The sequence below is a fragment of the Chelmon rostratus genome, chromosome 23, assembly GCF_017976325.1.
Source record: "Chelmon rostratus isolate fCheRos1 chromosome 23, fCheRos1.pri, whole genome shotgun sequence".
Lineage (NCBI taxonomy): Eukaryota > Metazoa > Chordata > Actinopteri > Chaetodontiformes > Chaetodontidae > Chelmon > Chelmon rostratus.
In genome coordinates, this window is record NC_055680.1 from 11,857,779 (window position 1) to 12,001,957 (window position 144,179).

Genomic DNA, 144,179 nt, shown 5'->3' on the forward strand with positions numbered 1-144,179 from the left:
CTTGCAGTGAGCAGAAATCATAGAGGAGAGACTGGAGTAAATGGAACAAAGCATCAGACTTGGACCGTGGAGATGGAGATTTGCATCCCGAGTCCTGCACATGGTTCAGTTCAGGCGACTAAAACACTTCAGGTGAGAGAAAAATGATGGTTTTGGTTAAATATTGGGAAAATAAGCACATCCTTTCTCGTCCTACAACATCCATTCAACCAAGATCACAATCTGTCCATTTCCAGCTTGAACCCAGAACCCACTGCAGTTTTTAATGGTGGGGGAAACTGGGACTGCCAGGCGAGACCCAAGAGAGCACAGGAAGAACATGCAAACTCCACACAAAAAGGCCCTGCTTCGGCCGTGATGCTAGTTTTGTAATCTTTTTGGGCCTGTGTCTCATGTGCTCTGCGTCTCAAACTAACACTGCAGCCGAAGATGCAGAAATCAAATAAAATCAAATAAAGAACTTGACTGTAAACCCTCACAATGGTTTTGCAGACTCGTCCAGTATCAGCGTTCCAGCTCGTTTTAGGCTTGGGCAACACACTGCGGCCGTCGGTTTCGCCCGGCGTGAGGGAAGCACAGCGTGCACTTGCGTTGCCTGGTAATATGGCAGTCACACTTCACGTACCAGAAGGAGCCCGGCGATTTTCTGAGTTGCAAAATCGACACATGAATTAAACATTTCCCTCCTCTATTTTCACCGCTACCACAGCACTTTGGTATTAACAGCCGCAGTTCTTAAAGTCAATGCAGTCCCACTCAGCCCAATCATGCATACCACTCTCTTCCCATCCGTCCTCCGAATCATTTAGAAAGCACTATGTAGCGAGACACTTGTCATTTATACAGGAGAGCTTTACTCAGTCATATATTCTTTTTGTTTTTCAGCGCTGCTGTGCTTGAAACTCAGTCAGGGCCATGCGCTCGCTCAAACTCGAGCGCAGCTTTGTACCCCTGATAATAACACAGCAGAAGGGGGTTAAAGGTCTTGCTCAAGGGCACACTGGCAGCAGCTGTCGCAGGAGGAGCAGATCCCCCCGCTGTATGAGCAGGCATTTGAACTCGCTGATGGAACCTGACAGCGTAAATCCTGAACGTCCCAGCGGTGACACAGGTGGTTTTATCACACATTTCATCACGCATGCCCCAGTAGCACAGAGATAGAAACGTTAGATCAGAACAGAAATTGAAGCCTGCATAGTAGAACCGCGTGACTAATAAAGAGGACGAGAGCGTGGGCGCTGACATTAGGGTGACATTGTGCACATAAACATCTGTTTTGTTTTGTCAAGACAGGCTGCTCCCTGGGGTCCCCGCTGCTTAGCGTCATTGAATCCCTGCGGATTTATGGTGTGCGTGTATTTGTATGTGCGTCTGTCATTACCATACGTGCAAGGATGAATCTGTATGCATGTTGTGGGCACTTGCGTGTGTGTTTGTGTGTGTGTGTGTGTGTGTGCACGCTTTTGTGCAAATGGTTTATTAACTGTCGCTCCTGCACAACACACACACACATGCTGTCTCCTTGAGGGAGGAAATCAGCCAGCAGAGGGTCCAGAAACACACGGCCTCACCTGGGATGCACAATGTGGCTCCCTACCCCCCTCTGCTCGTCTTATCCCACTGGGTGCTGCATGAGAGGGAGAGACAGGAAGTAAACAAGGTGGCCAAAGGGACCACGGGAATTGAGTGTGTGTGAAATCAGATGTAGGTGCGAGAAGATGCTCGCTATTCAGAATCCAGCCCGTCCTCAACCTTTAAAAGTGGCCGCACAGGTCGTCTGTGTAAGTAGCTTGTTAAGATCGTTGTCCAAGTGGATTTGCATTGTAATTATGGCGGGAGCGACGGAGGAAGTCAGGTGAGGTATTATAAAGAGTGAGAAAGTCCACACATGGAGGAGGCAGGGTGGATGGATGGGTCAAAGAAACACAGGACTTCCGACAAGGAGACCAAAAGTCAGTGTTGACTTATTTCAACTTATACTTAAGTTACGTCAGTTAACTACCAGTAGCGTACTTATTTAAAAAAAAAAAAAAACATAAAACCTAGCAATTTACTTCTGCTGCCTAAATGGGGCAAAATGTCATCAATTTTATCCACGTGATGGCGAATGTCCTGTCGTTGCTGATCTCCAACGTCCATTTTGGGAGCCGCTGGCAAACGACCTGTTCGGTCTTTTAGGTTCAAGGACGTGCTGTAACAGTCAGACCTCTTATATCTGCCGGAAAATGAACTCCCACGTCACGAGAGTCAATTTGAGTTCACAATGCAGAGAACTTGCATGTGCAGCATCACATGTTTAATGCATAGAGCTCCCGCAACCCCAATGCATCAATCAAAAACAACCAGCTGAGCTGCAATCATCACATACTAGCACCCTTTGATGTAGCACATGCAGCTACCAGTATTCTACTCATGCTTTTCTTCTCATGCACAGCTCCTAACCTAAATACATCCAACCAAAAAAAAAAAACACTCTGTTCATAGAGCCATCATATTTATGCAAATGAGTAAATAAACCATGCTTGCGTACATGCTTGACTGATTACATTTTCTTTTCCCCACAACTTCGCACTGTCTTCGCACAATCAGATATGTGGGATAATTATGCATGGACATGCATGGACATCGTGCATACAAGGAACCCCATGTACCATAAAACATCAAAGACAAACTATCGCCCTTGTCAGAATAATGAATGCATAAACAGATATTTTATATACATCACAAGACTATTTTGTTTGTTGGTGTTGACTGTAGCAGGGATGCACTAAGCAAAATGAGCAGCAAGCAAGAGGCCACTCTCCCTGGAGAATTAGCCAACAGAGCTCAGTTTCTTCTCCCGACCCTTATTTGGTGAATTGTATTAGCCTGCATGGATAGCCGAATCCATTGATCTTGGCAGAGGCTGAAATTAGCTAATTAATTTGCGCGGGGGGCCGAGCGGACAGAGCGCTTGATGCAAAAGCCATCCACAAAACAAGTCCCATCCTGAAGTTGCTCCCGTGCCTGTGAAGGCTTCAGGTAGAGGCTTGGCTCTGTACCTTATGTAAATATACCTCCGATGTATTATTCATGAGCAAGTGTCATGGGCAGTGTTACTTTGGTATGCAAATGAGATATGCAAATTGCCTGCAGCGTGTTGGACCAGTGGCTGGTTTAAGACCTCACTGAGGGATCAATAGTTGAATAGTTTAGAGTGAATGCATTTGTTTATGTATGTACACATGTTCATGTCAGATACTGTACATGAGAGCATGAAGTCACTGATGTGGACTGGAGTGGAATAAGAAAAAAAAAAAGAAAAAGTCAGCTCTGTTGATGGAAATGTGTACAGACAGAATAAAAATGATGTTTTGACCAAATGTGTTGTGAAGAATGATTTGGTTCCCAGCTGAGGCCATCATTGAACCATTTCTACTGAAATGTAGTTTTTTTCATTCTTTTTATTTCCTTTTATAACCGTTGATAAACTTGCTGCAATTTTCTTTATATGTATATATATATATGTATATATATATGTATATATATATATATATATATATATATATATATGTGTGTATATATATATATATATATATATATATATATATATACATATATATATATATACATATATATATATATATACACACACCCCACTTGTCCTCAGCCAGAAATGAAATGGGGAGGCCATAGCCCACTAGAACTACTTTCTAGACAAGAAGTAGTCCCTGTCCGGTTCCGACAAAAAACGCTGACTGTGTATTCCATGAATAATCCAGAGTAACAGGGCCACTGTTTCTGGAAAGGGATGTTGCTGTTTCATTATTAAAATGTCATGAACTAAATCCCGTTCACCTCAAATGTACTTGGGTGGAGGCAGAGACCTTGAACACGGATATCTCAAACCCTGGGCAAGTCAATTGAACCTAAATCGAAATGGCACACTTTTAAAAATGTATTAATTTTGATGAATTATAGTTTTTTTTTTTTTTTAGTGAGCCAGTTATTTGGAAACAGCCGGGGATATGTGAGGAAGAAAGACTACCACGTCTTCTTCTTCGGCCGATGTTGCGATTCAACGTTTACACTTGACAAAACAATCCCGCCTCAAGCCCATTTCGTAGCTGTTCTGTATCTTTCGATTGTAGCCGATTATCGTTTTCAGCATCCTTACTTCACCCGTTTGTCGGGGAATGAGATTGGAGATATTCGCATTTCTATTTCTGAGCACTTTTAAAGGCATCTGTTGAGCAAGATCATTTAATAAGGTCGAAATGTCCAGAACACCTCCTAAATGGGCCTCATGGCGAGGTGCTTCTCCTCAGCTGCGATTGATGTGCTTCTTTTGGCTGTGTATATGTGCTACTGGAAGGACATCATGGCGCGTTGTTGATGTTTGACATACAGCTAACTACTGATTAAAAAAGGGCACATAGTGTATGGCTTTCGGGAACAGCACTCCCGCTACACATCTCATTTTCACGATCCTTATGCCTACTTGGTGATTTCCTTTGGTCTAACGGTAATGAGAAGTGCAGCAGAGTGGCAGAGCTAGCGGGGCACAGTGGGATGGAAATGGCTTGGTGTCTATCAAAGTGTCAAAATGGAATATAGCTGTGCTGCACTCTGGCCTTGAGCCACGGGGTGAGTCAGGGATTCAACACACACACACACGCTGACGCACACCTACGCCGCGAGGTCAACACAATCACTGCTGAGTCAAACCGCCATATTCGTGATCGAGTGTCTCTTTGAGAGAGCAGCGCAGAGACGCACACAGACAAGACAACAGAAACAACTTGAGAAAGGGTTAATTATCGGGCTCGGGGCCTCTTAAGGCACACCAGAGTGCACTTGCATGTGTGTGTTTCGGCCCTCACACACAGCTGCTCTCCGTACATTATACATCCATCCACATGGGAAATAATGAGATCACGGAGATCATTCTCTCAGAAAAAGAAATCCGTTGCATTTTCATGGCTGGTGCCCTGTGCATGTTAACAGCATGAGGCGAGGAGCAAAACCAACTCTCCCTCCACGCGCCTCTCTCCCTCCCTCTCCCTTTTTTTTCTCTCCTCCCTCACTCCATCTCTCCTCCCGGCTTTGCTTAGTGCAAAAATTAGAGCATGTGTAGAAAATGCATGAGAAGGCCACGGATGGGGAATAAGGGGCGGCGAGAGGGGGCTAAAAAGAGGAGGGAAAACAAAACAAAAGAAGAAAAAAATGGGAATATGGTCTCACCAGCTTGACAGCAGGGTCAGTCTGGGAGCTTGAATCACTGTCAGACTTTGGGCGAGGCTAAATGTACATTCAGCTGTGGCGCAAGGTGAAGCAGCTCCACAGGAGAACAGGCGCTACCTTACGCGATGGAAGCGTGCGAATCCCAAATATGAATGCGGCGCCGCGGATGTGGAAAAGGGCAAAGATGAGATATGAGTCCCGCTGCCAAAGTGTAAGCAGCGAAACATTACCGCCCAGCCTAGTTTTGCATGATATCACACCCATGATTCATATGTCAGAGATGATCCTCCTCACGATGTCTGCTATAAATGAGAAATTCTTGGCGCTGGCCTTTCCCCAGACTAATGAGCTCAACCAGTTTGTGACTGCTTTGAAAGTGTGAGTGTTGTAAGTATGTGTTATGAATGTCGACGGACTGAAGGGTTTTTTCATGTGCTGATTGTCCATACAAATGAAGAGCAAGTGTTGTTCATCACATGACCGAGCAGAAGAAAAATTGTCCATAGTTAATTTAAACACAAGATACTTGTGCTCAAAAAGAGGATTCATTCTCAGTGAAGAACCTTGGAGCTCTAATCTGCCTCTATACCTGCCAAAGAGCAGTGATTCCTAACACGTCTCTGGGGGTCATCAGGTGGAAACCTCCCTTCAACAGTGTTTTGCCTACTTAGTCCCACTACACCTCCAGGAGGTTAGGCAGTGAACTCCGGCGTCCCAGAGTCACCCCCCCTAGTGCCAGTTCACACTGCTCCTACACAATCCAAACAGCACCGCCACGTTCAACTGACCCAGAGATGCTCCAGGTAGTGGCCAGTACCGATGCTACCATTTAACTATTGCTAATGCTACTGCTAACCGCTAGGAAGAACAGAAGAAGACAATACAGTTCCGATGCTACCATTTAGCTAATGTTATGTGCTAACCGCTACCTGCTAAGAGGAACAGAAGAAGACAATAACGCTAGATTCACCTATACTGTTAATGTTAATTGCTAGCTACCAATACTAACTGCTAAGATACTATCATACTCTCACCGCTTTAGCTATTGTTAGCTGCTACAATGCTACCACAGGCCTAGATGCCACATGTAACTGCCGATTGCCACACTACCATCATCTACCCCTGCCTCTCACCAACTGCACCAAGAAAAAGCGGGGTGGGAATACAAACCCTGGTTCAGGTAGGGGATAGAAAATAAAGAGGTAGAGTCAAAAGATGAAAGTAGGGATTGGATACAGACCCTTGTTCGGGTAGGGGGTGGAAAATTTAGAAGGTGCTGAAGGTGGAGGCCTAAACCACAGACTAGATTTAACAGCCTCTTCTAACATTTCCTTCAAGAAGCAGCAAACCCTACCATTTCCTTCAAAAAGCAAACAGAGCAGGAAAACAAACCCTAACATTTCCTTCAAGAAGCAGACAAAACAGGAAAACAACCAAAAAGATCAAAAAACAAGCCAACTCTGTGTCTTACCACGCAAACTCACCTGAACAGGCCGCATGGTCCCAAAGAGAGACTCTAGCTGGCCACACCCCCACCTTATCTAAACTTCCTGGTTCTCTTCCTATTGGCAGAGCGAGAAGATGGGGCGGGGAAAGCAGAGCAGAGGAGAGGTGTCTTGTTCAGACTTTAACCTCTTCTCTTGCCGGGTTAGGCATGCATGTCCTCTGCCTGCCCCCCCACTGTCCCTATTTCACCCCCCAACTACTATTATTTCTCCTGATCCATATCCACTGACTAGACCTAGCAGCCTCATCTGACATCTGATTGAATCTTCAAGAGACCGGCAGAAGGTACATTACAACGGTATACTTACTATTTTTACTGTAACTTCACTGTTACTTTAGTAAGAACAATCAGTCATTATCATCATTTACCTGCAAGTATATGTTGTCAAGTATAAGTATTTTTGTCGATGCCATAAAACATTTAAGTGGGATTCAGCTACTGCGTCCGAGAAATCTTCATAATTCATCTTACATTGGTTTCCTAAAGATACATAATACCAGTGACTGATTTCAAGATTTTTGGGAGAAGCTCTCAGATTTATGGCTTTAAAAAAGTGAAATCATGGCTCGCTTTCTGTTGAGAACAAGACCTCCAAGCCCACTGCAAGAACTCAGTAGCACAATGGTAAGAGTGAGTCCCCGTTTTGTTTGTATGCTTTGACTTCACTTTTCATCTCATGGTTGGCTTTAACTCTATCATAGCGCCAACAAAGGCGACGAAAGAAGGCTACAGTACTTTTGAGAATACTTCAAAAATGATCTTTGCAGATGTTTTTTGTGGAAGGACAAACATTCAGTTTCATAAAGGCTGTTAGCCCTCAAGGTAATGCACAATACATTTTAGTGAGAAACACTGAATTGGAACCATATGTATCAAAGAAAACTCCACCGTGTACTACTGACATTTTATTATGATTGCTATGGGATTAAATGTGTTGAAGGCTAAGAAGAGTGCAAAGGGTAAATTATATATTAACCTGAATATGCTTTAAATAACTTAACGACAAACACTATAAAACAGACAGCAAAGTCTGTGATTGGTTTGATTGAGATAAGGTCTGCATCTGCACAGCCATCCCTCACCAGAAAAACAGCTGCGTAGGTCGTCTGGGCAAGCAGGTTACTAAATGGGGTGGATGAATAGGTCAAACAGAACCCAGGAGACCGCTGTTCCCGTGTGAAACCGAAAGTCAACATTGACTTTTTACTAACTTACGTACTTAAGCTACATACCGTGCTTCAACGGTTGCGTTTTTAACCGAAATGATCTTTCCATAAAACCTACCGTCATAGTTATTTTTTGCCTAAACCTAAGTGGTTTTTGGTGCCTACACTGAAGCAAAGTGTTAACCACAAGATGACGAAAGTCTAGTTTACCTAAACCAAAGCAACTGGCGACTGTTTCACGGTGAAGGTGGGATACACCTGTCACTTGTTATCTCCATCGGTCTTCATCGGTCATGTCGTTTTGGCAGACATCAGCAGTTGGGCTGAGGACGTGACTGCACACACGACCAAAATGAAAACATTAAATATACGTACTAAAATAAACACATATAATCATGAAGTAATACTGACTGGGTGTATTTGTAGTACTTACAGCATGTTGGCACTTTTTAGCTGTCAATCAATTCAGTGTAACAGTCAGGACTGAAAGACTATTCACCACTGCTCTATTCAGGTTTGACCCTTCAGGTTGGACTCTTTACTTGCTACAGTAATGCGGTAACCTTCAGTTAAGATTCCACATTCTGTTGTTTTCCCTTTTTACCACACCTGGCAGTCACTTTGAGCATATTTATTATCATATCATGCTCAAGAGTTTTTGATAAAGGGCTTTAAACTATGGCTGTTATGCCACAAATGCCCTATCAAAGGTAAAGGTATTTCACTTTTTGTGAAAATTTGCTCCTTTGAGTTACAGTTAAGTATCTGTATGGATGAAAAAGTGTTAAAATCCAAGACTTTTAGGTGGTTTTCGTCTTTGGCTGTGAATTGAGGAATCTGGGCTTTAAGTTTTCTTTTCCACAAGTTCCAGGAGACGGCAAATTTTGAAGTGGGAGCTTGGCTGCAATGAATAAATGTGTTTGTCATTTGTTGAGGCTTACTTTTTCGAACATAAAGTCTGGATGTGAGGTATCAGGGGGCGGGGGGTGTCAGATAGTCAATCAAGCAGTCACCTTTTTCTCAATCCCTTTCCCCCACAGTCTACTGCCATCTATTTGTCATTTCTCTGCCTCCTCCAGCTCTGTCTCCCCTTTTCTTCTCACCCGCTCACTTTCTCTTATGTAAGTAGTTCTCATTAATCATTGCCCGGCTCCGACTACTAAGGCTTGTATGGATTTTTGTCAAATTGCTTCTGCCACATAAATCTAGCACATATAAATTTGTGTGCATTCAGCTCACAACTGATGTGTGATTAATGGGTGTGAACGCATTTGCCTGCTCGACTGCAGAATTTGGCCTCACAACAAGTGGCGCTCACGCCTCGTCTCTGACGGGAGATCACGTGAACGGCTGCGTCGTGGCTGAAGGTCACGGTGGGAAATCTATCATGTGACAGCAGGGGTCGCGGGGAGTCTTCTGGGTAATAACTAGTGACCTGCGCCCACTGGAAAGATATCACTCACGCCTTGTCTCCGGTCCAGATCCTGCCTGCTCTGTGTCCTAGTTTGCAGTTGAAACAAGGTAAAATAACAACACATTTGCTCAAAATACAGTCATAAGCTATATCTGGCTTTTTCACGTCAATTTTTTGTGCCATAGAAATGTGTAATTTTGGTGAAAGCAACTTTCTAAACTGCAAAACAGACCTAAAAAAAAAAGCCAAATCGCAGAATCCACAGCTAAAGTAAGAGGGCTTCATCAAGTAAGAGCCGGCTTGTGAGATAGTCGCAGCTAGCCTTAGCTAACATGTTGCTAAATTCAGTTACTGACTCTCTCCAAGCTATCTGTTAATGAATAATAGATTTTGATAAACGGGACATTTTGGTTACTCAGTTTGTCAGTTCACATAATTAAACAAGGCAGTAGCTAAAACAGTTCATGATGGAGAGGTAAAAAAAAAAACGGCTAACAGCTAAGCAGCTAAACTTAAACACTAAAGCCAGCTAGCTTAGCCATTCTCAGTAGCTGCTAGCTCATTTTTTGAATCGTGAATCTTAATTTGGACATTTAGCTACCTTTAAATCACATACTTGAATGTATTAAATTGTAAATTAATGTATTATATTGTATATAATATATATGTAAATATTAATAGTATTCAGACAGATACTAAACCAAGAACAGACACACAGAGTGCAGTATCTGCAGTTTAAGGCATTTTTTTTTAGTTATAACAGTGATTTTTTGGGGTAAAATCAAGCTAAAAAGACAGCCTTTCTATCTGTTTACCATCCTGAAAACTTCAAACCTTTTATTTATCAGCTTCACTGTCTCTATAGGCAATAATATGTCCACCACAAATATGTCCAATAATCGAAATTACAACAACACAAAGCAACTCCAACGGATTCCCTCGAATGAAAACACTGACTTTAGTGAATTAAGTGTGATCACGGGACGAGGCAGTGGTTGCACTTAGTGTGTGTGTGTGAGTGTGTGTGCGTGTCCATCCCCGCTGTGAAAGCAATGAAATTAACTGTAATGACATTATCCTCGGGGGTGTGATGGCCGGCAAAATAAACGCTGATAGAATTTATGTGATCACAATTAAATCTAAGTTATTGCAGGAGTTTCCTCATGAACTTGTTTATTTGTTCCATCCACAACACATAAAAAAGTTAGCCCTCAATCCCTCACAGCATTCGTAAAATAAATATGAAATAGAAATCAATTTAACAAAGCCCTAACTGCTATTCCTTGGGTGCCGTTTCCCGCGAATGCACTCGAAAAATAAAATTCAAAGACAATAAAAAAGTCATAAATTGTGGATATCAAATAGCTTCCTCTAAGTTTTATGGTTGAATTCCCCTCACTGATGTGATTTTGAGTCGTTATTTTGCACCAGTGAGCATAAATGGGAATGGGATTTATATTGAAGTGGCATACCTCATGTTTGATGTGGAAGAAGTGATCAATGATTTCATTAATTAGCTTTACATATCTGAGCTTGGGGAATAGTGCCTTTGATATTCGTTTTTCTCGCCGTATAGCATACTGAGGCTGTTCACTGCAAAAACTCAGCCCTTAAACACAAGAAAAAAAAGCAATTAAAGTGGGGAAATATTGCTTAAAATAAGCAAAATTATTACATTTCCACTTACCAAGACTTTAAAAACAAATAAAAATATCCAGTCTCAAAAACCCACGATCTTAAAAGTAGTGCAGCTTGAGTAAAAACAAGTACATCTGTCTGTATACAAAGAAATTCTGCAGGCCTGTGCTCATCAGTGTCGATCAAACAGCTTTCCGAATTCTTGATATTCTAGTTTCAAGCATAACTCTGATCCAGCAATACATTTTCAATATGGAGTTATAATATCTTTTTAAGATAATTAAGGTGAAAAAAGCTTGAAACAGGTGAACTTCTATACATAAAAGTACTGAGTAAGAACATATATCAGACAAAAAACAAGCCCATATTGCCTTGATTTAAGAGGCTTCATCTTACTTTTTGCAGTGTTTCCCCTCCCTCTCCCCCTGTGCCTGCACTTTTATCTGCCTGCCTGTCCCACACTATCTTCTCAAGGCTGGTTGAACACGACACCGCTGCAGAATGGACCTCTGGTTCAGGTGAATGCACGATTATTATCGAGGCTTCACCTCTGCCTCTTTTAGGGCTCGTATCCTCGCAGTGAAACCTGTGTGGGAGGTCAGTGCGCGGCCGGACCTTTTCTCATGTGTGGGAGCCTGGCTTGCCGCTTTGCATGGAGATGGTTGATAACAGGGCAATGTCAGCTATGATTGCCGGTGATAGCTGCCAGAGGGTGTTTGTTGCTGCCAATGAAAGAGTATCAGGTGCTTGTGAACCTTGTTGTGCAGCGCTTTGTTACGGTACAATCAGAAAAACACTCACGCCCACACGATGACAACCATTTTAACCTGATGGTAACCTGACCTGGTGAGACTGCGCAATTAGTACCAACAAATGAGTATTTCTAGGAATGAAAGGTACATAAACTGTATTATTGATGCCTCCTACTATCCAGTCATATCGCGGCGCCTACTCATTTTTGCACAATGCCTCTTATTTATGGTTTTCGTACTATTCAGTCAGTGTTTTATTCATTAAAAGAAAAAAACTCACAACAATTCATTTGTATGCATCTCCTAAACATTAATTACATTCAAATTCATTCTAATTTGTCTTAATTTCCCCCTCTCGCAACAGAAAAATTAATACTACCCGCTGATTATTCCATGCCAGGCGATTCAGAATGCTTCAGAGAGGACAAGAAAATGAGCGAGAGCATTTGCATATCAACATGATTCAAACCTAGTATTTCTTAGAAGTGGCATCTTTGAAGACAAACATGCAGGGGGTGGGGGGGTGGTCACACTTTTGAATTTCCTATTGAAATCATGCACAAACCAAACTTCCCAGCCTTGTTGTTTTTTTCCTGTTAATAATGGCGTGGAACAACACCGCCGTGTGTCGTCCTCCAGCGTTCCTGTGACAGTGCAGGGGAAAACTTCCTCCAAATTATTGAACTTTGGAGATGTAATTTTACAGTGCATTGTAGTCTTCTATTAAGACTCCATTAGTGGTTTGAGGGTGTTGGAGAGGCTGCGGCGCGCTGTTAATCAGAGCGTAGGGAAAGGAGTGGAATGGATCTCTAATCACCGAGACTGTAATCACCTCATACATCACCCGCATACGGGCAAGGTAGGAAACGCACACTCAAAAACATATGAATATATGCATATGTGCACATGAGTGCATGCATAAAGCATACATTACATTAATTTGCAACTTAAAGCTGCACTCATTCATATTTTTTTCCATATCTATAGGATCAAATGACCATATGTTACGTGACAGATGCTCGTGGTGGCAAACTCTCACTCAAACCATCCCTCCCCTTCGCTCCACGGACGTTTTAAGTCTCTTTCAGCCTACGTTTTGGTTTTCCTGCCCACAGATTCCAAAAAAAACAGCCAGTGAATACTTAGACTTAAAATCATACAGGTGGGTGGAAACAAGACAAGACTCCAAATGAATGCTAATGTTGTTCCATGCCCCACTATGTGTAAACAGTTGCTAACACATTAGCAAAACTAGCATACAAAGCAAAAATGTCTGATTTTAAGCTTGTTTTGCTGCCTACAGGCGGCACAAACTCAATTAATGCAACTTTAATAGTTGTATAGGGAACATGGATAAGTCTTATATTTGATATTTCATTTCAAAGTGAAACATTACTACACTTTGCTTAGTGCTGCATGAAAGCAGCTGGGATACAGAGTTTACATATGTACAATAATGTAACAAGCAGTTAATGCTGATTTCAGTGAAATGAATGGTAAAAGATGAGCGGTAATTACTACTAGTCACTTTAAAAAGCAGATAATTAGAGTCGCGTTGGTTGCTGGTTTTAAAATAGCACTATTTCAGCAATTAACGACTTTCAATTCACATTTTCTACTCAATAAACAAACACACACGAAATAAACGAAGGCAAAGACAGAGTTAGTTTTACCATGTTATATTTTAATTTCTGCAGAGACAAAAATGACAAGCAATTTATTTACACAAACCTGTACAAAAGCAAATTAAATTATGTAAAATATCTCATAAATAGAAGTGGACTTGCGTTCAATACACTTTGCCATGTTCAGCTAAGCTGCGTGCATAGTGACTCATATTAAACGATGATAAATTTGTTCCTCAATTTCTATATCAACATCCAAGTCGCAGGACAAATAGTAATGGTTAATATTACAAATCTCATTACACACTGTGAAGGCTATATGAATAGGGGAGAGCACGGACTGAACACACACCTCGGGCGGCGGACATTTTAACGGCAGGTGTTGCAGACTTCACGTCTTCTGTCAGCTGTTAAGAAACAAAAAGCCGTCGTCCAGATTTCTTCTCAGTGATTATCGGGAAAGAAAGAAAGAAACTATTGTGTGCTGTAGTCAGTGTAGCTGCCAATGCATTGGCATCCTTTCATTCGTGTCTATCAAGAGTCTTTGTTTTCATTTTATCCGCTCCAGCGATTCAAAGCATCACCTTGCAATATCATAGCAAACAGCGCGCCGCTCTTATTTGTCGGTCAGGGTTTCATCACCTACTGATATGCACATACTGTAAATCCATGTGTGAGTGTTTTGTTGCTCGGCACATCCTGAGGTGTGTGTTCTGTCAGCTACTCTCCCATGCAGCTCCCCCACCCCCCCCGCCGCCACTTCCACTCCTCCTGGTAAACCGTCACATTAGCATTTTTATCTCCAGGCTCCCTCAACTTTCAGCAGTCAAATGTCTCCAAGCATTTTTTTCCCCTCCCCCCACCCCCCTCCTCTATCTTTCTATGCTTCTATATTCAGTCCTAGAGCTTGTTTCATGCACAAAGAAGGTTACTTGACCTCTGATGTCATACATGTACATGAGTGGAACACGACAAAAAAATCCATTATATCATTATTATTACTACCAACAAGCAACTTTTGAATGTACCTGTACTCATTCGGTAATGCACTATGCTAGGAAATGGATATTTCAACAAGATAATTGAACCCGGTGAACAATAGCCATTTGAGTATTAGTCTTACAGGCTCACTGACATTTGACTGGTTGTCCTCCAAGAAGCCTTTGACATCATGGGATTTCATCTAAGATATGCAAATGTAGTTCAGTCCGCTCTTAAATGCCACCCCATCTACTTTTGTAAGCAGGTCAACGTAGTTTTATGCACCATTCCGAACCAACATTTAATCATACCAATTGGTATAAAAAGGCACAATTGCATATTTGCATTCACTCTAGTATTCTTTTTATGTTGTTTTTTTTTTCATTTTTTTTTCTTTTTTCAGAAGCACTCTAAATATACAAAGTGGCAGGAGAAAAAAAAAGAGAGGAAAACACGTTGTACATCGTCATGATCATTTCCACGCTTTTGACTGGTGTCGTGTGAGAAACCGATGCATGGGGCGACAAAGTAGAATACAAGGCGGAGGTAAAAATTTGCAGATCTCACGGTATAAAATGTAAATGTCGATGTAAAAGAAACGTGGAGGATTTTGTGTTTGTGTGTTGATAAAAGAGACGTTGATGATGTTTGATTAAGTATGAAAATTAAAAAAAAAAAAAACAGTATGGTCTTAATCGATGTACTAAGTTGTACTACATGTTTCTTTAGGTATAACAAAAGCAAGCAACAAGGTGGATTTCCATGTTTACAGGGAAAATATTTTTTTGTACATTTTGTTTTACAGTTTTTTTCTTCTTCCTTCTCAGTAAGTGAAGTAAGTTCCCATTAAACGTGCAGTAAAAAGTAAATATTTATGTATACAGTTGATAAGTATAGGAGCACTTTCTTTCGAACAACGAGTAGTACTTACAGACTATAGATTGCCGGAATGCACAAAAAGCAGCTCCGGTCAAACCAAAGGGGTTTTGCTAACATACAAAAAGTTCCATTGCATCTGATATTCTTTTGCTTTATTACAGTCATGAGATTTTGCGCCTCTGCAGCTGCGAAAAACAAACATCACTGTAGACAGGGAGGCACAACATCTCAACATTGTCATGTGTCTGTGTGTAAGTGGTCATTAAGCGTCAGCTCTGAGGATGTAATGGATGCTTGTAAGTGAGACATCACATTCTTATCGTTCGATCTCAATCCTTCATTTAAAAAAAGCGTCCTCATGTTGTGTGTACTTAAAGCAAAGTTCTCCCAGAAAGCTATTTTTGTGTGTAACGGGGGCGGGGGTTGCTTCATCCTGTTCGCGAAGCTTTGGTTTCACTCTGACGCCGTTTTGTCTCAGCCTGGAATCCGAAAAAACAAAACAAAAAAAAAAACAAAACAAAAAAACTTCCTGGTATCTGCCCGTACAGACGTTGCTTTTTGATTGTTCTCCATTGAGCTGATTCTTACATTCGTGCTCAAAGACGCCGTCACCACGTACTATGGAAAGCAACATCTACTGGTGCTAAAAGGACTCTTGGACAGCCGCGTGTGGGTTAATGTCACCTTGAAGGCTTGAGAAGAAGTGAAAAAGAAGTTGATGCTTGTTGGTCACGTGTACATTATGATATTTATTGCTCAATCTATCACACAACAAAAAAAAAAGTAAAAGAAATAACAGTAGAAAGCTGTCCTTGCAGCTGTTTTAGGACCGGCTTGGCCACGTTTACACCCTCCTAAGCCTATTATCGGTGTACATCTACATATACACTAAATATAGCCAAAAACACACACACTATATACTGCATATCTGGCCCATACACACATACAATTTCAACTGCACCGCCATAATTTTAATCTCGGCATGCCACACACTGTGCTTACCCAGGATTTTCAGTCAGTGCGGCAGCGCCGCTTGCCTCAGTTAAAAGAATCAGCTTCTGCGTATGTGTGTGTCCGCGTGTGTGATTGAGAAAGACAGGGCACGTTATCACGACTTTGATATAAACAGTAGCATCGCACTCAGGTGATCGCAATACACACGACCATGTACACGCATGCTTTTTCCGGCCGACGCGGCGATATGTCATGGCTCTAATTTTGCATTTCGTGAGAGGGTATTGGTCTCAGCGTCGCCAATCGGAGACAAAGAACGAGAGACTGAGGAAAGGTCGCAAGACAAAAGGGAATGAGAGCAGTTAGCGGTGTTGCTGTGGTCCAATGTTTATGTACAATGAGTGACTTTTCACCTGTGAAGAGCGTACGCACTGGTAAGTTAGAATCAGCCGTCATGTGTTCATCATAGTGTACCAGTGGTGTTGTAGTCTGAAGCAAGGTGTTGTTGCAGCAAATTCCAATTCTGTCCAAGGATCTCCCTTTCGAGAGACGACTGACACAAGTGCTGTTTTCTGGGCTGAGTATTTAAAGCTTAGTCTTTCCCGTCCTTTACAGGATTTGAATACGGACAAGTTTTGGTCTGCTATTGAGCAGCTTTTTATCACAAACAGTCAAGATGACGGAATCCACGGACAGCTCGGTATGACATTACGTCCATAGTGTTGTTGCAGCCACTGAACATCATGGCCGGAGTGTTGCACTGTTCTGAAATTAAAAAAAGGCATAAGCAGACACACCTTGAAGTCAAAATAGTCCACATGTACAACTTTGTTTCTAGAAAAAACATAAACAGAAAAAGAAACGGTCTCTTTTTGTACATCTTCAGGGAATGGGGCCTTCATGGGGGACTCGGAGGGGGGGGGCGGGGGTAATGCATGCACGTACTGTATATGTAAAATGAGTTGATTATTGTACAGATTGACTGTCAGGCAGCAGATCATGTCCCAAGAGCCCGACTCGCCAGTTGAACAGCCTCATCCCACGTCCCATCGCTGCCCTCAACAGTTTTTCCTCCTCCTCCTTTCTTCCAGGTCATGGCCGGATTTAGCACTTTAAAAATGGTACTATGTTTATATATCCACTTAGATTTTTCATTAAGGAGCTGTCGTAAAAGTCTTTGGAGAAAGTTTAGTCCTATCTTGTGTAGAACAAGGGTGGCTAAAAGCTTCTAGAGCCGTAACGGTGGTGGGTAAGCGACTACGCTTAGTGTTGTAGTGTTAATGCCACATGTTGTGGCACAGCAGCTGCGTCAAAACCCTCCCAGCTCACAGGTACACCTCCCGTCGCGTCAGAGTACCACAGGACGTGGGCTTGTACTCCCCAGTAGGCGCCAGAGGGATCTCCTCGGTGGGGTGGCCCAGCGCCTCCTCCCCGCTTCCCGGCGAGCCGTAGGAAGGCGAGCCGAAGGCCTCGTAGGAGGAGGAGGAGGAGGCCAACTTCTTGTTGAGCAGGTTGCGATTGCGGTCGCCCATCATGTGAGCGGCGGTGGGGTCTCCGTTGGCCATGGCGGCCATGGCGAGGGTCTCTTGGCTGCCGGGCTGCTCTGCGCTGCTGCTGCCGCTGCCGTTGCCGCTCATGAAGGTGGAAAGCTTTGGTTGTTGTGGGGTGGTGGTTGACTTGGATGGCCGCCGCTCAGGCGACGTGCGCACAGGCATCCAGCAGGAGTCCGAGTGGCCGTACTCGTCGCATTCCCTGGTGCACTTGCCAGTCATGGCTACGTCAGGCAAGGGCCGGGCGTCTAGAGGAAGCAGAGGGAGAAAGACAGAAGTAAATGATGCTGTTTGTTTCGCGAAAGTGGGGCATTTTAATGAAAATCTATATTATCTGGCTACGTAAATTTCCTGGCACTAAGTGTTTGGTGCGGTATGTGTCACATGACTCGGCTATCATGAATTCCTTAATTAGATGCGTGAGTCTGTATTTTCTCCCTCGTGACGTCATCACCGCATCTGAATGTTAATGGACAAGGTGAGAAAAAACAACAAAAACTGGTCACAATGGTCGCCAGGCACCTATTGTCCCAGCTGATGCAAGTTCTGAATTTCATCCCCGGTGAACAGAATTAAGCTGGTACGGATAAAATTGCATGTTTTCATGCAGAACCCACACCCCACATGACAGAAACAGAAAACAACAATGAAAAGAAGACTCCACTGGCTACGACAACAGCCTCAAACTAAAAAACAGTGGCGTGAATCAGAGTTGAAATAATGTCATGCTTCAAAACGTGTTTGTGCTGAGAGGGGAAGGGGGGGGGGGGGGGGGGGGGGGGGCAGCGATGGAGGGAGAAGGGGGGAGGTCAGTTTGTGTTTTTCAGTTCGCCTTGATCTAAAATTTAAGACGCACAATTAAGCCTGCTGTGTGTGTGTGTGTGTGTGTGTGTGTGTGTGCGTGTGTGTGTGTGTGAGAGAGAGCATGTTTGTGAGATGGGAGCACCAACAACACCCTATTTTCTTATCTGGTGATTGACAGACGGCAATCACATTCTGATCTAAGTAGCTTAATAGCTTTGTGTGGCTAAATCGCCCTGATATCCTCTTAAATCCACTAATAGGGGTCTTAACCAATTACCTAGCTAGGAGCTGGCCTCAGATTAACTACGTCTATTATTGTGGAAAGCAAATTATGTGCTTACAATGCTACACCAGGACAACAGGTTGGACAGAAACCCGACTGTCAGCGACGACAGTCAGACAGTGCAAGAGTTTATTCCAGTGCAATATGTGAAAGATAATTATCCCAAATACAGCAAACCAAAGCTGAGGAGCTGGCTCGATATAAGACAAGAACTGTAAGGCGGGAAGGGAGGACGGAGTCTACTCCAAAGCCCTGACCAAATGCTTAGACATTACACAGTGCCAGAGTTAATACGAGTGCCAATGTTACAGAGATGCTATGTTAGATGTAATTTATTCATGACCTGATGCGAAGTATGGAAAACCAAAATCAAGCAAAAGCGAGGGTGAGTGCAAACCAAGCCAAGCATGCCTTTGCCCATATTAAATAGAAAAGAAAAACAAGAGTGTGGACCATGGCTTACTTTTAATGCTCTTTTTCTCCTGTAAAAGAAAAAAATAGAACAGAAATCACTCTTTATGTTTTGCACTTATGCAATTATATATTTATATAGACTGTATGAGAACCCTTGAGCAGCATTGAAACTGCAACTCAAAGACACAACAGCACCACAACAGTGTTTATGCAGAGCAGACACATGACTGAGGACACGATGCAGCCGAGACAAGGACAGCAAAGAAAGAGGAGACAGGTAGAACAGAATGACAGTCCTCTGCAGTCCTGAGTGGACTTTTCAAATCAACAAATGAATCGCTTGTTGCACTACGGATGCCTTTCAGAGAGGCATTCGACTTTAGTTTCAGAGTGCCATTCCTGTGCTGCCAGACACCTTATTTCTACCAAATACCTATTAGGATGTCACAAATTAACTTTGCAAAGCGTGGACTGATGACTGCCAGTCAATATATCGCCAGCGCCTCGGGGCGCAACTGCCACTTGATAGAAAAATCAAATAACTTTTTTGTCATTAGCGAGACCAAACAACTGAGCACTTCTGTTTAATGAAATGTAAATGGCCAAATAAATGAGACGAAAGGCCAGAAAATAAATAGAGGGGATGCATCACAAATGGTTGACATGCCGGCTGATGTGGTGAAAGTGATAACAGTGGCTATGGGTGGGAGAAGAGGCCCCCTCCCTCCCTCTCTCTGGCTCGCCTCGTCAAACACAGCCGCCAAAGAGACAAGCGGATCCCAGGTACTGATCGCCCCGCTCATTTGCACCCGCGATCGAGCCATCAGGCCTCCCGCAATGCGCAGCGGCTCTCGCGAGGCCTCGCCGCCCCTGCCCCGGTCGCCCCTGCCCCGGTCGCCCCCCCCCCCCCACCCCCCCCGTCTCTCGCGGGTGAGCGGCCGACCTTCGGCATCACGGGCTGCCGAGGTAGTTAGCCGGCGCTCTTGTGTGTTGTGTGCGCAGAAAGGAGGCTGATTATTTCCTAGCCATGGTCCATTGACTCTGCAGGCTTGCTCAAAATGAAGACGTTTCCCACTGTGTTAATGAATTGGGCTGCTATATCAAAGCAAAAATGCTCAGTTTTTTTTCCCTCTTTCCTCCTCCAAAACTGTCACCTCCCCCTGAGGTTGGGCCATCAATATGAGTACTTTAAAACCACTTAAATCCATCTGTCCTGTAGCTCTGGACAAATAAGTGATCTAGAGTCGGCCTCAGCCTGGACTTGCACTTGAACCTGTTGGCTGAAGGGAATGCTAAATTAATTTTAATATCCCCTCAAAGTCCGTCAGATTATTTCAAACTTTACTATAAATGTAAGTCGGCAGAATGAAAGCATATGCATAACAATGTGGCTGAGAAAAAATAAAATCAATTGTAATTGTTTCAAGTGTTTCTGCGGAGAGGACACGCAACATTGCTTCCAAACATATCCATAGGCCCTTTCAAGACCCAATTCAGAAATCAGGATGTAGAAAATATCTTCAAAGAAAAGCCCCGAGAGCACGAGCAGCAGCGTAGCAGGCTTTTGTTACATATTCACAAACATCCCGCGAGCCCGCGCTATCAGCCGCAGCATAACACAATACAAGTGGGTCACTCTGCTGCGTTGAAAAGCCTCCCCGCGACACTGAGAGCTGAACAAGGAGGCCCTCCGTCACAGGTTACGTCCCCGGGGCTCGGGCCTTGTTCGGGGATCCAGAGCCGGGCGCAGTCTGGGCGCCGCGGGCGGGGCCCTGCTATCTCCGTCGCTGAGAGAGAAGAGCTTTCAGCCTAGCGGGGAGGGGGGCGGTGGCCGCTCTGTTCATAGTGGCCCGCAACGTGAGCCATTAGCCCTCATTTGCGCTTACTCAAAAGAGGCTCCCGGAAGAGCGAGGGAGAGGTGGATCAGGGGAGCGACGGGCAGAACGGAAGAGCGGCCGCTTTCCCCGAGATGTAATTCCATATGGACAAAAGTCGCACGCCGCTGAAGTGATGATTACCCAGCGAGACGCCACTGCCGAGCAGCGCTCTGAGATATTTGTGCCTCACACCGTCTACAGTGAAGACTTCCTTCATTTGTGCGAGGCTGAAAGTGGGCCAGCGGCTGCACTGGTTGAGCTGTGGCTTTTCTTAGCTGGCTTTCTTAGCCACCCTATCAGCTGACTAGCTTACACTGCGGGCTATTTCAAAGAACCTCCACTGCCGGGCTACAGCAGCGATTTGATGCGGCGTCTTTAGCGCCCGCTAAGATGCTGCAGCGGTAGAGAAGGGTGAGACTGTCATCGCTTCTGGGCATATGTACGCTAATGTCTGTTGCGTGGGCATTTCTGGGCAATTACAGATCAGTGTGTTTGTTTGTGTCGTAGTACTGTACACTGTGTTTTCACAGCAGCGTGTCAGCAAAGTCCACTTGCCAGTCCGCGTTCATCTACGTCACCAGCGCTTTCGCTTCTGAGCTGCCTCGTCCCCCGCACCATCACTCCTTTCCTCCCCTTCCTCGCTCTGTATTTCGCTGCGAAACACTGCTACGCAGACTGAAGCGCCACGACCTTTTGCCCTCTTTTTTCCGGCCGGCAGATTCGAGCCAAACAGCTGAGGCACTGGGAGGGAGGGATGGAAAAAAAAGAAAAGAAAGAAAGGCTGGGAGGGATGAGGACAAAACAGAGGTGATGTGCCTGCATGCATTTCTGTGAGACTGTGTGTCTTTGACAGACATTGCGGGCGGCCGGACGGCAGATAGGGGTCAGAGCGGAAAGGGAGGAGGAGGGCGTGAGGGAGAGGATGAAGAAGAGACAGAGGGACGGAGTGAAAGAGAATAAAGGAGAAGGAGAGCGAGTTGAGGAGGGAGAGTGTGTGTGCTGAGTATAGCAGGGTCAGGGCCTGGGAGAAGGGAAACAGCAGATTGAGTGGAGAAGACAGCATGGCTGCCTCTGGGCCGTCACAGGCCAAACACACTGCCAAAGAGAGCAGTGGAGAGGAGAGAGGAGAGCAGGGGAGACAGGAGGAGGGGAGGAAGAATTGAGGACATTAGCAAAGACAGGAGGAGGAGAGAGGAGGGGGAGAGAGGACAGAAGAGGGACACAGGAGAAGAAAGAGTGATGATAAAGGGAACTTTGAGATGCACTGCACTGTAAATAAATCCATGTGCTCCAATGTGCTCTCACACATTAACTTATCAACCCAAAGAGCTTCATTTAGCCTTTACAAGGTTTCAAATTATCCCTCCAACAATGAAGTCCTGTGTGCAGGCACATGCTCACCTCGCCACTAACTCAATAGGCTTCCATCACATTACCTACATTAAGGAAACTAAAAAAAAAACCCACACTTTAACCTCCAAATCGCATTCACACCCGTGCACATGGTTCCAATTTGAAGCCAGAATGTAACATCTTCTGGATCGAGACCTGGGAAAAGACGGTTTTCCAGGCTGGGGGCAGAAAAGGCAGGAGAGGGCGCCGGTGTGAGGAAATGCGCCTCGCAGCCCCTCATCAAAGGCCTCCCCCCATACGGACGGATCTATTTCGCACGGCAGATCACGCGCAGATCAGGCCACGCGGCAGAGGGAGGGAAGATTAAGTATTTATCCTGGAAAACCAGCTGTTGGATGCACTCCTGACAAAACAGGAGAGGAGAAATGAAGGAGACGAATGTGGAGTGATACAAGGAGGCGGCAGCAAAAACAAGGATAGGAATGAAGCTCCAACTACAAACAACACCAAAGCGAGCGAGCGTTATCGCCGCACTTCCTCTGCAGCCGTCTTTCTTGTTTCCCCCCGTTCTACTCGTTCTCGCCTCTAATAGGGCCCCACTTAATTAGGCGAAACTTGCCGACTAATTACGGTGTAAGATCGAGGCTCCCCGTGTTTGGCTGTCTCGCTTCGCAGGGCCCCTGTGGCATCGCCTCGCAGCTGAGAGGTCCTCAGCATCAAAGACAGACAGACGCCGAACTCGCACAACTGTAGGTGGCTGTGGGGAGGGAAGAGGAAGGAAATGAGGAGAAAAAAGGGAAGGAGAAGAAAGAGGGGCCTGAGAGGAGAAACTAAGGTGAAGGGAGGAAGTGTTCCTGAGAGAAAGGATAGCGAGAAAAAGAATAGGTGCTGAATTATTAACGCTGTGACGGCGAGTTCAGACAGAACAATATCCACAGGAAAAAGCGATATTTGTCTTTCTCTCGCTGAGATGTTTGCCAGACAATTAAGGAGGGATGGATGAGAGGAGGCGACGCAGTGGTGCAGGGGAAAATGAGAACAAAAGGGGAGTCCTGGGGAGCAATGACCTTTTAAAACGCAAGTCATGGCGTGCACCGCGAGCCACGGCATTAATTGACGGCATTAACGTCAACGGGGGAGGTTTTTTTTTTCTCCAGCGGCACGGTTAAGTTAAATTCAAACCTCAAATATGTAACCCCGAGATCTTGTCAGCGGGAGGCCGAGGCGTTTTCCGTCCCTCTTAATTACCGTTGTAAACAGGAGATGTGAGAATCGTCCCCGAGCCGACTTGACCCGCGTTTTCAAACGCATTCCTCCCACGTAACCTTTCTCGCTTTAGCGGCGCTGCTCGTAGGGCCAGCCAGAGGAATGCTGTTGAAAGCGGCAGCAGGTGATCTATTCTCCGAGCTCCTTGAAGTATTTACCGCCTGGCAGGGGCAACTAAGGGAATAATCTGGAACCCCCTCGCCACAGCTGCCACGCCTCAAGAGGTGCAGGAGGGGAAAAGAAGAAGAAAAAAAAGAAAGGGAACAGAGAGGTTGAGAGCGTGAGTGAGAGTGAAGATCCAGAGGCCCTGATCGAGTTTTGTAATGAGCTGTCACCTCCTTTTGCCTCGCTTTTTCGAGATGCCCGACCTCTGCATGGAACAAAGACTCGGCATAAAAAAGACTCACGAAGGCCGTCCAGTGCTCGCAGGAGACGTTTTCTCAGGCTACACGTAGCTCGACGGCTTCCCTTTCACTCCTCCCTTCGTTAGCGGCTGCTCGTGCGCTAACTAGCGCTACAATCACACTGCAGGTAGGCATTATGGGTATGATTATGGCCGCGCTTCTCTTCCAGCAGGGTCAATACTCCTTCCGGAATAATGAATGCACTGCGGCCTGCTCCTGAGATAATTAATTGAGGGGAGATTAGCTAGCATAATTTCATTCTGGTGACGATCTCTTAGCCAATTATCAAATGCGGCCTGCGCTCTTCCTTCCCCTCTGCACATGTCCTCGCTCTCCGGGTCTCTACCTCTTTCTGCCTGTTTGAAGACCCATAAATAAAGCGTCATGCTCCCTCATCTATCTCGCATGTGTACGCGTGCTTACATGCGTGCAGGGGCGCGTGCGGGGAGCGAAAGCACGCCGCGCGGCAAGTGGCGGACACGTTTTTCGCCCGTTTTCTCCGTTTGGGGCGGGAGGGGGGCACGCGTACATGGATGTGGGGCTGGGCAGACCGGTGTCCTCAGAGCACATCTGACCCCTGACCTCATCTATAAGTGGAACAACAGCAGGATGAGGCGGAGAGGAGAGAAGCAGCGTGACTCATCCACTCTGCTAATAAGAATGATGCTGCTGGCGTCATGCCACACACACACACACACACACACACACACACACACACAAGACGACTGAAATGAAGCTTGAAACAACGCCTAACTCAAAAAATAACTTCGGAATATGCTCTGAAATCCACAAAATCTGCAAGCAAAGGGCTTTTCTCATCAGCCTTTCATATTACCTTTGAAGCATAACGCTCACAATCACCTTGACTAGCTACAACTCACATCTTTGTACATGCAATTCATTTACGCCTGAAAAAACACCCAATTACAGCACAAAGTACCACAGCTCTTTTTTTTTTTTTTTTTATGTGCTGTTTTCTTCAGCATGGCACTCTGAGCTTATACAAAACACTCTGGAAGACCCCGGAAGGATTAGCATTAGCCGCTCTGCTATGGTGCACACATGCAACACTGCTAGCAACCGATAAAACAATATGGCATTCTCAGCTCATTTTTGCACCACACACACACGCACACACTGTGTGGCTCTAGCAAACGCAACATTAACCATGCAGCGTGTGTGAAGCTTCTGTGTGTGTGTGTGTGTGTGTGTGTGTGTGTTGAGGAGCCACAGACAAGACGAAAACAGTATTACTTGATAAGACAAACACAGGATGAAGGGGTGGCGGGTGTGTAGAAAATGGTAGGGCTTACTGAGCAACTGAGTGTGTGAGCGAGGGGTTAAATCAGTTTAAAAAAATGTGTTTTTTTATTGTTTATTATTCCTCTAAATTCTTTCTCTCTCTCACACACACACCATCCCCCCATCCCTCTCTCTCTCTCTCTCTCCAGTCTTTAGAAAAAGAAGTGTCATTGCTTCTCCTCCACTGTTACTCTTATCGCACACTCCCAGGCGCACTCGCACAATAGCCTGTTTTACACCATTAAATGGTTATTTGTCAAAATACAATTTCGATTAAATCCTCCCTAAAATAAAAAAAAAATGGGGGGGAAAAAAAAGTCAGTGATTTCTGTTTTTTACTGATCGTGCTAATGTGAGAGAACATCTGAATCATGGCTCGGCGCACTGCTGTTTCGAAGATGGTTCGGGGGTTAAAAATACGACAGCGAACGTAGCTTTGGTGCACACAGTTGAAATGAATGGCGGCTGCACAGAGCACAGTCAAAGTTCAGCACATGTTCGGCCCCAAGCGGTGAATGAAATACGATGCTTTGAGTGTTACACCACTCGGCAAAGACGCTCCTGAAACGGGCAGCAGATTTGCGTCAGGATTTCATTATGTGTCTTGAATTTAGCGTGACCTACATATCTCGAATGCTCTTGTGTTCATGCACATTGTGTCAAAATAGACCCAAAAAAAGCAGAAAAGCAACTTTAAATATGATTTAAAGAGGAAAAAAAGATTGCAACAGTCTGTCCTCCCAATGAAAAATGTCCTCTCTCAACATCCAAAACAAAAGTTCCACCTGTGAGAAGCAGTTAGCAGTGGCTGGCTAGCTGGTTAGCTTGTGAGTCAGCCCAAAAAAAAAAAGAAACACCCACTACCTACCATGCTTGTCATCCTGAGTGTAGCAATTAGCTCTCAGCTGCTAGCACAGTCTAGGCCAGAGCGAGCTGAGCATGGTGAGTCACGACCTTAATGGACAGCCAGTGGTAGAAATGTGGTGGGGGTAATTATGCTGACCTCAAGGGGACAGGCTTTCAGTTTTCCGGCATGTGGGCTCATAAACAGGAACACTGAGCTCCACTCCAGGGCGAAAGGGAAAAAAAAAAAAAAAAAGGCAAATTATCCAGGGCCTGTGTTTCCCAGAGGGATTAGTTTTCTGTGTTTCAGCAGGTTCACAAAACATGATGGACTCTTGTGTTCTACCTCAGAACTCTGAGGGGAGCTGTGCTGCTGATTTAGGTCGAGGCTTGATGTTTACTTCGCTAATTCTGCCTTTTCATCAGTTTTGTGGGGGTTGTGAACGTCACACACGTCATCAAGCAAAGAGCTGCTTTCACCCCACTTTAAATGCTTTATTTACATGTCGTCTTGGTCATCTTTCCCATCGTGCCACCGTGGTTTTTGACTCCCAGGCGTCGTCATTAAGATGCCGGGACGTGACGGCGCTGCCAGGCACGGCACCGCAGTGTAGCACCCAGGCAAAGCCAAACAAGGGATCAGACAGGTTTTAGAGACGTTTCCCTTCAGAACAGACAGGACTCCTACCAGGAGGGTTAAAAACAAACTGCATCAAATGGCTGTGCACAGCGCGGCCCCTTGATGAAAGTGTTTAAAGGATGTGCCAGTCAGCAAATAGGTTCTCCAGCACCTCTTTAATGTATCCTCGAGTCTGACCGGGGTGCCTCTGCTGTGAAAAACCTCCCGCGGCGTTCGAGTGTTCAAACACGGAAGGCTTGTGTGACAGCGCGGCGGCCTCACCTTGCGCGGCAGACATCTGCCGAAGGAGGATTGATCGCCTCATTTTGCACGCTAGTCATACGCATGCACAAAAAACATGTCCAGGCAGACACACGAAGTGTCATCATACACCGGGCCCGTTCCTGCGAACGGAGGCTGGGGAACTCGGCGAGAATCGCCGTCTTTGATTTCTCGAGTGCCTTAAACACTATCCGGCCACTCTTGCTCAGGCAGCTCAGAGCGATACAGCCTGATAACGCCAAGGTGTCCTGGATTATAGACTATCTCACAGATAGGCCACAGTTTGTTCCCTCCCGGAGCAGTATATTGGATTTGCTGCTGCAGAGAGGCACTGTGCTGTCACCTTCCTTATTCACTCTCTATCTTTGACTTGAGACTCAACTGGGGGTCACGCCACATCCAGATTTCCTCTGATGATTCTTCCATTATGGGATGCATCGGTCACGGAGAGAAGGGGTGTATGAATCTGGTGGGGAGATCTGTGGGGGGGCCATCTGCGGATGCGTCCTGCAGTTTTCTCTTTGAACTGTGGCATACATTAAACAAGTAACTCAATAAACAAGATGCGAAATTCAGGTGTTACTGCAGCACTGAGACAGACGTGTTGATATAAAAAGAGAAACATGCCAAATTAATAATTATAAGAAATTAAAAACAGGACTAGTGTCGCACTGTCTTGGGCTCTCGAGGTGGGATCAGTAGCAGCAGTTCAGGATCTTATGTTATAAATTAGGGTAACATGATATCATCGAACATAACAGTGTGCACCAGATTATTCGAGATTAGAAGAGTTTATGTATTAATATCAAGACATTATGTGATAAATTTTGCAATAAACAGTGCATACATTTGTATGTATATAAATATATACATATATTTATATATACACACATATAGAGAGAGCAAGATAGATAAATTAATGTGCATGTGTGATATATACATATATATTATTAAAATACCATATGCATGCAGTGTGCATATATACTGTATATGTACTGTATTTATACTGTATATAGACTGCATGTATGCATACATACATGCATATATATGTATTTATACAGTTTGCATATTTTCTGTATATGTGTATACTGTATGTCGACTGTGTGTGTGTGTGTGTGTATATATATATATATAATATTCTGTGCTATTATTATTGTTATTGTATTCTGTCTCATAATGTTTGATATTAGTTATTATTAATATTAGTAGCACCTAGTGTAGATTAGGTACATTTACAGGTACATTTCAGTACATTTACAGTCTCCATCATGTATTTTGAGGATGACAGCACAAATAAGAAGAAATAATAACGCGTGTACATATTTTTCTATGTTCTGTGTGTTTATATGCATGCATGTATCAAGTGCAAGGACATGCAAGCTGCGTGCGCTCCACCCACGCCTTCTCCCCATCCCTAAGAGCTTTTGCATGTTGGGTCAAATTATGCAGCGTGAAGAAGCAAAGAGCCCATCTGAACATTTTCACTATCTTTTACTCCCTGCCCTGCTTCACCGGCAAAGGGGGTGTCAGCGACAGCGGCAAGCCACATCTTAAACATTCATCGGTGCACGATTCTGTTTCCAGCAACAAGCGCCACAGGGAGACAACAAGGCTCTTTTCAGTCATCACTCAAAAGTCGCTTCCTATCCTTGGAGCTCCACATCTCGATGTGAATGCAATCGGAGACTGGAAAGCAAGATTCACATTAACATTCGCATGAATCACATGGACGAGCAAGAAAGGGAGATGGCTGGAAGTGAAACAGGCCCTGGATTGGAGTCACTAACCATGCCACTCTTTCAACCCACAACACACACCCTTCTTAACAGGCCAGTTTAGCAATATAGAACTACAGCACCATGTCTGGAGCCATACACAGTGTATTATTTAAAGCACCAGGGGCCCAATTTGTCACTCTGGTGGGCTCATCACAGGCGAACATCCTTTATGAAATGCACTTTTCACGCTGCCTGTCGGAGGGATCAAAGCAGCAGCAGCCTTGCCCGTTTCTCCCTCTTCAGTTTCCCTGCTCCGATTCCCACTGACAAAATGAGTCAATTTAAACCAAATGGATCCCCTATCAAAATAACGAGAGCGAGCCAGGGAGACGGACAGGGAGAAAGAGATTCATATCGTGGGTGGGTGAGGTTTGGACTGGTGGGCAGTAACTGGGGGATATGGACACTCAGCCTCTCTTCTATTGACGGAAAATGGTTGGATATAGAGCATAAATGCCATCACTGTATTAGAGTTTAAGCCAGTTTTCAGCTAAATGGAGAAGACTGTCAGACTTAGCATGTAAAATGTCAGCGTTTGGTGGAAATAGGTCCGTATCGATGTCATTTTTTAGCATTCAAAGCTTTTTTTTTTTGAGGTTTTTGAATGAAGATTTGAATATCTGTTCATCGTGATCATCATTAAAAAACAAACAAAAATCCTTGGACAAACTCTTCAGTTTGAATAAAAAGATTCATCAGATTAAACGGGTTAGCTGTTTTTCTATTAAATCAACTGTCTTCCGCATAAATACATTCTGCAGTCGTTGGTGTGGAAGTGATGAAGTCTTGATGGAGTGCCAAGCCAGTGCAGATACATAATATGATCTTTCTTTTTGCAAATGTTTTGAAACGCTAAACACCAGGAATATAGCACTAGATAAAAACATGTTGTGATTTTGCAACCGAGCATCTTTTTTCAATACATGTTGACTTTTGGACTTTACATCGCTCTGGAATTATTAGAAACTGGATCACAGGGGTCAGAAACAATCTCACGTAGCCACCACTGGAATCTATCTCTACATACAGCATAATACTTATAATAATATTAGCAGAGCCTGATCTTTATCTGCAACTGTGCAGAAATACCGGGGTTAAACAGGATGAATGGACATGGGGGGGCTGCACAGCATTCAAATGTTGATTTAGAATTTGAACGTCAACATTATGAATGAGGGTTTGAATTATTGGATACAGCCCTTGCCTTTTCAGTAATATCCAGTGGAGGCTTTAGGAAACTACAACGCCAGGACATGCGAGTTCAAGCAAATTCTTAAAGAATTTAAAACATGAAAGCGTACCATGCTTCAACACTCCTGCAGAGCACACACTGACTCGGATGAGGCGGTGTCACAACCCTCCAGCTAGCAGCAACTAAAGTCAGCATGCCTGAGTTTCATCTCAGCCTCAGGAAAAGGCGTACTTGGTGTTTGCTATGTTAGCGAACACGTTTGCAGTGCATCAGCTGTTAGCTCATGTGGCTAACATTAGCTGCATCCTCGTTTTTTTTTTTATATATATATATAAAAAGGTTGATGAGCAGCTTGTTCAGAGGGGAGCTGATCATGGGCTGCATGCGGAGGGCCGCTCCAGCACATACACAGAACCGGCTGTTTCCAAAGCTTTGATTCTCACCAGCACTGAGCTGGAGTTGATCAGCAATTCTTGAGAACTTGCTGATATTTCATGCAAATGCTACCGATTGCACCTTAAAGACACCCTTGAAGGTGCTAAATTAGTACCTGAGGAGTTCAAAAGCCTCGGCACTCTGTACGTTACTTCTGGCTCATGTGATACTCAAATTAATTTGACATCAGATGACACCGAGTACATAGCAGAACTTCACCGTGCCTTTTCTCCTTTGCCTTTGAAGCACAGAAAACATGCTTCATTATTCATCCAGCTTGACAGGCCTATTTTCCCCACCCTTGTAGCCCCTCTCCCACCGCCACCCCCCCACCTCGTTTTTAGCAAAGCTCTCGACCAATTGATTTTTCCTCTTTCCTCTGTCTGCTTTCCCCCCCTCCCTGTCCTTGATTCTCATGCTCCTCGGTTGTGGGAAATATTTATTCACATTGATCGACGACAGAGCTGATGGGTCTTTCATGAGCGTCAGAACTCAAACTGTTTTTTGTCCCACCGATGTCTCCAAATATCAATCACCAGTGGGAGAAGCGCGGGCCGGACTACAGATTAGGGCGATAAAGCCCCGAAGGCCAGACTCATTTTCCTACACGAGAGCAGAGAACAGAAAAAATATACACCAGACACCAACCGTCTGACCCGTGATGGAGTGTTTGTGTATTCTGTGATGCGTCCTGCGAGCTGTCGGTGCTCAGACGCAGTGTTTTAAGAGACAAATAGAACTTCTCTCCGGATGATTGAAATACCTGAAGCGGATCCAGGCGCTGGCTAAGTTCAGGCCGGGGGCGCAGAGTCGTTCGTGGCGCTGTGCACGACGCGCTACGGAGGCCTGCAGGGAGCGCCCTGATGATAATTCCTGCATCTGCGTGGTCTCCATTAAAAATGCAGCGCCGACAGGATATTTTCCGCATCAAATTTTCATAGCATCAAGCCGTCTCGACAGCCCCGTCTTAGGCTCACACTCGCACAGCGGTGAAGTCCTCAGAGCCGACGTGTCTCCCTTCCTCCCTGAATGAATCCAGTATGGTTTATATATGAGGGATGCAGACAGGGTGTTGTGCCATGGTTCACAGTGGTATTCCTTAAGGGCCTTCCACGACTGTGTGTGTGTGTGTGCTATCCCCCTGATGAACACCGTCAACGCTGACTCACACGCGTGGACGCACACGTACACAAACATCACCGTTTGCAGGCTCTCCTGTCTGCACATATATTAAAAAAAACACATGAATTGTGCTCAAGAGAGGCTGAATTTTTGTTATTCACAAAAAAAAAAAGGTGTGGAAGTTGCCCTGGTGCCTCGTTACAGGTTGTCATTCACGCCTAGACAACAGTATGTGTGTCATATGTGACACACACATACATTTATAGTCAGCAGCCCACACGTGTAGTACTGTACAGGCCGTATAGTACAGCTGGCGGCCAAACTAGTAAACACATTATGTTTAATCCTCACAAATATCATGACCCGATCTGACTCAACTGCTCTTTTCACATTTTCATATTCATATTCTGCTGTCGCATCCAAGATAAAAGCGCATCATTCCGGCAAAAATAAAACTCCACAAAGCCCCGTTCCACCATTTGCTGCGTGCAAGGTCATATGCAAATAAGCTTCCCTCGCGGTGAGGGAGACAGAGGCATCACCGTCCGTGTCAGCGTCGTGTAAAAAAAAAAAAAATAGGCAAAAGAGGCTGCGTTTGATAAATACGCCCGGTGCAAAGTCGCACGCTTCTCCCTTGGCCTGAGCAAGCAGTCTGCGAGGGAATGGAGACCTCCGGAGGCTTCGGCGCCGTTCCGGGGACGATGAAGACTTTCGCTCAACGCGTTGGTCGCCTCGCTATCGCGGCCGCGCGGCACGCTCCAGAAACAGGCCAGCGACTCGCCTCGGCCTCCATTAAAACCCTTATCGTGGAGAGAGCTTTCAAGAAAGAAGTTGTAAAAATTATATTAAACTAATAGTTGTGGATTTATCACTTTCTATGCACAGAGCCGGAGAGAGAAAGAGAAGAAGAAGAAAAAAAAAACCTTTTGATGACTCCCAACTTAATCCTAGCAAAGCTGACAGAGTATTTGCTTTCTATCCAGTTCACTGGTTGAAAGATTAGCATTATCTCCGTCCTTTTGATGAAAAGAATACACCAAGAATAGGACAGAACAGTTGAAACCAGGCTATAACATACACAGCGAGTGAGTCACACGAGGGTCTGGCACTATGGAAGGCCATGCCGCGTTAATACCTGATGAGCGCCACTTGAAGGGGAAAAAAAAGCAATGATATGTATTTACTTCCTTTGTTTCCTCTTGAGGGACGAATGGGAGGAGGGGACGGCAAGGGGGGGGCTACAGTGGAGTTTGCAACCAAATTAAGAGAGAGAGAGAAACATAATCAGCAAGTGGTAGAGAGAGAGAGTGAGAGATGCAAGTGTGTGTGTGTGTGTGAGAGAGAGAGAGGCTGGTAATATGCTTGGGAATTTAATAAGGCTCAGCGCTCCTCAATAATATCACCCGCTTCACAGAGTCCTCTGGGAAACATGAAATGTGCCGATAAAGGATGATGCCTCCCTCTGACAAACGGGGTGTGCTGAAAGCGCCGTAGAGGAGGGGAGGAAAAAATAAAAAAAATAAAAAAAACAGCCACGCGCCGCAGCCATAGCTAGCGCACATGCTAATGCGCCCCAGGCTACACTTTAAAGAATTATTCACTTTCTTCTCCTTATGCTGCAACTCTCTCCAACCCCCCCTCTTTAAGGTCACACACACTGTGCACTTATTCAGGCTGCAGCTGAGTAATGTCAGCTTTATCCACGGAATTGTTGGTGGACATGGGAGGTGCGTTCAAGAGAGCTTCCTGTTTGTGGGTTTTTTTTTTTTTTTTTTTTTTTGCTTGTGTGTGTGTGTGTGAGCATTTAAGCCTGTCCAGCCGTGGTGAATATGCAGAAAGCTGCAGCAGAGATTTGTCATGGCTACCGCAGCTCTGCCTCCGTGGATGATAAAGAGCGAGAAGTGCTTTCGCAAGGAGAGGCAGTGATTACTCAGAGCTGCGCTGAAGGTAAATGCAATATAAGCCAAAAGCTCGCAGACACCCAAGTATAACACCTCGACGCGTTCGTTGAGTTTGTTATTCCTGTGACTGTAGCAGCCTCCGCTCTCTCTGGGAAGGCTTTCCGCAGCGTTGTTGGAACCAGGCTGCAGGGGTTCGCTCCATTAATGTTGAGCGATGCCGCCGATGCCCCAATTCATCACAAAGGCTGTTTGATAGTGTTAAAGCCGAGCTCTGTGCAGGTCAGTCAAGGTCCTCCACACCAAACTCAGGGAAAAAAAAAAGCAGCACTTTATATTAAGGCTTCCCAACCTTTCTCCTTCAGGGGCCCCTTTTTCTGACAAAGTAAACTGACAACACCTGACTAAGTGACTTACATCACATATTCAATGCATAACAAGCACAAGACGAGGCTGTTCAGCAGAGAGTGAAGACTCTGTGTGTTTATATCTTAAAAATAATCTAAACTTTAACAACAATTTCATTTATATTTCTTTCCTGAAATGAATGAAATCATATATATGTCACAATGATACATAGACTAAAAAAAGACACACTCATTATTAAGATACATATATTCACCTTTAAATAGTTGCTTATTAGCATGCATGTTAGTAGCATATTGGCTGCCTTATCTGGAGGTTAGGGTTATTAAAAGTTAGGCTTAAGTTATTAAGATCATAATTCATGTACAACAACGTCCTTATTTAATATAAATTAACAGTTAGTTAGGGGTTTATTGAGGGAAAACTCTGAGTTAATGGCCTTGTTGTTGTAGAATATGGGCATGCAGAACCAGGTATTTAAAAAAAAGTGCTTTTTAATGACTAATAAAGAGACAATAACATTTCTTTATGGATGTTGCATTGCTGCCAGGGCTGTTGTTCCCTTGAAAACACTGTTGTCTGAAATATCATTGTGTATTCTGCCTTCAGTGTTTCCCTTAACTGGAGCTGAAGGGCCTTGTCATGCTATGAGGCTCGCATTGGGTGTTCATGCACGACTGCCGTTGAGCTTTTATTTTGCTAATCGTTTCCTTTTCGGACCAATCACAAACCACCAAAGCTTGAACGCAGACATCATTGGCGAGCTTGGACAAAACAGCCCCTGACCCGACATGGGGACGTCCACATGCCGGGCTTCTTCCACAGTGCAGGCAAACCTGTGACGCCCCGCTTCTGCATCCGTGAATTTCTCGCGTCGCACTTTGCTCGAGTTTCCCCGAGTCACACTTAAGAGCAGCCTCCTCTCACGTGTGTCAAACCTAATGTGTTCGTGTTGACACCAACGCGACCGAGAGAGGCTCCCCCTGACCCGTCATGTCCCGTCTAACAAACAGAGAAAGACAGCCTCTCACTCTGTTGAGTCCTATGACATTTACATCCCACACTGCCTGCTCGTGCAGGAGTCACCCTCAGGCTGTACCAGGCCTTGAATTTAGGACATTTCCAGTCACGTCACCTGCCCTCACACCCACTCGCCGATGCCGCCCCCCCCCACACACACACACCTTGTCGCTACCTCACCAGGACCTGCTCACGCTTGACAAAAAGAACCCCCAAACATGTACCTCGCTCCACTGCCGCCAAAACGGGCTGCTGGCTTTCAGACGGGGGACACAAACCGTGAAAGGGAAAAAAACATGGCCCGCGTCTCCCCCTCGCTCCCTCCTCTCCCTCCTCTCCCTCCTACCTGAGCAGACATTCATGTTCACATTCTTCCTTTCACGGCAACTCTGTCTATCAAGGCTCACCTGCTCTTTTGTCTCCACTAATCCGTCCTCTCACGCTCGCTCAATCTTTTTTTTTTCCTTCAGTACCTTTGAATATTTCCTCCTTGTTGTCCCTGTAGTCACTCTTCCTCCCTCCCCCTCCCCCTCCCCCCCATTTCTCTCATTATCTGCCTCTGTCTCCGCTGATCGGCCAACGACTCCCTATTGGCAAATTCATGAGATTGATCATTTTTACACGGGTGGGTGGATTTACTAAAAGGGCCCCTCTCCCCCCCCTGAACACGTGGCTCCTACGCAGCTTGCTACATGGCACCCACACCCCTGCCGGTAAGACTCTGAAGCCCTATCACTTAACATGCACTGGGCTCAACTCCCAGGAGGAGAGCGAGAGGGAGGCGATGGGAGAGGAGGAGAAGAAAGCGGAGTGACGTCTGAGAGGAATACTAATAAAGTGCGAGCACTGGAGAAAAAGGAGCGGGGGGGAAAGACGGTGGCGGCGCTCTGGTGCAACAAAATTACCACTTAATTTGATTCAATACGGGGCCGCATCTCCGTTCTCCACCCGTCTCATGTTTGCGTGCGTGGACGTGTGCGTCGAATTATGTGAATATGTGCACGGCTGTGTGTAAAGTGTGCCCACAGGCATGCAGAGATGCAGAGTTATAGAACTCTCCACTTAAGATATTCAGAAGCCTTCGGGGACCCCGGGCACTCCATTCTCCCTCCCTTTTTTTTTTTTTTTTTTCTTAATGCGCCGCGTGCGTGCGAGCGCGTGAGAGCGCCGATACATGCTTACGTGCGCCTGTGTGCGTGAGCGTGGTCGGTGAGCAGACGGAGCGAGGGAGAGGTTGCATTAGCATGATTAAAAGGACAGTTAGGAATGACTGCTGTCCCGGTGAAGCCATGTGACTACCACAACAGGATGTAGGCCGAGTGTATCAAGACACACACACACACACACACACGCACACACACACACTCCCTCGTGATTTGAAGTTGCTTCCTGAAGAGAGGCGGAGTGGCGGGAAAACGAGCGCAGAGGAATGTTGACAACTTTGAGAATTTGCCCGATTGTATAGGTTGGCGCGTGGCGTTTTATGAGCCCGGGTGGGTGCGTGCGTGCGTGTATGTGTGTGTGTGCTCAGATGCATCAAATATTAATGGGCACGTGATCGCTGGTGAAGCCTCATTATCACAATTTCTTTTGGGGGAAGAATACAGAAGAGAGAGTTTCTTTCATAGCTACAACTGCTGAGTTGCAGGCAAAGGCGGGCGCTAAAAATAGCCTCAAGGTTTCATTCGCCGTAAACCCAATTCTACGCTCTCATACTGGGTGGAAGAGGTGGAGGATTGTTTTTTTTTTATACTGGTTTTGCTCATTATTATTCAACAACTATGTGGATTATTTGTCTTCATTGCAGCTTTTAATCATTTAGCCAAGAATGTCTTGCCTGGCGCTGGCTTGGCTCTCAATAACAACCACCCTGAATGCATTAATTCCTGCCTATCGCTTGGCTCATGGTTACCCGTGGCTCTGCACTGAACCCTTGCTTAGCCAAGTGCACCCTTTTCCAGCTGCACCTCAGAATAAGGAAGAAGCTATAACCTTGCTCGTGTTAGCATAGTGGAAAGAACATGTTTCTATCTTTGCCCGTGGCAGCATTCAGCCGACGTTCATTAATATTAGAGGCAGAGGAAGAGAGAGAGTGTGAGAGGAAAGGGTTCTGCGGTACATTAGCAGCCAGATTTATTGACGTCTTTGCGCCGTGAATGTGGCAGGTGCTCTTAGGCTACTTGTGAACAGCGGAACTCCCCTCAACTCCTGCCTCAGGAGATAAGTTTCAGTCGGGGGGGAGGGGGCACACACACGCACACGCGCGCCGCATCCTGTCAAGGTTGCTGAGACGTTGCAGGAACTTTATGAATGTTCTCTGTCTTGTCAGGGCACAGTGTGCAGCCTCTCGCTGACAGCAGGCACGGAGTGATGGAGGGCCTGCGCACGGCGTTGCCAACGGCTGAAAATCACCTGCCGGACCTGTGGCCGGACCTTGAAAACAGACTCAGACCGGCAGCCTCTGCGTCACATTTTAAATCTTCCGAACAACCGGCGGTGCTCGACGGTGAACATTTCGAAAACAGGAGGCCGCATATTCCAACTGAGAGCGAGAGAAGGACAAAGAGAACAAACCACCTGAGCTTCCTGCACATTGCAACCTTCAAAACAACCGATCCATTAATATACACTCGTTTTTCCTCTCCTCTCTCCTGATGGGCGAAGCTCATTTTCCAGCTATAAATCAGGCCTGCGAAGCATCTCTCTTTACTCACGTTGGCATTTATTTTCCATTGTCTTGACAACACAGTTGGTAGCGTGACAAATCAACACCGAATCAGCTTTATTTTCGACAATACCTCACGCTGCAGCTTGTTTATCAGTCAGGAAGCCTCTCTTTGGCACATGACTCCCGCCTCTGTCTGTTTACCTCATCGTCTATGTGATGGTGCTTCCATTCAAGTATAAAGGCCCATGAACATACTGGGTCTTCTAACCCAGATGCACAAGACAAAACACTGTTGGATCTCTCCGGAGCCACATGCAACTCATTTATTGTTTGCTTTATGAGACACTTTGACTTTTTTATGGTTTCACCAGATGAATCTGCAACATGTTTAAATTCCAAGAGCAGATATAAAAATATGGGATTGTTACCAGCAGATGAATGTAATACATACGATACATGTCCCGTATGGTCTTGATTCATTTCTTGGCCCTACCCCAAGCCACAATCGTAACCTTTTCACCCCAGCTCATATGTCTCTCCCAGGCCTGAGGCGAAACGGCGAGCTCCATCACTCTCTGGATGGGAACTGATGTATGGGACCACGCATCGGTTCAATACCATTTAATTGTATTAGGCCTAAAGTATGAGATTAGTCTTCAAATCTGTCCAGAAGAAACAGGGATGCTCTGCGAGCGCCGGCGGAAGCGTATTAAATTGATGTGAATCCGACACAGTCTAACGGGGGGAAAAAAGCCGACTCTGGTCTCAGGAGATAATGACTGCTTGGTTTGTTTCTGCGGGTCAGCCCAGCCATTTCAGGGCTAGGGAGGTGTAGCCATTGATGTGCCAGAACTATTTATCCCCCCCTCATCACTAAATATTCCATGCAACTTGATTTTCATCCTCGTACCTTGCTTAAAGCTCCGAGACAAGTTGTCTGCTATGACGCTTGTGAAATAAATTAGAAAAGGGAAGGGGAGAATAAATCACATTTTCATTGGATTTCGTAGCGAGGGAGCCTCGGCAAGAATCAAAGGAATGAGCTTAGGCTATGAAACGCCATCTATTCTTGGATTGTGTTCGTCCTATATATTTGGGAGTCGCTGTGTTGCTGCATAGCATAAATAATGTGCTGCTATAGTGGGCTTTTGAAAAGGTTTTTGTGGCATATGAAAGGCCTGAGTGTCCGTGGTTAAAAAAACAGAAAAAGAAAGGAGGACAAGCATTATTTCCCAGCAAATACACTCAAACCGTTGCATGGATGCGAGCTACTGTACATACAGTACAAGCTCATTTAGCCGTCTCTTTATTTCCTTCTTTGCATCGCATAGAGCACATTGTGTCATCCTTAAAACTGCCTGAAACAAAGCTTTTTCTGTTTGTGTGTTTGCATGTGTGGGAGTGCAATGACATGCGGATGCGCCAACCAATCTTCAACACTATGCAGAGATTTTGTAATTCAAACGCCGAAGCATTCTGGGTGCTAAATCTCCACCAATCGATTGGAGCTGTGGATATCATAGCAAGGCAGGGAAACCCACCAAATATTTAATACACAACAAACATATCAGCCGCTAACAGCTGAGTATGGATTAGGCCATCTTCCTCAAAGTGAGCGCATGTTTACCAACACAAACAAAGCTAGGGCGCATATTACCGAGATACACATTGCTCAGTGCCAGCATATGAATGTTAAATTAGACTATATTGAGGTTCAGAATGGCTGTGGCTGTGGCATTTGCTGCAAAAAAGGAAAAAAAAAACCAAACCCAATAATGTTGCATATAAGGCTGCTCAGTTCAAGATTTGAAGGTTATTCTTATGAGACGTGAGGCTGATTTCAAGGCGAATTTCATGAACTTATATTTAGGTGGCGACTGTTTTAGTTAATGCATTCTTGACTAGTTGAATGCATCGTAATGTTGCTGTTTTAATCCCGAGACTTTGAAGCTGTGCCATCTGTGCACAGAACACTTCCCAACAGATGCTGAAATTGTGGCATTCCTCTCTCTCTCTATCTCATATTTGTTTTTCGTCGCCACTCTTCACCCTCATACTTTTTCTCCCCGCTATTTGAGGGCATTTTGATAGAGTAGCACCCGCCACTGGTAAACAGGAAAAACAAATGGGCTCTGAGCTCATGGATGTAGATGGGTATTGTTTTTTATTGATTTCCATTGGCTGAGGAGCTGGTGACAGGGAGTCTCCACTCATCAGGGCAGGTTATCGATTAGCTGAGGAGGAGCAGCAGGGGGGCGCGAAGGGGTCAAGCGTGCGAGCGAAAAGAGTTGGAACGCGGCCCGTTGGAAAGGCAAAGCACAGCCGTTATCCCTGACACCGGTAATTAACGTGTGAAATGCAGTCAATTCCTCTTCGGCCGAAAAAGGGCTGTTGCAAAGTCAACATTTTGCTTGCATAAGGGAACGGCCTCACATCCGCGAGCACTTACAGAATTAAAGTATCCTGCAGAAGGTGTCGGTCTAGCACAACCAGCTGAACTGCAGTGCAAGGTCAGGAAGTAGGTGGTCACACTTACTGCTGGAAAGAATACAGCTTTTGATGTAGGTACTACACCACAGAGCTAGCCCACTAGCAGTGCTAATGATAGCTTTAGCTTTAAATACCTCCCTAAACAATAAAAAATCCCTTTACCCTCATCCCTTTAAATAACCATGCCTATGCTGTAAAAGTCTGCACTTAGAGGACAACAGTACACTCAGAGGTAGGTGAGACAGATGACATTTTGAACCCCCGCAAGGACTGAATCATTACAAGCACCTCCCCACTGGAAGTGTGGTGGGATCAGCAATATTTCACACTGACAGAAGGACCTGACAGCAGGCGTCCACACACAAGCCCGACTCCTCTTCTCCCTTTTATTTATATATTTCTGTGTCTCTTTCTGTACCCCCCATAAATTTGGGAGTTGCCAGATTGGATCAAAAGCGCCTCGACTTCAAATGTACTCTTTTACTCTATCACAAACTTCTCCACTTGAAGAGGTACGCTCGCACAAAAAAAAAGAAAGAAAGGGGGAAGAAAAAAAGGCAGAGTGTGTGATTAGAAATCTCAAACTCGACAGACTTTCCCTACACTTCTTCTTTATGTGTCTAATCAGCATCTGAATGTAAATGTGTCTTTGGCTCGAGCTGGAGTGATAGGACCAGAATCAGTATGTGTCTGCTTAACACCAAAGTGTTTAAAATGCCCGCTGAGTGCCCCCCCCCCTCTCTCCGTCTCCGTCTCCCCCTCGTCTCTCTTTCCTCTGACTTTGTTGCTGATGTATATGCAGAAGACACAACATTAGGACTCTGGTTCTGCTGATTGAACCCATTTGCTGCAGACTCTTGCGTCTATCCCCGCGCCCATTAGATAATGCCTTATCGCACAACAGTTCGCTTGTACCTCTCTTACATCTTACAAAGAAGATGAGCTCATTTGATCTGAATACTCTGTTCTTAATGCATTTCATTCCTTGTGCTATTTATTTCCATTTGGGCCGAGGCCTTTCCTCCCCCTTCAGGACCCATGAATAGTGCATCACACTTTGCTGCGAGCACTTTATAGTTTGACTTCGGGGCAAGTCTCTCTCCTTGCCCCCACCCTCTACCCATGCACCCCTGACTCTAACCTCTTTTTTTTTTGCACCAATGAAATGAAACAAGTTGGAAATAACAGCTCTGTCTTTGGCAGTGCATCTGAACATTGTAATTCTCCAAACAATCGGGGCGTATTAGCTTTGGAAGCCACTGACATGGAATGATGTTTGCTGACAGAGGCCTCACTGAATCACTTAGGAAGAGTCCTTCTCTTGTCTTCTGTCCTGCCAAGAAGAGGACACCTCTGCTTGGGTGGCCTGCACTGCCCTTTTGGGATGAAGACGTTCATCACCAATCGTCTTTCAAGTGCTTTCATTCGCTGATGATGTATCTCAGCTTCTATGCGTTGGAAAGCTAAAGCGAGTGCAACGCTACACAGATTAATTTGAGGATTTGATTTCAGTGAGCCGATCGTGGCATAAAAAAACTGGCAAGAACTGGTCCCTCGGGAATCAGCTGCCAACTAAGTAAGTAAATAAATAATTTATTCCATTTCTGTTGGTGTTAAAACACGATTTCAGAATTTGCCAACGCTCTCGAACATGCTCATTCTCCCAAAATCAACCTTAACTCACGGCAAAACTCTCCAAAAAAAAAAAAAAAAATCATTCCGCTATCAGCAACCATGAGCGGTGACTTGTACCATTTGCTGGGATCAATTAGGCTGATTGGCTTAGGCTCTGTCTTGGCCAGCCCAGGGGGTTGGCAGTTACAGACAAGTCGTCCAATTAAGTGAGCACAAGCACTTGCCAATAATGGCTGAATAATGGGCCTTAAGGGGAGCGTGATTCATCTCCAATGTTAGGCACCAGGGAGGCAGCCATTGAGTGTGTAAAAACCATAGATTTCTCTTTTCGGATTACAATCAATATCACCCCCATGGCTTTGACAACGGCCCCAATGAAGGATCAGACTGTAAAGACGCTGGCATCCCGGGTTGGTGCCAATAGATATTTTCGGACCCACGCTGCCAGTGTGCAAATGTCAACATCCGCTCCTCAGAACAGGTGGATACAATTAATTCACAAAGACTTTTTCTATACTTGCTCAAAGTGCTTTGGATTTAATGCATTGTGGCATTTAAATACTAAGTTGCCAAGTGCTACATTTGACACCTATACTTACCTGTAAATGTTCGTCTCTTTGCTCTGATTTGCATGTGTGGAACATCACTTTTCCCTGTCACTCAAATGGGATCAGACTGTTCCCATTGTATGAAGCTGGATGGGTAAACAGCATAAGAGGCTGCTGAAGTCCAAAACTGCCTGGTTTTGTACCCGGAAGTTCACTCCAAACTTGCTCCAAGGGCATGAAGAGGTCGTAAGAAGTCATTGTTTTGGCTTTCCCCCCCCCCCCTATTTCTTCCTCTTTCACCATTCAGAGTCTAGAATAATAGTCAATAAGTAGTTGAAAGGCTTTCATTTCCTCCGACATCACATCCAGCGCCCATCTCCCTCCCCTCCTTTTCACTCCCTGCATCTCTTTTGTCAATGTGTCGAACACTGGCAGGTTTCTTAATGTCACATGTAAGCGGCTGTAATTTAATGCGTCGGGTGTGGCGTCTGACAGTCGCGTGTTTAATCTCTCCCTGTCGAAAGCTTGTTAGTGCCACCACCTGATCATAGGCCCGGAGTGGGAGATGCCACAGCACGCACAAAAGGACCATTTGAAACGAGAGAGAGAGAGAGAGAGAGAGAGAGGACGACAGAGAGGAGCTGAGAGAATGGCTGCCATCTTTGATGCGTTCTTTCATCCCTCTTGTTTCCGCTCCCTGTGTTTATCATATATATTATGTGATTATTCAGGATGTAGCTGTGTCATAATGAGGAGAAGAGGAGGAAGGCGAGGCAAACAGAATTGGCACTCTGCTGAAGCAATATCACACCTCCTCAGTCTTACTCGTGCATTCATTTTAAACGCTGCTCTCCGGCGCACCCTTAGCTCTGCTTGTGCTCTGTTGATCTCAAACGCTGCTCGTATGAGTTGCTACTGGGTACCACTGCACTTGGTTACCTCTTATTTTTCTCTCCGTGACGGCAACCTCTCTCCGCTTTGAGTCCCTCTGCGTGCACTGGCTGAAGGGGGGAACATGCAACAAGCCTGGATGTTCTCCTTTCTAACGTTTTCCTTCGATTCTCCCTCTCCTGCCTCTCTCTGCTCCCTCAGGTGCCCGCCGCTGGCCGACCGTGCACACGGCGCACCGGGGTGAGCAACGTACCGGACGACACCGGCAGGGGAACGCCCGCTCGCACATGTGTGCAAGCATGCCCGTTCCCCCGGTGCGCACATTCCCTCACTGATATCAGAGCTGTCAATCACGATGGCCTGGGAAATGTGTGCTTCAGCGCAGCAGCGACCGGGAAATAATACAAATCCTCTGTGCAGCTGTAGACACCCCTTCTTCCCACTATCTCCCCTTCCCTCCCTCCGACGCCATCCATCCTCGACTCTACTAGACGCTCTGTCCTCTCCCCTTGTTCATCCTGCTTTTGGAACATAGTGTAATCCCTCTTTCACAAGAAGGTACTTGTTTCTTTATGTACCTACTATATTGCTTGCCAGCAGATAATTGTTTAGAAGACACATTGCCGTTTTAGTTAAGATTTAAAACTCAGACACGGGCGGGAGGGGGGAGGCGAGCAAGTGACATCCTGAATCTCGTTAGACACGTTTGAGCATCAGGGCTGCATGAGATTTTCGCTGACCACAATGGCATACAGTTACCGACGGGGCATTATGGGAGAAAAAGCAATTTGCCCCGGCAAGGCTCAATGGCCTCATGAATCAAGCCAATATGGACAAGGCGGGAGCAGTTAAGAGACCAGTACCTGCTTCCTGGAGATTTCACTTTATAAAAAGGGTAACAACTCGCAGTACCTCCACCCTCAACTAATGTCTTTTCCTGTCGCCTCATCGTCGTCTGACACAGTTTTTACTCAACAGGTTCTGGTGGTTATGCTGAGACTTTATTCTAAGCGCCCGGACTGATTGTGGAGCTCGTTAGCAGCGAGACGGTCTGGTCAGTTTTACCAGTTCTCCTTTTCAAGACACAGGAAGTAATGCGCTGGCTTGTTCCCTTCCAAAAACAACAACCTGTTGGCTCTGACCTGTCAACAAGGCTGAGTTAAAACACCTGTCATACCCCACTGCCAACCCCTTCCTGGTAGGTAGCTGCGCCGCTCAAGCTGCTAATGATAATGACGGCAATCAAAACATTGGCACTAATGCTGTTAATAGCGATGATAGCGCTAATGAGGACACTACCTGGGAGGCTGTTTGCTTAAGATGTTTTCCTGACTCGCCCTCTGGGACCAGAGGAAGAGGGCTTGATATCCTGCTGCAGCGGTCCCCCCGTGGTCTCCTGGATGTCCTGGAAGGCCCTCATCTGCACCGGCTAACTGCTAATGCACGCAGCTAATTACAAACAGGGGAAATGAGGTAACAGCGAGAGGGCCTCGTGGGGCCCGGAGATGCACCCTGACTCCGTCCCCTCCCTGCTGCAACCCCTCGCCCCCTTCCTCCCCGGAGGCTTCGCAACAAGTTTCTAAACAGCTATTTTTCAGCCCTCTGGCTGTTGTGAGGTTCAGATGAAAACACACATGGGTGAGACAGCATGCAGAAACTGGGCATGCTGTTATTCTCTCATCAGCCGCTCTGTGCAGCAATTAAAACCTGAAATATTAGTCTGCAGAATGGCTGCATTAATGATCAATGTGGCGGAGGAGAGGCGAAAGCACAAAAAATGAGAGACAGAAAGGAGCTCTTACGCTTGTCTATGTTGATAAAAGCTATTTATATACTGTATTTTCTGTCTCCGAACAAAAGTGTGAGGGAGGAAAGGGGGCGGGGGATTACAATGCTGTGGGACCACCTTTGTAATGCTAAATCCCATTCCTAATCTGCCAGTATTGATTGGCCATCACAAGCATCCATTTACCAAACAGAGGATTGTGGGGGAATTAGGGATTGTGTGTGTGTGTGTGTGTGTGTGTGTGCATGTCGGGGGGGACAAGGCAACACAAGGCGCTCCCAAATGGCCGACACTGGATAAAGCCAAAGCCAGCATCACTGAGCCTGCGCAGAAGAGAAGACCGAGGATAATGCTGTACCTCTCATCTACTGTTTCCACTCGCCACGAGCACAAGGGAGCGCATAATCGCCAGAGCAAGACTGAGCTAAAAAAGAAAGAGAGGGAAAAGGGTAGAAATGAGCCCTCCTGCCTCTATTTTGGCTTGGATATCTGGCAGTTGCCCTTTAAGAGTGAGAGTCTGCAGGGTCCAATTGGAGACCGGAGCCCAATCCCCTGTTCGGTCATTAAAAGCGGTTTCTAGAATGGCATCCATCTGCTGCTCCCTCATTACTGCTGTGAGTGATGGTGGTAATGTTCCTAAATACGGTACTGGCGAATTGTCATTGTGACCCTTGACTCAGGAAGTGGACACAAGCCGGCTAATGATGCCAGCGTGTGGACAGAAGTGAGCTCTGGGCTTCCAACTTGGACTCGATGCGCGCTGTTGCATCATTAAGCTAAAATGAGTCGTCCTTCCGGCGCCGCCGCCGCGTCCACGCCCGGGGTCGGTGGCGCGGCCGCCGGCACGAACATGGAGGGGCTGCTCGCGTTCGTTTGAGGATTGCTCATCGCCGCAGCGCGTCAATCAATGTCGTCTGGTTCTCCCTATCCCCCCCTCCCGGACCTGATTCTTTTCTCCGCTGCCTTTTGACAGATGGAAAACTCAAATGTGTGAAATGAGTAATAAAGCGTTGCTAAAGAGCTAAGCTGTGACTCAGCAAACAGCACATTCACTGGGGATAAAAGCCTTTCTCCACGGCAGCCATTTTGATTTCACGTCCACGACGTCAAGTTGAGGCTGGCGCTCAACAGACTGAAAATCTCTCCACTGCTGAGATTTTCGCCCCTCCTGCCTCCGCTCTCCATCCATAGCTGCAGTGTTCACTCCCATTAATTACCTGCTTACAGAGGCTCTGCATTAGCACTGCCAAGACACCAACAGGAACGGAGTGAGAGTCACCCATGTTCCTTGGGCTTCGACACACACACACACACACAGACACACACACACTCCCTGATGTTTGCTTCAGACAAATACACACACAAACGATGCGGCTACCAAACAACTTCATATGCATGTGGCCGCGAATCTGAATATGCAAATAGATACAGTAGCATCGCAAACAACACAAGCACAGGCTTGCATGCGTGCACACACACACACACACACACACACACACACAGATGAATATTACTCATCACTCCAAGGTGTGAGCTGCCCTATTGTTGAGTCTATTTACCTGGAAGAGAGATGAACTATACAGTACACTGAGGACTAATGAGCTCATTCTCTCTGCAGCCCAGTCCCCCAAGCACATCACACACTCATGCACAAGTGCACCCTCTCCCATGCAACCGGCCTTCCTCCCCCCCGTCTCTCTCGCTTCCCCACCTCCAGCACCCCTTTCGTCATTTTTGCAATCCCTCCTTGCGCTTCTCACTTCTCCTCCCTCTCTCCTCGTCGCTTTTTTCTTCTCTCCTCCCTACTTCCCTTTCTCTCTCCCTCCCCGAGGCGTATCCCAGGGAGCCTGACAGATCCGGCAGCTGTTTGTTTGGAGTGCGGTTGATAGGGCGCACGGGTACCTTGGGGCACAAAGGAGGGAGAGGGAAGAGAGGCATCACGAGGTGAAGGGAAGAAGGGTGGTTGTGATGCTCCGGTCCGTGGAGGGAGTTGCAGATGTGTGTTTACAATATTAGGTTTGGGGGACACGAGTGCAGCTAGAACCCTTGATCCTTAGTTTTTGCCACGTTCCACCCTGGAGCTACACAAAAAGTTTCAAAAGTGGCCCTGCAGTCAAGGTGACCGACTGTGCAGCGTACCTCCACAAGGAAAATACAACTTTTATCACCGCGCTGGCAGATAGAAAGTGATTTAAATGCTGTAGCAGCAAGCAATATGGTCTAAATCTTCTGTCATGATACATCTAATCTTACATTGTGATACTGATATAAACTGTCATGTAGTGCAGTTTCAGGAAAATCAATTCAGAAACTGTTTACTGGATAGAATAACAGAATAGGTTTGTCTCTTTTTGAGCCGAACAATTGAAACTGCCGACAAATCAAGGTAATTCATCACAGTGATGCAAATCTTTAAAAACCCAATATTGCTTTTGCACCACTGGCCTAAAAAAACCCCAAAATCTCTGATGGCAAAGAATTCATATCATGTCACTGTATGCATCGTCATATTGCTGAACCCTAACGCAGAGCTTTGCATGAGGTCATTTTGGAAATGCAGTTCAGGATGACTGGATCTCATGTGATAGTCTTGATGTTTGAGAGTTACGGGCTGGTAAACAAATAAGAGCTGGACAGAAACAAGCACACATATTGTACCTGACAAGCATCAACTGAGAGGCTCCATTTAAAAGGTTTCATTTACACTCAGGAGAAGAAGTGGTAGCACACGATGACCAGAACGTGGATTTGAAAACTGCTGGACACTGCGGTTCCTCATGTTGCTGGGGGAACCCAAACACATGCACAGAAATGCACACTTGTTCGCCATGACAGGTGCACAATAAAAGGGACAATCTAATCCCATAAAAGACATCTTTGTGGTGTATGAAGCTGCTGCACTGCAGTCTACTTCACTCTGCTGGTAATTATCACTGTCTGCCTGGAAGACAGGGACGGTAATGCTTCATTACAAAGTGCAGGAAAGACGGAGGAGACGAGAACAGACCAGGAGGGAAGGAGGCGATGAAGGGGTATCATTACTAGTCCATTTGTCTCAAAACACGGGGACGGGAAGGAGTTTGAGGAGGAGAAGGTGCACAACATGACTGGATGAGACCGTTCAGAAACTAATCCAGTTCGGTCTCCAGGGACCGTCAGTAGAAGACCAATTGGCGACGGCAAAATGAACCAAACCCAGTGTAAATGCAGTAGACTCTCCAATTCAATTTCATTATTCCAACTTTAATTACTTGCCCAATTTTGGGCTATAGCACGCCATGATTAAAATGGACACTATTTAATAACCCCGGCCCCCTCAAAAAGGAACGCACCTTGAAGATGGAATAATTAAAGCAGCGGCGAGATAAGATTCATATCGCCGCTCTCGAACTCCCCGCAAATTGGATGTGCTCTAACGAGAGAGCGGAGTGAGCCAGTGAGGGGGAGAGAGCAACGATGGGGGGTTGGCTGCGAACGAGCGCGTGGTGGAAGGATTTGATGGACAAGTAGCAGGGCTGGGAGACAAGTGAGCGGCTACGTGAGACAGAGGCGTGTGGTGAAAAAGACGGTTCGTGGAGCTGGAGAGTCGGTGTTGATTTAATATTGATTTGACCAATCGGCGGCATCAAAGCAGCGATGTTTAACACCGCTGATACTTGGAAAAAGTGCTGTGAAGGGCAAATGTGCTGGAGAATGTGGGTGGGTTAGCAGGGTTGACTTTGCATGTGTCCAATGGCGCCCCCGGGGGAAGGGCTATTTAAAGAAAGGGACGGACAGCAGAGTCTCGCTCCCTGCTCTCACCAAGAAATGAGGAGAGAGAAGTGGGGCAGGACATTTTCAGTGTCCTCCACGCAAACGCACACACAAATTCAGACCGAATGTGCAGATGCAGCATCGGTAGCACTCATTTGGCTTTTAAGGGCTCTCTGCATTTCGAGGGAAGTCGCCGGACATGTTCTTAGCGCTGCTTAATTGTGCCCAGCGGGCCTGAGGTTATGAGCCAAGACACCAACAAATGTGGGCGTTCTGCACTTCCTGTCACTGCATTTCAGAATTCGCAAAGAGCTTTCAACAGGAAGTCTTTCTCAGGCAAGTCTAGATCCAGAACCAGACAGCTTTGGTTGAGTTGCCCTGATATTTAAAAGCATGGCTGCATGGGGTGCGTGCGCGAGCGAGGAAGGTCGCGCCACATGCATGCTTGTGCGCCACCGTAACAGCTCCTAACCTGCGCGCCCTCGTGGCCTCACCTAGTGAGAGTGCCACGGCTCGTTAAGCTGGCATGGATGATAGGGCCTGACATCTATTTACCGTAGCCACGCAAACACACACAGGCACACACAAATGGCCCACTTTGGCCGGCAGCATCCCCTCCGGCCGTTTGACGACTCCCACTCTTTGACTCTTTTCCTTCCATTACACCCCCCCGGCCCCCCTCGTGTCTCTTTTTCATCCCCCGGTGCCTCCATCCTGGTCTGAAGCGATTAGTGTCATACCTGGCTGTGAGGTTAAAACATGGGGGAAGTGTACTTTTCAATGCCCTACAACAGCTTTCATAAATACGCAGTAATCTCACCTTGCAACGCAGCTTCACAGGCGTAAAATACGGGTCATCCAGAAATATTGAATAATTTAGAAGACGCGGCGGGGTCAGAGAGTGCGCATGAATTTAACGACGCACTGCAGCGTCAACACGCTATCCGTTCCGAAGCGCTCAGACCGACCACGCGACACTTCCATCACCTCGCCAGTTGATGCGGCTCATCTTCCCGCATCTGTCCGCATGTCAAGGTCTCTTCATTCAACACGTCACTCTGGCGAACACGCATTTTTAACACTTGCAGACGCCTCGCAGATGTAGTCGTGAGAAGGCTTGCTGTTCTGCAGAAAGCCCGACCCTCACTTGAGAGTTTGGGTCTTTGAAAGCAGCAAGGTGGTTTAGTTTTTAAAGCATGGCCTGTGATTTCAGGTTTTATCCGCACTTTAGGTATTGATTTAGATTTTGGTTCCGGATCCAAGCAATCCTCCACCAGATGCGTGTTCTGCATGTGTCGAGCAGATGTGGGGCTGTGTTTGTCTGCAGTGTAATGTCCAAAAAAGAACATGCACGCATCTAAAGACCTATTTAAATTCCGTGCTTGTAAATTAGCCCGCTTAAGCTGCTTTTAAAAGGGCTTTCAGAGTTCTCTCAGAAAGTGATCTAAATGAATCAAGCAGGGAGAGAGACTAATGCAGAGAGATGGCGAGGGAGAGAGCGAGGGAAATCACAGCATGCTACCCTGGGCTCAAGCAGATCAGCGGTGTCTAGGTCAGCACATTTGAAGTTAAAGTCAGTCTTAAATGGGTCTTCAGACACCCTCAAATAAAGCCGACAGACAGCGCTGACCTTTACAAACTACTGTCTGCAACGAAGAGAGAGGGAGGGAAGGAGATGGCTCAAACTCTTTCTAATTGAAACTTATCAATTCTTTTTCGGAGTGGAGCAAAACTCCAGGGAGGGGAAACTAGAAGAGGAGCAGGTTCGGTTTTGACTCCTCTTTCAGCCCGCGTGTTTATGCTCAAATTTAGGTTGCTGCAAGTGGGGGAGCGGGAGAGAGGGTGTTATTTGGAGCTCAGGTTTTTTTTTTTTTGTCCTTTCTTTTCCCCCCTCCCTGCGCTGCGCAATTAAATTTAATGACACAAGCGCTTGTCTAAACCGTTTGAAGTGACTTGGCTTCGCGCTGGCGAAATAGAGCGGGAGAGGGCCAAGGTCGAAGGCCCGAGATGTCATATTTCTCCTCGTGTTGCATAATTTAATGACCCCGAGCGTTCGCTTGTTAATTCATTCATTCCAAGGAGTACGTAATTCGACTGAGACGTGGAGCAGAGAGAAGGGGAGAGGAGATGATAAGCGAGTGGCTGGGCTTTATTGATCTGCATTCATGTCCGTCGGCACTCATTTGTGCAAAACCAGACGCTTTTAATTGCACGGCAACTTTTTTCTTTGGCCGGTTTGATGGCGTGGCTTGCCAGAAACCATCCTTATGTGAAGTCAGACTTGCTTTGCCTCAACCTCAGCTAATGTCTCAAACTTTGCAAAGATTTCTGCGAGAAGGCGAGGCTTGGCTCGGCCCCCGTAAATCTCAGCCGCGGTGCATGAGTTATTTGTTTATGCGTGACATGTCTTGGCTGGGAAATGTGTGTCAAGTGAGCAGGTGGGGCGGTCATCAATGAAGACAATTAAACACCTCGGAGGCACTCGGCCAAATCTTCCCTCTGTCCCCTGTTTCGCCGTGCCCGCCCTCCCTCTCCCTCCCCGCGTCTCTGACAGATGATTATTCAGTGGGAGTACGGGGTCACGGCCTGACAGAGAAGGGCATCATCAGCCGTGATAACCATCGCCGGACACAGACAGTCAACAACAAGCTGGCAGCTGAAAACAACAACAGACGTGGAGAGAACTTTTCAAAGGCACACACACACACACACGGGCCCGGGTTTTCGTTACAACCTCACACACTACGGCGCTCTTTGAATGTGTGTGCGCCCGCATTAATGCTGAGTCGGTGGTTTGGATGAAGGGTGGCGCAGGTACGCTCTGTGCTGTGGCGGAGGCACACTGCTTACTCATCCCAACCCGACTCCCTTGTGTACGCCGAGACCCGGAGACACACAAACAGGCAGCGAGGCACAAACCGTATCACTGCTCATCCGCTGTCGAGGTCAAAAGGGCTCTCAGTTTCTCCCGCATCCTCTCAAATGCCTGCTAATTACAAGGAGCTGATGGGTATTATTGTACCCTCTCTAATTGCTGGAATATTCTAGAAGGACAAAAAATACTTCTGTCACTTGCACATCCTCAAAGGAAGGATTATAGTCCCAAACTAGAGAGGGGGGGGGGGGGGGGGGGAAAAAACAGTGTCACAAATGGGGATCGACTGTCAGCCCAGCTAATTATCCCCGTTGAAAAGAGCGAGCTTCATTTCCCGGACTTACGTCGAGGGGAATCATTTGTGGCGACCTCATCCCCGACTTCATGAAAAGAAACATTACATTCATAATATTACCACCCCCCCATCCCCCCCATTCTTCCCCACTCTCTTCTGCGTGGCTCTCATTTTGACGGCTAATTCCGGTGTTTTCATTTCAGAGGCATGAGCTTAATTCTAATGCATATTAGCGCATTACAAGGGGGTATCTGCGGCAGCAGCCCACACGCATCGCACTGACACGTGGGATAAAACATGTAAGCTCTCGGTCACAACAGCGGCGGAACGCGCCAACGCTCAGCTATCTGCTGAGTGATAGCCCCGACACGGCTCCGCACACATTAGCGCTTCTTTAATGCACTGACACTGTTAGCCTCCTGCCTGTAACTGCTCTGGAAGAGGTGCGGCTCGGCTAATGCTACAGCGCGCCTCGGTGCTGGGTTCAGAGCGAATGCAGTGCAGCAAGGTCAAAGCCGGGGCGCTCACATGATCGATGCTAACGTGATTAGCGACACGCCAGCGTTCAACCGGAGGCTGCGCTGGCGCTGGTGAAGGTGCGAGCGTTGCGCTCTCTTCCTCGCCACAGAGGTGCATGTGAACCCGGGAGCAGACGTGTGTGCAGGCTAACATGGAGCTGCCCATGCACCGTAATCCATTTATGACCGTAAACATGGAGGAGGGGGAAGACACTTACTGTCAGGCAGCACTTGCCACAGTCGGTATATCATCTCACTGTCAGCAGTGCACACACTGATGGCCTCATGAAAACACTGCAGCTACAGCAGACATGTTCGTGGCGTTCACTTCAGGCTTCCAATCAGCTACAACTCTCTTCATCATGTTCACTTCTCACATATTTTTACCCATTTTTTTAAAAAGGTGCAGATCTTAAACAGATGTTCCACCTTAATTTTACGTCCCAGATCACTAAAAGTGTGTGTTTTCGGCAGCAAGAGGACACCGATCACAGCAGTTTACACTAAAAGAGAGTGAGAAAACGCTACCAGTCATAGAGAAATGAAGAGCATGCGCCAGTTCCTGATTATGAGTACTTCTAAGCAGCAAAAGTTCCAAAAAAGGTGTCCACAATTTTACCTCACTGTTTCTTTAATCAGCTTCTATGTTAAATAATCAAAAGTCGTGGAATTTCTATGACTAATATATTGAAAATAATGACTCTCATCCAAAATATGTAACTACGGAGAGGGCGGAGAGGTTTTAATCCACGGGTGAATAAGGGCACAGTTCGGCAGCCGGAGTTCAAGACATGTTTAAGGAAGGATGACGTTTGCGCGCTGAGGTTTCTAAGCCTTTGGACTCACGGCATCCATTCAGAGGCTTTGTGTCCTGCTGCTCCCGTCCCGGCATATGGGTGACAGTTAAGCCAGTGTGATATACAATATATATGTGTGTGTGTGCATGTGTTTATAAAAGGTTTAGATATGGCGCAGAGAGACACAGAGTGAGACAAAGAGTGTGTTTCCTGCACACACAGACAGACAACACACACACTCCCTTTCCCATTATGCAAACACCTCTTCTCACACTCTGCCTCGCTCCCAGACCAAACTTCTATTATTAGAGAAGGGCTCTCCAGCTACAGGCACTCCTTTTGATTTTCATTCGCGGGCGGCCTCGCCTGCGGAATCCACCACCCTGCCTCTCACGGGGGGGGGGACACAATTAAGTAGCTCGCAAACATTTAGGCCAGAACAAGCGTGTCTGTTCACTCTGGCGGAGGAAAATACATCATTAATGACCTTTTCTGTAGCGGTTTTGTCCATTCAGCCAGACGGAGGCAACTTCAGGTCAAGCAATGTATAGCAGAAATACCTGCCCTCCGACAGCCAAGGTTGTCTGCAGCTTCTGGATCGATATTTCTCCTGGTACTAGATGCTGGAACACGGGGTGCATTGGCTGCTGAGCAACATAATCAGCGAAACACCCAGCCCTCTGCATTCTAACTATGTTTCCAAAGAGGGCAAGGATGGAGAGAGACATGGGGTTTATGCACAATGTGGATTTTCAGCTGTGCAAGTCAGAAAAATCCAGAGTATTTGCAGCTCGTGTTTTCTGTTGGATTTATCCGCTGGAGGAATGTGATGCTGGGACGGGATTTCATCAGCAGTAAGCGCTTGATAAACAGAATGATAATGAGCGTTGGCTCTGCAGTTAGTGAGTCCAGCAGAAGACAGGCTTCGAAAGTCACCACTGTGCTGTTAAATGCACATTTGCTGCTGCATACTGAGGTCGCCCATGCGGCCTCGGATACGCACGCATGCAGATCTCGGCCAAGCACGCTCGCAATCACAACCCCAAACTTTCCTGCACTGCTCAACATCTCAGTTATTAGTCTATTATTAGCTGCAGCGGCGGCTGCGGCTGCACCCCCCCCCCCCCCCCTTCCCTGCCGATGCAGCACTGTCATCGTAGATGACTGGCTTCTAATTGGATGGGAGGCCGCATCCATGTTTCACACCCCGTGAACGGCCATGGAGCGCTGAGAATCAGATTTTCAATTAAATAAGCCCAAAAAACGCCAGAAATAACATTTCTCGGGGAGGTGGCAAGCTGATTACTCCACGGATCACGTTGAGGCTTTTGCATAAACAGATGATTACGGCGAGATGTCTCAGGAGAGGTGGGGGAGAGTGGAAGGGTGGAGGGGGTGGTGGGGGGTGGACAAAGCTGAGACAACAACAAGGGTGGTGAGAGAAGTTGGTGGAACAAAGAAGGACCCTCTCGTCTCTGTCTCTCTGCGCCTCAAACAGTTGGCACCTACTTCTTGTTTTTTATTTCTGCTCACATTGTGTAAAAAGAGAGAAAAAAAAGTTGCATGCAAACACACACACACACATTCAGCCACACACACACACACATTATATATATACACACAGTGGGAAGCTGGAGAAAAAGCGAAAGTGAGGCAGCTGTGAAAACACTGCTTCTCGGTATCAGAAGAGACTTGAGAGGAAATATGGTGCAATTTTTTACAGCTCTGTGCCTGTCAGGGTGAGTAAAGAGAGCCCTGACCAGTGGACCTTTACAGTCCACACACACACACACACACACACACACACACACACACACACACACACACACACACATCACGCTGCAAAATCAAAACCCTGGTGTCACTGAGTGGGTTGTGAACATTTGCCTTTTGCCTGATTTGAAGCAACTTGTTGTTGGTTATTCTTGCATTCCTGCTGCTATTTTATTACTTCCAGGGGATTCACGTTAGTCTGTGGCCTCATTTCCACTACAACACAAACAAGCGATTTCATGTCGAGGAGTGAACTGCTTCAGCTCGCAGCAGCTCTGCAGAGGAGATTTTAATGGTCAACCATTTATTTGTATTTATTTATTCTTATTCTATTTATTGGTTGTGCTGATCGATTGACTGAGCTTTTTCGGCACCACAATGAACTTCCTGTTTTCACCATGTGGCACATGGATCTAATGTTAATATATACAGTGTTTTCTGGTCCCCGCTCTCTGAAGCGCTCTCACAAACACAATATGTACGGAACAAGATTTAGCGAGAGAATGCAATTGATTTCTTTATCTGCAGCAGCTCCAGAGAAGGAGGCTTCATTTATAGTGTGTGTGTGTGTGTGTGTGTGTGTGTGTGTGTGTGTGTGCGCATGGAAATGTGTCAGACATTGCGTTTCATTAAGGGAAGTGGTCTCTGCATCTTAACTGTGCATTCTTTGTTTCTCATTATTATTATTGTTTTGATTTTTGCTCTAGTCACATCATCAGCACTTCAGATTAAACTGATGCACACACACACACACACACACACACACACACACACACACACACAAGAGCCCGCTCGGGGTTGCATAACACCTTGAACAGAGCACGACGGCGTCGACACACTCCCACATTCACTCGCTCCTTCCTCTCTCCCGTCATCACCTTTGTCGGAGGATAAACTCTTTGGCTCGCGGGCTTTCTATCAAAGCCCGCAACCACAAAAAGGGAGCTCGCCGTCTTTATTCTAGCAGTCTCTCTGCAAAAATCTGTTGATACACTGTATACACTTTCATCCCCACTCCCCCCACCCCAAGCCCCTCCACCCCTCCGCCCCTCCGCTCCTCCTCTGACGCTCTAGAAACAAATTGCTTTGTCCTCACGCGGGGTTCAGCCAAAGAACACGAGTGTCGACAGCTATGGTCTTTTCAAGAGGAGCGGCGGATTACTGCATGTATGTGTCGAGGTGGATTAAGACTTTGAAAAGGTCCTGACTGGAGCGTTTTTGGAATTGGTCAGCGAGTCTTAAGCCCGGATAATGCGTCTAAGACCAAAATGAAATCACCGAAAGCAGGGGTAGTAATAATAATAAAAATAACAACAACGCCAAGGAGGGAGGGAGAAAAGAGCAAACAATCAAGGAATGTCAGCAAAATGCAATTTTCACTCTGAAAACCATCTGCTGTTGCCGCGCATAATCTGCGGCTGCTTTTGATTAAGATTAAGCCGAGCTCGAGCCCCTGTGAGCTATTAAGGAGCGCAGCCTCTTGTTTTGTTTTTTTAATAAAGATGAGTGATTTGAGCGGTGATTTGAGGAGCTCCAGAACAAGGTGAGGAGTGTGTGTGTGTGTGTGTGTGTGTGTGTGTGTGTGTGTTGACATACGTGTTTGTATGCATGTGTGTGTGTCCTTGCTCCGTCTGCAATCACTCAGGGATTAAGATGATTTATGCTGCCCTGGCGTGACTTCGGATTCACAACGTGTGGGGTGATGGAACAATCATTCATCGCTCTCTCCCGCTTTATTTCTCACTGTCAGTAAAAATCAAACTCGGCGACTCGATTCCCCTGAAGCTGAACTGTCTAAAAGTTTCGATTCTTATTAAAATTCTTGACGGGTCTGGTATTTCGCTAACTGCATGCAGCATGAGCAAAAAAGGAGCCCCAATTTCGCGTTGCACCCCTCTCATGCTGGACAGTTTATAAAAAGACTGTCACAATCTATCCAGCACTTGCCTGCATTACCCACAATGCAACTTGACCACTGTCTGAGTGTGTCATGCTAGTAGTGGCTAATGCTGCTACGAGCCGCTACCATTAAGCAGAGATGAGGAGCAGGCTGCAGAGGTCTGGAAAACTCACTTCACACCCCCAGATTGTGTTAGTGTGTGTGTGTGTGTGTCAGCCCTGATATGAGACAACTACCCAAAGAGTAGTACGAGAACGAGTTCATCATAACAGCTATAACTGGATAATGACTGTAACTTGTTTCCTCGCGCAGTGTGTGAACCCAATCTGTCACTTCCAGAAGATTTTCAAATCCGAGCCGTACACTGTGTGTGGGAGGCGGGCTAGGCAGCGCTCCTCTGCATCTGTGTGTGCAATACAGTAGCTGAGCGCAACCAGAAAGGGAGCGAGAGCGAAAACACACTCCAGAACTTGTGCTAATTTGAAAAAAAGTCCAAACAGCATGCCCCCCCCCCCCCCCTTGTATTCCACATGCAGCTTTCGCTTGCACACTTGCAGCACAAAGGATTCCCTCTCTGTTTGTACAGCCGCTTCATTTGCCTCCACCCAGCAGCATCCCTCCAACAATCGCACGAGCCCATTCACTCGCGGTGAGTTGCAGGCGATACAGCATTTCGCAGAGGCTGCCGAGAGCTGATCTCAGTGCGTTCCCCGAAAGAGGCGTTTTTTTTTGTTGTTGTTGTTTTTTTTTTACATGTGTTTTAACGCGGCCCTGTGCACATGCATCTGCGTCTGCATCACGATGGCGGGCAGAGCGGGCGGGCACATCATCTGGATCAGGACGCTCTGTTTTGTCAGCCCCATCGGCGGCGGCGGGCGCATGCAGGGGCGTCCTTTGTCATCATGTCAGTCTCTTCCTGCTGCCTTTTTTTTTTTTTTCCCTCTGACTCTTTTCACGCCCAATGCAAGTCAGAAGAAGTTCACAAAAGAAATCAAAGAAGGAGGAACAGGACTCGGGCTTTCCTTTGAACAACGCCTCAGTTCTCTGTTGACCATTGCTCATCAGTTTTTCCCCACTTAAAGCTAATCCCGGATGCCCTGTGGAGGCACTTCTGTGACCGGCTCTACAGCCTCCGCTAAAGTGATCGCCTGAGGGTTAGTTTGAGCCGCAGACAAGATAAATGCTATTGTTTTAGCCTTCAAGGTAGTCATTAGTCTGCGGGCGGGACTGCAAACAAAAGGACAGGAAGCAGACAAAGAGTCCCAAGCTTTGCCACAAGCGCACAGAAACAGGTGTGCCCCTATCGCGTGTGTTCAAAGGGTTTATCTCTCCTGTAAACCCCTGAGGGAAGAGAAAACAGCCCACCTGGCTTTCCCCTCTTCAAATCCCAGCCACGTTTACCTCCATTGTTTGGTCTCGGTGTCACGTTGCTTTGCTCTGATTGTGTCCGCTGATGTGTTTTGGGTGCTTTTCTGTTGCGGTTTAAATGGAGGCTTCAGGCTGCCACTCTTGCTGTTTCCCCGCCCCTCACGGGAAGTTGCGCTTCAGGGCCGCAGTCATCCAGAGAGTGACGCGTCCACCCAAGCGGCGGCTTCTTGTGAGGCGACCGCCGCCTTTTACAGGCTTGAAAAGACGGCGGTCGAGGTGAGTGGCACACAAAGGAGGTGGAGAATGTATTCCTGCTCCTTGTTTTGCGGCCTACGGGTGAAAGGAGTCCACACCTGTGGGGGGGGGCGGGATCTGAGTGTCTGTGTTTGGACGCTCCCTCGCCTTCACGACCAGGTGCACACGAAATGACAAACACCGCGGAGGAGGGAGCGCCGCTCTGTGATGGAAAGCGACTCGGGTGAAATTTGTCAAGTCACGGGCTCAACTTGACGCGGCACTTCAATTACTGGCTGCCAATGCATATTCATCGTAGCGTGAGGGGAGGGAAATGGCGCGTGGTGCCCCCCGAAATAATTCCCGAGCTGTCAGCGGGTTGTTTTATTCCACAATGAACCCCCCGGAAATGTATTCCCCGCTCTGGGTACGGGCGGTCGAGAGGAAGAAAGAGAACGAGGCAGATAATGCATTTATGAAAAAGGGAGAGAGAGAAACTAACAAAGGGGTGTTTTCCTGTTAGAAAAACACCTTATAAACGCATGCAGGCGTTTCCTGTACGTGGCTTTATGCAGGTGCTGCATGTATAGGAATAAACTGTTCACATTGTGAGCTGACAGAGCACAATAGCAAAAAAAAACAACACCAAAGCTCTTAAATGGGTCAACAATGCATAAGCAAGCAGCTTCACGCTCACAAGAGAGAAGCAGGGAGAGTGCAAATATTAGCACACACACACACACACACTGACAATTTCCTCCCCCCCTGACGCACACACCGATTTTCACAACCGTGCGAGTGTTTGTCTTAAGTAGGGTGAGCTCTCGGCCTTCATAAAACATGTATGCCGCTAATGCTGACCGTCATGTGGGTTTCTTGCCTCGCAGTCGCCAGGGAAACCGGTTCGATGGACTAAGTGGACGAGCCTTTGTAAAAAGTCGGCCATAAAACGCATTAAGTCACTCACGGCGTTGTGCGGCGGCTCGGACAAAAAAAAAACCCTCTGTTCTCTTTAGACTTCTGAGGGAGCTGCGGAGGGATTGTTCAGGGTAAGAAAAATAATGAGCATCCGGTTTTGTTTTTTTGTATCGCACATCTAATTTGAGATGGGATTTTTTATTTTGCATGTATGATCCTGAGTAATTGTGTCCATGATGGAAGAGAAGTGAGGAAATAATGAAATTCCTCAGCTGCAGGAACTATGGAGGGTATTGTCCCTCCAGGTGAATGGAGTGTGCACATGTGTGCGAGCATGCATGCAGCTGTAAATGGAGGTTCTTGTGAGCGTTTTTGTGTGTCAAAGCTTTCTGTATGCGTCCTCCTGTTTGGAGGGGATTGTGTGTGCGGCCTGTTATGAAAGCCTCCAGCGTCCGCGGTGTCAAAGGTCGCGGCGTGGAGACCTCGAACGCGGCTCTGCCACGGGGGGAGCCTCCTTCTATTAACCGTGTTAGCTTTTCATTTCCATCCTTCCCTCCCTTGCTCCACACTGCTTCCTCCCTCCCCGCCCTCCCTCCATATGAGACACATTAACCGTGTCCTCAAAGGGAGAAGGCGAGAGAGCGGGAGGATAACCCCCTTCTTCCATTGTTACACGCTTTCATCTATTTTTATAAGGCGAAGGAGCAGCGGGGCGAGAGAGAGAGAGGGGGAGGAAGGCGGGAAGTAAAAATAAGTTCTGGTGGGCTGTGGCGGTCTTGTTGTGCACCGCTGAGAGTATGATGCATCCCTGCTTGGAGTCATACGCATGTGCAGGCGTGTGCACACACATGCCCCCAGGTACATGTATGCTTGAACACACACACACACACACACACACACACACACATAAGCATTTAGCATTGATCCACACCCTTTCCTGAAGCACTTGGTCGAGACCTAAGTGGTTAGTTCAGATTTTTGGGGGTTGTCTAAGCTACTTAAGCACAGTCGGCGTATTACCTACAGCATGTGCACCCCCAGTACGGCTGCAGGAAGCTAAGCAATGCGCTGCTTAGCAATGTGCTAAGTCACTCAAAGCACAAACAAACCAACCGATCGAGGCAGCGTTTAACCGGCAACTCCTGTGTTCTGCGAGCTAAAATTACTGTTTTTGTCAAAGGAGTCTGGTGGCCGTGAAGAGAGCAAAGCTTCCGTTTCCAGCCAGAAAGCACCTCACAAGACCCCACTGCAAAAGCCCAAACTATCTATTTAACCCCTGCATTTTGCATTTACAAGCAGTTTGTAAACTCTTCATTAAAGGTTTATGACAAACTACAATGGAGTTAGCAGATGGGACATTTTAAGTGTTCAGATTTAAAAGCAATATAGCCATCAGATCTGCTCCTATGAATAGACAGCTGTGTCTATTAATACATAAATAAACCCTTAGGATGTCCTTATATCTGTTTACAAAATTACAGTGTGGCACAGTGCTATGCTATTGTTATTATCATTACTGCTATTTGATTGGTGTGAGGACAGTGACTTTCACCTTGTTGGGTTACACAGCTGCACTGCAGGAACGTGTCACAGTGTATCTTAAGCTACTGTACTCTTTATATAGCCCACGCAACACACTGAGACCATTTCCACACATTGAAGCACACACACACACACTGATTATCATTAGCTTTCTACATAACGCCTGCAGCAAAACAAGCATTTGTTTGCATGTGTTTTGACACTTTTGCAGCTTTTAGCTACGTCTCTGAGTCATCAAACCACCCAGATTAAAGTCGAACACGATGTCAAATTCCTAAATAATACGACCTAATTGGTATCAATTAGTGGTAGCAGCCTCTGCTGCTGGCAGGGTGAGGAGTTTTCTAACAAAATCCCTTCCCAGAAGGAATGCCAGTTTACAGCCATGCCTGCTGGAGATGTGGCACGGCAAGCTGTTCGGCGGACAGGCACACGTGGGTGAACCCCGACAGGGCGGCAAAAGAGAGCTACAAACAAAAAAAAGTTAGGAGATTCTTTTTGTACTGTTTTTCTCGAGTTTGAATCAGTGTTGGGGACAAAGTGGTGGGCGGTAGAAAAGCAGTGTGAAGTATCGGAATTGTCAAAGGTTAACCTGCTGGCGGGCCAGATGCCGCACATACATAAAGTGTAAGATAAACAGAGAGCGCTCGAACATGCGTGCGTCAGCTCATGCACACAGACACAGCCAGGGAAATGTACACAATTTGCAATTCCTACCTTAAAGGTCAAAAAGAGTGTCACTGCTTATATTCAAACTGAGGCGCACACACACACACACATATCAGAAACACGAGGATATCTCTGACCAGTTCTGGCAAACCTACAAGAAAATGAACACAATTATGGATATTGGCTGTAAGCTGCTTCCATCTGGTTCCAGTTGGTTCTGTTGGGTTTGGCAAAAACACCCTCACCTTTCGCGCTTTCTCGGAAAGTTCTGTAATCACACGAAGGTGGCGTGTTCCGTAATCGGCGCGGCATTCCTCGCGCGCAAAATGAAATTGCCGGCGATGTTTCTCAGACGCGTGGAAAGAATGTGTCGAGCAGGAGAAAAGAGTTCCAGCAGAGTTGTTATGCAAGGATTTGTGTTTGTGGCTCAACTGTGAGATACGAGGAGGGGGGAGTGAGAGACGGTATTTGCACATAAAGTATAGTATGTTTGGCGAACGCATGAATGAATGCATGAGCGGCCCCGGCTCGGTGTCGGCCTGCAGAATGTGTGAACACCTGAATGTGTTTTTCTGAATTCTGTTCGCTCGGGCTTTTTCAGCAAATTCCCTGAAGTGAGAAAAATGAAAAAGAATGGCTCCATTCTTCGGCTCTCGCGGCGTCCCCTCTCAGATATGCTCCTGGTGTGAAGTTGTCACGCCGCAGCATATGCACATACATATACATACATACACACGCTTGTCCCTCGCGGCCTCCGGATGCTTGAAGGATCAGAAAAAACACTCGCAGTCAGCAAGAGTGATTATTGGCAACCCTTGCAGCAAGCCCCTCCCCTGCTCTAGACCTCACGCTGGGAAAGACACGGCACCCACTGGGTCCCAGCGCTGCACACCTGATGTTCCGCCGTGCACCGGCAAATGTGATCCCTCGCTCTGCGCAACCTGTTCGTCTCATCTTCTGTACAATCATGCACAGAATCTTAACCGGCTGCAGCGACAAAAGAGGGGGAAGTTAGAAAGAGGCCCAGGGAGGAGGGAAAACAAGCAGAAGACGGAGTGCCTGGGAGGGAAGGAGGGGGACGGAGGGCGGGAGGCTTTGGCTGAGTGCCTTGGAGGTGTTTAATTGTCTTCATTGAAGACCGCCCCACCAGTCCCCCCCCCCACCACCACCACCACCAAACGCTACACCTGACACACATCCTCGAGCCAAGAAGTGATGATATCGTGAGAGAGGCGTGGGGGAGAAAAAAAAAGGTAAGGAGGAAGGAAGAAAAAGAACGAGGTGCATTCCAAATTAACAGCTGTCGGAGATTTTGTTCCGAACATAACAAATGCCCGTGCCATTTGGGGAGAAGCCAAATTGCTAGTCACCGCTTCGTTGCACCTAAAAAGGCACAAAATGCACATGGCGGCGAGTATGACTGTAGGCCCTCATTGAAAATACAGTCGTGTCTCTGCAGTGCCATGAAAAAGCGTTCTGCTCCCCTTTCTCTCTTTCTCCTGCAAGCGCCGGCCGGCTTGGGCTTTATCAACGCTGCATCCAGATTGCAGAAGACAATGCAGGAGTACAGCAGACATCCGTCTTTGAAGTCAAAATCGACACATGTACTCCCGCCGACAGAGCGCAGCCGCCTAACTTGTACTTTTCAACGCAAGTGCTTGACAATAACCCCTTTTAAAACGCATTTGCTGCCTTTTTTGTGTGCCGAACAATGGCTCGCATCCTGTACATGCGCAGTTTCAAGTGCGATAACAAAGTGGCCGCACTTTTTCCTCTCTCGGACCAAATGTCCGTCATGGCTGTGTGATGCCTCTCTGTTTATCTGTGTTTGTGAGCCAGCTGAATGGCTTTTTTTTTTTATCTCTGTCGGGAGTGGGTGTCAGTCCGCCTCTGGCTACACAAAACACCACAGCGGCGATTCCATCACGCACACTCGGACCTCCACAATATGCGAGTGCGTGCAGCCACGTACACACATCAGTTCTCGGCAACATCCATTGTGACAAAACTCCTCTTTAACTTGCTTCCTCTGAATTATAACTTGAGCTTAACGGTCGGTTCACGCAAAATACCAAAAAAAAAAAAAAAAGCATCCCTGAAATTGCTGCCCCCAGCCAAAAAACGATGCAGCCGGATGAAATATTCATTTTTTAGCTCAAACGCTGAAAAATGACGGCTAAAGAAAATGTGACTCTCGCTGTGGTTGAGCGGTTTGCTTGTGATGCCTTCAAACAAAGCTACCTTGACTTGGCACAGGTCGCATGTGAGCAATTCGACGAAAAAAAACAGATTCTTCCCTCTCAGATCATTTGTTTGGCTTTCGAGGCCTGAAGAGGTAAAATTCAGAATTCGCATGAAAAAGAAACACCGCCGTGTTGCAGAGGCATGATTCATTTTCTGCTGTTGTTCACCGTCGCCCCTCAAACTTATCTCGTGAGTCCTCCGAGGGCCCCGAGCCTCACGCTGGGGCACCGCGGCTCCACATAAACCACAGAGCAAACCGTTTTCTGATGGGACTATTTCTCTGCGAGGTCTGTAGATCACCCTGACAGTAACCTGGACGCTGTTTATGAAAGGCCGCTGCTGAATTTTTTCAGCGCTCTTCCATTTCATTGCTGCAGGAATCACCGAACTCAAATAGACCTACGCGCATGGGAGGCAACCAAGCGAGAGAGGCAACCGAGAGAAGACCTTCCTTTGCCATTTGGGTGAAGTGATCCTTTAACGGGGAACACGAACAGCTTCATTCTGCCCGGGCGCTGTTCTCCGGGAGTGGAGGCGGCGCCGGGTGGGCTTTACAGTCCATGTGTGCCCATGTGGAGAGACAGAGAGGAAGACAGGACTATGGATGTGACACTGGGGTATGATTTGAATACCTGCCTGCTCCGGCTGAGCAGTGATCAATCATCTCTCTGTCAAGCGCCACTCCCTGCTGGCAACTCCTCCATGCATGTAACCCCATCCCTCACTTTTTCCTTCTGTTTCCCATTCTCTGTCTCTTCTCTCTGTTTTTTTTTTTTTTGTATTGTTTTTTTTGCTGCATTTATTTTTCCTCTCTATCTCCTGGTCTCTCTCCAGCCTCCCATCCTTTCGATCGGTTTCTGGGCCCTGGCGCAGTGTGTTACTCATTTACTCTGCCTCGCCATGCCTTCCCTCTCTTTACCTTCCCCTCTGCGCTTTCTCTCACATCAACTCGCCAGGCCCTCTTGTTCTTTCTGTCTCCCTCGCTGTCGCCTTGCCTGAGGATATCGGGGAAAGAAATCAGGGGCGTGGGGTAAAGGGACAGATGGAGATGAATGAGAGACACAAGGCGGTGGACTGCAGGCACACACGCGCTACAAATCCCTGCTCGCAAAATGTGCGAGCATTCAAACCTTTCACACACTTTTTAGATGTCGCTTATTATTACTTCTTTCATTTCCGCCCTGATTTAAATTTTCAGATGAGTGTTTGTTAGCCGTGTGCACACACGGACTGTGACCTTGGGGAGGGCGATGTAGGGGGAAAAGCGTTTGTAACATGCTGATTGATAGCGTGAGTGCCTTCCGCTGGGTGATTTTTCACAACAACGCTCTCCACCGGGTGCTGATCGGGCACGTACACACACACACACACACACACACACACACACACGCACGCACACACACACACATCCCTCCACCAAGTTGTGGGAAATCAGACCTAAGACCAGTGCTGCCGCTGCTGCTCCGCTCTTGAAATATGAATGGTTTTAATTAAACAAACTCGCTTTGCCATCTGGCCCTACAATTGGGCTTGCCTAATGAACACACACATGCGCACACACACACACACACATGCATCCACTTTATTAACCAGGCTAAGCAGCATTCCAGCGGGCGAAGCTTCGTAAATAGAGAGAAACAACAACAATGGAGTGATCTAGTGAGGTGCTTCACAGGGCTGGACAATGATGCAGTGCCTCGTTGTTCTGAATGAGGAGTGTGTGTGTGTGTGTGTGTGAGAGAGAGAGAGAGAAAGAGAGAGATGGCTCGAGCTTATTGTTTTTATGTGACTGAGCATGTGTGCATTTGTCTGTGTAAAATTGTGCATTTTCAGTCTGTCTGTCTGGGTTTTTTTTTTTTTTACACTTGTGCTCGTGTGCATGAGGCCTCAGACGGCGCCCGCACACGTACACGCCGACGAACCTGACTGATAGCTGCTGCGACGTGCCACTTGTCCGTCCTCTCCATTGGGCCAGCTAGCCAACCCTAAATGATGATGTTTGTAATCCAGCGGTGGTACCCTGAGATTTCTCAGCAGGAGAGACAGGAGAGAGATGGAGTCTGGTATGTGTGTGTTTGTGTGTGTGTGTTGTGTGTGCTTGTGTGTTTGTGGTGGTGGGGGGGGGTGGGTTGTCTGGCAGCCAAAGCACAGAAACGTGGGAGGAATGCTAACGTTAGCAGCCGGTAGGACGTGCTATTACTCTCTTAGAGGCTACAATAAATTTGCACTATTCATCTGTCTTAGCAGCAAGCATAAACAAAACCAGGCATCAGCCTCTGTGAGATGCACTCAGCGATGTAGCGGTGAATAAAAAGTTGAGAAAACTAATTCATCGCCTCCTGTCCGCTGGTGATCATCATGAGGCACAAATAACCCCTGAAATACGGAGAAAATAGTCCCTTTTAAAAAGCATAAACTCTGTTATTACCTTTATGTTAGCATTAGCCACCAGCTGCACAGTGCACAGTGTTAGCTCTGGGTTGTACAGCAGACGGTGTGATTCACGCTATGGATCAAATAGGATAGATCGCTGGCAGCATGACCAAGCACAGCCCAGCACATGTTCACGTGTTGAACAATATTACATCTTTGGCGCCCGGAGCTGTTCAAACACTCTGCGCACCTCACTTGTGATGAAAGGGCAGCATGGAAGCATGCTATTTTACACTGTACTTGAACTAACATGGCGAGAGCTGAAAAAAAAATCTTCCCCCCCGTCGCCGCCACACCGATGTGGAGATCAATAATAGAGCTCAAAGTCTTTGACCCAACAATAACACCGTGCATCTGGAAGGGCTCTTTGACATCCATAACGGCCTAATCGGGTGTTTGACTCCAAACGCTCAGCGTTTATGAATATCTGATGAGCGCCGGGGTAAGCTTATGAATAAGTGAGGGGCCCAGCTGTGCATCAAAAAGATCAAGACTTCATGAAATGTACCAAATACCAAGGCTGAGCAGTATATGGAGCCGTGTGCTGCTCAGGAATTATGAGAAAATGCATGTATTTGTTGTTCTGAGAGGCGAACTAAAGACTACAAACTGAATTCTTTGTGCAGAGCTCAGCTGAGCAAATTCAGAAACATCTGTAAAGATGCAGCAGGATTCTCCTCGTTCCCGACATCCAGCTTTCGATTGTGTATCGCTCGGCTGGAACAAAGCCTGTGAAGACAGAAACTACAGAGGAGTCTGAGTCTGATAGTTTGCGCGGTGCGGAATGGGTCAAGAATGTGTTCGTATTCCCGCGGTGACCCCAACACTCCCCGTTTGGAGTCGGTTCTGGAAGGATCTGCCTTGGATGGAGAGGTTGTTGTTTTTTTTTTCTGACGCTCCCCATGGAGAGAAGTCAACCAGCAGAAAATAATAAAGTTCGAAACCTGACCTTGATGAAGGAGATGAGGGGGAGAAAACACGGTCCCTCGGCACATGTGTGCAGGGTGGAGAGAGAGGAAGGAGGAAGAGTGAAAACAGAGTGTGTGTTTGTCCGTGTTAGTACGGATGCCTGTGTGTGTGTGTGTGTGTGTGTGTGTGTGTGTGTGTGTGTGTGTGTGTGTGTGTGTGTTCGGGGGCAATGATTGCGTGCATGCATCCATGTGTGAGACAGACAGGCAGCCGCTGTGGAGGACGATTGTTCCTGCACATTGTGCGAACATCGATCGACAACAAGCGAGTCAGAGCTGGGCAAAAAAGGACAGAATCACAAAAAAAAGGGGGGGCATTAGCCTTTGTCCTCGTTTCACCGCCCCCAAAGCGACGACAGTCAGACGCGATGAATCGGTAACGCGCTGAATGAAAAACCGAAATCAAATCCTCTGACTCCTCAAACCGACACTCACGCTTCAGAGCCAAGGTTGAGGTTTCCACCTGCACGTTCACACCTCCTGTCCGCCGCTTCGCTCTGCTCTCCGGTCAAAAAACCCCCCAAAACAAACCAAAACACACGCTCTCGCCGTGAATCAGCGTCGCATTACGCACGTAAATGCCTGCAATTACCTGTCGCTAACGATGCCCGCGCCGCCACTGAGCGCCACAGCAAGCCATCTGCTAACTTTTTGTCCTCCCTCTTTGCTCATAACTCCCTAATTTCCGAAAAGGAGCTCGGCCTTCATATAGAGCGGATGCGGCGCTCGTGGTGTCTGTGTGTGCTCTGGTTACAACACGAGGGGGAGCGCTAATGACTGTAGTTAGCATCCCTCAAGAGGCTGGAGCAGTTTGCCAATATTTGCCCTTAACCTCAGATGATTGCATTTACTTTACTCTTCGGTATTTAGCTGATGCCCTTATCCAGTGTGACCTAGCATAAGTGAGTAAGCAGCGGCTCAGCGTCTTCCTCAAGGACAGAAACACACAGCTGTTTTTTTTCTTTTTTCGCCTGCGATTGAATGACAGGACCTGGACCAATTACAGCCTCTCAGACCGCAAGGCCACCGTGCTGCCTGCTTCAATCCAGATCATATCTCCCCGCAGCCTCGCTGCGCAAACTGTAAGGACTCTCGGAAGTGTGCTGCAAAGACGTGAGCTTTGGAGGTGGGTCCGTGATTGAAAACAAAATATTCACACGCGCTCGCTCACTTGCAATCTCACCTGCCACACACACGCACACACACACACACACACACACACACACATCGGTTCATCCGATCGCACTGAAGATAGCAAGCAGCGGCAGAGCGTGTTGTTCCTCTTGGACGGAGACTGATTCATGAATTGACCTTGACTCACTTCCTCCACCAAACCTCCTCTAAAGCTCCAGTATACTTTGCAACAGTGCTCTCTGAAACGGAGGAGAAGGAGAAGTAACAACACATGTGCACTGAGCTGCAGCCAACGCTGATAGCAGTTGTATCACCGTGTGCGAATTGTAATACAATTGCATGCACGTTTTTTTCCTGGTGTTCAATATTCAATTTTTGGGTTAATTTGTTGGGCTATTTATGCTAGTTTTGTTCTCAAGGTGGGTGGATTGTCTCCCATCGGCTGTTGGAATGAGCCTTTGAATTTGTTTAATTTGGCCAGTGGATGGGTGCCTGTTGTCTGAAAAAGGAGGGGTTTTTTTTTCCCCCAACATCCACAAGGTAGCTCTATCAGCTCACATGAAAAGTGCCTCAAATCCCTTTTAATCTCCATTATGGCCAAAATTTGAGAGAGCTCACCGTGGACACCTCTGCAGCTGCCTGTTTCGTGTGCACGCCCATCTGCTTTGCTTGACTTTCTACCTGCTGGGTCGCTGCAGACCCGTAGCAAGATACAAGCCCTCCTGTCCGGGCTTCACCTTGCAGACACGACGAATCACCACCCTGACTGCACTGATCTGAAATAAGTTAAGACATCATCTACAAAACAACTCTATCTCCCCTCAAAAAAAAGAGAGAGAGAGAGAGAGGATGTGAATCTTTAAGCCATTTGAATATCCTTATCCTAAGCTGCAGTGGGGAAGCCTCTGCACTTAGGCTTAGCACTCTCAAGACAGCTACTCCTTGTTAAGCATCGCCTCAGACTCCAAGACTATGAATGGGACCATTACCCCCATCTCTCACTGCACACCCAGATACACACACATACACACACAATCACACATATTTTGGCCTTGGTTGGAAAACCAGCTCAGGCTTGGCTGTGGGAAGGTTCTGCAGGGGAAGATACAGTCGAGCACCGAGGGACTGCCTTTACATTAGGCTCCATTGCTCCCACTCACTCTCTCTAGGCTGCAGTCTTTTCACATTACAACCTACAGAACATCAGTTCTATCTCCCAGTAGTAGAAAAATGAACTCCTTCGTAAAGGCCTCGAGCCAAACACACACAGAGTATCAGCGCGGCAGCTATCTGTATGGCTTCTGCACAATTCAAGTTAGGTAGCAACCCCCCATTGTTCCTCCTCCTTTATTTTATCTCAAAGAATACAGGGTGTAGAGATCTTATAAGGAAAAAAAAAACTATCTGCAGTCAAGTTGAAATCTAGATGACAAGTCAAACTCAATTGTAAAGAAGTCCAAAAGAGCCGAAAAGTAAATGGAGAAAGTCAAGGCGAAAGGTGTCGATCTGAACGAATATGCCTGTTATATATTTATATATATATATATATATATATATATTCCCTGTGGAGCCCCTTTGATCGAATAAGCCTGACGTTTCTGCAACAGAACCACAGGTTTTATAAGAAATCCGAGACCTCGTCTACACATGGTGTGCATCTGTGGAAGGGCTTTCGCTTCAATGAAAGCTACTACATCACAACCTGGACACCACATCACACCTGACACACCGCGGATCTGACTATCAACTGCCAGAAACCTTCAAGTCTGTGTGAGAAACAAATATTTAAAAAAAAAAGGACAGAGCCTCACATGTTTCTGTATGTTTGCCAGACTGTCTACCATCGGGCGTGCTACGTGAGTGCTCGAGGCAGCGTGTGGGTGTGTGTTTCTTGTATCTTAGCGTTTTCTTAATCTCCTTTCAGTGTTTGCCCCTACCATTTTCCATGTGCTCTGCCTCACCGACACTGCCATCCGGCGTTGTCCTCTCGTAGCTGTCCTCGGGCAGGGGAAGGGCGCCCAGCCGGGGGCCCGACGAACTCTTGCTGCTGGGCGTCTCCGACTCGTCCAGGCCGCTGTCGTAGCAGCTCTGCAGCGATCCCTGCTGGTGAGGGTCCTGGGGCTGGCTCACCACCGAGAAGGTCACTCGGCGAAACGGCTACAAGAGAAACCAAACGGCCGGGGGTCACTATAAAAGGGACGGTTTTGTGTGTTTTTTTTTTATTCTTTTTTTGGGGTTGATTCCTCTGGGTTTTGGAAAGGGGTTTCGGGTCAGGATGGCAGAGAGACAGGTCAGGAAAAAAGGGGGCAAGGGTGGGGAACTACGCTTTAACTGGAGGAGTGCTCACAAGCTCCAGGCTAGCTGTGATGCTTTCCTGACCCCAAAAATGAGACACATAACCTGATCTGCTCCATCACAAAAGCCAACAAAGACCTTTTATGACCACAAACAAGGTCCTGCCTTTCTCTCACCCTGAAAACTTTCAATGGGAAGACACAGAGGGGGCTGCACAAAGGGAGTCTTTCACAGCCTGGCTTGAAGCTCAGGGGACATGGCAGCTGGCTAAACCTGTGTGTTAAACACAACCGAGGAGGGGAGAATGCACCGGCCTCATTCACTCGTTTATGCGCCCGCTAAAAAAAGAGGACAAGGTGAACGGGGAGGTCTGATCTGACGGCGGCGAGCGAGCGACGGCACGCCTGCTGCGACAACGCGCGGCCTACTCGAGCAGTGTCCCGAGTTGAGGGGCCGCAGACCTTCCTCCCTGTCTGTTGGTACAAAGGTGACGGCAGAGAGCGGGGATGAAAGAGGGAGAATGAGCATGAGGCGAGGAATGAAAGATCAGGCTCGGTCATTACCAGAATAAATGGCATAACAAATGGCTAATGCTATTCATTAATTAGACACAAACACAGTCGGGGCTTGCCTCTGTTGCTGCGCATCTTCTCTTCAAAGCCCCTCTCTGGACCACATCACTCGCTCCTCTCCTGCCTCTTTTCCTCCCTCTGTCCTCCTTGTTTCCTTGCTCCATCATGAGAATATTAAACAGCACTAAGGCCCATTACTCAAGCATGTCCCTCCCTCTCCCTCCATTTGTTCCCCAACCGTCTCCCTCGATGAAGTAAAATCTGTTATCAGCCCGTGCGATCGATAACCGCGCCTTTAATTCGTCCGTCTGTCCATAAACCATCAAACACCACCGTCATTTGATCTGAGAGGCATGTTTTGAACGTCTACATCCCGAGCGGCGGGCGAAGCGGCTCGGCGAGTGTCGACAGGTCACCTCAGGAAGGTGAGCCTCTTTGTTATTTCGCCGTTCTGAGACACTTAGTGTAAGCGCTTCTGAATCTCTGCCAGGCACATACTGTGGAGGATTTTCTTCTTCATAATGAAATTTCCCACAAGCCACTGGGAAAAAAAATGGGCTTCTTCTTGCTGTGTGTGTGTGTGTGTGTTTGTCTGTGTGGGAAAAAAATATATAAATAAAAAAAGAATTTGCATTTATTTATATATTTCCGCCCGGTTCTCTTTCTCTGGCTGGCTGGCTAACACAGCAATCTTGGCAATAAATCATGTTTCCATGTAATTACAATCAACACTCAACAAATGAATTGGTATAAATATTCATGCAAATTTCACTTGGATAGTCAAACATTTGTTGCATAATTAAAACCGAGGCCCAGAAGGAGAACTGCTGACTATAAGTGTAATAACACTTGAAGAGATGTTAAGATATTAAACCATGTTTTTTCATATTGTTGTTGTTTGTTTTGTTGGTTTGTTTTAACTCAGATTCTCTGAAACCCTCGTTTGGTGTGAGGTGCGTGTCAAGTACCGCAGCTTGTGTGTGGTCGGAAAGAAAGTGCTTTTCGCCCGGATCAGATTTAGCGGAGCGCCGCACTCCTCGGGAAAACACGCTTTTCTAATGATACAAATTAAACGACCGTTGCCTAATGAATTGCCGGCGAGAGCGTAGCAAAGAAAAGAAAACACTCCAGCAGGCGCGCGGAGAGGGAAAATTGAGTTTGTGTGAGAGAAAAGAAGCTGACGGGAAGCGAGGGGGGGGGGGGGAGTTAAATGAACAAATAGATTTTATTCACCTGAATTTCCCCTTATTTTCACTGGAGGGAGAGCGAGATACAAGAGGCAGAGAGAGAAAAAAAAAAAAAAGCTAATTTGTTTGCAGACCAGAAATGGAGTTCATGCAGAGATCGCCGGAGGCTTTGGATTAGAATCTGCAGCAACCACCGTCTGCACAGCGACCTTCGCTCCCTTCATTCTGTGTCTTTTAAATAAATGAATAAAATAAAAAAGCGATTCTTTCTTAGTAATTTTCCCGTTATATTCATGTCTGGGTGTGTGTCTCGGCAGCAGCCGGGGGACGGAGAAATGAATTGTCCAGCATACCGTGCGAAATCGCGTGTGGCTTTCTGGTCGTCACAACCGACGCTGTTTCCCACCTCTTTCAAGTATTCAAAGGGAGGACGATTTCGGGGGCTCGTCACACGGCCAAACCACAGGGAAAAATTAGCAAAATTATGTGCCGTGCACACACACGCGGTCGGGGTTGGCGGCTGGAGTTGCGCTGCCCCGAAGACACTTTAACGCATGAGCGATGGCGAGGGAGATTTTACATTGTGAGAAATAAAAGCAGGCTGTGGGTGTCGCAGTGAAAGTGTTCCCCTCGCTGTCATGCGGCACGGGGCTGACCCCCCCCCCTCACCAGATACTGGCCATTTCCAGAGCCGGTGCATTTGTTAAGCCTGACTGACTACATGCCCTTCGATGCCGGTCCCTCTACCTCCTACCCTGACCTCCTGCCCTCGCGGCCCGCTCAGCTGCCAATCAGTCTCGCGGTGACCGAGCCAGAAACACAAGCACAACGCACACATGCACAAACACGACGAAACATCCCGCCCCCGGACCCGTTTAGTTTTGAAGGGGGAGAAGCCGATTCAGGTTATTGACTGTCTATTATGTGATGCATGATTTCAAAGCTTTGGGTTCAGAGAGCATAAAAAAATAATAACAGAACAAATGAAATTAGCACTTCCACACACATTTATCCATGCATTAGCTGAACAGCTAAACCCCCCGCTGTGCCCTGCAAGAGAGCGGCCAAGCTTTAAATGTGTGGCTTTCATTACAAGTTAGCACTAGTTCGCTTTATCTCTGCCAGATGCCGGGACCCCCTTTTTTGGGTCCCGACAGAGGAGGGCCCCTTCGGGGCGTGCCTGTGACGCAAAGCCAGCTGCGACAGCCACGGGTGATCGAGCAAATCCGTCATCCCCGAAAATGAACAACGCAAACAAGCCACAGGTTTATTGGGAGCTCTGGCCGAAGCTTGGCCCGGCCTATTTCCTGGATGCTAAAGGGAAAACACATGGGCTGCCTGAATGGCGTGGAGCTGGAGCCAATAAAAACAGGACCGTGCCACTCATGTCAATAATGTGTGACCTCTTGGATTTGATTTTCATTTCCTCCCCTGGCCAAACTAAACGCAGAGCCGCTGTCTGCGGCGCCCCGTTTGAGCCTCGCGTCTTCTTTCATCTGCCAGCAGACCTTGAACGGGTGACATGTTGTTTAGAAGTAGAGCTCTCTGCCTTTGCATGAAATCTCTGAGTTATTCATATCAGTGAAAGCACAATCAAGGCAAATCACTTTGAGCTGTACAGCAGCTTTAATGTCAAGCATTTCCTAAAACGCTCATTATCAGATCTCCAGTCATCTTCCCGTTTGGCGTGCCTGATGTACAGAACACACACCGGCGACTGTGTTTGTGCTCTGACTTTTGAAGCCTGTCTGGATTTATAATCAAGCCCACCTTCGCCAGAGCCTCTGCACAGAGTGAGGGGTGGTGGAACAATGGATGTAGGCCTGGGTGGAAAACACAGTGTGTGTAATTTCAGCTGTAAGTACCTTTGGCGGATGGCAGTGACCCACTACCGTGAACCACAGGAAGTAATTGTGGCTGGGCTGGACTTGGGGCGAGGGGAGCAAACATAAACTACAGGCCCAGTGTCTTATTGCAGTCAACCAAGAGAGATGGAGGGATACAGAGAGGAGAGTATGAGTAAGTGAGATGGAAAGAAAGATAAAGAGGCCGGGCGAACATGGGGGTGCGGGGCAAAGAGGCTCGTGGAGAGCGAGAGGGGGGGGATCGACACACGAGCACTGCCACGATTGCCAAAAGTGCCAGTCGGTAATTAAGAAGCCATGTTTAATTTTTAATGGGCAACCAGACAGCGACCTGTGATACGCCACCTGAGACGGGCAGAAAGTGCCAAATAGCCACGGCACACCGAACAACATACTTGCTGGGATCTTAAATTGGCTCAACCCGGCGGCGGCGGCGGGGCTCGCTCCGCGAAGCTCAAACGCGGGCGAGTCCTGGTGTAGTCCTTCCAGTGCCGCGAATTAGAAAAGATCAAGAGGTACACTGATGCTGAAGCGATAAATGAGACAAATGCCCTCAAGGTGAATGTCTGACTGGAAATCAATTGGAATCTGATCAGGGCGGATTCAGGTTCTATTTGGGTGCTGCTCAGTTGCACTTAATTACTGTGCTGCAGCAACAAAGTACATTTACTCAAGTACTGTAAGTGCAATTCTGAGGTACTAGCACTTCAGTATTTTCATTTTGGGAGGAAATATAACTGACTCTACTAATACTTTTTACCCTGCCACATGGATTTGATAACTTTAGTTACTGGCTAGTTTGCAGATTCAGATCATTAATTGGATTATATTATTGTAAATTAGGCTCCCCAGCAGCATATAAAGCAACTAAAATGAGCAGCAACGTTACCAGCTGCAACATTAATGAACACACAGTGCTTTAATGCTAATACTTTTAGCAACTAAGATTTGGAACGCAGTGTTTTTACTTGCTTTATGTGGTCTTGCTACTTTTACTAAATAAAGGATCTGAGTGCTTCTTCCACCCCTGTGCTGCAGACTAAGCTAAGTTCAGAATGCTGAATTTTGCAGACCTCAGGGGTCAAAAAGAAGAGGGCAGGCCGCATGAGGACGGTTCCTCAGGTGTGCTAGGTCCTGGGGAATTTAAAAAAAAAAGGCTTTCGGTTCGGCCTGAGCAGGCTGTGGGAATTTCGTCGGAGTAGCTGGCTGCAGCTTTGTTAGTGCAGCCGCCTGCAGAGTCTCAGGTATCATGCTCAAGTCTGACTGATAGCTTTGGCCCTGTCAAGCTCCAGTGCTCCTCTTCACTTCCTCGCATTCCCCGTCTTCTTCAAACCTCACTCCTCCGCACACATTCCTCCCAGGTCACTCAGGATGAAGAGGAGAAACCGGGGAAACGCTTCCAAAGAACACCCAAGACTCCAGCAGAAAAGGAAGGAAAATAAAGGCGAGATAAAAGAGACTCTCGCGAGCTCGGCGTCTGATTTTTCCAACATTATCTTCTCAGTCAACAAAGATGCAAAGAGTTTTTTTTTTCTTCCTGTTCGACTGTGCTGAGTTAGAGAAGAAAAAATCTGTTTCGTTCACATCCTTTTAGACAGCCAGGCTCACAAGGGCACCCGGCTGCCAGCGCCTCACCTTAACTGCGTACACAATGATGGGTTTGAAAATAATACGATAGTTAAGATTAGACTGACGGATTTGAATGCCAGTCATTCGTTTCGAGCTGTGTCAGAGTGCTGTGAGGCCGCGCAATCTGCACCGGCACAAAGCTTCATAATAACATTTTAAACACCTTTAAAAATGCTTTTATTACAGGAGGTGCAGACATTACGGGTAACACAGCAAACAGTCTCTTTGATGACACTATTCGCGCCTTCTCCTCAAGAGTATTTTTTTTTTACCTTTCCACTTAACCATGTGGTCGTTTTATGATCCGATCAATTGAATGTCCTTCATTGCCTTCCCTCACGTCTTTACTGACCCTTTACTGCAGCCTTTGGCAGGACAAACGGCTATATAAATATATGTGCTCCAATACGAAAAAGACTATTCAATAAATCCAAAAAGACAGCAGGAAAACCAAAACACGAACTCCCCGATGCGTCTGACAATTGTGTGGTTGGGTTTGTGCCATTAAAAGTTGTTGCTAGGCACAAAAAGTCTGAAAGGAGGAACTCTGGGGGGATGAATTCTTAGTCTCAGAGCTTGCGCCTTGGGAACCACTTTGGATTGAGAATAAGGAAGTGGGAATTGTGAGAGGGGGTAAAAAAAAAAAAAAAAAAAAGATGTAAAAGTTGGAGCGAGTATAAGAAAGAAGGGTAGGGAACAAAGATGATAAGGAAGCGAGAGAGTGGGTGATCCTTCCATCCCGAGCTGCGATCTCTTCCGTCACCCCGCCCCCCTCGGTCGTCTCTTTTCCCAGTGTGTTTGGAATGCCTTTGGAAGAGTGCCACAGCTAGCACTTTCCTATTAGCATGCACCCCATGCACGCAGCCGGAGAGACAGACCCGCAGGAAGAGGGGGAAAAAAAATTGAAAGAAAAAAAAGATCACACATGGTTACTTTCTTAAAGTCTGGGCTAAACTTTTAATTGCTCTTCAAGTGGCGGATTAGGCCACTGGTGTAACAGAGATACTATTCTGGGGGGATGCGTTTGAACATCTTCAGAAGCTTAGCCCAACCCCTGACCTGCTCTGAATGGCAAAGGAGGAGTGTTTTTTTTTTTTTATTCCAGCTGGTGGGGTGGGGGGTGGAGTCGGGTTGAGGGGCGGTTGGTGTTGAGTGGCAGTGGATTAGCTTCAAGCTGACAAATAACACCCTTTGTGGGGATTCTGCTACTTTTCTGCTGGGCTGCAGGAACACCGTGTCATGAGGCTGATAGCATGAAGCTAAAGAGGACATGAACAAATGAAAGCTCAGGAATTCGTAAAGGCGGGCTTGTCATTGTCCACCACACGGCTAATATGCTTCCATTAAAGCTGGGGGACGTTTTTTCCGGATTTCCAGAGCGACATCCACAGCTGTCAATCGCGAATTGTGTTACATCCTCTCATTATGAATGGATGGGGCCTTCTCCTGTGTCGCCGCGTTAGAGGCACTGCTGCTGACACAGGCGCTGGCAGGCGCTGGGAACGAGCGTCAACCGAACCCTGACCCCGGTGTTGCTTACATAGGGCCGGCCGGCAAAATCTTGAGATCGCGTTTCCTGCTTTTTCAAATTCAGCCCTTGTTTGTGCGCCGACGTCTGAGCGGCGTGCCCTCTCGCCGGCACGTGAGCGCACGTATCAAGTGAAATCGCCCCCTGCGCACTCAGGCGTGCAAGTGCCTCTTGTCTATCCGCGAGTGTAAGTCAGTGTGTGTGTGTCATGTATTTGGCATTGTCATGTCATTTCACATGTCACCCTGCCATCAGCTTTGGTTCCCAGCTCTGGCATTGGAGAGGGGGGGTTGGGGGAGGGGGCTAGGTGTCATGTGTGGGGGATCCATCACAGCACTGGCAGCGCCGCATCTGACCAACGGCCTACTACTGTCAGATTGTGACGAGCCCGGGGCTGGCGCTAACGCTAGCTTGTTGTGACACAGGTCTGGGTGTCAGCAGAAAGCATGACACGGCATCAACGGAGCCCGGAGTCGGCGCAAAAGCGGCCAAATGCCAGAGCCGAGCTCGTCGGCCGCTCCGGATATGAGACCCAGCAGCTCACTTGCTTCGCTACCTGTCCCCTACGAGCACGGGTGGGAGATCCAGAAGCCCTCGCATGCGACATCTAAAGAAATGAATGTCACTGCGGAGAGGAAGAAAAAAAATTTGCAGCGATAGGATCTACAGGGATAGACAGACTGTGGAGGGAAGGATAAAGAAAGGAGGGGAAAAAACTGAGATAAGGGAAGGAGAAAGAGACAGAGAATGAGACAGGCTGATAAATGATTCTTTATTTACCATCCTGAGTCACTGATGACAGATAACCTGCATTTATGGGATCAGGGCCGCCATCCAAACAGGCAAAAGAGAGAGGGGAGAGAGAAAGATAGATCGGGGGAGGGTTAGAGAGCATATCCAGCTTATCCACTAATGAGGCGTTCTGTTTGAGTGTGATCATGCAGGCATGTATCATTCAAGGGGGGTAAGTAGTGTGTGTCTCCTTGTGTCGCGTCTGTGCGTCCTGAACTTCAGAAGCAGCAGCACTTCCCTCATTTTACCAGGACAGGACCACCAGGTGGCGCTTCTTCTTGATGGAGCGATTGCTAAACGCAAGTCCTGATCATGCAACTCGCACCCTCCCCTCACAGGTCCCATCCACCACCTGTTCCTGACAACGCAAGCGCGAGACAATTACCGTCCAAACAATTATTACAAATGAGTAATTAAACCCCGGATGTCAGGACGCATAAAGTGACGGCGAGGAGGGAGAGGATGGAGGGTGAGGAGGGGGGAGCGTGTAGGATCATGAGGAATGGCCCACGTGCCCTCCCATTTAACAGACCCCCGGAAACTTGGCGGAGAAGGTGCTTCTCGCCCTGCCGCGCCCCCTCCATCCCCCGTTCGCCGTCTCAACCCGGCGCCCTTATCTCCCGACTTCCCTCCTTCCCTCTCTCGCCTATCTCGCGCCGCCCCCCCCCCCCCCCCCCCCCCCCCCCCCCCCCCCCCGCCGTCGCTATCTCCGTCGAGATCACGCAAGGTCAAACCTCCCCGACATTTGATGGATGAAAATGGAATTAAGATGAAAGCACACTTTCAGATAATGAAGATATGCGGCGGGAGATTAGGAAGCAGGGGGAGGCTGCCGAGGTGCCGACCAAATTAATATTGAAATTTATGTGTGTTTGGCTCGGGCCCAGACAATCCCCATGTGTTATTTTCACCAGGGGGCCAAAGTGGAAAACATAACAAAAATTTTAATAGTGTCTGAGGGGGGGGAAGTGGAAAGGCGGTGCTTCTTTTTTTTTCTTCTTTTTTCTTTTTTTCCCAGCCGACAGTGTTCATTTTGTCTGACGTAGGAATGCAGAATGAAGTAGCTGGAGTGCACAATGCAGCCATTCAGGAGCGGAGGAGGGATTGTGCTGGAAGCATTAAACATGCACACCTGCGGCGCTTTGTGTGTGTGTGTGTGTGTGTGTGTGTGTGTGTGTGTGGCGTCCAAAGATTAGATATCTCGAATTTACATCTGATGTTTCAAACTCGAGGCGCTCCTCTGAAAGCGCGTCAGCGTACCGGCACGTGCCTTTTTGACTTTGAAAGGGAGGGGGGGAAAAAAGAAAGAAAGAAAGAAAAAAAAAATGACACACGTAGGCGGACGCATCTCACAAACCGATCTTCCCCATCTCGCCGCTTCTGAAGGGCCGGATCAGTGTTCGCGTGCGCGAGGAGCGTGTTGCAGGAGATAGGCGAAAGGGATAAGGCCCCGCGCCTCAGACGGCATCAAAGATAGACGGTCTATCAAGGCCCCGTATCGCTGTCTGATGATGGCGATACGCGCGCTAATCCGCATGTAAAATAGTCCTCTCCTCAAAGGCACTTCTTGGAGTGCACTTAGCTAACAATGCCTCTCCTCTCCTTCTCCCTCTCTGTTTGACAGTATTCCCAGCGACGTGAGGCGGGGTGGTAAAGAAAAGTTAAAGATGTGCTCTTAAGGTCTCGTTTTCAGCTCCGGCCCCATTAGATCTCATTACTCCGCTGTTGACTGGGCAGCCATTTTGGGCAGCTAATGGGAAATTTGATAATGGCGTCAGGTTGTTTTGGTCCCCGCTGTCACGGCTCTCCAGCACTCTGCTCGCCGCGGCACTTTGTTAAGGGGGCGAGCGAGGTCAAACAGGTATGATTACCGGACACCTGTGCCTGCTCCGCGGCGAGCTGCGTACCAGCGTACCAATGCCCCGGTGCCATCACTCCCCACCTACGTGCACGTGTGTGTGTTTGTGTGTGCGCGTTCCACCTATCACCTTACCGGCAGCTGGCATCCCAGGAATAAAAGAATCATCAGGGAGATGGCCAGAGGATGAAGGTGGGTGGTGGGTGGGAGGGTGCAGGGCAAGCAGATGGAGCGGATCCTGTGTCTCCCCCTCCCCGCCCCTTGTGGTGCAGGTGAAAGCACCTAACTGTACGCAAGCCCACCCCCCCCTTCCCTCCATCCCCTCTCTGTACTTCCAATCGAGAGAAGGACAGAGATGAGAATGGCTGCTATTGAAGTAACCTAAGCTAGCAGAGGAAGATAGCCGCCGTGTGGACATATCAGACGGCGCACACGCACACACACACACACACACACACACACACACTGCATGTTGCCTGCATGAAGGAGCTGGTGTTGTTGGTGGTGTGTGTGTGTGTGTGGCGGGAAGAGGGGAGGAGGTCAACGACTCCGAGATGGTTATTGATTCAAAGTGACATCCGTGAGACAGATAATAGTGACGAGTGGCACGGACGGCTCGGCGCGTCACGTGCCGCATCATCAAAGGCCCATGATGGCGGATCGATACGGAGGCGCGGGGCCGGGTTAGTGATATGTGTGTTTGTGATTGCTGCGAATAGGCTTTTCCTGCGCCCCTGTGGATTCGGAACAGACGAGTGACGCGGTTCTCCGTCTCTCACCTCCCTCTCTGTCTCTTCCTCCGTCTCCCTCCCTCTGTCAGCCGGCCACAACAGAACCGCTTAAAAAAAAAAAAAACAACAACCCAACATCAAAACTCAAGGCCAGAATTGAGGCTGTCACATAAAAAGACAAAGCATCCGTTTAATTTGAGCTCGTATTACATTGCCATTTTCTCTCTCTTTGATCTGAGAACAATGGCCGGGATTTGCCTCAGACTGGCCTCCAAATGCCGCCGCTCAGCACTACCCGGTTCCTGCCGAACAGGTTTCCTCCCCGTCCGCTGCCCCGTGAGGCGAAAGCCAGGCGCACCAGCACCCCGCCGCACCAATGATCCCCCTCATCAGGCTGGCTAATTCAACCCCCCTGTGTAAATTGAGAGGTAGAGGTCACGGGGGGCGTCGGACTAAGGCGGGCTGCAATTCATCTAAAGCTGAAGCGGCTCGAGCTTAAAACAATAATCAGATCTGAAAGAGAAGAAGAAGAAGAAAAAACAGCCGCCTGGCCCACATTTCTATGCTAACAAGAAAATTGGGTGTGTTTTATTTATCTGCAGTGCAGACCGCATTATTATGAATTTGGGGCATAGGAAGAGTAGTTATTTAGAAGGCTACAGTTTCTGTTATTCCCCATGTATTTACTTTGCCTCCCCTGCTCCCCCCCCCCCCAGCCCTCCCTCCTCCCATCGCTGCGCCTCTGGTCCTCTTCTTCGGCCAGAATGAAAAGCAGGTCAGGCGTACATGACAACTCAATAAGCTAAGTATAATACACCAAAAAGAGAGCGGGGGGGTCGTTAGCATGCAGCACAACAGCACAACAGCGCTACGAGGCAAACTGCGCAAATGCGTCGGCGAGTATTATTTCAGGTGCTACAAATCTGCAAGCGCCGCCTTTGCGGTAATTCTAACCGCTGACATGCACTCCTCAAGGGAGCGCCAGGCGTGAGGTGGCTGTCCGTTTTTTCCCAAAATGCATCTGCTGAAGGTGGTCGCAGCTGAGTCATGCGGCGACGTGGCAAATGCTGACGCCGTCTGTGCGTAAGTTGTCAAGCTGTCGTCAAGGACTCATCGAGGTTTTCAATTTATTTATTTTTTCCACCCCGTATCTGACGTACGGCAGGTATCAGCCCATCCAGATGTGATCATCACCATTAGCGGGTTTGTTTTTTCAGCACCAACAACTTTTCATTTCTCATCCATCTGTCAGGAATATTACCCGCCGAGTCATCCATCACACTCAATCCACTCCCTAATTCTCACGTCCCTCGCTCTGCTCATTGCAACCCGCGGAGCCGAGGCGTAACGCTAACGAGGAGAGGGGGGCGGGCGGATGGCTTGAGGTAAGCCGCATGTTTTTCACGTGGGGCTCTTTTAGTCCACGTTAGACCTTGGAGGAACTTCCTGGCGTCTTCACGCTCACATGCATGTGAATAAAGGTCCCTGTCATTCTTCCCTCTCCCCGCTAATGAGTTCCATTTCATTCCCACATTCCTTTACACGACCCTATCAACCTCAGTCGTGTCGAGTTGCAACGCCGCCGTCTCCCTGCTCCCCTCTCCCTCTCTTCCACACAGCGAGTGCAGCGGATCTCCGTCAAGCCCCACAGTCTAGTTAATATTTCATCAAGTGGGGAGTTTCACATCTGTAGGTCACATTCTGGGCCTTGGCAATTAGGAACTCAAACAGCGACCTGGCTCGCTTCTTTAATTCTCCTTCTTCTCCTTCTTCTCCTCATCCTCCTGCTCGCCCGTCATTTTTTTTCAAAGGGAATTAACAAGTTGAAATTAATTTGAGCCCTCGCCGAAGCGCAATCGCCGAGAGTGGCCGAGAGCGGGCGGAGGGCCGGGAAGGAGGGTGGGGATGGGAGGGAGGGCGGCTGATGAGAGAGATAGAGGCAGGGATGGCGGAGAGACCACCCGAATCCGCATGAATAAAATAACATTCCGGGTTGTAAAGTGTTGCGCAGCCAAATCAGAGCCGACCGCCGCCGTTCGCTTCGCACGGATTCTCTTTGGTCTTGGACAAATCTCCCCGTTTAGGAAGCGGAGGACATGTCCTCGCCATGGTTGCCGGACACACAATGAACCGGGAACCATGGCTGATTGTAGCGGCACTTACCGCAGTTTGTGTGATTTAGACAATTAAATCTTTCATTGTGCAGAGACAAACGTGTACACGTGCGCTCCAGTGATGAATTTGCATGTGCCTTTTTCCTGTTTGTTTGTGGTGTAATTACACGGCCGCTCGCTGCAGGACATCTGTGTGGGCGCATTAATTGTGCGCCGTGTGGGTCACGGGTGCACGCTGGATTCTGTGGGTTTACCCTAGATACGGTATCCGAACTGGATTAACAGTGCCTCATTCACAGCAAGATCTTTGATTAACCCCTCCCATACCTCGCCGCATTAGGAGGCTTAACAATGGGATGCCTGGTCTTGGCGTGTTCACGTCTGCGATAGCACCGGGACAAGATGGTGAGCGAATGTGAAGGGGACCCTCACCGTTCTGCACTGCTGTGCAATTCAAATATAGGCCACGATAAGAGATGTGATCAATGAGCCATTTGCTGTTATTTCCACAAGGAAGCGGCTCTGGAATGGATTTAAAAGGATCACCGGCCCTTTATCTGCTTAAGATACTGAGTGGAGTTTATGTAAACACAGGGAAGGACTCATCATGCTTTTACAGGCAACTAAACAATGTTCTCATTTAAGACCTGTTTAATGCTTCAGACGGGCGCTCACGTGGGTCAGGAGTACGTCTGCGGTGCCGATTTGGGACCAGTGATTATTAGCGAGGACCACTCAGAGCTCTGACCTGCAATGCACTCTAATACGTGACCTTGTGACCTTCCTGTTTGCCAGCCCTGTTGAGAGCTAATACGTATTGATCGGTTGTTGGGGAAGGGAGCGAGAAAGGGATGTGGATGGAATTAATGTTAAAATTTGACGGGAAAAAAAAAATCACTCTGGCAACTACAGGTCCCTGCTGGGCTAATTTAAGCAGGCAAACAAGAGAGGCAGCCCAGCAATCTGGCAAAATAAAAACCAATGCTCCCCGCTGCAGCCAGCCAACCAAGGCCATCACACAGAGAAATGGCGAAAATCCACTGAATCTTTCTCAGAGTTACAGTCTCAGCCCGAAATCTTAGAATGCGAGCCAGCGAGCGCGGCGGTGAAACGAGAGAACAGAGCGTGCACCTTTTTTTTGTGTGTGTGTTCGACCCGACGCGAGGTGAAACTTTGATACGTGCGATCCGCCGCCGACGCCGTGCGCGCGAGACACGCCCATCCCACACTCAGCCCAGATCTGTCCATCAGCCATGTGTTTAGCCAACCTGAAAAAAAAAAAAAACTGCCCCAATCAACAGAGAAGCCGAGGTTTGTCAGTCACACATTAGCAGCCAAGTCACCACAAGGCAGAGGAGGAGATGAGGCTGAATGCTTATTAGCGGCTGTGAAATCTTAGCCCCAAAGCTTCTCTTGCATTCACAGGCTTCAGTCAGAAAGCACCATTGCTTTTCTTTAAGAGGATTTTTTTTTCTTTTTTTTTTTTTTGCAGCGTTTCTGTTTTCGCACAAAAATTACACAGGAGTGAAAGACGAGGCAGACGAAGCGCCATTCTGTCCAAAAAAACCTGATGTTGTAAGCACGCGGATATCTCCCACTAAAGCAGGCCGCTACTGTAAGCATAAGAAAAGAAGCTGTTTGATATAGTATGTTCTCAGAGATTAGGAGGCTTCTCTTTATCCCACGCAAATTTACTCTGGAGGAATGCTGATGTAGACTTTGGCCATCGACTGAGAACATTTGCCGTGCGTTTAAATTCGCAGTTAAAGTCGGTGAATGGAGATTGTACAAGTTCAACTCCCACAAGGTGGTTAAGCTGTGGTAATGCTGGTTTTTTTTTTTTTTTTTTTGCCTCTTTCCCATTTTCTAATGCTGTGGCCTCACAAGGCCTGTTCCTCTGTTTCCCAGCTTTGTTTTATACTCGATCCTTCGTTATCCTAGAAAAAAAAAATGCTTGGACAGCTCAGAGACGAACCACCTCTCACACCAGCGAAGAAGAATCCACATCTTTAGAAAAAGCCCACGTGTGCAGAGCCCGAAACATTCATACATTAATGAAAGCGTACATCCACGCACAAAACCACACGCCCCCTCACACACACACGCACACACACACTGAAAAAAACCTCACATCCGATGGACGTGGCGTTTAAATGGATGTGACATTAAAACAGGCAGCCCCGCTCGGATTGCGGCTGGTTCAGCCTCACACTCCCTCCGTCTCCCTCGCTCTCCACATCAATGTTGGAATAACGATGTCTTAACATATTTGTCAAACAGATGCAGCTACTTTACACTTTGCTGGAGGAAGATGCAATATGCAAAGCTTTATGTGCTTCTGTTTTCAATAACGATGCGCAGCGTGCTGTCAGTCAGAGCTTGACCGAATTTCAAAACACACTCCCACTCATGGGTCCACTCAATAGTTGTCGTGAGTCACCGCTCGAAGCAATTACTGCCATAATAGAAAAAAAAAATACAAATTAGGGGGAGAAAAAACAAAAAGGACAGCAGCATTGAATCACACATAAGAGCAAACTGAGGCGCCTCAGATGTACATGCACAGATCAGGTTCTTGCAGCAAAGCGGGCAGAATAATTAAGATGGCGGGCTGAGGGGAGAGACAAAACATATTTTTAGGTTTGCTTCACAGTCCGAGCATATGTGCTTTGGATTGGATGCCGCAAGAAGCAAAGGAAAGAGCCGCGTACCCCCGCTACCATGTTTTTGCCACTTCATCCCGCCTCTCGGCGTGCACCAACCCGAGGATTGACCATCAATCGCGCACCGTCCCTGTTCAATCTGCTCATTGTTTGATCTCAGCAAGCCACAGCCAAAGAATAAACAACTCTATCACAGAAGGATTTTGCATACAAGAGAAAGGCAAAGAGATACAAAGCAAACAAATAAATGTGCCAGCCCGTATGAAGGATTCTGGGCCGCGTAATTAGGCAACATTCATAATACATGACCGGAGGGAGAGAGGGAGGAAGGGAGGGGAGGAGAGGGAAGAAAGGTAGAGGAGAGCATCTGAGCGTGCAGGCAGGGGCGGGGACGCCTGATCCGCTGTCATTGATCATATGTGTGATTGTGTGCACACGCGGGTTTATTCCCGGTCCTCGCGTGTCCCTGCACCTGCGTGCCTCGGTGGGCGTTTGTTTGTGTGCACGGCGTGATGGAGGCAGAGGGCCTGTGGCAGGTAGAAAATGGCCCGGGCCTTTTCATTTGACACCGCTGCGCCTTCAAACAAACTACCTAGGGCCCCTGCGCACACCCATAATCCATTCAAGGTAGCAAGCAATTTTCATTATTGACTGGTGAGAAACACAGAGAGAGAGAGAGAGAGAGAGGAGAGTTAGCGAGACGAGATGGAAAACAAAAAGAGAATAGCATGGCTGAGCGGGGAGAGATTGAAAGTAGTAAAGAAGGGAGAAGTGGAAGAGATAGCAGGGTATTGGCAAAGGAGAAAAAAAAGGTTGAGTAAAGGAGAGAAAATAGATTACAAATAAAGAAGGGGCTCAAGAAAGGGGGAAGATGGGAGGAGAGCGCCGAAGAGATAGATGTGATTGAGAGTGATGCGTCTGGAGAGGGTGGAAGAGGAGGGCGCAATCACGGGAGGTGCTAATGTACGGGCGCGAATATATAGGAAGTTCATGTTTGCCAGTGCGGGAGGTGGAGCGAATGCAAGTCACAGCCTGTCATCTCCAACACGCACACACTCCTCTAAGGCGGAGGCCTCGGTGATCAACGGGAAAGTGAGAGGGGTGGAGCACGGCATGCTAATCCAGACCTTGCAGAGAGGGCCAGGGCTGGGGCGGCAGACATGGCCACGACCGTGAGCTGATGGATGGCAGACGCGAACTGTCCACGCACACGCACACACGCATGCAGGCCACCCCGTCGTCTTTGTGCTTTTTCTCTAAAAGCTGAAGCTCGTAATACAGATTTAAACCCAGGTGAAGCTCCACCACCACTTGTCATTTCTCCGCAGCTTTACAGTATCAGGCTTTAAGGATCTGTCAGGAATATTGACAGGGCCTTTTGGGATCGACTCATTGAAATGCAGCTCGGCAAACCGCCGAAGAAGAAGCAGAGAGAGAGAGAGAAGCTGATAGATGGAGGGAGGAAGGGCGATGGGGCGGGCGTTGAGAGTGGTTAATGCCAGCCAGAAATCCCTCTGCGCATCCTGTAAAATCACACAGATTTGAGCAGTCCACCCCCCCCTCCTCCATTTAACAACGCGTCCGTTTTAACGTAGGCTACCTCGCCGGGAAACCCTTGTTTTATGATAAGGGCTCGAGCTGCACATTATCCACCGCGGGGCCTGGTGGGGCAGCGCCGCAGTCAGCGGGGAGCATCCTCTGCCGCTCCACACGGAGGGAAAGTTGTGACGAAGAGGAGAGGAGGGCGGAAAATGAGGGGAATGATTGATATTCCGTCCCCGTCTTGTTCCAGTCAAGTGACAAAAATTCCTCTCGCTGTGTTTTCCTATCTCTCTCTCTCTCTCTGGCTCTCTCGCAACCTGAGCCAGCAGCCAGGAAATGAGCCTGTTTTGTTTTGTTGGAGGTTTTTTTTTTTCTTTTTTATTGTAAATAAAAAATGACAGTTGATTTGTCACCCTCTCTGCGGTATTTTCAGTGTGTGTGTGTGTGTGTGTGTGTTGCGGCCGTGTGGATTCGTGTGCGACTCCTGCGGCTAAAGGGTGCAGCCTGGGAGGGAGAGCGTGGATGCCGCTGACTGAGGGATCACAGCGAGGGGAGCCGGGGCGCCGTACCTCGCTGAGAAGGTTAACGCCGCTCCCTACGGGGGGGCTGCGTGCGCCGGCGTGCGCGTGGCGGCCCCACGCTGCCGTGGCATCCGTCAAACCTCAACAAATAAGCAACAACCGCGCCGATTGCAGCCGAATTTCACCCTTGTTTTGCATTCATAGCTTCACTCCCCACACTTCCTGCTTCCAAATCCCTTATGCCAACATCCCAGTTCCCTTTCGCCTTATCTTCTCTTCCTCCTCCTCCTCATCCTTTCAGCCTCCCTCCTTTCCTCTACAGTCACATCATCTCTCTCCCTGTCTCTCTGTGACACACACACACACACATTACACTTACAGGGAGTGTGTCTAAGATTATGAGTCTCTCTCTTTCCTTTTTTTTTTTTTTGCTTTACGATGGGGCCAAGGCCTGAAGTTGCCTCTGTCAGCACAATAAGGCCCTATAATGGATGGTAATCATTCAGCGAGCGTGGCAGCTACGGCTAGCCTGAAAAAAAAAAAAAGAAAAAGAAATAAAGTGAGTGAGAGAGAGAGAGAGAGAGAGAGGGAGAGAAAGAAGCCTGGCTCCTCCGCTGCTAATCTCAGCTAATGGCTTCTGCAGAGCCAGGAGAGAGCAATACGCACTAATAATGCAGCGGGGGAAGAAACGGAGGGATTGGCCGTTCATGGTGGAGAGGCTGGTGGTGGCGAGGGTGTGTGAGAGCGTTCAGAATGTGTGTGTGTGTGTTTGTGTGGGTGGGTGGAGGAGGGGGCGGGGGGTGTAAAAGAGAGATGAAGAGAGTGAGAGAGATGGGGGGGAATAAAGGAGGAGGGAAAAGGAAAGCAAAGTCAGCTTAAGCACACGGTTTAATAGCATCATTATTATGGGGAGGCACCCACTATGGGATTTAGAGCCACACACACACACACACACACACACACACACACATATTCATATGCACAAGTCAATTTAAAGGCTTGTTCACCCGATGCTACATGTCCTGGAGCCGTTCATCAGTTGATGTTCAGGTATTTCCTCACAGACATGAACGCGGTGATGCCGCTCCGGCATCCGTCTGGCAAATACAAGGCCACAGCCAGCAGCTGGTTAGCTTAGCTTAGCAAAAAGAAGGGTTACTCGGAGGTAAGCAGTTAGCATTGACATGCTGCTTCTCATTGCTTTCAGTCAGATACGTAGCATATAGCGTGTTAATCAGCAAGATTTAGCCTCTGGTTGCTTGATTTTGTGCCTTTGGGGAGAACCAGGCTAGCCTGCTTCCAGTCTTTATGCTAAGCTAATAGGCTGTAGCCTCATATTCAATAGACCAACATGAGAGCGACATTAATTCTCTCATCCAATGCTCGGCAAGTAGCCTCAGATTGAATTGCCTTGACCGTATGTGAGCTAATGTTCCCACAAAGGTAAGATTTTCTCCTTGTGTACATACACGGTGCTGTTCTTCTGTTTCATTAGCTCTATTTGTCTGCACTCTCTATGCATAACATAGAGACTGAGAGAGGAGGAAGACATACTCTGTTTAAGGTCGTGAGTGCTTGCGAGTGTGATAATAAAACCTATGAAGACTTCTCCGGTTTGAGAGCCCTTTATTGCGGAAATAGCCACCACAATTGCTTTGAATAAATGCAGCAATATGACTGAATTGTATTCGGGGGATTGGCTGAAAATGCTTATGGATTTGTGGCATCAAAGTTATGAGCTTGGCAACAACCTTTGTTGCGCTCATGGTCTGTGAAGACGGAATTATTTGTACTGTTTGGCAGATTTTCGGATTCTCGGCGGATTGGATGTAGCTCCCGAAATGCTTTCCACCTGTGCAGGCTGTGACCTTTTGTATCAATCAAACATAGCATCTGGCGTTTTTTATTTGTCAAAAAAAAAAAAAAGTACAAATGCATCAAGAATCACATTTTTTAAAAAAGCAGACAAACAGCTTTATCAAAAGAAAAAAATATATGTTTAAATATAGTACTGTAAACAATCATCATCTGACAATGCAGTGCATTGGCTGGTGTTGCAATGAGCACCATGCTTTGAGGGATTGGACGTTTGTCTAAAGGGATTAGCTCAGGGGATAAGCAGAATGTTTCCCATATCTCTTTAGCCTAACTGAGCAGAGACACAGACAAAACAGTACTTGTTTGTGCCTGGCTCATTTTACATTTCCAAATATATATTTATCCCTTTATCCGGTTTTCATCATCCGCAAGGTTATGCAAGCATGAGCAGAGACTGGGCCACGAGGTCGAACGTACGAAAGGCTGATACCAAATTACTGTTGTCCAGAGCTCATGCACAAGGACTGAGGCTGGGGATTGGAGGAGAGACCAGCGGGCGGTTTTCCCTCATTACGGGACACAGATGGCCGTGGCCAGAGCAGGGGGATCAAATCCGTTGGACAGCACCCAGTGGGTGAGCCATGAGCCTTCCCATGGTCACAGACAGCAGTAATTGGGAGAAAGGAGCTTGAGAGGAATAGCGAGAGCAAAGTGTCGGAGTTAAGCATCGGTAGCGATGCATGATGAGCGACCCCAAGTAGAACAAAAGGTGTCTGCAACGTCGTCTCAGATCTCAGACCAGCAGTTCATTTAGCAATGATGGGAGCATTTATCCATTTCAACTTAAATAATTCTCTCAGAGGGATTCACAACGGATGATGCGGTGAGGATTTTATACAATTTTCTTTGCCAGACTGGCCTGAGAAGAAAAAAAGAGCTTCCTTTCAGCAAAAATGGGTCAGATTTTAGCATCCAGCCGAGGGACAAAACAGACGTCTTCTGTACTGAGTAAACATAAAGCCACACAGAGGACAGAGAAGACTGAGGAGAGGAAAATGTACAGTTCTGAAATGGAGGGGGTGGGGGTGGGGGGCTTAAAAGAAAGTGACACAGAGAGGGAGGAAGTAGGTGAAAAGAATGAGATAGAAGAGATGGAAAGAAGATGAAGAGGAACACAAAGGAGCTTAGAGAGCTTATAGACTGATGTTCGTCTTATGAGTGTGTGTGTGTGTGTGTGTGTGTGTGTGTGTGTGTGTGTGTGTGTGTGCGTGCGTGCTTGTGTGTGTGTGTCCACTTTTTTTCTACCAACAACTATGTTACGGATTGCCATGAAATTTTGGGCATGCATGATACGGCTTGGTGGTTTTTCCTCCAGTGCCACCATGAGGTGGAAATTTCCGGTTTTCAGACACACACACATCTTGATGACTGATGGATGCAGCGATGTAAATTTTCTGTGCATTTTCTAAAAGTAGGACACGAGAGGATAAATTCTCATGACTCTTGTCTTTTCATCCCACCATAAGGTCAAAATTTCCGTTTGTTCAATACTTTGGTTCATGGACAAATGCCTGCAAGGCAACAGGCCTATCAGCCTCAGCTGTACTAGTTTTCAAGGCTAATTAGCAACTGTTAGCATGCTAACAAGCTAAGATGGCAAAACACTTGTTAAGTGTTTGCATTTAACAAGCTTAGCTGTGCAGCCTCACTCTCAGCCTTGTTTTCCTGTGTTTCATTGCTAAGTGATTGCATCCGGCGTGTCTTGACCCCTACACGAACATAACCGATGGAACATTCAAGCATATTTGCCCAAAAGGCATCTCTCTGAGTGCCTCACACTTGCCTTCTTCCCTCACCTCTCTTCACCTCCCTCCCTTTCTCCTTCTTCGCCCCCCCTCCCTCGTCATTTCATCCCCCCTTCCTGCTTCTCTCTCCCTCTTTCTCTCAGCCTCTCTTCCTCCCACTCGGCTTCGCGACCCTGTGAAGACTGATGCGCGCCCTGTTTAAGCGACGGGAAAAGAGCATTCATCAACAAAGATTTGCCTCGTCACTTCACTCGAAGCGCGCGTGGCTGCGCGCGTAAACAAAGCTAATGCTATCAGAGGCATTAGGCATCTGTGTGTGCGAGCGCGGCGGTGTGTCTGGGTATAAACACACCTCCTTGAACCTGCTTCCACCTGCCGTGACTGACTGGAGGCAGTGTGTTGAATGCTCCCTGCTTCTCTCTTGTTGTTGACATTCAAACAGTGTAGTAGGTTTTGTTGCTCGTGAAGTGCCAGAGGTGGAATCCATCTGGCATAATAAAGAAATGTGTTGACAAAAGAGTGCATTTCTGAAATACGGTGCAGAGAGCGTGCGAACATTCATGTGTATGCGCGCAGGACTAATGCCCACAAAAGAGCCATGAATCACGTTTACACCCCTCGCGCAAGACCCTCCATCCATCATCGCGGCGTGCTTGTGGGCGCGCGCTCCTAATTTGACCCGAGAATGAGCGAATGTTATCATTTTCCCGCCCTTGACCTGCTCCCGCACCAGCAGACAGAAACACCAGATTGGGAAAAGACTGAACGAGGGGGGGGGGGGGCGGCAGAGAAAACTAAATAAACAGGAGAAAGTAAAAAAGAAGGAGTGGAGGCAAGGAAAGGTGCTGCTTCAGGCATCAAAAGTACAAGACAGCTACAGGGGAAGAATATTATAAATAGTTTTGAAACTGTTTTATTGTCTTCTGAGGCTTTTTCTATCCACGATGGAAAATCTCATTTTCAATAACACAGCATGTTGCAAATATCAGATCTTCTCCAAACCCAGGATGTCGCCATACTCATCACAAAGTGTCATCGGGAGAGAGTTATCCTCAGCGGATGGATTAGCTTCAGTCTTCCTCGTGCAGACTTTGACCTTTAGATTGTAAATTGCAGATGGTTATCAGGAGACGAGCAGAAATAGAATGACAACCGAGGGGAATTTGATCCCCGGGCTAAAACTTTGGGTCTGTCAGAGAAGTTTGAACCCTGAAAAAGTTTGTTAAAATCTGTCCATGTCGAGGGTTTTTATCTCTTTCCCCGTCAGTTTTTGACATTATCGGCTGTTCTAATAGGATTCCGGCTGATCCGCACAGATGTGTGCGCGAGCGAGCGCGCACTTCACACGGCGTTTGATCTGGCTCGCGCCGAGGTGACATCCCGCCGCCAGTAACGAGGCCTCGCTCTCGAGGAAGGAGAACCTGAGGTCAAAGAGGCGACTACAATTCCACGGGCTTTCATTTGGCGCTCGGCTCAACCACCCCACCTGTCTTTGAGCCGAGATTAAAGACCTTCAAAAATAGACAGAGAGGAAGAAAGAGAGGGGTGAAAGAGAAAGACGGGGTGGGGTGGAGAGGGAGAAAAAAGTTCGCTGGCAACAAAAAAAACCCCTCAGCTGTCAAAACTCAATGTCATTGTATCTCAAAAGGGAATTGGTAATTGGCCGGGAGAGTGGGGGAGAAGGGGACCGGAGACAAGAAGGGACCGAGGCGAAGGTTCTTCAGCTGTTGAAGTATGCTGCACGCGTCGCCTCCCGCCCCAGGCGGGGGGAGGCCAGCTCGGCTGCAGAGGAGCCGCACTTCGGCGGCGCAGTTCTGAAACGGTATTGATGTCAAAAGCTCAACGGCACTTCCTATTGTTGTTGGGTTTATAAAAGACAAAGTGGTCGCGCCCCCCAGCTGCGACAAGGGGAGAGGATGTCGCCGTGAATCACCACGAGCTGCTCGGTGGGAACAAGCGTAGGGTGTCCCGTGAATGGAGACAGAAATATTCCAACACAACTCTGTGGTCAAAAGCAAAACGTGGCAGGAGAGAGAGGCACTTACTCTCCAGCAACACAATGCTTTATTCATCTGCAAGGGCACCTGTTTGGGGGGAAATCTGTCTAAAGCTCAGCGGGGGGCTCTCGTGCAAGGCCAACGATTTGCCTCCGAAAGACGTTTGACCGCTCCTGAACTCCTCAGAAATGTGCAGGAATGCTGCATCAACAATGACGGGGCGATGGCCCGTGTTTAGCCCCGTTCGTCCGGCCCCTGCTTTAACTCCCATGCTATGTGTAGTACGCGGTGTGGTAATGCACGCTCCAGGGTTCAAGCGAGGCCAAGTCGAACACATCAAAGGGCAGACTGAGGGTAAGCATCACTTCAAAGGGGCAGCACGGTTGTATGGAAGCAAGTCTGACAAAGGCGTTGCAAAGAGGACACTTAACTCGGCTTGCGGCGTACTCTTAGCAGCCCATTGATAGCTGAAGGCTCGGATTGCATTCCACTTCATCTGAAAACGTTTTGATTTGTGAGGCTCAATGTAGACAATCGCAATCAATCCAGAGTTACGGCGGCGACGCTCGCGGAAGCATCTCAATTCACTCGAGGACACATTTCTCCACACGTGAAAAGGAAAACAAGCCAGACTCCGAGTGCAGCGAAAGAGCTTTGTACTCAGCGATCATCAGCGTCGCTTTGACATTGCAGTCCAAACAAAGCAACCCCCCTATCAGCGACAAGGCCCCCCTGATTAACTATTAAAGCCTAAGTGTAAAAACAGTGTTGACATGAAAACCCGTTGTCGTCTTGCCAAGGCCTTAGCTCCCACTCAACCAAAACAAAGCCGCTTGTCAAATAAAACATTTCATGATTAATATTTCAGCATCAAACGCAGGCAGGTTGAAATCCACATTTCCACAGTGTCTCCGTGCTCAGAACGCCAGATTGTTTGGGTTAAGCCAGTCACTCGTCTGACCCGCCACCTAATACTTCACTGCTAGATTTACTTTCTTTGGCCATTTGGATATATTGCTAAATCCTGCAAGGTTTATCCAGATGGTCGCTATCCAGTATGTGACAGCCCGAAAAAATGCAATAAAAGGCGAAGCGAGGATTCACCGAGATATCTTTGCAGCACTCTGCCTTTAATATTTCAAGGTTGTGAGCATAATACTTGCATGCTCTGGGACAGAGAAATTCACTTCAAAGGAAGGGTGTGTTTAACCTAGAAAATATAGCAATTCAGTAAAATGGATGGTTTCAAAGTGTGTGTATCTGATTCCACGTGCACGGCCGAGGGTTTGGCCATGAACCCACGTTCAACTCCGAACCGTACGAGGAGGTGAGGCGAGGTGAGCGCATGGCGGCACGGCCTTCAAGGAGCAGCGAGGGCCGGCCTTTCCCGGTGCGCGGCAGCACCTTTGCGAGCGCGCGCGTGCATCAACGTAAAAACGCCGACACATGGGCTCAGCTGCCGCCTTTCAGCGAAGATGTTAAAATGATGCGGTCTGTGTGTGTTCCCTTTCTCTCAGGCCCTCCATCCACCGCCTCATCTTTTGTGCCTTTGACACGCTTGTACGTTCTGGGTGCTTTTTTTCCGCGGTGCTATGTCATGATCAATTTACCGCTCGGCACATGACGGGCCCCCAGCGCCTCGGAGGATTTGAAGGACTTTGTGTGCAATCCCAGCCTGCCTCGCTTTCTCTCCCACATACAAAACGGGCATTTGTATTTTTATCCCGCTTTGGCCGCCGAGCGAGATTGTGTCCCAGCTTTCGCCTCTCCGATTCCAGGTTATTGTTTGGAAGAGAAATCGCACCAAATCTCGCCGAGCAGACACCGAGCGGCAGCTTCTATTTTGAGGCAAATCTGGCCGGTTTTCACTCCCCGCCCGCAACCCCTCCACCCCCCATTCTGCTTCCAACTGCGTGGGGTTGGGGTCAATCTGGTAATCTTAGCAAACTCTGTATGTGTGGACCAGTTTGTGTGGACGCGCATGTGTGTGTGTGTAGAGAGCCAGAAAGAGAAGGCACTGAAGCATTTTGAAAACATCAGGCCCAATCAGCGCTCATTTGTTCAGGGACCCTGAGAAACTGAGCTCATTGCCTCGCACACAGCGACAGAGTGGGAAGCAGCCATTGACAAGTGTTGTTCCGCGCAGCTACAGTTTGTTTGTGCACCTGCCTGCTTTTTGACGCGCCCGGCACAAACACGGCTTGGCACGGCGCTAAAACATGAAGCCACGACACCTCCTATGTCTCTTTACTTTCATTCTCCTTCATCACTCGAGCTCAAACGTCTTGAGCGTTCGGTGACAAATGCGGGAACGTGTTTGTTTTCAATATCTTGCTTGTAACCCTGAGAAATAGAGTAAAATGCTGAACAACTGGGCTAATAACCCATCGAAGCAAAAACAGGCTGTCGAGGACATTTGCAATTCAACAACTGTCATCAGCGGTAATGCCTGCGACGCCAATCCGGCCTAAATATCATATTATCGCTCTGCTTTCGTATGCGGGTTGGTGCCGCTGCCACTGGCAAGGCTGTGGCTGCCTGTGTGTGTAGGTGGGCTCGCATTATTAAGCTGGCTGGGACTGAATGTGCTCACGCAACCTGCGCCGTGCATTGCGCCGCTCATTCACTTTCCCCCACCTCCACCCCTTGCCTTTTCTCCCTTCCTTCCCTCCATCCCGCCGTTCTCCTCCTTTCCTCCTCAGCCCTTTCTTCTCGTCCCCGCTAATCCCGCATCCACGTTGGGGACTTTTTTGCAGCAGACCTTTTCTTTACTCCTCCTTCTAATTGAATAATGCACTCTCGTATAAAATCCCCCTCATTAAAAGGGCCTTCTATGGATTAAAATGCTGAGGCGGAGGTAACTTAATGTATTCGGTTAGCTCCAGTAATGAAGTGAAAATGAGGGAGCTGACCGATGGGCTCCAATTTAGGTGTCTGCATGAGACGGCCGGCGCTGGTGGCGCGCTTTGACCTCATTGCACATGAGCAGGGCTGCAGGACGTGCAAACAGCGGCTGCACGTGTGTTTGTATGTGCTTTGTTTATTCTTGAGAAAATGCATGTTGGTGCCGTCGAAATGAAGCATTCACAGCTCCTTTGACAACATCCTTTGACATTTCAAATACACCTCGGAGCAGAATCTATATCAATGTTTAAAGGAATAATAACAGGATCAATAAACGGTGTTTGTCAGTGCTCTCGGTATTCACGAGGGAGCCAATCCAGAGCGTCCCCGCATGATGCATGGCGCCCTCATGGACGCTAATGCTACAGCTCTCCTTTTATTGCCCCTGTGCAGAATTAACAGCCACACAGCGCGGTATGTTCTGCTCGCACAATGCAGCGAAAGTGTTCTGCTGATGATTAAAGTTGGAAAGATGTATCAATGGCTTCGGAGCGCAACATGTTTTAGTTGGTAATTGGTTCAGATAGGCTCTGAAGAACACGCCCAAGCTGAAATCAATGCGCATTTCTGTTTATTTACTTTGTTTATTTACTTGCTTACTTATTGATCCGCATTTTTGAATAAGTGGGAAATTTCCTTAATGCGCTCCGGCTTTGGTGCAGGATCCCGGTCCTTCCAGTCGCCCATCTTTAGTGTTAGAAATACATTTAAATTTACATGCACATTACATCACCCAAAGAGCTGACCCACAGCACCACCGCTTAACGAGGAAACAGTATCACTGGCGTCCTCGGACACCCTCCTCATAGACTGAGGCTCCATCCTGCTCTTCTTCAGCACACCCTGACTGGGCCCCCTCACCCAAACCATCTCTCTGACCCCCCTGAATCCACCAACATCAATGATTTACCAAACCTACAGCCGTGTGGAGTCCATTGATAAAGTTTGCGAGGCAAGCCTTTCTCTTTTCCTGCCTTTCATTTCTTCCAGAAAAGCACAGAGACACTGTAAACCCTCGTGGTGTAATTTCAAATTAACCAACCTCATCCTAGGATGGATATGAGATTTCTTCGGCTAATATTGATATGCAGAATTTTCTCATTATCCCAGGCGAATGAAACCGCTACAAACAACACCCGGGCAACCGTGTCTCACGCGAGGCGCGGAGAGCGAGGAAAAAAAAAAAAAGAAAAGTGAAGGAAGAAAGAAAAGTTAATGTTTAATTTGTGAAAACAACGCCCTGACTAATGAATTTCACAAGTTTGTTTCCACGCTCACAGCTCCTTGTTTGGCTTTGTTTTAATAGAGCATGCAGATTTAGAAAAATGAGGGGCAGCAAGAGCAGGAGCAGAGGGGGGGGGGAGGAAAAAATGTGTTTGCGCAGAAAAAAGCACCTTATTTGGACTTTTCAGCTGCGATCTGACTGCCAAAATGAGATGTTGGAGCTAAATGTAAGACAAGAAACAGCTTACATGAGGAGTGCATCGCCTGAGGCCTCTTAATGATGGGGGGGGGGGGGGGGTCGAGAAACGTGAGCAACAGACGGGCGCTGCTCTGAGCCCCAGACATGAACTGAATTATTACTGTGTACAGAAGCCACCGTCTCCTCATGGCATAGAATAAATCTAGTGGACCGGGGGGGCAGGTAGCAGAGTGTCATGGTGGTCTCAAAGATGAGCAGATAGGAGCCGCAGAGACGACTGGCGTTCGTCTGCTGTGGAGGAGTTCAGCACGAGTTCAGAGAGGCGGTTTTTCAATGTGAAGAAAAAGAAAAAAAAAACGCTTGGTGAACTCTCAGAAGCAAATGCAAGGTCACTATTACTCTAAACGTGGCAATTTCAATAAAGAACGTAAAGTCTAACACAGAAACCTTTAAAATATCTGCAAAGAAAATGTCTTTAAACCAGAAATAAAGTCGTTTTTCATTACTTTTTGGGATCTTTTCCTCCCGATGTTGGATATCTTGTTTCGGAGGCTTAATCTCCTCATTTCATACTCTTATTTTCCTTCACCTGAAATATGCAGCGCCACAATTTATAGGTGACTCATACTTCTTCTGTGACTGTACCTTTTTTTTTTTTTTTGAAGCAACCTTTACAAAGGCTGAGGAAATGTCTGGAATTAAAAAACGCTGTGATATGAGCAGCCCGCCCGCTCCGTCTCTTCAAGCTTTCCACTCTCGCTGATTCTAGTTATTAGAAATACTGGAGCTCTGAAGTGGAATAACTTTGCCGAGTGCTGTGACTTTGTTGCACTCGTGAAAGGAACAGGTTTTTTTTTTTTTTTTTGGGGGGGGGGGGATTCTTTTGCACGCAACTGCAACATCCAACCAAAGAGGCCCACACTGAGAGTCTGCGAGAGAGGTTGAATGAGGAGATAAGACGGCAGATATCTGGATAACTAACCACGTGCATACCTTCAGACCACATGACACAGACGGAACAACTGTTAAATTCCATTTTGACAGCGCACGATTAACACAAACAAGACACGGACGCACCCTCTCGAACACAACAGAAACAGTAGCGACTGTGAGTGTTTTCCTGCCTTTTCATCTCTCAGAGTTGATTTCAAGAGGGGGAAGGAAAAAAAAAACAAGTTTGCGTGATTAACCAGACGCCCCGACTCTTCCAGAGCTGTGCGCCCTTTTCACTGGAGGATCCAGCAGATCATTATGTTATTAATCCAAATTGCACCGCCGCCTGTTGCAATAATAAGCTGCCCTGGGCCTCGAATGAGACAAAGACGAAGATTTGAGTCACCCTCTTTCGTTCCGGTTAAGCTAGAAGCGTGCGTTGTGGGAGTGGAGCTTCAGCGAGGAGGGTTAACGGTTGCACGGTGCCACGCTCCGACCTGTTTGGCCTGGTTAGAACACCGTTGCCCAAATCAGCAGCCTTCTGCAAACATGAAAACAGCCTTGTTAAAACACCCCTAACCCCATTCGGATCAGACTAAACAGTCTAGATGACTGCTAGCAGGGTTTGGAAATCACTGCAAACTCTCAGCAATGCACTTAACTTTGACAAAGTTCATTACTTCAAAGACCTGTTACTCTGATATCAGTGTTTGTTTAATAAAATAAGATTCATTTCCATCCACACACACACACACACACACACACACACCTGGACGATGAGAGGAGTGTGTTTGTTGCGACATCACAATAAATGTAATTACGCTCTGTATTTAATGACTTTTTTCATGTAGTTTTTCTCCTTTTGTGCTTTTTTTAACAAAAGCCTTGTCAGTCTGTAATTAGTGATCACTGAGAGGAATAAAAAAAAACAAGAAAGACTTGTTTTCGTTGAGCTCCTTTGCTTCACTCCGTCTTCCCCCACCCCGAGGGGAAGATGCCTCACACGCAATTTGATTCGGCGCCGGGTGCCAAATCCAGACTCGCTCGACTTCAGACAATGTTGACTCTCGGAGAGTCGCGCCCCGTGCAGTTACAACCTTCGCGAGGTTTCCGCTATTAATAAACGCAGACGTGTCCGCGGGAAGGATGAGAGACGGCGAATCCTGCGGGTGTTGTCGATGTCTTAGTGCTTCTTTTTTTTAAATTTTCATCCTGAGCGGCGCAAAGGCCCGGGCGACTTCCATAAGCACTCAAAGGCCTTTGTCTCTGTGCTTTGATACACACCGCTCTCTGCAGAGGTGACACCAGCTGACGGCCAGACTCTTGAAGATGCAACATATATATATATATATATATATATATATATATATATATATAAAGTTAAATGAAGCATTTTGCACCTTTCTTGGTAAAGAATCACAATTTTCTAGGTGCTGTTATTTGAGATGTCAAAATACAGAGTGGTGAGCAGGCACCCCGATGCTCGTGCTCTGTCTCGCTGCGTATCTTCGCTGATCTTCCCCACTTTTCGTCTTGGAAGAGTTGAGCTAAACTGCTCACATCCCGGGGATGTTTCTGGCCCCTGCTATTGTTTATTAAATCCAGATCCTCTCAGAAGCGTAAAGAAAGCAGCGCTTCAGAACTGCTTTCTGGGACCTGCCGGTGAACTAAAAGGTCAGGAATGTTTCACTGCGAACAAAATAAGGCAAAGCTGGAAAAAAAAAAATAAAAAACAAACCCTTAAAGATGCAGCAAAGGGTTCTGAATTTTTTTTATTTTTTTACCGTGAAGAATAATTCACCCGGAGAAACCTAAAGCAGCCATAACATCCTCTGGACACGAGCAAAGAGCGAGCGTGAGGGTGCAGAGCTCGAGCTTTGAGAATCCAACACATGTGCTGGACTGGTCCTCACAGGCGAATGTGAGAAAAAGCAGCAATAGAGAACTTGAGGTCACATCGATCTCGGAGAGACTGAATGCCGAAGAATTTATTTGCAAAAGAAAAAAGAAAAGAAAAGAGAAGAAATGCATATTTGAAGTTTTTCTCTCTGTCGTCAGGCGGTGCTGACAGGAAAGGAGGGTGGGTGTGTGGATGGGGAGGGGGGAGGCAAGCGCGCAACCAGGTGCTCTTCATCAACACTCCTGCAAGAGATTGGATCTGAGGCTTGTTTGAATAACTTTCAAATACAACGGCCTGGTGTTTATCCGCCATTGATCCCTCGCTGTCCATTACACCTCCATGGGAGGACCGGCCGTTGTCAGTAACTACCATTACAGGAAATCCATACCTAATACCCTCCTTATTATGAATGCTCATTTTAAAACTTCAATAACGGCGCAGCAGCAGCAGCAGCGTGGGCAGTTATCATTTTCCCTTCTGGGGTACGTGAGGATAAGTGATTTTACAGGGGTTGTTTTACTCGGTTGTTTATATTATTTCCATCCTTCTCTCAAAAAAAACAGCCCTTCAGTCAGAACCTGGGGATGCAAACAATATCTCAGCGTTGCAATATGCAAGCCTCCACATATGCATAGATGTAAATTCCAGCCTCGCTGTGCAAAGACTCCAACACATCTCCCAGTAGCTGCGGGGAGCCCTGGGCCGCGGCTGCAGCGAAGCAACATCAACGAGAGAGCAGGAGCTTTTAAATTGAAATGTGCATTATAGATGTGTAGATAGCGGCGCTTATAGTCACAGCGGGCCCCGGGAGCCGTTCTGGGCCGCGATGAGACAATGACCCAGGAGCTGCCAAATTTAGAGGCAAGCTGGGTCTCCCAGGAAGCATCTCCATTTGGGCTAGAATGGCAAGTGTGACCCTCATCTCTCTGCTCCTCACCTCCCACTAATTGAATCAGGCTGCTGCCCAGGATAATTCTGTGTGTGTGTGTGTGTGTGTGTGTGTGGAAGTGTGTTTGCATGGAGTCTGTTAAACCGGGCTTAAAATCGCTAAAAAGTGTCTTCCTGACCCTCGCCTCAGATTACCATCCAATATATTTCACACGTGAAAGGATTGGGAATATTGTGTGCACAACCCGCCGGGCCGGATGCCTGGTGCTAGCAAAACCCAGCGGGCAAATATATAACACCACTAAAAAGTCATAAGATATCTATTAAAATCCCTCATGGACATTCCCTGGGAAATTATGCATTATGAACTTATCTACAACTCCCCACCCCCAAACCAACTTCTGATACGAGGCCTTTTACTATATTCAGATGCATGGATTTAATTAAGAAACCGCGGAATAAACATTAAAAATGTATGATTGGAAATTGCCGCAAGTTCTAGATTCCTTTTCCCCCCCTCTCTTTTTATACCGCCTTCTGTTGAATATACCAAAACAATGTTTAAGCACTGTTCAGAGGCTTCTCGGGCATTAATTAGAGCTTTTTTGGTGTGAAACGCCAATACGTCGTGGTGCGGGCCAGCTGTGGACACTCAGAGGGGGACGCACTGGGTTTCCTGTCTCATTTCTGATGCTCGCTCACCAGCTCCGGTGGCGGCGCGCTCATCAGCGCGCACGGTTTAAACAGGGCTTTGAGGAGTCTTATAATTGTGCCTCATAATTAGTCAGTAGTCTGCTTTAAGAATGTTGAGGTAAACAGGGTTTAATTAGGAAGGATAGAGCAATCTGGGACAGATGTTGTGCAGGAGGGATCACACTGTGACTGTTTTCGGTTTGTGTCGCAGTGAGAGAGAGAGAGAGAAAAAAAAATCTCACTATTCCAGAAAGACAAAAAAAACTAATTGTTTCAAACAGCTTCGTGCACACACACACACACACACACACATGGCATGTCTGCAGTTGCAAGTGTGGTCTTGTTGAACACGGTGCACGGCTGCACCCGTGACAACAGAATGGACGTAAGACAAAAGTGAGGAATTCCAGCAATTGTTGTTTGTTGTGAGTATCTCAGCAGTGAAGAGCTAATGCGCACAGCCCTGCAGGGCGGGACCCCGACCATTTTCCTTCAGGGGACGGGGAAGCAGGGACAGGTATCCCGAGAATGTCTTTCTGACTTCCCCGCTAAGTGGCAGCTACACTACTTAAAACCTGCAGATGGGATCGCAGGCCTCCACCCGGGCTTAAGTCGCCACCGAACCACATGACACCCCTCCTCTGACGGACAGCGGCTGAACGAGGATCAGCGGCGACCAGTGTGGCAGTCAATGCGCCATTTTGGGAAAGTAACAAAAGCAAACACACCTAAGGCGGGTTTTTATGGATTCTAAGCCTTAAATAACCACGTCCGCTAAGCTGGAAGAACAGAGGGAGGGGGAGGACACAGGAGTGTGAGAACGAGAGCGAGAGCACAACACAGAGGAGAGATGGAGGAGGGTGCGCTGGTGAGAGAATGGAGTGCTAAAACGGAGATGATGAGAAGCACGGAGGGAGAGAGAGGAAGCAAGCTTTGAGGGGCAGATGATGAGGATGACGGGAAGCGGTGGGAGGGAGAGAGGGGAGAAGGGGGAGGAAGAAAAAAATCACGCATTCTTGACAGAAGCAACATGGCAGGATCACACAGCTATTTTTCATTCACACTCCTCTGCATTCGCACATGATTCCAAAGGTACCCAAGCCCCAAGGAAGCCTTCCAGCAAACACTGTTTGCCAATTTTTCAAACCTGTCACTCCCTTTCGGTGTATCAGCCTGTGCTGCACAAAGGGCCTCCTCCTAGCGCTGTCGCTACTGTTGTTGTCATTGTGCGCGATGCGAGGTAAACACGTGAGGCGGCGGCGTCCGCCCCCTCCCCCCAACCCCCACGATGCATCACCCTCAGCTCGCACTGTAAGGCGACGCACATTACTGTGGGAGGGACAGCTTTTTTTTCTTTTTTTTTTTTTTGTCTTGCACCCACATTTTGACAGCACACAATATCCGCGCGGCATATTTCAGTGGGTGTTGAAAAATCACACACACGCCTGAAAATATGACTTGGGTAAATAAGCGGCGATGGCTTGAGTAATACATAAGGCGAGGATGTGGGGATTGCACACATTGCCCTGTCAGTTCAGCAGTGGAGGTTCGAAGTGGCGCTGGTTGCCTGGTAATCCACATCATTTTTTACCTCCGTCTGAACCTTTTCGCGCCTCCTGGCTTCTCGTAAAAACGGCCGAGCCTCAGACGCCGTCTCGCCAACAGCCCAGGCTACGGCAGGCTTGCAGGTAAATTTAGCCGGCATGTCTCCCACTTGCAAAGACACACATGCCCACATGCACAGACACCTTTTTTTTTTTTTTTAACCTCCCTCGCTTTATCGCGCACGCAGAGGTGCACAGCATTCGCTGCCCACAGTGTTCATTATGAGCTTTGACACAAAGTCTGCAGAGGCGCTGAGGGTAGTAATCAAACGGGAGCCACGGCGTGCTCCTGAAGGCAGCCTGTTGCTGCCTTCCACCGAGGTGGGGAATATTGTATTTAAGGAATGCACTCCAGGCCTCTACTGGTGCCTGGCCATGCCTGGAGGAGCGTGTGCTGTACATGCAAGGATAATATTTCATGTTTGATTCAAATTCGCATTTGTTAAAGTTTAAAATAATCCTTAGTGTTCATGCCAGGAGAGGGTGTGAGGCAGAAATGCAAGGGTTAAAAAAGTTAAGTGTTTGTCGTGAAGGTGTGCGAACGCACAGAGCAAACACGTCGAAGCGCTGCAGGCGCTCTCGGGGGGGAGAAACAGTCAGGAGCCTTGGTGTCGTCACACAGACCGAGTCCCACTTCATTCGGCCGTGTGCGTGCCAAAAGTCATTACGGTGAAGAGATGCACTCAGGATAGATTTACACGTAAACACACACTTCGCTCCTGTCAATCAAGCGTCTGCTTTTAAGCTGCGGGCTGACGAGTCGCCTGCATACCTCTGAACACGACATCCCATTTCACAGCCCTCCAATCGACACACGCGCGGTCATGCGGTTTCTTCCTTATGCATACGAACACTAACAGTATTTATGTAACATGCCTCCTGTTTGATCCCTGACACCAGTCCCTTTAATCTGTCTGAATGAATCCATCGCTATTTAGCCGTCACGCTCCTCAGATACGGGTTGAAATGTGGAGGCCTTGTTTCATCTGTCTTTAAGATTCACGCTATTTGATGCTCTGGAAGACACTGGATTCCTCGGTGGCGCATCGCATCAGTAACAGACTCGACCTCACGCCTTTGGTGACTCAGATCTTATTAAATGTTTTTGTTTAGACACATCAAGCTCATTCTTCTCTCCTGGCTCAAGAAATACGGAGCACACATTGAACAACCCTGAATGGAAAAATACAATTTGCCGATCAGCTTCACTGATTTTTGTAAATATCTGCTTGTACTGAATTTGGTGGCAGCAACACGTCTCAAACAAGTTGGGACAGGAGCCGCAAAAGACTGGAAAAGTTGCGGAACGCTCCAAAAACACCTGTTTGGAACATTCCACAGGTAAACAGGCTCATTGATTACAGGTGATAGTATCATGATTGGGTATCCTGGAAAGGCTCAGACGTTCACGAGTGAGGGTGGAGCGAGGTTCACCCTTTTTTTTAAATCAGGGTGGTTTTTCAAATCCCTAAAGTCCAGTTTCATGATGTTAAGCACATCCCTCAGGCAGGGAAGGATGCAGGAAACGGTTAACCGGCGGGCAGACGTGAGGTGGTGCCCAAACACTATAGCCTTGAGTTCAAGAGCAAAGTATTGTGCCGCCACTGATGTTCTCTCACTGTCTAATTTGATCTCATGAATCAAGAACTCTGAGTGGGGAGGGCGGTAAATTACGGGTCCCTAAGGAGCTGTGACACAGGGAAGAGATGAGCCCATTGTAGTGAAGCAACTGCTGCCAATTTAGTGCTCAGGGACCTTCATCTTTGAAATGCTCCCAGCTTGCCCAGGTGGCTCTATCAAAAGAGTTTAGTGGAACATGACGTTCCCACGCCTCATCCAACTCCGGGCCAATGCTGTTAGAATACCGTGACTTTTTTTTTTTTTTTGGGTGGGGGGAGCACGTTGCCCCTGAGCTCCGCTTTTGGCAGTGATGTGCCTGAATTACCGGGTACAAGCGACATGAGAGAGCAGTGGAAACCTTTAAAAAAAAAAAAAAAAAAACTCCAGGCATATGGCCATGGGAGAAGTTGAAGTCGGTGGGGGCGAGTGCGGCGGAGGTATATTGCCATAGTAACAATGGATAGCCCACCAAGGATTCCTGAGCAAACACAGGCATACGGTTTAAACAGCGACTGAGGATCCTCGCCAGTGTGCCTCCTTGTTCAAACTAAATCATGCTGGCACAGATAAGGCTGGCGTTTTAAACATAAATTACAAGGTCTCCAATTGTCATGTCACGTGCCCAGTTCACGGAGAGAAGAGACTGCCTCGGCGAAGAAAAGCTCATTCAGACAGATTCAAAGGGGCAGACATGCACACACACATGCGCACGCCCTGACGTAAATCTTTCAAATGTGCAGAGGAAGGAAGGGGAGGCGAGGGCGGCGTGCATGTCAAGCGCATTCACGTTGACATCAAACGGTCGGCCGCAATCGGCCTCACCGGGGGGACGGCAATCACGCGGCGCTCAAACACTCGCTGCAGCACCCGCAGAATTCAGACGGCGGTTAAACAGAAAGCAGCAGCCCCCCCCCCACCTCAGAGTCCGGCCGGGGATCTCCACAACACACTCGTAAATGTCACCCATGTAGGCACTTAGCTGCTTGTCAAAGTCCCCCCCCCTCACGTCGCCAGTTCATAAGAGCTCTTCACTGTGTGATAAGCTTCCTTTATGCACTTATGTTCCCAGCAGTTCGCCTCCTTCCGCCGGAGCCTGTTATTAATATATCATTATGGACAGAATAAATGTGATGAATCTGACGTTAAGTGAAGCTTATTAAGCAAAAGGCCGGGTTTGGAAGAAAAGTTGAGGTAAAATATGAGAAACCTGCTCGTGTTTAAGCCGGCCCTGTTCACCATTATTCTAATCATTTTACCGCCCCCGGACGTGTCAATTTGATTGATACCGTTGCCTTTCCCGCAATCCCAGACCTCATCAACCTAGGAAAAAAAAACAAACAAAAAAAAAGTGTAAGAACATTCCCTGTTTTCCCCGCCTCTGTGGGCTCGCTCCCCTTCAAGGCACTTCTCGCCGCTGAATCCACTCTGTAATTTACAATTGGCTATTGTGTCCCAAGTGTTGCGTTGGACCAGTCAGCGCGAATGAACCATGTCAAAGACCGGTCTCTCAGTCTTGATTACATCCCCCTGCCTCTCCCCCTCCATAATTGCATCAAACCGAGCGAAAGCCACAGCTCAGAACGCGCAATTATCCACGCACCTGAGTTCACCCGCTCATTCGCGAGCCAGAGCGGACGGTTTGATTGAATGTTTGTGGTAGTAGTTGCGGAGGACGCCGTTGCTGGGAGGAGAAACGGGGAGGAGGAGTCCATCTCCTCAGATACTGCGAAGAAAAGGAGTAAAAGGTGAAACCAGAGCTCGATAATAAACAGGCTATAGGGCGAGGTGCCGCAAATCAATACCTGAAACCATATTAAATGTCTGGAGCTCCTCAATCCGCAGAAGAATTTGTCTGACTAAAGCCGGCATTACAGTCATCTCTATTTTATTTTGCAGTTTGCAACAGGGCAGGCGTATGGGAATATACAGCATATGAGGACCTCTGTCAGACTATACAGACTTTATTCTGGCAGAATGATATATGGCTCAGTTACAGAACAAAACTTTTCATCTTAACAAGTTTCTTAACTACCGTTCAGTCTTGAAACTACGTTTTTCTTTGAAAGACGCTTATTTGTCAAATACGGCAGCTTCAGTGGGCCTACACCTCAAACTATGATGCGTCCCCCTCCAGTGTATTGTACACATGCAGATGTAACTTCACTTACATACATAACGCAGGGCTTTCACCCAGCAGACCGGGGTTCTGGTCCAGTGTCTGACTCATGCAGCCAGCCCAGCCTCCTCCATGTTCAGACTCCTCACACTCTTTACACTAATCACTGTGTTCATTATTGATTTATCTTGTGAAAAGTAGTTAAAAAATTTCCATATTTGTCCTAAACCTTAAAAATATTCAGTTTACTGTCATATTGCATTGCATTTATATACATTTCTGCTTGATAAATCACAGATTCTCCACCAATCAATCAGCTTCCTCATTGATTGTGTCACCACGACGATTCTTGCAGAACAGGAAAAAAAAAAAAGTGGATTTTTCTCAACTTGCAGGCAGCTTCTACTCAGCTGACCCCTGTCCTATATCTCAATTCTCTGTCCTCCTTTTCTACATGACGTTCAGTCAGTAATTGAGTGCAAGATGAAAGAGATCCACAGAAATACTGCGACTGTTCAAAGAAGATCCAGTGTATCAGTATAATGTCGAAGTACTGCGAGGGCACGTCAGTCATCGCAGCGTTCACATTTCAGTTGAATCCAACATGGCTGCATGCAGCACGATGAAGGAGCCGGCCAAAGGAAGCACACACCAAGACGGAGGCAAATTGAAAAATTAGCATTTTTCCAAAGCGCTCTGGCTGGACTTCATATTTCAGTTGATTTGATAGCAGCTACCTAGCGAGGCCGCTCGTAAACACCAGCTGCCCCGTGACCTTCATTCTTCAGCAGGCAGGCAGGCAGGCAGGCTCCTCCAGCCTCCGACAAGAGTTATCGGGCCTGGCTAATGGCCTGCTCTCTGCCAGGTAAGGCTATCGATACAGGGGCTTCTCCTGCCCCCCGCGGGCCGCCCTGCTAATGAATATCTCTGCTTTCTTTTTTTTTACATGCTTTTCCAGAGTTTAATGCATGCGTGTCTGCGCTGCATGTGGTTGAAATTATCTATCACGCCGGTGTCCAATAAACGGCCGGGTCGGGGCAGAGGAGCTCCCCGTGCCTTGCTCGAGGGCGCTCGCAGTTAGAGCGAGGGTCGTCGTCCGCAGGCGCCGCTCGAGCTTGTCGCGGGTTTTTACCGGTTGAGGATAAAGCACAGCTCCAGCCTTCGGGCTCCATCTGCCTCTGCGCACATGTGTGCAGGGAGTGTACGTAATAACCAGACACACATACAAATATAATGAACTGCATTCCTTGGGTAAACAGAGCAGCACACGTGCACACACACACACACACACACACACACACACACACACACACACACACACACACACACACACACAGAGAGGATATTGAAACCCTCTCAGGCATGTCGCCGCGCGTGTGCCTGGCGTGCAGGATGATGGAGAGGCTGAACTGTGGAGGCCCCGTTTGCTCTCCTCTCCAGCCCTCACAGGATACACACACACACACACACACGCTCATACTGTACACCCACACACTTTATCACATCCTTACACATGCACATCCAGCACAGTGTGCGTACCCGCTGAGTACACATGCACAAACTTTCACACAGGTCCCCCCAGGCTTTGATGGATGGTCGGTGAGTGCTCTACCTCCTGTTTCATACACATATAATCTCATTTGGGGGCCACATGGTGGGAGAAGCACCAGAACAGGGCTAATAGAAGCAGTCAAGCTGTCCTATTCCTCCCCTCCCCAAGTCAAGTCATATCCATTATATTCTGCTGCTTAGCAAATATGTATGCAGCCTCTTAATAAAAAGCAATATCCTTTGGACAAAAAAAGGCAAAGCTTTCAGTTGCATTATTTATCCCCAACAACTCTTAATGTGTCTCATGCAGCCAGGAGATCTCCGTGCATCTTAATGTTTGAGCAGCTTCTTCGTACAATAGAAGGGAGGTCAAAGTCAAAAGGGGGGAGTGTGCAGGAAGAGAGGTAGAACAGGTGCATGTCTGTCAGAGCCTTAAAAAAAAATCAATGTGCGCCTGAACCCGGGGTGAAGGTTGTACCTATTAAATACGCTTCGATTACACTGCTGAACTTGTTAACTTTCCCCCTGTCAACGCCGCTCAGTAGGTGCCCGCGCAGACTCCCGGCGAGTCCGCCATCTTTCCTCCGTCCATCTGGGAGACGACTCAAATTGTCTTTCTCTCCACCTGTCAGCTCCGCTTAATAAACAAGTTCACTTTGCGCTGAGGAGCTTTACAGTTGGCCCGCCGGAGCAAAAGGTGGCACTTAGGGGTAAATTATGGATCAACACGTCTGGCTTTCATGGCTCTTATTCTCATTTCCACGAAGGCCGCGTGTGACAACTCAGCTGACGCCGGATGGGGTTTAAATCGCAGCGCCCTGACGGGGGAGGGGGGTTGGTGCGCGGACCCTGCTGGCAGTTCCCTTGACACCCTGCACCCATGTGAGCAACAGTGACAGGGAGTGATTCATCTGATTCATAGCGATGCCTCGTCCACGGCGAGGAGAGAGAGGGAGGCGCGCGCACAAGCACCCACCAAACAGACGCTCCGCCCGTCAGAGAATCATGCAAAACAGCACAGATGCAAAGACCCCTCTTCCTCCTGTTCGGGTCGGCATCAAGAGAACAGACGGCCTCTGACCTTTCCGCAAAACAACAACAAAAAAGCGACATTATTATGGGACTGACTCCGCCAGACTTTTTTTGTTTTTTTGCAATTTTGATGAGGTACAGTGTCAGAATAAACAAAACGCCGCTGTTTTGCCTATTAGTCTCGCAGACGGGAAGCCTTACGTCTGATCCGTGTTGCGATCCAGCTCGTCGACACTGAACTATTCCCCAGGGTTGTACACCAGCACGGCTAAGTGATGTTCTCATTTAGTTGGTTCGAGCTTCCACAGTCGATACAAGAGAGCTGCTATCGAGGCAAAACAACAAGGCTAGCATAGCATATCATAGACCTTGGGAGCCTTGTAAAAGTCAATTTACTGTACAAACTCCTACTAACAATTGCCGTGGAAAAACAAGCCTGCAATATGGTGAGTACGCAGTGATTGATAGTGCCACAGGAAAGGCAAATCTGCAGAAATGAATCGGCTTTATCCTGGTGAGCCCCATCTAATGCGATCGCTGCCGAGTATGAAATGAAATTCCATTTTCGATGACATCAAATTGAAAGAAGCGGCGAGAAGAAGGTGGCATCTCCGACACTGCCACTTACAATCAGCAGCGTGGAGAGCAATCAAGGTGGCATGCGGCTTAAATTTCTTGTCTGTTTCGTCCCTCTAACCCCCCCACCCCCACCTCCTTCTCTGTATTATGAATCTTATTGTGATGTTGCAGATGAGGCGGGGCTCCTTCAGCTCCTTCAATCACGAGTATTTATTTTCACGTAAAGACAACTGAGCTCACTGGCACGTTTCTTGCATGTAGAGAAGAGGAAAGAAAAAGAAGATGAAGAAATGAAGCATTTCCTTTCATGCTTTCCCCCTACAGGTAAAAAAAAAAGAAAAAAAAAAGCCTCAGCTCTAACATATCATGCAGAGTAATATAGCAGAAACCGTAGCAACCAGTTATAGCAATCTCCCTCAGCCTCTCTCTCTCTGTGCCCACCATTTCAGCCAGCGTATCAGGTACGTCTAATCCTTAGATTAGTAATTGCCTTAGAGCGAACGCATTCAAATCACCAAACCAAATTATAGCAGAAAATGCTGCCCGCTGCAATTTCATGAGTATTACTGCGCACTCTTACTCCTTCCATTTTCCTTTTGGAACATAAACAACAAAAGCCCGAGCAGCCATAGATTGAATTAAGCCGTAATAGATCCAAAACAATTTTTGATAAAATTAGACACAGTCGGCGGTGCGCAGCTCCACACAAAGGACAAATGCTAATAATAATGTGCCAATAAACAAACCAGCGCAATGCACATCATCTCATTTCTCAGTAAATGCAAGATTTCCAGATTGTTTTTTTCTTTTCCCACCTCCCCCTGAACACCTCATGCTGAATTTCAGTGCACTTGTTTTGTGTTTCATGATCACGCAGAACACTTTGACAGTTTTCATTATGTAGAGAAGAAGCATCTACTTTCTGCGCTTATTCCGGAAGTGGGCTGCCCTGCATCGGCGATCGCAGAGGGCGGGGGGGTGGGGGGAGGGTGACCGAACATGTGGGAGCTCCTGTGGAAGCTCTTATCAAGTAATTACCTGATTGAGCTCAATGAGGGACTGACTGCCACAACAAGATAAAATCACGCGAGAGCCGTCGGGGGAGTGTGGCGCCTGCAAGTGACTGCCAGAGAAGAATACACAAAGGTTTATGCAGCGGGGGCGCGATGGCTTAATCCCATGTTCAGGTGTTCATATCGAACTGAGGACACCTGAAACGCAGGGTCACTGGGGCTTTGCCAGTTGCATTTAGGTCAGCTGTGGCTTTTCATAGGTGTTTAGGCAGCTACATTTTGTAGGTTAAAACAAATGAGGCCAGAGGCAAAGTACTGCATTTCCATATTGGTTTCCTGATCTGCCTGGGGCCTGAAGGGCGATCACATCCTATGTTTTGGCTACAAACACCACTCAGGTGACCTCCATTTGCATGGCGATGTTGTTTGTCCTGCGAGAGTGCGGCGGGGCGAGGGTTTGCCCTATGCAAATCAGACGCTCCACGGCTGGATCCGGCTCGCGCCAGAGAGAAGCTGCAGCTACGGGGGGGGGGGGGGGGGGGGGGGGGGGGGGGCGCAGGAGGAGCAGCTGGCCGGAGCGTGGGAGGTGAACGTCGGTGCCCGGGTTAAGGGCGATGTCCAGTTACGCCTGCCGCATCAGCCCTGAGGCGGGATAACCAGGTATAAGCGTGAGAACCGGAGCTTTCGCCTGCCCTGAGGGGCTACGCTGCGAGAGCATGGAATACAAGCTGCTGTGGCTCACCGCTGATTAAAAGTGATCCACCTGGGCACGAGTGGCGCTTTGAAGTGCAATGATGAAACAAAGCCTGATGGCTTGTGCTAATTCGATGGCTAAGTGATTTCATTCCTCACTACATTACGGTTGGACAGCATTATTTTCTGGCACTGGATAGAACAGAAGCTACTGCCAAAAGTAATAAAGTTAAGTGTTCTGTTCGGTGCACGCACCACTCATCGGCATGCAGACGCAAGGGCTGGACGCAGGTCGGGAAGGGGTTTACAGACCAAGCGCAATGCAGCCGGCGAGGACGAGGAAAAACAAGAATAAGATGCAATCAAAGGAGTTACAGGAGGAGATGAGATGTCATGTCTGCTGGCCCTCCTGTTCGAGGCCTCAGCAGCTGCTGGGTGACACGCTGGCTTCTCGCTCACAGTCAGACCGGCTTAATGACTGTTTAAATGTCTGATGGGCTAAAAAGGAAGGCTCGCCTCGCCGATAAACTCCCTCAGTTGCCTGGTTACCTGCCCGAGCGGGTTGCCTGTGCAGTTATTGTAAGATTAGGTTGGCGGTGAGAGAGAAAGACGGAACCCGACACCTCAGAGATTACAGTCAATGGTCAGCAGTACTCCTCCCCCTCCTCCCTCCTCCTCGTCTTTCTATCCCTCCACCCGACCCCAAGTCCCTTGTGAAACAGTAGGGGCCATTCTCTACACCGCTAACAGGGCCGTCTTTCTTGTGCTTGTCTCTATCTCTTCCCACAGAGGACAGAAAGAGAGGGAGTGGTAAAAGAGAAGGGCTTGTGGGTGAGGGAGTGAGTGAGTGTGTGTGTGTGTGTGTGAGAAAACACACATAATGAAAAACATCCCTTATCGTCACTTCGTCATAAATCTAAACCGTACTGGGGTTAAACTGGTTCAACTTCATCTGTGGCCAAACGTGATAAAACAGTCAAATCTAAATCGAAGCTCTGTGATGTGAATAAATCTGAGGAAGTGAAACTGTAACACCTTTACATCTGAGAAAAAATTAAATATAAAAACAGCAAAATGTTAATGGTGTTCATTGATGCAGCCATTTTCAGCCACTAATCCAGATCTTGCACAAATTGTTCCCTTAACTGAGGCACATTAGTGTCCTTGAGTGCTTTATTATGTCTTTAGCTGGAGTGGCACTTATGTGAAAACAGAATATTTTTAGATGCAGCTTCCCTAAAATCAAGAGCATGACCGCTCCACTACTTAATCTAATATAGAGGTGGCTGTTTCATGCCATAATTGGAGCACATGAATGCACACCTTCTCTTCAATTAGCTCTCCTGTGCAGCCATTAAATTATACCCTATTCACCCCAGCAGAATCTATCAGCAGCGGGTTTTTAGCAAGCCCATGGGACACATCAGGAAACTCTGCAAAACTCAGGCCCAGAGCTGAGCTCCAGATGATCATGCACGCATTTATTTCCTCCCTTCTGTCTTAGCAAAACATCCCTAAACCGCTCACAAGTGGTCCAAAACGCTGCTGCCAAGCTTCTGACCAAGTCCTCCATGAGGCCGCATGTAACGCCAATCCGTAAAATTCAGACCCCAGTACGAGACTCCTGTAATTACGCTTCGAGGCCTGCACCTGCCTGCATGGAGGAGCTACTGCAGCCACGTGATAGCAATAGGAATCTGAGGCGCTCTGATCAGGGCTCACTGGCTGCTCCTCGCTCCGGGCTCAAAACAAAAGGAGACTTTTGGAAGTCCCTCCCGTTGGACTTTGGATGTGTGGACACTGCTGACACCTTTAAAAAGCAGCTTAACACCCGTTTCTCTCCACTTGCTTTCCATCAGTGTGTTTGTGTGATTTCTGTTTCGGCCTCTTGTTTTTAGCTTGCTTTTGTCTGCTGTTAAAGTCTGATGATCTGCCTCTCATTTTTCTTTTTTATTTGTGTGAAGCACTTTGTGACGTATGTTCTCACTATTACTATATTACATCGTTATGCAACAGACAACCTTTATACCTCTGGGGTCATTAAATGCTGAACAGGCTGCACCGCAGAAAAAAAATGAACCACTGAACACCTTCTTTACTGTCCTTTTACGATCTGAGTATCACGAGAAAATACTCTTTGCACGTTATGGTTTTGTCCATATTCTAGCGAGTGCACAGTTCATAAAAGTTACCGCAGAATCAGAGAGTAAATAAATAATTATATAAGCGGAGCACAGTGACACACAATACATGCTGCTGCCGCAGCAGCAAATAGAGTGCCCTTTTAATTATGCAGGAGACATCCGAAAGCAACAGCACTCCTCACACTCTGGGAAGCAGCTCAGTGAATACACCATATTAGAAGCTGTTAGAGACAGAGTAGGGGAAGAGAAGGGATAGGAGTAAAAGGGAAGTGAAATGATTTGAGAGAAGTAGCAAGAGGGGAAGGGGGGGGGTGTAGAGAGATGAGAGTGGAGATTTAAAAAGAAACCACTGCGAGAATAAAAGGCAAGGCAGACAGCGCCATTGTAAAGGGAATGATGTGGCGGAAGCTGAAAAAACTGAGAGAGAAAAAGGAAAAACAGGCAGCGCGGGTGGGCGCGAGGCACCCAAGGATGTACTGCACAGGGCCAAAGGAGAGCTTGACGGAGGAAAGGGCGACAGTGGGGATGGGATGTAAAAATATGAACAAAGAGATATCGAGAGGGAAAAAAAGAGGAAAACAAAAACAGAAAATAGAGAAAAAAGAAGCAATCCAGCTGTGTTCTGGGAGAGAAAAGCACTTCTGAATTCTAAAGGTGTAGTGCTGACACCAAGTAAAAGAAAGATCAATAATTCATTAGACTGCCACAGAAAACACATAAAACAGTAATGTTCTTTTTTTTTCTCCTGAAAACGCAAATCAGCCGACTTCATTATGCATTAACTTTGCTTCTTGCCGTTGTTGCACATAACTGCAAACAAACAAAAAAGAAATAGCCCAAGAGTAGAAAGACTGAACTGATGAAAGCACAGATTTCCTGGAATTTGAATATCACATCATGCCACCTACACCGTTTTCCAGCACTGCAAATGGAAGAAAAGAGTTATTGAGAGAGGGGGGGCGGGAGCAAAAACAGAGAGGAGGTAAGACTGCAGGAGGGTGGAGGAAAAGCAGGTAGAAAATGGCAGACAGAGGGGGAAAAAAAACGATAAGGAGGGTAAAAGAAACTGAGGCACAATGTGGGAGGTGATATAAAAATGTCCAATTTCACTGGTAGGTCAGTGAATTGATGCAGACCCCGAAGTGCAGAAGAATGTTAATATGACCTCCTGGCCAGATGTTCCTACTTACGCCGAGACTGTAAAACTGTCTCACAAGCCTAACAAAGCCATGTTTGTGCTGCGTTCGCCCTCCATCTACCTTTCTCTCTTATCCTCTTTTGTTTTTTTTTTTTCTACCTCCCTTTCACAAAAAGACAAGGCAGCCTTGTCGCAGACAGAGGGCAGGGCAGGGCTTGACACGGCTAAGGGGAATGTAGCCGGGCCCCTGCCTCACTCCCCTCTGGGATAAAATAACTGCAAACCAAACCCTTATGTGAGCTGTCTGCAACACTCTGACACACATTTGCCGAGGTTAGCAGTTGTGACACCCCCTGACGGAAAAGGCAGCCTCGGCGCCGCCGCGATGAGAGCGAAAAAGTTGGTCGAGGGGTAACAACGCCCCCTCCTAAGCTAATCTAAACCTTTCCCTTCCCTTTCAATATTACATGTGAATGGCACTCCAAACCAAAACAGATCAATACCGCTAACTTGACACACATTAGCACCATAAAGGCAACAAGACTACTGAGACTAGCCCTGTCAGAAAGCATTATGGTAGAGAGAACACTAAGAGGAAGAAACAGAGGACATTTAAGAGTGGTGGAGGGGGGGAAAAAAGAACATGGAGACGTGTCTTCTTACCTGTTTGTTGTACTTGTTGATAGTTTGACTGCTGTATTCGGAGCAGTGGTCAGATCCAAGGGAAATGTTATCTCCGGTGCCAACAAACGTGTTGGCAGGGGGCAGGTCCTGAACTGCCTGGTGCTTTTTACCAGCTGTCGGCGACTGCGGGTGAAGCTGGACGGTGGGGAGTGGTGAGCTGGACTTGTAGTGTCGGGCCAGATCTGGGCTCCCCGGCCCTCCGTTGACTGAACGGTAGCGGCCCATGCCCGGGCTGTCCGACAGCTTCTCGTTGACGCCGTCGTAGCGCTGCCCGTTGGGTTTGGAGGCCTCCACGGTGACGATGCTGCTGTAGAGTGGCTGTTTGGACTTCTGCTTCTTCTTATCCTTCTTGGGCTTCTTGGACTTATCGTGCTGCTGCGGTGTGAAGAAGTCTTCATGATCCTTCTTGCCAGCCTCGTAGCCGTTCTTATTCTTGGGGCGGCAGTAACGGGCCATGACAACGACTAGAATAATGAGGATGACTGTCATGATGCCAGAAACTACCCCAATTACGATGCTTAACCGCTGCTTGCTCAGATCGTAGTTGGGGTCACCGGCAATGTTGGTGTTGAGAGACGTGCTCAGGCTCTTCGCCACCTGGGCCTCCACCACTGTGGAATTGGAAAGAGTCTCGTTAACATACACGTGAACCAGTGTGGTGGTGCTCTGCGAAGGCTGGCCGCTGTCGTTCACCTGGACCACCAGTCTGTGGAGGCCGTAGTGCTTCTGCTCCAACTTTCCCACCAGAGAAATGACCCCGGTGCCCCCATCAATCTCAAACAGCTTGAAGGGGTTTCCCCCAATGATGCTGTAGGTCAGGTCGGCGTTGATGCCGGTGTCGGTATCGGTGGCTATGACAGTTCTGACTACTGTTCTGACATTGCTGGAGGGAGGAAGGAGGGTGTAGGAGCTGTTTAAAGGGAAAGTGACCGTTGGTGCGTTGTCGTTTTCATCCATGACAAAGAGCGAAACTGTGGCGGTGGCGGATCTGGGAGGGTCGCCTCCATCCACCGCTTTGACCCGGAACGTGTATGTGGTTTTCTGCTCTCGGTCAAAGGACAGGGTGGAGAAGATAGTCCCAGTGTCGTTCTCGATTGAAAAGATTTCCTCCTCTTCCTCGATGAACAGACTCATCTCTGCATTTTGGCCTTTATCTGCGTCAATGACTGTAACCATGCCAACTGGGCTGTTTGGCTCAAGGTTCTCCTTGACATAGAAGGTGAACACATCCTGCATGAACTTCGGTTCGTTGTCATTCTTGTCGGCCACAAGGATAACCACTGTTGCAGAGCCCTGAAGGGTGTTTATGCCCTTATCTTTGGCTATCACTTTGAATTCATAGCGCTCTGTTTGCTCTCTGTCCAGAATGGTGTTTACTCTGATGTCTCCACTGTCTGCATCGATAGAGAAAATCCCATTTACTGACGAGTCCAGGGAGTAGGCGATTTCAGCGTTCTTTCCACTATCTGCGTCAATGGCTGCCACTGTTGTCACCCTCTCGCCTGGGGCATTGTTTTCTGGAAATGACACCTCTACAACATTCTGGCTGAAGACGGGAGGGTTGTCGTTCGTGTCGCCCACTTTGACGATAAGAGAGTTATTGCTCGCCAGACTGGGGCTTCCAGAGTCCACAGCCACGATGACCACATTGTATTCCTGTGTGGCCTCGTAGTCCAGCGGTGCGGATGTGTGGAGGAAATATTTCTTTTTATTCTGCTCGCCCTCCATCTCACTGGCGGGTTTGAGCTGAAAGGGCACATCCCCCACCACCGTGCAGGTCACAATGCCATTTTCCCCCTGGTCACGGTCGGACACCTGGACTAAGGCAATGGGTGTGTCCACCACCACATCCTCAGCCACGTTGGCTATCCCGTCTTTTAAGAAAATGCGTCCGATTTTCCGTATCTCAATAGCAGGGACGTTGTCGTTCTCATCCTTGATGTTCAACACCACAGTGGCCTTGTCCATTTTCGGTGGCTGGCCTCGGTCACGGGCCATTACTGTGAACCTCAGCTGGCTCACTTCTTCACGGTCAATGCGGTGCAACACACTCAGCCACCCCGTGCTCTCATCCAGCCTCAGCAGCCTCCTTACTGACTCTGTGGCTGCCCCAAACACATACTCTATTTGACCATTAACCCCCACGTCTGCGTCAGTCGCTTTGAGCTGCAGTATGGGGGCACCGGGGGAGCTGTTTTCCGGCAGGTCAGCCTCATACACGCTCTTCTCGAACCGAGGGCTGTTGTCATTCACGTCGGTGATCATCACCCTCAGAATGGCCTGGGAGGAGCGAGGGGGATCGCCTCCATCCCTAACGCGCAGTGTGAGCTCATACGAGTCTCTCTGTTCCCTATCAAGGGCCCCTTTAATGATGAGTTGAGGCTGCTTCTCTCCATCAGTGGTGTCAGCAACTTGCAGTTCAAAGACGCTGCTCCTGCTCGCGCCGTCCTCAAATCTCCTCTTCCCCGAGTATGCATCCCCAGAAGAGCCCAAGCGCCTCGAGTTCTCCCCATTGTCCTGGATGAGCTCATATCTCTCTATTCCATTTCTGCCAAAATCTCTGTCCGTGGCTGTGGGCAGCAGATAAAGGGTTCCAATCGGTCTGTTTTCCTCCACAGACAGTGTCAGGACAGGGGAAGGGAAGGACGGGGTGTTATCATTTATATCTAATATGATGACTTTTCCCTCAAAGAGGTCGACCCAGCTCTGGGCTGGTCCGATCACTGACACTTCAAAATCTATAAAGCACTCATTTTCATCAAATATCATTTGGCACTGCTGTAATTTTTCACGGTCTATGCGCCTCTCGTTGGTGGTGAGCTCACCTGTTATGTTGTCTATTTTGAAAAAATCGGAGCCCGATTCGAGCGTGAATGTCACCTCGCCGGACCCGGCGACAATGCCCAGGTCGGCGGCTACGTTGCCGACCCTGACATCGGCGGGTCCCTCCTCGGCCAAGCGGTACCGGAGCACTTGCTTGGCAGCGGGCTGATGCACAAGCTGCAGAATGAGCATGCAATAGTACAAATAGTCCACTGCACCAGTAGTCCTCATTGTTCTCCCCTGCAAAAATGTCCACTAGACTTGAAAAAATGTCCACTTAGACTTTTAAAAAATGTCAAAAAAGAAGGATTTAATCACTAAGGGGGAGAGTCCGAATGTGGAGGAGAAATATCGTTTTCATGAAGAGCAAAGCCCTCTGTTGCGGGATGCGTGAGACTTCATCCCCCGGACGACTTCCTACATCGCTCCTGCTGCAGTGAAAAGCAGCAAGTGCACGGGCTTTCGCCTCTTCTCTGCTTTTCCTCCTCTAGCACTGGATGTTAGTTGCTCTTTCCTTGTTTGAGTTAAGGGGGGAAAAAACCCGGCAATGATATCAAAAACACACCAGCGAGGGCTCCGTGCGCTCCGGGCGGTGCCACAAATATTTGAATTTCGTGCGCGTAAAAGCCAAAAACGTTACTGTCCGAGCATCACATCACCAGAAAGTGAATTCAGTCCATATCCAGTTTTACTCACAGTATGTGGCAAGAATCTCCTTTCTGGGTGAGGCTGCAATATTCCTCCGTCCGACGATATGTCCACATATGTCAAAGGATCATTTAAATGTCCGCGCAGTTTCCAAACTCATCGCACGGCGAGTGTCGGCGGCGCGGAGCCTGTCAGCTCTCCGGTCTGGAGAGTGTTGAATATGGAGCAAATTACCTGTCCGGTTGCCTACTCTGCTCTCTCCCTCCAAGTCACTCGCAGCCAGCAGACTGTGTAGTTCTCTCTCTCCTCTTGCGAGACAACTCCACGGCGCACAGCCGACTGAAAATTCAAGGTTGCGTGAAATAGAAAACTCAAACGGAAGAGGGGAGAGGAAATAAAAAAAGGAAATCCCCTCAAAAAAAATGTATATCCGACGCAGTTTTCAGCAAGCGGCGGTTGGATTCCTCAGTGTGTCCAGCATATTCAGCCTGTTCCCTCACCTGCAGACGCGCCGCATCTGTTGGCAGCCCCTATCTGCAGCACTGTGAGAGGGATTCACAAATGATATTGCAGTCTCTCTCTCCCCTTCTCTCTCTCTCTCTCTCTCTCTCTCTCCCGCTCTCTCTCTCCACCTCTCCACACACCCCCACCCTCCCCCTATGGTTTCTTCTCCCCTAGCAGCGCACGTAAACAGGGTCGGACTTGGTCCTGAGCGCCGGGGTCCAGACGCCTGCAGACACTATTTGACGAAAAGGGACAGAGGAGGGAGATGCCTCGGTTATAGTGGGTTTTCATCGGTGTTTTCTCGAGACGCGTCTCGGCACTTTGTGAGCACAGTTCGGATGCTTCGCGCTGATGCTCTCTTGCGAGCGATGCCGCGAAATATCCGCTTCAAAAAAAGATTCATTTGAATGTCCTTTACATCATAGCAAGCATTGTAAAGACACGTTATTACATTCTGCAGCCTCTGTGGTGGGGCGCGCGGATGCTTTGCAGCAAGAGATTCCTTGAGTGACAGGCAAACGCAAATTCAAAGCCTAACTTTTACGCACTCTTCGGGGTGGCGTGAGTTATCAGCCTCCAGCACGGGGCTGTTCCGGATCTCGGCCCGGCGTCGTGCGACGCGGCCGCTGCAGGACAGGCGAGACGGGACGGGGCCGGCTGTGTGCGCAGTGCTGTGGCTTCCCTGTGGTTACTAACAGGAATGCGTGTGGTCGCCGGTGGCTGCGCTCCCCGGCGCGGCGGGCTCGGTTGCCTTTCCCCCCGCGTGCGTGCTGCTCGGTCCACTCAGCATCCAGGAATTTGAGACCGCGGCTACGAACTCATTTGCATAAAGAGGAATAAAGAGCGCGATCCCTCCTGCGCGCCCCCCCTCAGACGGCCTGAACAAGGGGTTCTTATCCGGCCACTGCGCAAACCCAACTCCCGGTGTTCAGATCAGCGTGCGCGGTGTGTGTCCCGCCACAGCTGCCATCCAAGTACTTGTGATGGGTACAGTGTTGAGCAAACATTCATGAGGCGCTGTCGGTCATTCTGGGCACAGTCGCTCAAATCCTCCCTAGGGTGCGCAAGGGAAATGCGCACATTTTCGGGCGCTTGCGCGCATTCCTGTTTACTACAGCACGTATGCGCATTTACACTGCTGTGTTAAGTGGGGGAAAGAAAAAAAATCAGGGTTTTGTGCTTTAATGCGCGTGCGTGATGATTTCCTCCCTGAAACTTGGATTTGGGCACGCTCTCCTTTTTTATTATAGGGGCAGTGCGGCGCTGTGTCTGAGATTATACAGTGAATGAGTGTAATGAGTGAGTGAAGGAGTGAGGGACGGAGCGGGATAGAGGGAGGTGCAGGAGGGAGGAGGAGGAGAAGGGGAGGAGGGGGCCGAGAGAGAGGAAAGGAGGCAGCCAGTCTCAGCAGCTGCATCTCTCTCAGACGGCTGTCTGAATTCCAGCAGTGGCTTTATCCTTGCTTACTAGCGCCCTCTATCGTCAAATTAAACTCAACCCCCCTGCAGAAGGCTGTGGCGGGAGTACAGCAGATAAACAGGGTGAACCCCTTCATGTTGCACATGCACGGTCGACTGTGAGACGTTTTGTTTCATCCCTGAGTTGATTAGTTTGCCTCAAAGAAAGAATTTTAAATAAAAAAAAGTGAAATTAGTAACACACAGAGTAATGTTTGGTTAATGTCCTGTAATGAAACCAGCATTGTTAGTATGATTCATCAGGAATTTGGTTAAAATATAGAAAAAAATGCTTGGTTTCTGTACCCAAACTGATGGATTATTTTCAGATTCAGTGTTTGTGTTTGTGTTTTTTTTTTTTTGTTTTTTTTATTACTTTTGGCTTATTTACCCAGACTAAAATGTGCTTTTACTGACCCAGACAGACATAACAAGCTCAAGTTTCACCTGAAAAGTGTCCCATGTATTGTTAGCAGTACAAAACGACGTGCACGTTATATGAGAAGCTGCAAAAGAGGCACAAATAGTGGTTGTAACAGGTCACAATGATATCATATTGTACTCCAGCAGCTTGGGTAAATAACCCAACAGTAATATTATAAATAACACTAACACAGGGTCAAAACAACACATGTCTTGGGTCGGTTTCTACCCATTATTATACGATATTGACCTAATTTTGAGTGTGTTTGAGTAAAAAAAACTACTATTTCACTACAAGGTTTTATTGGATAGCTCAGTTTAATCAAGCCCAGTGGCAATTAAAAAAAAAAAAGTCAAAACATCCAAAGACTCACATTCAGCACATGGATCTTTCCTGACAGCCTCAGCTCCTGTGAAACCTCTGGATCAAACAATAATAACTGTGCGTCTCAGGGCCTTTGGAATAACCAGACACAACGTGGAATCGAGCGCGGGGGCGATTTGGAGACGGTGTTTACTATCAGTACCATGAAGATCAAGGCTCAAAATCATCACTGAAAATCATTATCGCGGTTGTGTGGAGCATCGATCTTGCTCTCGAGTGGATGAGTGGTCTAAAATGATGCCAGGGAAAGCACTCGACGCCGTTACAGACCTCATCAGTGAAAACGAGGTGTTTTGAAAACGAGATGTTCAGGAGAGAGAGGAAAAAAAGGGGACTCGTGCTCCCGTGCACTGACTGATGGTTCTGATCAGAGATGAGACGCCGTTCCCTTTTTCTGCGCCCAGAAAAGTTATTTTCTGACTGAATCATTTGCATATTGAATGCATAATGCAAATGTTAGATAATGACTCGATGGCAAATTGACTGTTGCTTCACAATAGACATCTTAAAATATTTACTTTTTGCTGAGGCTCCATAGACAGCGTGAGAGCCTTCCAGTGTGGAGCTGCTCTAAACATAAGATCAGAAATATCTCCCCGTCCTCAGACACAGTGAAGCTTAATATGCTGGCTGTCAGCACAAAATAACACCTTCGTCATCCAGCGATGTGAGGACGGACACGCTTCTCCAGCTGTCGTGGACACAGCTAAATCCTTGTTAACCTTTTAAGAGTCGCCGGACAATTTGATTGTTTTTGTGCTAAATAGACGAGAATTTGTGCCAGTTTTCCTCACATCCTGGAACGTTCTGTCAAAATGCTGCTGTGGGAAAGTTTTCCGTCCCTGCTGCGATCAGAAACAACACCCAGTCTCTGTATTTATCACATGAGGTTTCAAATCCCAGCAGAGCACAATAACTGGTGGCATTGTGCATCTCTGCGAGGCACGGATGCGTTTCCGGCCTTATGCTGTGACCAGGCTGTGGTTCAGGTCCGGTTAGGGTTCGGAAAAGATCTAGTTTTGGCTCAAAATACCCGGTTTTGTTGCCGCAAACACGGCCCGAACTGTCGTCTGCTGCTTGCTTTGCAGCCGTGCAGCCTAAGTCTCACGCCACCACCGCCTCCGCCCCCTGAGGACGGACCCAGCTCGTGCACGCCTGCTGCAGAACCACTGATGAGATGCATACGAAGCACACAAATTTAACATTTTGTCACAGCGACGGTGCTGGACTATGAATGGAGAATAACAGAAGCAGCGACGAGGAGGAGACAAGGAGCTGTTATGTGTGACTATATTTGCCTCGAAGAGAACATTTTACACCTAAGCAGGAGACTTTGACAACATGGTGCTGGTGGCATTTTATTCACACATACAGGCAGGAGGATCCAACAGACTTACTTTATCAGCAGTGTTTTGTTGTGTTTACTGTTCACTGAATGTGTTTCTTACCAAAACACGCCGAGGTCTAGCAAACACGGCGAATGCATCAAGCACATGCAAAGACATTGTTTGCTTCTTTTAATGTGCTTCGCGCGTTCAGTCATATAAGTAAAAGATGCATAGAGTGTATAGATTTTCTATTTGTGTTTATCGCTTAATCACTCCTTTCCTCTGCTTTTGACTCCTGGGCTGCCGCAACAGGGGAATTTCCACAGTGTGGGATCAATAAAGTTTGTCTGATCTTCGCCTGTGATTTTGCAGCATTATTTTAGAGGTTACCAGCAGCCAGACGATGGAATTGCGCGAAAGCGGCGGCGGGGGTGTGTCACGCCGTGCTCAGCGTTGCACACATGCACAGAACAAAACATGGGCTTATTTATAAAAACAAAGCTCTGTGGTGCTACTGGTCAAAAGCTCCACAAGACCCCTTTAATATCGTTTTTTTTTACCCTTCTCACCTGTCAGAAAGACATCATGGTGTTCAAGAACTTTGCTGAAACAGTTAAAAGGCTTTGCAGCAACTATCATCTCAAACGCTGCTCCTGTGCCAGTCGAGCCGGCGCAGTCCATCGCGACGTTGTTGCATAAATGCCTAATTACGGCGTCGAACCCGGAGATGAGCAATCTACCACCTCGAGCTTGGCCGCCGTCATTATGACTCTGCATGAATCTCCGTGGCGCTGATGATGGAGGAGCTGCTGGTCGGGTGTTGGCATCAGCATCGGGAGCTGGAAGCTGCACGCAGCAGGTGCAGCTAAATGGATTAATAAAAGAGGGGGGTGGTGAGCGGTGATTGGCTTTTGGAGGGAGGAATATTAGCTTTAGGCTAATTTGATGGGGTTGTTTTAACCAGGAATGTGCTAATGCATAAGAGGCAAGAGATGTGGCTTAGAGCAACCATACGAAAAACTGAGTTTGCAACGTGTCTGACGGTTGCTGCTCTCGAAATCTGAGTGCAGGTGATTTGGCCGCCGTTGAGCTCCTGTACATGTCTCACGTTGCTGTGGAAACTCACATTCCAACTGTGCGCTCGCAAGCCCTCCTCCGTGACGAGAGAGATCCTGCTAATTGGCATTCAGCCGTGATGCGGTTATCACAATGTTAGCAATTTTTGCAGCGAGGCGCCAGATATTTTTATCTGTTTTTCTGGAGAAACGTCAGCCGACGCGACCAAAATTAAGCTCCTCCAAGTGGAAACACAGCACGATCAGGTACTCACACGTTCAAAATGGAGACTTTGCATTTTGTAAAGAAGCAGAACTTGTAAAATCAGTTGCACATAAGCAGATTTTTTAAAAATGGATCATTTAACCTTACGATCAACATGCTTTACTGTTGGTGTATCAGAGATTTCCACACAGATCCCATCTGAGAAGAAACTTGTTTACAGCTTTGAGAGTGTGAAAGTTTTTATTTGGAGGAATGTGAGAATGATGTGAGTGGAAGTGTCGCGCCACGTCCACAATCCATGGAAAGCTGTGACTCTGAGAGGAGTCACACCTCCCCAATTGGCTCCCGTTCTTCAACTTCCTGTACGTGCCTCCATCGTCATACAGGCATTAATGTCGCGCCGCGACAGCTGGATTACCCCATTCTTCAGTCGCTGAGCGTTTGCAAAGGAATTCAGCGTGTTCTCTCGCTGTTGGGAGAGTTGCTCGGTCCGTTAATGACACAGCAAATAGGCTCTGTCGCTTTGAAGTGGGCGCTTGACGGATCACGTCGGCTATGTTTTTTCACCGGCGCCCAGCCACCAGGTGTTGGGGGGCAGATTGTGGCCAGTGGTGGAATGTAACTGAAGGCATTTACTCATATTGTAATATTTTATATCCTTCTTGTCCAGGTAAAACCATGTATGTATCTACAGATTTGGTGAATTTTTTTCTGATAAACTGAAAGACTTAATGTTGCTTTATGGGTTGAGAAAACTTTCCTTCTTCTTGATAAACTATTTATTTTGGATGAACTGGAAGATGCATCATCACAAAGCTGAAAACAGTTGTTTTTCTGCTCTCTCAGGGCAGCAGCGCAACAAACATGTTCTGCTACACATGTTCACCATAAACTAGCTGCTTATTAGCATTTGTTGCATATTGGCTCTTCTTTACTATGATAAGGGGTTATTAAGGATTAGTGGTTGGTACTTAAGCTTGCAATCCATGTACAACTACCTTATTATCAATAATCAGTAAATAGGAGGTTATTGAGGGAAAACTCTGGTAGTAGTAGAATATGTTCATGCAGAATAAAGCATTAATAAGTGCTCAATAATGACTAATAACGAGCCAATGTGACACTAATATGCAACTAGTTAATGGTGAATGCATTAGCAGTATATGGAGTAGCTGAATTATTCAACCTTAAACAGCAGCAGAAAAAATGCAACATACACATGAATGCAGCAGTAATCTAAAAATATTATATACGATAGTGAAACACCGACAGGGACCTTGTAACCATGTAATGAGTACTTTTACTCTTTCAGTGTACTTTCTTTTGATAATACTTAAATACTTCTACTGAAGTAAGGTTTACTTTTACTTCTAGTGGAGTACTTTCAGTGTCTTTTACCCAAGCAAAGAGTCTGAATACGTCTTCCACTGTGTTATCAGAACATAGCAGATATTATTGATCAGCATTAACACCAGCACGTCTTTTCTCATTGGACAGTAATTAGAGCTTCACTCTTGTAGCTCGATGTAAAGAGCAGATCTGTTAGCTGTACAGTGTCCAGTGTGCATCCATGAGCGTCAAATGGAAGCTTTGCATGCTGCTCTCTGTGAACAGCAGTCTTCCCTATCTCAGCGCAGAAACAGCACCCACTCTTATCACTGTTGTGCCAGAATGAGCCTAACCCTTAACATATCATCTATGTACAGCGTGTTTGTGTCCTTATCTTCCTTCCCGCCTTCCTGTGTGTGTCCGCATGCATCTTTGCATGTGTGGGCGCGAGCATTGATTCACTTTTCCGATGCATGTGTGTGGGCTTTCTTTCGGTCGCCGTCCCCGGTCACTGCGGCGCGGGGCCCGTCGCCGGGCGCTCTCTGACCGCACGGCCTCGGGAGGGACGTCCAACCGGTCCGTCAAGAACGTGTGAAAGAGTCCGCCGATGGCGACCGGGCAGCCGGCCAGGCCACTCTTAGGCAACTCTTTGTAGCGCTGCCCGAGAAGCTACGTGTCACGACACCCCCCACTTTGAACAGAGAGAGAAACATCAGGGAGTGACTCAACAGCTCAGAAGAAGAAGAAGAAGAAGAAGAAGCGTCCAGTACTGTGGCGGTGCAGCTCAGCAAGCCTCTTTCTCTCCAACTCCCTCTGGCGAGTTGCTATTTTGAGACTCCCGACGCCTTGTTCTGCCTCCCCCCCCGGGCCTTGCGAGAACAGTTGAAAAGATCACAACGCACAATGGAGCCGTTTCAGAAAAGTTTCAGCACGGCGCGGATCATTGACGTAGTCACAAGGGTTAAACTGGATGGTGCCATGCTTTTAATATGAAAAGGAAGCAGCGAGGCTTGTTCTCGTCGGCTTAAAAAGCGAGATCACCGCTTGGTTTCCTGAATCATAGTTGCCATTGATTTGACCCCGTGAGTGATACGGCTTGTTGCTTTGCATTATTAATCAGGGCATGCGCGGCTATACTCTGAATCTGGAGGGTGTCGAACACTGGATGTGCATGATGCTTCGGTGTTCAGCCGCATTCACGCCGACGGAGGTGGGCCAGCATGGGAGGAAGTGGCCGAACCACTGGGAGAAATGGGGGTGTAGTGTCTTACTCAAGCGCATGTGGCCAAGAAGCACCAACCATGTAATTAGGTAATAAAATAAATATATAGTCCATATAAACAACAACTGGACATCAAACAAGCAGTAAGAAGGTTCTGGTCTGGTTTGTACTGGATTAGACTGAACATTTAGTCATTTTATAACAAGTTACAGCTATTTTTCATGAATTTTGTTTTGCAGGTTTAATGTTTAATCAACTTACATTTAAATTTTATTTTTCAGATGTGCTTATTTTGTTTTGTTTTCCTTATTTCACACCTTAATTCCTTAATTTTCTTTATTTTATTACACATTTTGTTCTTGTTGTTGAGAGGTTTCAGTGATTACATTTTGGAATGTAATTTGTTTTATTTTTTTCTGATTTTATGTCTCATTTCTTCATTTTATCGCTGCTTAATGTTTCTATTTGTCATAGCTGAGAGGGTTCAAAGGAGCAGAGCACTTACAAGTCCTGGCCCCATATCACTCCCATCAGGACAAAGGGCATATACATTGTAGGCATTAGTCACCCCCCACCCAGTCACTCAGCCACAACTTAATCACTGACACCAGTGACACAAGGGACACCCTGCTCTTCAAAAGCCCCTCAGACTTCAAAAGGGGACCTCTCAAAGCCGCCATTCAGAGGCCTCTTTTCAATGGGATGAGGGTCGCCATGAATGGACTGATTCGGAGCGAATGTGGTCCGAGGCAACTTGTATTGTGATAATTCCAGTGTCAACACTCTGCGCCCTCCCCCCTACGCCCGCTGATCCTCTCATCACAGAAGAGGAGTCTTGAAAATCTGACACTTATGAGGGAAGTTTGGCACGATAACACCACTAATTCCGCCGCCCCCCTACCCTGGAAGAAGAAGAAGGAAAAGGAGAAGAAGAAGCCAGCCGAAGCACGCAACACTAGCCACATTATTGGGATCTGTTGAGGGAATAATAAGGATGAATCCCCCCTCCCCTTCCCGTCGCCTAAAAATCGCAGAGCATACCAAATCTTGCCCCTGTGTCAGCGGCTGCCTGTTATTTGCATGCATTAAAGCGATAGCGGCTGGTTTGTGACACTCATTTTGTGTCAGCGCAGATAGTCACAGATTGGACTGCACCCCCCCGCTCTCCCGCCTCTCTCACGCCCTCCCTCAACTTCTGCAGACGTGTGGAAAACACTACGTGTGAAGAGTAGTCATTTCCAATGCATAGCTACTTCTTGAGTGCCACTGCTATGTTTATATGTATGTGTGTGTGTGTGTGTGTGTGTGTGTGTGTGTGTGTTAGCCTGTCTGCCTGTCTGGTCCGCGGGTGTGTTTATCTGTTTATGAACGGCGTCGGAGTGTTTGTGTGCACTGTCCCACTGTTTCGGCAGGAAAATAAGAAGACACCTGCTCGGCGATTCTGAGCTGGCTGTCAAAAAGCAGGAAAGAACAGTGTGGAGGGAGGAAAATAAAAATACCCAGGCAGCCCTGAGATATATCTATTCTGGCTCCCCGCTTCCCTCAAGCTGCCGGTAGGAGACTTCAAAATGGCTCCACTCCCCGCCATAGAGTGGGCTCTGCCCTGTCAAAATGTCTTTGAATGGAAAATGCAGACTGAAAAGTCCCCCCCCCCTCCCCTCCTTCTCTCTTCCTCATTGTTTTTCTCTCTTGCTCCCTCATTCTCTCTTCCTCCGTCTCTCCCCTCCCCCGTCTGTCCATCCTTCATCGCGCACAGAAAGGGCATCTCATCCTCTCCAGTGGAGCTCTCATTGAATGCTGCCTTTGCTCTGAGAAAAACACTCTCTTGCCCCCCCCCCCCTCCTCGCTCTCGCTGGAGCCCCGCCAGAGCCTCTCTGTCTCGGTGAGGTATCTGCCAGTCACTCAGAAGTCCATTCTTCACTAAAACATGATGTCTATCTCCTGGGTCCTGTCTGTAGAACAGTGCAGGTCATGGTACCTTTTGTCGGAAGCGGTTATGATCCGTGCAGCCGACGGACTTCGCAAAGAAATGTGAAGGGTGCGAACGCGCCTGGGTCAATTATCGGAGCATTTGCATGTTTGCGAGCAACACTCGACGGCCAAAAGTATGTGGACACCCGAACGTTTCACCTGCTCGCAATCGCTTTGCATCTCGTCCTCATTAATATGCGGCCGTAGCAGGCGTCACTCGTCTGGAAAGGCTTTCGGCGAGGTTTCGGATCCCGGCTGCAGAGGCTCGCTCCCAGCCAACAAAAGTGTTAATGAATTTGTGGGCGATGGCATTAAAATTGGTTCCAATCTGATACCAAGTAAAACCAGGGCCAGCATCACTGACGCTGATACTGTCATCAATGCTTTTTTTTTTATTATTGCAACTGACTAATCTGCTGTCATACAGGCAGGGGAGAACCACGAGTCATGATTTACGAGGTGAATTCATCATTAATAGGCTACTACTAAATTACCACTGAGTGCTCTGCCAAACTCGAGGCATTTCCAACGCGTTCCTATGCCAGGTCGATGAATACGGACGCCACTTTGTGACGCTCCTCTGTGTCTCACAGAGATGCACGCGGTACCCTTGAGCATCCTTGTGCAGCTTGCAAAGCCTTCCTGCCAGAAAGCCTCTCTCAGATGCGGGTAACAGTGTGAAACTGCAGCAGTTTAGTTCGGTTTAGGCGCCAAAAACTTGTTTCGGTTTAAGAAAAGGTCACTAACTTTTGGTTTCATGCAGGGCATGAACCCTGGTCTCCTGGGTGAAGGTCATGTGTGCAACCCACCAATTTCTAAGGACTTTTTTGCTCCTTTTGCTCCATCACCTTCCTCTGGGTGTCTAATATTGCTTCAGATGAGTTTACATTGGCGTGAACTTGCAGAAGTACTTTGTGCGTCTAAATGTCGGCATTGACGCCCTGCCTCACATTTCTTTTTAACCACACTCTGTAAATGACTTAATCACATTTGCTTTAATGATCTTTAACAGGTATGCTTGCTGTGTGAATTGCTAACCGTGTATCGACACTCCAAACCAGACTTATGGATCTGCCCGCTCTCATTAGTGAAACTGGGTGTTCCAGTTATCTCCAAAGGTATTTGATGGGCTTGCAGGGTCAGTCAAGTTGCACACCAAACTCCAAAACAAAACAAAACAAAAAACATTTCTTATTTCCTAATGCCTTTTACCGAAGAGTGGTTCCTTTGAGCTGTGAGCACATCAAGCACACAAAGAAATGAAAAATGCATGCAATTCTATGGAGTTTTGGGGGTCCTGACCTCCAGGCTGCAAGCCACCAATCTAAGTTAGGGTCTGGAGTTAGGGTTTAAACATGAAAAACATCCCCAGAGCAAATATATATAACCCCTGTCCGCTTACTTTTGTCCATATACCAATTAATGGATGCGGATGGTCAGTGTAATGTCATGACAAATATGACCAGAATAATGTTTAACTATAGTCCCATTAAAAATGCCATTTCACGTGTAGCACATCCATCAGTTAAGAAGCCAATGATCATTAATTTCATGCTATGGACACTTGAGAAATCTATCTGCCGAAATTTGCTCCCCAAGGCGTCTTACATTTATGGTTAATCTAATACTTCTCCTATGAGCATGTCTAAAACCCTACTCTGCCCGCGCTTTTCCCATTATTTCAGGTGGCTTCATCACCTGTGGCCAGAAGGAACTACCTAATGGCCATTTTCATTTGATAATTGGTTATCTTGACATTTCAAACTGGCTCCATAATTTGTTCGTCTCTATTGTGAGTGGCTCGTTAATTAGAGTGTGTCTGTGCTTAGCTCATCATTTCTGGAAAGGATTTGAGGTCATTGTCGGTTGGCATTCTTCGGACACGTTCATTAAAAATGGCAGTTTTCGCCTAAACCAGCCTAACACGGGAACTTCTGGAGAATCTGATAACCTGAACCCTGAGGACTAGCCACAGAGAAAATGCTCACGACCAAAAAGACCTGAGGGATTCTGGCGGTTTATTTATTCAAACGCGTGCCAACGGGCATCTCGTCCTGCTGCGGAGGGCGACGTTTGCCCTGACGGCCGTGAGAAAAAAGGCCGATCCGTGTTCGCCGAGTTAACTCCACGGGAAAAAGGAGTAAACGTCCTTGTGAAAGTCTTCAGATGAGTGATGCCTCAGACTAAGCCTTCAATCTCTCCACAATGCTCATCTCAGTAATAATTCATTCTGCATCCTCAGAAATGGAAAATATTGATTTTCAATGAATAACACCCTAAACCAGCGAGCAGCCCCGCCTCGGATTGCCGGTAAAGTTAAAAAAAAAAAAATAGTGTGTCCTCTCGCCCAGAGAGACAAGTCTCAGGCATCCGCTCCGGGCGGGATGAAACGCAAGCTAGTTACTGTCATTACAACCAATTAGGAGATAGGTCCTCGTTGCGTTCAGGAGGCCCAGACTGACGGAAAATAATTGCTGTAGCGTTCATATTGGCTATTATTATTACCATAGACACAGCTGTCAACAATAAAGTGGCAGGATGTGGTTTAATATTAAATTCTGGAAGGGTTGAGTATTTATTGGGCCTTTATCTGTCTTGTACACAACCTGTTTGTGTCATCGCTTCCTCTGCAAACATGAAGAATAGCAAAAATGCTTTTCAGTGGTCGTGATTTATCCTTTAATGTCAGTAATCATCTATATGATTTGGTTCCTATAGATCACAGTTATTAGGAGGCTCCTGTCTGCACTGAAGTACCTTCCTTTCCTGCACAGTGCAGTAAAACTCACGTCAGCTCTGTGGACAGTCATCCATTAGGTGGCTGTATCAATGACAGTGATTTGCCAGGATTAATGCGATCATCAGGATCGATCGATAGATTATCTTAGATTAATGTTTCAGTTCAAAGCCGCTTCTCGAATTGCTCATTTCTATACGCTCCGACATGCGTCTGGAAGGATCGCCGAGATTATCAGCCGCACCTTTTCCGGACTCAAATTAATCTCAAACCTTCACACCGAGCGCCTGATTACCCACAATGCAGCATTCAGCACGTGGTCAACATCAGAAAGAGGCCCCGACTGCGAGATATGAGGCTGCCGTCTTTGAAAATAGCAACAGGGATGTTTTTCGGGATAAAAGGCTCCGGCTTTGCTGATGTGATTAGAATTAAAAGTATAATGCTTTAAATCCCTTCCTCCATGATCTCTTTTGTTTCAGAGCACGCAGCGATGACAGAGGGATTAAAGCACATTGTTGATTTTTGGAGATGTGTGTGCATCAATTACAGCCAGTGCCATCACGCTGTTCAGCATTCATGCATTCACAAGAGGAAGTATTCATCGGATGATGACGAAGGCAAACCTGCACTCTCCAGCGTTCGGCGGACAGAGCTCAAAAACCTCGTCCAGTGTGCACAAATTAGCATCCATGGAACTCTTGAAGCTGATTCGTTGAGTTGATTCTTAATCAATTAGCGCAGTGTGTCAAAAGCATTTTTTAGTCGTAATTATTTTGTAAAAGTACACGTTATTGTGGCCAAATTGTTCTACATGGCAGGCTTTTACTTGAACCTCTCCAGAGCTGTTCTCCAATATAAACTTCATGATGTTAGGAAAAATTTGAAAATGATATGTTGGCAGTTTTCCATCCATAAAGCATGAATTTCCATCCACCTGTGCGGAAATGCCAAAAATTCGGAAAGATCTTGAAATATTGCAAAGAAAATGGGGTGGAAAAGCTGGTTTATTGATAGTAAGTGTAATTTAATGGAAGCAGACAGACACTGAAGTACTAAAGAATGAGGTCCATCATGACCACAAGAGTCCTGGAGCTGCATCAGAAGACACTGATTTTATGAAATAAAAATGGCCACAAGCTAACTGAAATAAAACCAGACCACAACCTGAACAACAAGGGCGAAATGAAGAAAAGAAGACCAGCAGACCCACAAAGGGCCGTCGGACTGGGTTCCTCCATCAAACTAACCCTGAGAGAAATCAGACAACAAAGACAAAACCATCACAGACCAACCGCTGCTGTCGAGGCCAGAAGGTGGAAGAGACTGGGCCAAGGTTCCAGATGCACCTGAGGGAAGAACACAAGAGATCATGAGTCAACATCAAATGCACATCAGAACCAGCAGGAGGAACCCATAGCACCCCCACCTTACGATACTGAACTGCGTTTGCTCTACATCCAGTCTCTCAATCAGAATCCAGTGTTCAGGAAACAGGTGTTTACAGGTGCGACCAACCTGAATGTGAAGCATCGCATTAAAAAGGTTGATGGAAACGTCAAAAATAAAAATAATGTGAGTAAGCTCTGACAACCTCTCTTTATTTCTCTCTCGTCGATGGCAAGGGCCACTGGTTTTGTTTCTTTTTCTTCTTCTTTGGCGGTTTGCAAACACATGGTTTTGCCTCTGCTGACTCTGTTTATTCCAGCCATGAATAACACGGCCCATACTGCCACCTTCTGGTGAAATGCTGCTGTGCGAGTTCGTCCAGCTTTTCTTCTTTCTTTGTGACATTTCGAACGCTCCCTTCAAATTCATTCCACGGTTCGATGGAAACAGGGATGCTGTCCTATAAACTGCTCAATACACTTTTCTGTAAATTGGAAATCTCACAATATTGTAACACTTTGCTAAATGTGTTACGACACCCTTTACCGCCATCTGGTAGGGAGAGTGGTTGGGTGGATGTTTTAATCTGAGCTACTTCATCATTTTACTTGGTTTTAGGTGTAAAGTTCTGCTCCATCACCTCTTTTTGACTTCTTGTTTTGTCTCTCAGCGTGACACACGTTAACTTCCTGTTCCAGTTTAAACAGAACGTTGAACAAAACCTTCAGAAAGCTCAGTTTTTAGCGGTCATAAAACACTCATGTTAATAGTTGTGGGCTAAAATGGAAACCTCTGCCTCTGAAGGACGAGGCCTTTGTCGAGCTTTGTGCACATTGAGAATTTCCTGCTGGAGAAACAACAGGCGCTGGCGTTTTAAATGTGTGTTTTTGTGTGTGTGTGTGATCCTCCCCCCTCCTTGGACCAGGCAGTGTCTCACTTTATACCCTCTCAAATCACTCAACTTGTCCCCAGTTACCGCTTTACCCTCCAGCCCTCACGCTGTCTCTTATCTGTCCCCTCTCCCCTGGCCTTTGATACACCCCTCTGGCCTCCACCAGTTCCCCAGGAGTGCAATCTGTTGTCCACTGGTATTGATCAGGCACACAAGGTTTTGATTAGCACACTTGGCTGGATAACGGGGGCTTCACTGCATGATTGTGCTCAACCATTCCACTGTCTTGTTCCAGGGAGCACTTCACTTCATTGGAGTCAGTGATTGGATGCACCCTGAACCCCCCCCCCCCCTCCCCTTCCACGCTCCGTGGTAAAAGATCCAAGAGTCTGATGCTTTCTTCACTTGACTGAGTGTTTTTGTGTTGGTTTTGTCACATGAAGGCGAGTTAAATGCAGGCAGAAACGTGCAACCGAGAAGCGTTCGCAGCGGGATGGCTCTAACAGCGGAGGTACACATAGATGGAGGAACTGATAGTGGTCGCATTTGAGGAGTTGGGGGGGGGGGGATGAAGCAGAGGCCTCTGCATTCAATAAAGAATTCCACAGGCGAAGAAAAGCCCCCAGACAAAAGAACGGGCATGAGGGGGAGATGTGTGGTCGATACGGATGTTTAATCAAGAGGGACGTCCAAGCTTTTTCTCATTTGCGGGAGAAAGAAGGAGACAAGGGCAAGCTGTTGGCCCGGTCAGGCATTCTGACATCGCAGCTTAAGAGTCAGCCACCCATTGGCCTATTCACTGGTCAGCCAATTAGGTCTTGGCTGTTAAGGTTTAATACCTACAGTTAAGGCTACTATTGTGTGCCAACTAATGCTATTTCAGGCTTTCACTCACTTTGGAAGCTTTCATTAAATCCAGAAGAATGCCATGGCTATTCGCACAGAGGCTCCAGTTAAAAGCTCTGCATTTTCATATTTCTTTAACTTCAAGAACCCCCCTCCCCCCCTCCCCACGTATCCCCCATCTTCATACTCAAGCAAGGACACAAGCCTTCAAATAAAGTCCCCCGTAAGAGCAAAGAAAGTGGATTTTCCCGCTCGACTCCGGCTGCAGTCGTTCCTGTCAGGTGTTTCGTGGGGTCAGGATGCTCACCCCCGCTTTTTAAAGTTTCGAGTTTCTTCGAGGAGTCACCCACTCGGGATCTCCGTGTGATTCGCTGACTTTTCTCCTCAAAAGTCAGGGGAGAGTTTGGAGCGTGACTCCTGTTTCGTTTGAGAGGTTTCCACAAACATTTCACGGTCATCTGACTCGATGCATCCGCTCCTCGTTCCGGGCTGACTCATTGTAAACAGTGCCCCCATTGAGAGCGAAACTTATCAAACAAAAAGGCCGCTGACGGGCGCTGGCGCATTCCTTCAGTCGTGTTCATTAGCCGCACGCTCGCTGTGATGCATGCTGGGGGATGTCGGCCGGTCTTGGCCGACCACTCGAGCGCCGAGCGCGCCGGCAGATGTAGCGTAGTCTCTCCAAACGGAGGGGATCTGACTCGCTCAAACTTGGCCAGGAGTCTGGGGAGTTGTCGATGGAGCCGGAGGAGGAAGACGGGAGGACAAGGGGGAGAGGGGGAGAGAGGGAAGGATGTGCAGAGAGGAGAAGAAAGAGAAGGCCGGAGGGAGAGAAAGGCTGGAAGATAAAGAGAGACAAACAGAGAGGTGTGGGGGTGGGAGAGGAGTTGTTCCCCAGAGGGATCACTCTTGGTGTCTCACTCCACTGGTCCTTCTAATGTGTGACGCTCAGGAGATTGACAGACTGTGTAAAACTCAGCCCACAGGAGAAAACAACAACAACACAAGTCAGACACATGAAAACGGCAACTCGACTGGGCTGTGGCGAGAAGAGGCCGCGGTGGGGGAGTGGGACGGACAGCAGCACCGGTTGATGTAACCTTTACACATTCTGGGAAGGTTAGTTGAGCGTGTGAGCCCCCCCCCCCTTTTTTTTTTTTTTTTTTTTTTTTGCCCCTCCCCCACCGCCTGTCCAGCTTCACAGCGAACATGAACGTCGGTGTTGCCCCCGCACCGCCTCGATGAAGCAGACGGAGCGAGGGGCTCTTATTTTTCACGAGGTCGCAACCTGCTTTTTTAAGTGTTCCCGTGAGGAAATGCTGCTGTCAGAGGATGTCAAGCATTTTGCCAGATATCCCCAGAGGTGCAAGCAGAAAAAAAAAACCTTTTTGCTAATGCATGTATGTACCATGTGCCTGTTCAAGAACAATAAATATAAATAATGTAAAACGATAATAAAATAATAATGCAGACAGGGTTGATTTCACTTCTCCAGGTGACTTCTTCTTCTCGTTGCCTTTTTTGCTTTACTGGTTTTGACAGTGTGAGATGTCTGGAAATGAGGAGCTATATGACATGCAACAAAGGATGTTGCAGTATATAGTCTGTGCCTTAACCCCAAAAACACTGCCTTGTCCACTGCATGGGAGACAGCCTCATAGCCTGCTTGCATTTCTTGTCTCCTTTGATGAGATATATCAGGAGTCTGCAGGACAAGGAGTTTTATTTTGAAAATCTATTGGATTCCTTTGTCTGACTTCCTGCCTGACTTGATCGAAAATAGACTACAGTTGTATTTACGGGACTTCTGGTGGAATCACAAGCTTGACCTTCTGCAATCGGCTCCGATGGCCGTATCGCAGCCGTGCAGCCGGTGGAAGCAAGCTGTTGGAGAAGTCGTCATGTGCTGCTCTTTATCTGAGGAGGGGAAGCCAATCACATGTGCACTGGATAAACCAACGAGTTACTCCTCATTCTTGAGGTAATTTTTTCTTGCAATCCAAAAACACTGCTTGGAAAGACAGATTGTGGTACCGCTTCACTCATTTCTATGCATCAAGCTTCAATGGGCTCATAGCTGCCCCCCTGTGGCCAGAGGAAGGAAAACACCCACCGCAGCTACAGTTGGTCAGAAGTCATCGTGTTGTGTGTCATCTTAATTTATTAACAGTTTGATCAGCACAAGTGGAATTCCATCCACCTCCACTATCCGCATGACTAGACACCACCAAAGTGTAAAATAATATACCGTATATTTGCATATGTAATTTGGTTGAATTGACCCTTTAAGACATGATTTATTAGCCGTCGTGATTGGGCTGCGTCACCGACATTCTCAAACACCACAACAAGTTGAGAAAAAAAGCCTATTTTCATCACTGACGGTCACGTCCGCGTAAACACAGGGCAGCTTCCTCTTATGTCTTATTATCTCGTCCACAAAAAGTGAGAAGACAGAAAGAAAGCGGGATAAGCCCATTTTATGGAGCTACACGTTTTCCTATCTCACCTCCCATGATATAGCTCCGTATCAGGCAATGTGATGCTCCCACCCTAAAATTGAAAAATGCCACAGCCTTCCACAATCCAACATCCTCGCATCCTCTCCATCACGCCCTTGACACATGAACATATAATTGACTGCAGGAAAGGGGGGAGCGTTTCATTCACATGTATCTCTCAGCTTGACCTTCAGCAATGATGGAGCGAAAACAGCCCAATGAAGATGAATGGCAGGTGTAGTCAACGCGATGACCCAGCGCTCCTGTGCCTGACGAGCAGGTTTAATGTGGCCGAGGGCTAATCCTTACTTAGGAACCACCACTGCCGTCTCAGCGCTATTAATCAACAGGGGTAGCATTTTTCACACATACTGTGCTAATCATTAGCACACATAGCATGCATTTTCACTAGCACAACTGAATATGAAAACATAGCAGTTGGTTAAAAACTGGATATTTGTGCATTCTTTCTAGGGTTGGATTTTACTGCTGCACTATGCTCAGTTCAGGGTCGAGAAAAAAAAAAGATACTTAAATAGTTCCCATAAACGACTTTTTATTTTGCAAATGCAGATATTTTCTCCCAGAATTGATATTCAAAGATTCGTTTTTGTTGTTATTTCGCTGCTCGTCTCCATAACTCACAGACTTATGACAACCATGTAAATGTGTAATATATATACAGATGCATATGCTTTATATTTCCCCATTTTATATTCATGCCGGCTCTTGCGCCAAATAATCTCCGGCTGCTGTGAATTTGCAGAGAACAGCCAGTTGCCTTGCCGTGGTCTTTTCCTCCTGATGTTAGAAAAGTGAAAATATTGACTGCGAAAACAAAAATAAAGTGGGCTTTTTGTGCAAAATCCTGCAATACATGTTATTTTGAGTAATTTTAACCCAGAATATCACAACTCTAGTTAGCTGCTTTGTGACCTTGTTGATTTAATTGCATTTAGTCGTATTATCAGTTCTATTCTGGGCTATGATGTCATTCATTCATGTATTTCTTCATTCGTATCCACATTGTTTGAAAAATATGCCTCTTTTTGCTACAGTTCACATGCGTGCACATCTCGGGCTGAGGGTGGGCCTCATAAAAACTCTTGCACTCAGGCCTGTCAAAACCAGCAGCTGCCACTGCGCGTGTGTGCGTGCGTGCGTGTTCATGCGTGCGTTCAATGCCATATGTGTGTGCAAGCGTGCGCGTGTGTGTATCCGTGCGACATCATGATGGCTGCCATATGGGAGCCATAACTCCATTAGCACGTAAACAGTCTGCTAGGCTTAGCGGGGCGGGATGCAGATCCAGACACCACTGCACGTGCACACACACACACACACACACACTCAGAAATAGCGGCAAGTGCATTATTAAAGTGGTAGCCCATTAACAGTGGCAGTTAAAGTTTAGTTGAGGTGAAAGTGTTCTCTGGTACCAAATCATCAAAAGTATCAAGCCAGACGCCACTGTAGTAAAACACAATAATGGGCCGTTTTAAAGGGCCAGTTCGCCCATATTTTACCATCCAGATAGTTTTGTTTTAATCTGCTGAGGTTTTGAAACATGAATCATATTTTTGCCTCAGCCCCAACAAGGTGAAAGTCACAGTGAAACAGAAGCACATAAATCACAAAGAAACATATCAACAGAAAACGTGGGCGGGCTTTAGTTTTGTTGGTGTTATGATTGGATCGCTCAAAGGTGGGTGTGGCTTAGCGAGTACAACAGAGCTGCAGACAGCTGTCCACCTTCAACCCACGCCTCCGTCATCTGCACGGGAGGATGAGGGCGCAATGAATAAATTAGACCTAAAACCACATAAAGTAAATCAAGATTTGAAATCCAAACACACACCCACTGCTAAGATATTGCTCTGCTAGCCACCCAGGAGCTAACAGCCAGGCGTGGTTTTATGTGATGGATGCAGTTAGCCAGTCTTTCCAGATCACATTGTCAGATTCCTTCTATGTAGACTCATACTTGGCCAACAAAGCTGCCTCTGGAGGGGAGTCTTAGAGGCAGATATCTGAAAATGGAGGCACCAGCCCTTTAATGCTTGTCGCGTAACGCAGCCTTCAGGACGGTTCACATGTAACTGCATGAATAGATCAGGCTCTTATCTCATATTTGGATAATTGATTTTGGTGGTGGAACAACATGAGGAAGCTGCGCATACATGCATGTTGCTACGTTTTAAAAATCACAAAACATGTCCAAATATACACACACACACACACACTGCTGCATGTTAATGCCTCATCCCCACTTCGCCTCAGTGACAGCCGTCACACATGTGACACCCCTGCTTGTGTGTGTGTGTGTGTGTGTGTGTGTGTGTGTGTGTGTGTGTGTGTGTGTGTGTGTGTGTGTGTGCGTGCGCGCGCGTCCGTGTGACACATCCTCCATCAGGGATCGCCAGCTTGTTCCGATGTGACAACGCCGCCTCGAAGTCCCGCGTGGTTGTGTGCGTTCAGCGTCGGCGCGGTGACCGCTCGTGACACCCACGCACAGAAAGTGACACATGAGCAGGGTGTCGCGAATAACTCGACTTTTCTGACTCAGACAGGGTGACACACGCTGACCGGGGCTGTTGTCGAGCCGGGCGGCAAACAAAGCGCGCGTTGTTTCATCGTCACTTACGCTGCTCAGGGAGCTCAGGAGGGGCGCAACGAGGGGGCTGAAACTGAGTGCATTTCTATCTGTATTAGCATGCTGTATTTGTTAATACATGATAGCTCTGCATCGTTGCTAAATGCATGCACGTCTGAGGAATTAAGCCTGCCTGAACATTGGAGAGCAGGCCAATTACATAGCCTGGATTAAACGGCAAATCCCAGCTATAATGAGAACCAATCGCAATGGCCGCGGGGTATCATAGCAACGGGCAGCGCTCGGATGGCTGTTCGGGCATGGTGCGGAATATTGTTGTCGCCGTTGTTGTTGACGGGAGTGCGAAAGGAAAAAAGGGAGAGGGTTCGGAGAATCTAAATATGTGCTGGGAGACAAAGAGAAGGCCAGAGAGGAAGATGAATAGAGAGTAGGCAAAAAAAAAAAAAATACAAGAACAATACTGTGAAGTGGGTGAAGTGACAAGCATGTGAAAAGGGATAGAGAAGAAGAGAGACATGAAGGAAAGATACACTGAGCGAGTCAGAGAGAGGAAAACAGCAAGACAGACAGAAAAAGGAGAGACAGTGGAGAAAACATTGCGGGCTCTAGAAGGAATTAGGCAGCTTAGGGGGCATTATGTCAGTGTACATAGGATTTAGAGTATAAGTCTGGATTATGGCCTTTTGCTTTGATAGAAAATGCCACCTTATAGGAAATGGAGCTGTGTTTTGTTCTTCGGGCAAATATCAAAGAGGGCGCCCTGCTGTTTTTTGGAATGCACAGTCAGAAGGTGGGCACTCAATCCCTTCCACCGAGGAATTCAGATGGGATTTGTAACGCCGACCACTCCGTTTCTTACTGTGTGGGGCCAAATGGACCATGGTACACAATGACAGGCGGGCCAAAGGGACGGGCAGGTGCACAGGCGTGCAGACAGATGCACGGGCACACGCACACACACACACACGCACGCACACACGAGCGCGCAGAGGGAGGTAGCTCGCTTTAAAATGCATTCCATCGTTCTATTTAATTTCCCTCCGTTTTAGATTACTTTGCCAAATTTGAGGCGCAAAGGGAAAGCGCAGATAAGAAAAAGTGAACAATTACGAAGTTGAGGAAATGTATTTCAGGTTTGCATTCAAATTTTCTTCTGTCACATTTCATTAAAACAAGCGCCCACCCGTTCAAACGGTCCTCTGATTCTCTTCCTGCCGGCTCAGAAAACATTCCTCGAAGTAAAGCATCCTTAGTTTGTCCACGTTTTTACTTACTTACTCTGTTTTGTATTTACATAATAAAATAATGCAGCAGGTACATATCACATACTGTGCAGCAGGGATACTCAACTGTCGGCCCGTGGCAGGGTCCCGGGTGGCCCGACGACAATTAAATCAATTGATTCAACACGAGGAATGTATTTGTTTGTTTGCACCAGCTCGTCAGGGCCATACAGAGCGACTGACGTGCCAGTTTTGTGTGATTGGATAAATTAGGCTGTTAGGAACAGATCTTTGATGGCCTTGGAGAAGCTTTTCTATTTGCTGAAGAGGAGCAAAAGTTATGCAAACATGAGAACATTCTGACCCCATGAGTGTGCATTTCTCGCGAAAAGAGCTGAAATATGCAGACTATGTTATAAATGATTCCAACGTTTGAGTGATTGCGTGATGGAGGATTCCAGCTATGTTTAATGCTGTATAAACTCAAATTCAACCGAAATGCAGCTGCAGCCGTTAAATACAGCGAAATATCTGATTTATCTGTCACATAGGCTGAGTGTCAGTGTCCTTGTGCCAAGTTCATTTGATTAATAACTCAGTTAATTTGAAAATAAAGATTTCAAAGGAAGATGAGTTATGGGCCTTTTAATGTTAATTCGTTTTATCTGATAATATTATTAGCGTTTGTTTATTAACTGGTCCCTGGCGTCCTGTCAAGTGGCCCCTGGGCAAAGCGGGTTTAGGATCTGTCAAGCACGAACAGACGTGCATACCTACACATATATCCTAACATAGTGTTTGATCTATATCTATATCTATATCTATATATATATAAAGCAGATTCCCTCTCATCCATACACACCTACACACATGCACACCCTAGAATTGCCACTTTCCACTCTCCCTCCTGCACGTTTATTGTCAGCTGCATGAAGGATACCGTGTGATTGGTCTGAAATCCTACACAGTCCTCCTACACAGTAATGTGCTGTTTTGCACCATGGAGCTCTCTTTCAGGTGCCTCAGTAAATAGGGCCATTGTGTGGAGTGCATTACCCAAAGGTTTTACTCCCATCTCTCCCTAGTGGTTTGTGGCTAGTCTCATATTGGCCTCGCTTTTCACCGTCGCAGTCAAAAGCATTATGGGGTTAGGGCGAGGAAAAGGCTTTATGTGTTGAAAGTGGGTGTTTCAGAACACTGTCGGAGAAGAGTCATGTTTTATTCTTCTCCCTTTTCACTGCAAAAAGGTTTAACAACTCCGTGCGAAATGATTAATAGCACAAAACCCAAATAAATTACGTGGTCAAAAACTAATTAACGAGACGTACTGAAGCTTTTGCATGTTTTAGCCCATTAACAACTAATTATGCAACATTTTTGATGACAATTTTCAAAGCATACCAGACAGATTTCACCCCCTCCAGGCGACTTTTGGTTTCCATCAATTTCAGTACAGTGCCAAAAGCACTTTTTCTTGAGATGATAGCAGTCATGTTGGCCTACAATTTAATTTAATGTTGCATTTGCAAGCAGGGACCATTTCACCAACTTATCTTGGTGGTGCGTTCAATTGCACAGAACCACCTGCTGCAAAAGCGCTGCCCTGCTTAAGAAAATCAATGGGTAAATACAGATATTTGTTTGTTTTTGTAAAAAAAAACTGTCCAAGTTGGTTGCTTGACCTTGAGACATCAGAAGGGAAAGTATTATAAAGTATAAAGTATTTACTAAAGGACCACTGGTAGTGCTGTCGAGGTCCCTGTCCTATATTTAACTGTATGAGCACACAAAGATTCATAAACTTTTGATCATGTGATTGATTCAATTCATCCATTAAGTGATTTATTGGAAAATCTGGGCCAGCGGCAACCAGCTGTAAGCACAACACTGACATATGATCCCATTTTAAGTTGAGATGCTGACAGAACCTGTTGGCTTCCTGAAGATACGGCGCAAGCTCAGCATTCAGATGGTGTTGTGTCTAATAGTCACTTTCCTTTTAGCTCTGATTGGGTCTCCACCAGCTCCTGAGGGAAACATGCGGCTCGTTAACTGCTAAATGCTGCAACTTTTTGTCTAATTCTGCAGTGATGATGAAGAAAAGTAGGAAATCCTCAAATCTGACAATGCAGACTTCAAAAAATGTTTTCCTTGATCAATGATTTCATTGATTTACTGCCGAAAATTCAAACATTAAATGATAATAATAATAAATTGGTTATTGCAGTACATGACAGATGCTGTTTGCTGTAGCATCCAGCATCTGTTCTGTTCTATGTTTTATAATGCACGTGAACACAGCCAGACTTCACCTTGTTGAACCCCGTCGCAGCGGCGAAGTCCAAATGGTCTGCGCCCCCCAAACGAAATAAAAGTTGTAAGGGTGAT

General features: G+C 47.3%; 1 protein-coding gene across 5 annotated transcripts; it reads right to left on the reverse strand.

Moving 5' to 3' along the window:
• Positions 1 to 16,021: 16,021 nt before the first annotated feature.
• On the reverse strand, positions 16,022 to 119,272 carry pcdh7b (protocadherin 7b). 5 transcript variants are annotated; one of them, XM_041965170.1, is made up of 4 exons: positions 116,198 to 119,233; positions 115,885 to 115,887; positions 70,324 to 70,543; positions 16,022 to 17,937 (listed from the first exon to the last, which is right to left on the reverse strand). In XM_041965170.1, exons 1-4 carry the CDS (start codon positions 119,231 to 119,233, stop codon positions 17,465 to 17,467), a joined length of 3,732 nt encoding a protein of 1,243 aa, XP_041821104.1. In that variant the 3' UTR covers positions 16,022 to 17,464. The 5 variants fall into 5 exon arrangements, with proteins under 5 accessions (XP_041821104.1, XP_041821103.1, XP_041821106.1 ...); XM_041965173.1 differs by lacking the exon at positions 115,885 to 115,887 and adding an exon at positions 19,240 to 19,258 and having other exon boundaries at positions 17,803 to 17,937; XM_041965169.1 differs by lacking the exon at positions 115,885 to 115,887 and having other exon boundaries at positions 116,198 to 119,272.
• Positions 119,273 to 144,179: the final 24,907 nt, after the last annotated feature.

Bases quoted from the DNA above. Each gene is read 5' to 3' on its own strand.
- pcdh7b (XM_041965169.1), bottom strand. From the start codon at position 119,272: ATGAGGACTACTGGTGCAGTGGACTATTTGTACTATTGCATGCTCATT. The intron at 70,544-116,197 runs GTAAGAAGACAC...TTTCTCTTGTAG, and splicing joins TCAACAAGTACAACAAACAG to CCGTTTCGCCGAGTGACCTT. The intron at 17,938-70,323 runs GTAGGGGCAAAC...TGCTTCCTCTAG, and splicing joins GGCAGAGCACATGGAAAATG to ACGCCCGGCCCTTGCCTGAC.